Here is a 144179-nt window from a genome sequence, read left to right on the forward strand (position 1 = left end):
ATGCAACTTTATATTTTGATGCTACCGGGAAGATTATTTCCAACATTCCACCACAGCCAAAGAAAGTACTTTACTACCCACTGCTCCTAAAAGGGAGCATTCCAGGAGATCCCCCTGTCCCAGTAGCAGAGCTTTTCACAAACAGTCACAGTGCAATTGATATCACTAACTTCTTTTTGAAGTTTTGTCGGGATGTAAAACTGAGCTGCCCATCTTCAATGCTACCAAAAGAATGGAAATTGACTTTAGCTGAGCTTTCATTCACGCAATATTGCTAGCATTTAATAGGGAAAATATCTGTTCCTATCTCCAGCGTTCATGGGACAGCCTTCACGGAATTGCAGAGTGGGGCAACAAAACTAAGATTCATATTTGCTCAGCACATGTCCTGCACAAAATCAGTGGTCGATTGCAGGGGTGGGTGAAGAATAAGCATGCTAGACAGTACATTATGTTCCTTATTGCAAGGATGGTCGAGTCTTGTACACTTGATGACAAGGTTCAAATTGGAGAGACGACGATAATTATGTCAAATACATGTCCAGTAGATAATTTGTTAATGTTGACGTTTGATCTGCTAAAAGAACCAGATATTCAATGTTGGTTTCATCAACACTCACAAGATATCCAGGTTTGCCAAGGGCTACTGGACATTTACAGCCTTTTCACACCTGGAAAGTGGTCTGAAGGTAGGGCCTTATGGCTCAGTCAATACTGTTTCCCACCACCAGAAGATACTTGGAATATGTACGGAAGTGAAAGTGAACACTTCGTTCAGCACTTTGGCATTGTACAGGAAACAGTTGTCTCATCAGAATGTTCAAAAAGGAGATGTCCAAGGAAAGAGCGTATCTTGAAGAGCAGCGAGATACTTTTGGGGTGAGAAATTGTATGATATTACATAAACAAAAACATGAAAACATGAAGATAAACATAAGCAAAGGACGCACACAGGCATACGCACTCACTATCACATAAAAGTACACACACTTACATAAACAGAAAAGATTCACTTAATTAAATAACCCAAATGACTTAACTACTCTTTGTATTAACACACCAGCAGCAAAATAATCTGATATTTCTTACAGAACTGTTGTTTTCATTTGTAGGGATAGATGGCCAGCCAGGAGCTATTTATCCCTACAAGACAGCTTCAACCAGTGGAAAGAAGAGATCATTTCAAACTGTCGGCTAGGTAATTCCTACAAATGCATTGCATACTAATAAATGGTCTGCTTCAAGATCTAATTTGATTAAGGTACTCAACCATATTACAGTAGCACTGTACGATCTATTTCTTAAGGTATTATCTCTCCTTGGTAACTGCATGTTGGTTACTATTCTCAAACCAAGGAACATTCAACTGTAATCATGAAACATGTTATCACCCAGGTATCAGTTCCTAAAGGTGAACTTCAAACTAACTGAGCAAGACATTATTATATGTTACCGTAAATTTGCACACCTTATTCCTAATAACTTGTGCTTTCTCCACTGCTTAACTGTAACAAGGTAGATGTTGATTCTTATTCTATAAAATGCAACCTAACCATCTACTTTCAGGTCCAACAGGAAAACAGTGCAATGGAGTGCGCACCTGTTCTAAGCGACGTTTCACTCATGACAGCCCACCAATACTGATTGCAAGTGTTTGCAACTTTTTGCACCGATCAGTGACCATCTTGGGAAAACGGTATGGACGTACCTGTCATACAAATAGATGTTGTTCGCCCGATCATGTGACCGTGCCACAGATGACGAAATAATAGCTTTGATCACTGCATTAAGTATATCCGTCGTGGTAATATATCTTTTACCTGTGAAATATAGACAATAGCATTCAAGTTTGCTGAATATTCAGGATTAAAGGGTAAATGAACAATTTCAGATTTGAACAATTGTGAATGTGATTGGAGACCTAGATGTCCAAACGTGTACCTTCTAAACCCAGTAAACATCGGTTGCAAGATGCCCCTATGTTTGATCTTCATAACATGAATAATAAAATGAAGATGTTCAGTGCTGGCAAAGTGATTTCAAAACTGACTTACAATCCCGAATCCGAACAAAATATTCAGATTCGGGATTCAAATACCGAAACCCGAATATGAAGAAAAGTCAATGTTGAGGCTGAAATATGGAAAAATGTAGGTTTGGGTGTTCATGTTTTACGATACCCAGGTTTACTAGCGGTCCCTATTACCTTAGAAGGGGTGAGATAATGTAATATTGACACTGATGTTCATAACTCCGAATCTGAACAAAATATTCAGATTCGGAATTTGAATCCCGAAACCGAACAAAATATTCAGATTCGGGATTCAAATACCGAAACCCGAATATGAAGAAAAGTCAATGTTGAGGCTGAAATATGGAAATATGTAGGTTTGGGTGTTCATGTGTTTACGATACCCAGGTTTACTAGAGGCCCCTAGTAACTTAGAAGGGGTGAGATAATGTATATTGACACTGATGTTCATAACTCAGAATCCGAACAAAATATTCAGATTCGGAATTCAAATGCCAAAACCCGAATGTGAAGAAAAGTCAATGTTGAGGCTGAAATATGGAAAAATGTAGGTTTGGGTGTTCATGTTTTTAAGATTTTAATCCCGAATCTAAAAATAAAACATTCATGGATATACATATACATATATAGATACATAGATACATGGATACACAGATAGATGCATAGATACATACATGGATGCATACATAGATACATAGACAGATACATAGACAGATACATACATACATACGTACACACACATACACACGCACGCACGCACGCATGCACACACACATATATACATACATACATACATAGATGCATTGATACATAGATATATAGATAAATAGATACATAGATACATAGATACATAAATAGATACATAGATACATGCATAGATACACAGATAGATACAGAGATGCATACATAGATACATACAGAGAAACATAGATGCATGCATAGATGCACTCATAGAATACATACATGATACATGATACATACATACATGATACACAGATACATAGAGACATAGAGACATAGATACATACACAGATACAGATATGGATACATAGATGCATGCATAGATACATAGGTGCATACATAGATACATACATACATAGATGCATTGATCCATAGACAGATATATAGATAAATAGATACATACAGAGATGCAAACATAGATACATACATATATACATACATAGATGCATAGATACATAGATACATAAATAGATGAACACATAGATACATAGACACATACATGATACATGATATATACATACATGATACACAGATACATAGATACATAAGTACATAGGTACATAGGTACATAGATACATACGTAGATACAGAGTTACAGAGATACATACATACATACATACATACATACATACATACATACATACATACATACATACATACATACATACATACATACACACTACACACATACATACATACATACATATTCCTCAGATAGCCCTGGAAACCAGCTTTGCGTCGATGTGCAACATAGGAATGGGCCGTGCATGGTCAGCGCCCAGGCGGCCGTTAAGTAACGGCACCCTACGTCTCTTGCCCCCTGATATAGGCCAAATACTGAATATTACCAAATGCTTAATGCTGCATAATAGAAGAATATGGCCTATTAATTATTTTTATTCATTTGGTGTGTATCATTTCAAGATAACATTGGGCTGATCATAGTGACGGAATAGGCATTGATCTTAAAAAGTTTAACAATAGTCATGACATGGCAACATCTGGACGATGCTGCTGGGAAGCTGATTACACATTGCAGCATAGGATATAACATTGAATATAAACCATTACCCAAACCATATACAGCTACAGTTTTGTATATAAACGGAAAACGGACACATCATGAAATGTGCGTTTTAGCTTGTTTTGAAAGAGAAAGGGGGAAAAAAGAAAGTGTACCTTGTATAAAACACATTGATACATCATACTCACAGATGAGGGCTCATGTTTGTTAAAGACATGTTTAACGAAAAACAGGTATTATTTTTTCCATAACGTGTCCATCTCTAAAACATAAAAGCACTGTAGCAATATCTGGGGTGGGACAGGGTTGGAGGAGTACATTCAATTTTTAAACCGCTTGCAATTAAAATCACAATAAACAGACAGTTTCATATAGACAATGACACACGCATGCCAGTGAAGCAATCTATTACAATTCCCTTGGCTGTTTAAAATATGAAATGTAAATATAGACATAAGTTATATATGGCTTTAAAATTGTCTTGTTGGTCTGTCAAAGTTTTCAGGTAAAAGATGTTGGTTGGTTTGCTGCTTAAGGTTCCACTCTGTCTACTCCAGCTATGTGGGGGTGGTCTGTAAATAATCGAATCTGGACTACCCAGTCCAGAGATCACCAGCCTAAGCATTGATCCGATAAACATGCCAGAATTAGGAACCGTACATATACTTGTATAAGATACATACAAAATTCATATGGTTGAGTAATGGTCGCATGCAAGCAATACATGCATATGAAACTCATATTCCACAAAAGATGTTCCCTCGATATACAATATTTACAGTCATTCAGTGTATGAGACATTTGTGTATCTTCCAAAATCGACTGGGAGTTTAAACTTACTACATCTGAAAAGAACCATTGATAGTCTTTAGTGTATAGGGATGGGGAGTGTAAAATTCTTCCCCACAGTGATTTAAAATGCTGTTAATACAAGGAATCCGACAAACTACTGATAGGACTGCATCATGATTGTTGTAGGTTGTAAACTGATCTTTGTTTCAAAAGGTAAATAAATCTTCAGATCTTGTGCTAATCATACATGTTCAAATTCAAAATCTAAACAGAAAATTTTTCCACGCAGCCCATGCTGTAGGGCACGGGAGCGACAGTTTGCGTTGATCCAAATACAGCAGCCTGCCCCCATTCATTTGCTCTAAAGAAGATATGGGTAAACCTCTTTATCCCCTCTGAACAAAACGTATGGACTCTATCAGACTCAGACCACCTAACACAGAACAGGCATTCAAACATGACGTGCCGGCACCATTTACAATAATGTCGATAGCAAAGGGGTAAACATAAGGAGAAGTTGGAGGACAGTGTGTCTGAATGGGGTAATCCCGTAGGTTAGACCTCTGGGGCGAGGTAAAACTCAGCTGATATTGTGACAATGGTGTTGTTGTAAGGGATTAAGACACTGGTTTTCTACAAAATGTAAAATGTGTACACTGAGAAAGCGAAATAAGACGTGTGCGAGTATGTGAGTGAATCCATGTTAGTGACATTGAGTCCACTTAATTCATTCATAGTTATTCAATTTCTTGCATAAACGTGTATGTTATAAGCATGTTGGAAACGACAGTTCGTCATCATTACAACAACTTCAGTTATGGCAAATGCACAATTGAACTACAAATGAAGGAAAACCAAGTTCTATGGACAAACATCTTTATTGCAATGAACGCTTATGCGTTACACATTCGGGCTTTCAAATAACGACCTGGCATACAAAGTTGCTCATTTTATTACTTTAAACGTTACATGTATGGATCATATTTTCAGTATGTGTGTTATTTATCATGAAGATAACAGAAATCACTATCCAAATGAATGCATTTAAGGCTGATCCCTGTTCAGTTATTTTCCTGTGAACATTTTAGCACTAGCTATACCCTTGTGAAAACATTGTCCTTCTCATTATCCAGAACTAGTCGACCATAACGAAGTACCTTGCAAACCAAACACCATGAATATCCCAGTCAGACTTGTACTGAGATGAAAGGTCTGTCCATAGCAACCGACCCTCCGAGCAACGCTTTTCTTCAGCAAGTCCATTCACATCCATTATATTGATTCTCTCGCTTCTCAGTGACGGGCGTGTCACTGAACGGTACATCCGCCCAAGTCACGGTCTAGTGACTGCTACACCATTGTCACACCTGCTATTGTTCATCTGACGTTTTATTCATGTTATGATAAAACTAAAAAGATTAGTGCATAAGCATTAAATTGTAAAAGCAATGATGGCATATTTAGTTATTTTTTCACTGTAAAATACTACTAATAAGCTTTAAACCAACGTAACCCTATGAAATGGAGTGTTCGCTGAGCACTAGTCTGTCTCATAGTCCCTGAACCACTTAATTTTCCCTACAGCCTACCCTCCTTTCTTTGCTAAGGCTCTGGTTAACGTGATTTCTCTCCACAATGGAGGATAATAAAAGTGTATATCAGAGATATAAAAGGGTTAACTTCTTTTAGAGGCATTAGAAGTTGAGACAGGAAGGATATTGTCATACATAGTGTCATCCTTCCTCCAGAGGTCAGAGTTCATTTTGTCTAAGAGATTTTGTCTCTCCTCTTCCCGCCTAGCCCCAAGCCGAAAAGTGTGGTGTTGTTACAAAGGATTAACTCTCTCAGTTACAGCATGTTTTCCTGATGCCTTCAGTGGGCCCCCCAAAATCAACAGCTTCATCAGACTTGCACCAGTTTTACCATAAGTGCCAATAGACAGAGCAATGGGCAGAGGGTTCAGAAAGAATGTCTCCAGAAAGGGAACCACTTTGACACCCATGGCCCCCGTACAACAAAACAACATTGAGTGGTGGCAACATAAACTCGACAACTCCACCAAGACAGACCTGATCTGTACAAGTTCTTTAATTAGTTGCATCAAGACCATGCGGGCCAAGAATGAAATTTGATTCATCTAACTCCAGACGGCTCATGCTCGCCGAGTCCAATCATCCAACTCCAGACCATAGGCAGACTAGAGTACAAGAGGATGAAGTATCGAGATTTGCAGACTCAGCTCCAGATATCGTGAGTGATTGAGTGAGTGAGTTTAGTTTTACGTCGCACTTAGCAATATTCCAGCTATATGGCGACGGTCTGTAAATAATCGAGTCTGGACCAGACAATCCAGTGATCAACAACATGAGCATCGATCTGCGCAATGGGGAACCGATGACATGTGTCAACCAAGTCAGCTAGTCTGACCACCCGATCCCGTTAGTCGCCTCTTACGACAAGCATAGTCACCTTTTATGGCAAGCATGGGTTGCTGAAGGCCTATTCTTCCCCGGGACCTTCACGGGTCTCCAGATATCGACGTGACGAAATTGACGTTTTCGTGTTTGAAGATACTGCTTTTCATTTTATAAATATTGACTTATGAGCTATAGTATATGGACTAGTGCAGGGGTCTAAAGTGTAGGTTCAGACAATAAAGCTGGAACATACTATATCAGCTTCAAAAGAAGTTTGTGTCTGTTAAGTATTCCTTGAGCCCCAAACTTCTAGCCATTCCCGAATTGCACAACGTGTTTGTTTATACAACAGAGTAGTCACAGCCGGGCGGAAAAAGTCCTTCAAAGACTAGGCATATAAGGTTTATTTAAGGGATAAGCCCTCGGTGTTTATTTCTCGCTTCTTAATCCAGCTGAAGTTATTCAGTCTTAGAGTTTGACCCTCTGACTCAGCTGGCTGGCTGTGCATTTTGTGTGTTTGTTCACTTTGTATTACGTTTATACAACTGTATAGTTAAACAGATTGTATATTTACTCTGATCGAATTAATCGGTTGTTCTTATCGTGGTTAATAGATAGATATGGTCTTTTATATTTTTTTCTTTTGACAATTTGCTGACGGTGCTAAATTTGTTATCTTTTTGCCGCGTTTATGACTAAACATATGACGTACAACGTTTACTTCGTCAATGACACACTCACTGACCTCTGGAGCTCAGCTTAATAACAGTATTATGTACTGAAGTAGCCGACCGAGAGTCTATATGTGATCACAGTAGGGTGGTTTCATATGTGAAGAATGCTAACCAGCATATACCGTAGTGGTTCGCCACGTATGCTCAGCTGAGATGATCGAACAGAACAGGTCTGAATATTCGGTATATATGCAAATATACAGTTGAAAATATATTGGATGCCGGAATGGTTTACATTGAAGGTATAGTCCGTTGAGGTGCGGGTTAGAATTTGTCTCCATGCTTGTCGTAAGAGAAACCAACGGGATTGGGTGGTCAGGATCGCTGACTTGGTTGACGCTCATTTGGTTGTTCCCGGGATTGTCTGGTCCAGACACATTATTTACAAACAGCCGCCGCTTAGCTGGAATATTTCTGATAGCTGCATTAAACAACAAACCAACCAATCACCATGGAAGGATATTTTCACTTGTATTTCTTTACGATGAAACAATTCTTTAAATATTAATACAGCGGGCTTTTATCATAATGGGTTTTGATATATGTGTTTTCTGATAGAAAGGGACGAGAGAAATGTATTGAAATTCAGAAATATATCATCAACACCGCGTATGTTCCTTCTCTTAGTGGAATTTGGTGACATCTACCTAGATAAACGAGAGGAAGTTCTGAACAAAAGCTCTAATTTCAGAGCCTAGAAGAAAGGAAAATGTTTCAAACAGTTTTCAAGGACAGGTTCATGAATACGCAAGGTAGATGGGGTAGCCTAGTGGTTAGGACATTCGCTCATGACGCTGAAGACCCGGGTTTGACTCCCCACATGGACTCATTGTCTGACTCATTTCAGGTGTCCCCGTCCATGATACTGCTTGAATATTGCTAAAAGCGGCGTAAAACCCATTCACCCATGAATATGCGATGTGTGGTTCCTTTTCCAGAATACGAAATCTCTATCCGCCATGTTTGTATTGCCATATCATGTAACTTGAAGGAGAGAGTAGATTTAAGTATATTGACGGCTTGTGACAGCCAGTAAAGGCTATACACTGTTTCCACAAATTGTATCCATTTTGTATTGTTATCTTTCACACGGGCGTCATCCTATGAACTGCACTCCACTACACAACGAATAAGGCTCGCGTGCGCAACTCCCTGTACAAAGCTGGTTCCGTCACTCGTTGCCCCCTAACCTGCGATATCCGAGACGGGACCCAGCTCATTTCCGGATTTCCGATGACAGGTGTATATTCATACCGGTTCTGATTCACAATTACGCGACCGCCTAATAGGACTTCACTAGACCGGACCAAATAAGGCGGTTTGTCACTGGGATTACTAAAGAGGTCTCGCGAAGTGCCGTGACCTACTTGGGGGTCTTTCCTTTCCTTGTATACAGGACATTTCACTGGCTTTCGAAGCAGGAAACAGACTCATTACCTAGTGAAATGTTACGTCACCATTGGGTCCTTGGTTTCTATAAATCAAATGATTTCTTTTACAGACTCCCTTTACAAAAGCCAGTTATTCTTGGTTACCTCATTTTACTTTGATTTTCTTGGCCTGTGTGTTTCCGGTACGTTGTAAGAGCAAAATATTTAGTTTACCCGAACAGTTTATTTTTATAAATTCCAACGTTGTTTTTTTGGCCATCCCTAAGAGCAACTACATAGCATGGTTCACCCACTGAACACTCAACATATACTTTAGAGCGACATGAAAACGAAACCCGGAACTTTTGACTTGCTTTGATGATTTGTGTCTCAGTTTTTTCAAGTGATACTTCACAGACGTGAAGAGAAAAATCAAAACAAAAGCTCCTAAATTATCTGCATTGCTTCCTTATTTTCCGAACCTCGAAAGTTATAAATCTACAAAGCGTTGACGTTTTCCTCACTTACGTGATTAGTCGTGGTTTTGATTTCCTATACAATGACATGTGTGTTAAGGAAAAAGAAATTGTATTACCCTGTAACACAAGAGAGGATGTACGGTTATATGATAGGAGTGTTGTTGGTTGTGTCTTTGTTAGTAATGTTTCCTTTATGCATGCATGATTTATGCTGCATAAAGGTTTGATATTCGCTAAGGCCATTAGACGTTCATTGTATGTACTCATATGTTTTCTGTTGTTCAGTGCTTGACAATATATCACTTCTTCTTCTTCTTGTGTTCTTCAGTGTACAGATCCCCACCCGATACGTATATTGTTGGACCGTGCATAAACAACGGTTCCTAGTTTCCAATTGATTATCGATAGGTGAACTGATGTGCGTTACCAATGACAACCTAAAGAAACATTGCTCTGAATTGTCTTCCTTGCATTGTCTGATCCAACGTGTATCGGTTCTTCGCGGATGTCGATATGGCGATATTGGATTACAGTGAGTTGTATTTTACGTCGGTTTCAGTGCTGTACCAGTGAGGAGAGTACACATGTACTCCATACATTGACGCCATGTTGGGAATCGAACACCGGCTTTCAGAATGAAACTGAATGTCACTGTAATCAGTTGGCTACTCCACTTTCCTTTGCGAGGTGTCTTGGACGTGTTCTCGTAAAGGGTTTTTACTAAAAACTAAAAAATTATAATTTTACCTGATGTCGTTGGTTAATCGCATTACAGTTTTATATATGCCGCATGTGATGCCAGAGAATACAACGGTAGTCCCAGAAATCAGAACAGAAAAGATATACACAAAAATCACACAAACTGATAGTGCGTGAACATTCAGCTGTTCACGTTTTCTAAGTACAATGTACACACACATATGTTGGAACAGCTAAGAGAGGGGAAGCCATAAACAAATTAACAACTTTTTCTCTGGCTATATAAACCTAATAAAATGCAGTTTTCAAAATCTCTAGAATTGATAAAATAGAGCTGTAAAACCAGGAAAAGCACTTTACTCAAATTAGAAAATGATAGCCCTTCTTGCTACACCGTCAGACAAAATGCAGTCAATGGATGTCTTACCAGTCATGAAACGTACAACGTGGAGAATTAAGTAGCGAGGTCATGCAGGGTATGCCAAGTAATGACTTAGGTCATTGATGTACCGTCCGCAATCAACAGGAAAATAAGCCATGATGTAAAAAATGTCAGTGTTAATAAAACATTAATCAAACAAGTCATAACAATATTGTCACCAATAGCACTACCTACATCGCTCGCAACCACTTCTGAACCACATCTGCACCTAACTTATAAAACTAATGCATATATTCCAGTACAATATATGACATCATGGAATGAACAGATCACAACACTAAATTAAATGTCATGCGCTTAATCTCATAATTCTTCAACAACTAAATCACTTAAAAATGTTCATTTCTCCTGTTTTGATAAGATGCAGTTACTTATGGAATAATTGTCCTACAAGTGAAATATAATATATGTTATTTTTGGGATTACACGTTCTTAATAAAGTACAGGTTCTAGAACTTTTGTTGGTTTGAGTCCATCAGGTATTCGAGCCTACATCCTTAGAGTGTGAGACATTTCGATACAGAATCGTGTACCGTTGATTTATTTTGACAATGTTAGAAAAATATGTATTGAACTGTTCAGGCAATTCACAAATTGCCTAAGATATTATTCATTTTATTTGAAAGACTGACTGAAACATGTTTTCAGTGTGTATTATCATTAGTAGAGTACACAAACGCAACTTTATGAAAAAAACAGGCAATTGTGAGATATTTGCTTACATTTCGTTTGCACAACTGAGGCTTTCGTGGTACCTGTTGTTGCATTTGTCTTTAAAGCTTTAAAGCACCTGAATTGTTGACCGTGCACTGCTTGCCTGTCTTTAAGAAGTTGCATTTGGTGCAAGCCACCGCATTTTGATTATTCTTGAACAGCCAATTTCCTACTGACGACAGATATCTGTATATTTGTGTACACAGACCGAACTAACTGCGGCTATGGCGCCCCTTAAGCACACCAGCACGGACACCAGTAGGGGTCAGCATCACCTCTGTCCACACCCATGACGTTGCGAGGATTCCTCATACATCACTTATTTCAACTGATTGATACGGTGACATTGCCTGGCGCAGCTCTGGATACGACCACGGGGCTTCACAACGATGTACAATAGTCTTTTGGTGTTCTAATACTGATAAAGCAACCCTGTTTTACAAATACGAGGGAAGGGCATAGCCATGTCTGTGCTAAATGGAATATTGTCAAGTGCGGCGTAAAACTAAACTCACCCACTAAGTGAACGTATGCATTTTAGATAGTTGTGTCAGAGGAAAAGAAACATTATAACACCTGCCTTTCTGCTTGTGGCTGACGTAGTGTGAAAACCACGTTGCAACTGTGTGACACTTCCTCCACGGTCAAAGCACAGAATCTGACAACAACTGGCTGATATATCAAACGCACGCGGTATTTAGTATGACGTTCACAGACCTGATACACTGCTGTTCGAAACGACCGTTTTACACATGCAGAACTGTCCCTTCATCCTGAAACCTCCTCAGTCAGACAAAAGGAACAAATTGTTCGATTTACGAGAATCACGTCGTTCTCCTAATTATATGTTGCCAGAAGCTTTCATGATTTCCCTGACAACCGCGTTGCCATAGTAACGCCTGTGACTTTTCCTCATTTTCCCATTACTATTACATGTGCAACGCGACTAGGAAAGGGCATTTTCATAGACATGTAACATGTACCTGTCGGAATCCTGGTCTATGTTTGAATATGAATGCGCTCTCTCCGCCATGGTAGGCCCGGTAGATCTACCTGTGAAACTCAGGTAGTCATCCACAGGTAAATCGTTATTTACAGGCTCCGTCCTCAGCCAAGGAACACCACGCCAGTATGGTTTAATGGTTCAATCGATATTGTCATGCAGCTGTATCGGCAAGCATGAAACAGAATCCCGACAGTTGACAACCACAATTGCCACTATTGGTTAAATATAACATCCGAACCACCCCGGTGTTGTTTGACACTAGACAAGAAGACAGAACCCGGCGAAGCGTTACGGAGGGTAGTGCCGATATCGTGATATTCAGTTGGAAAATTGGTGTAAGACACGGAATATACGGAAAAGGTAAGTTTCATACTTTGTTATGCTTATTCGAAAAGGTTTTTTTATGTTTCATGAAATACACGCTTGCTTAGTGTGAAGATTTGCTAGCGTGCGATCAAAAGGATTTTAAAACGGAGACGCTCAGTACCTCAACATGAAATACACCCGAGCATGGGTGTGTCAGTGCATGAATGTGAGGCCTTTGTGTAGGATAGGTTCCGTATTCAAAGTACGGAGACCGCTCGCTACCCGTTATAAAGCCCGCACGGACAAATGTATGGGTTGATTTTCAGCAGTGAGAATGCGGTCGTTGTCGATAAATGGCCAACCCGACCGACCTAGATCCGGGTTCAATGTGGAACGGGTTCAATGTTTAAAGTGGCCATACTGCACCCGCGGTGATAATTGTACTTGTACTTGGACAGTGTACACTTCTGAACACATTACTCGGTAAGGTCTCCTCTACATTGCACATGAACATAAATAATTTTGTTCCAATGAGTTAATGTAATGTGTGTCGCAACTGTTACCGTAATTAACAGATGTTTCGGTTTCATTCGGGAGAAAAGGGGGGAGCATTAGAGATGTACATTAAAATCGTGTTATTCAGGCAGGCAATCGTCAACACAATACATAACAGTAGAGGAGTGACCAAACGAGGAAAATGAATTATGTGATTACCGGTTAACAGCCTCACCTCAATATTACATTACATATGGGTACATGAACTCAGGTAGTACTTTCTAGTGTAGCATGATGCGTTATCCGCTACAAGGAGTTATGAGAGACTACACACAACAGTTAAATTAAGGCCATCGGATTATTTTAAAAAACGGGAATACAATTTACATTATGACTTATGACTTATGCATGAATATATCCATTTTATCTAAAGCATAAATATTCAAAAGCACAAAAGATGCAAATAATTCTGAAAAGATATTATCACAAGTAAAACATGATATAAGTGTGTTAAGCATGATTTAAAGTGCTTAATATTTAATATTTCACACTTAAAAGAAACACCGATGATCTGACCATTCCTATAATGCACTGGCATAGTTGTTTCGTGTTACATGTGTACCCGGATGGTACAAGGATTGATTTCAGTATTAAAGAGGTTGATGTTCTCTTCAACATCTAGTCCCTGAAATGAAATTACGTTAAAGAAGACCAACAGTTGTGAAATCATATACATAGGAAAACAGCGGAGAGCCGAGATTCCTTCGGTTTAGAGAGACTGGACAAGCCTGCTTAGCTTTAAATGCTTGCAATGCTTTAAAATATGTGTAAAGGTTTGTGAGTGACAGGTATATTTATTGCCCCGAGCCTCTTTCCCCAGCCACACACCCTTCCGTGAAGGTCTGTGGGCAATTTACAGGACATTAAATAATCAGAAATCTGCATGTGAATGACGAGTCACTTGTTTTGGTCAACTATGCCACAGAATTTATGTAAACAGCACAAATTTACACATAGTGGCACGGACCTGCACGAGATGTGTTAGATATATGTGTGTCAGTGTGACCACGCCCAATAAGGTATGGGTTATGTACTGCTATGATATCCTACTATGACCATTATACTCGACATGAGCTATAATTACACGTAGATGTTTGTCAATAATGGAGACTGATTCGTCTTCATTGTAGAGAAGAACGATCCGATTATGGATTTTCAGATGATGTTGTTCACCATTGCCATGGTAACCATGACAGCATCATCACCGTTTAGTGTACAGAGCAGGTTGAGGACATGGAGGACTACCCACGCGTCATTTGTTTACTTAAGAAACTGGCATATTTATCATAAACGATAACTCTGCAAATCCGTTGAGTGGGTTGGGGTGAGACTTACCTGGATTGCATAAAATGGAGTCAGTTTGTAAGTAGTTTGAAACGTGTGGAAGGTATGTAACTACGCCGCTTTAATATTTGCGAAAGGACAATTGTTGCAACACCTATGTAAGAAAAACATCAGTCTTAATGTATATAAACGTACCAAGCTCTTTCATATTTGTCAAGTTAATTTTAACTTTTCAAGGTTCCGACCACTAACAGAGCTTCTGCTTTTACTGTTATTGTAACTAACGTTTTTATTTTGTCTTCTCTTTGGGATCTAACTTTGGACCACACAAACTAGTGACTGGTATTATGAGCAAGGGTTCATACTGTCAGCGTCACGATGTCACGAGGTTTCTTCCGCATAGTCGGATACTGCCAAGTGTGAACATCGAACCGGTGAGTGTTTGGATCATTTTGACTATTTTCTGGTTGAAATTGATGGGCGTATTCTCAAAGAGCGAAATGGTGAAATGTATTATCTGGTGGTACTGATTATGTCATTAATTTATTAGGGCATAATTCGAGCGAATTCGCATTATACTGACACAGTGAAATTGAGTTAAAAGCGTTAAGCCAAGCGCATCGTGCAACTGAATTAGTCTCCCATGTACCAGCTCAATGCCTCGGACATCACGGTGTTCCTCATCCAAACCAGATAGAAATTATCCTCGGTTTGAATCGCAGATCATTTTGAATGAGGGGATGTTGGGTAGCTTCTCTTGTACCAACCCAATGCCTCGGACATCACGGTGTTCCTCATCCAAACCAGATAGAAATTATCCTTAGTTTGAATCGCAAATTCGTTTGAATGAAGGGCTGTTGGGTAGCTTCTCATGTACCAGTCCAATACCTCGGGCGTCATGACGTTCCTCATCCAAACCAGACAGAAATTATCCTTGGTTTGAATCGCAGATCCGTTTGAATGAGAGGCTGTTGGGTAGCTTCTCATGTACCAACCCAATACCTCGGACATCACGGTGTTCCTCATCCAAACCAGATAGAAATTATCCTCGGTTTGAATCGCAAATTCGTTTGAATGAGAGACTGTACCTCGGACGTTTTGACGTTCCTCATCCAAACCAGATAGAAATTATCCTCGGTTTGAATCGCAGATCCGTTCGTATTAGGGCTGTTGGGTACCTTAATGGTTAAAGCGTCCGCTTGCCTCACAGAACCGTGAGTGAGTGAATATGGTTTTACGCCCTGCTTTTAGAATATTCCATCAATATCACGGTCGGGGGCACCAGAAATGGGTTCACACATTGTAGGCATGTAGGGAATCGAATCCGGACCTTTGGCGAGTGGATACTTTAACCATTAGGTTTCCCCACCGCCCCGCCATACAGGAGACCCGCTTCGATTCCCCGCATGGGTATAATGTGTTCTGGATTACAGCTTAAATCGGCTAAAAAAAAACAGTCACTCACTCACCGATAAAGTATAATTGTCTGTATATCACCACCCAACGCTAATGGTAACTTTGTTTGTAACATGCATTACATATCGCTTTCCAACCCCATGAAAGATCATACAGAGCTTATGGATGACAATGAGCTTTTAATGAACGTTTTAGTGCAACGACTCGAGTTATATAGACTGATTAGGGTGTAAAGATGTAAAATGCTATTTAGTTAAAATATATATTCAGTAAGGTCAGGAATAATTGAGAATCTAAGATCCAAAACCATGAGTTTCATACGCCATCTTGCGAGTGCCAGTAAAATATACATGTATCGGTTTTCGTTGTATATATGTATGTATTGTATAGTTACAATTTAATGGAGAATATAAGACTCAAAACCATCAATTTTATAGGTCATCATAAAGGTAAGTTAAATACAGTAGTCGGTGAAAAAATATCGCTCGGTATGAATTAACCACAGTTTTTTTTAAGAATAAGTTTGGTGTTCCGTTTAAGACTGACCACATGTCTTTCATATGCGGTTAGAAGAAGGCAGAAATGTGAGTTTATTCGTTCTTTAAAGTACATGCATCAAATGTTAATGCACCCAACGTGTACAATGGATTGATAGACGTATATTGGATTGTTTGACTGTAAGGGCATAACGATTGATGTAAGTACAGTGGATTGTGTGTCTGTAAAGACGAGGCGATTGATACAGGTATAGTGGATTATTTACCTGTAAGGACGTAACGATTGATAGGGGTGTAATAGAGTGTTTGCCTGTATGGAAGTAACCATTTATGGCGGTATAGTGTATTGATTTTTCCGCAAAGACGTAGCGATTGATACAGGTATAGTGGATTGTTTACCTGTTGGGAGGTAACGATTGATAGACGTATAGTGGATTGTTTTCCTGTTAGGCCGTAACGGCCGATAGAAGTAAAGCGGATTGTTTACCTGTTGGGAGGTAACGATAGATAGAGGTATGGTGGATTGCTTCCCTGTGGAGAGATAATAATTAACAGAGATATAGTGGATTGTTCGCCTTTTGGGAAGTAACGATTGATGGCGGCTTGTTTGCCTGTGATGACGAAGCGAGTGATAGAAGTATATTGGATTGTTCGCCTGTAAGGACGTAGCGATTGATAGAGGTATAGTGGTTCTTTGCCTGTAATTACGTAATGATGGGTAGACGTATGGTGGATTGTTTGCTTTTAAGGGCGCTTACCGATTGTTAGAATTATAGTGGATTGTTTGCCTTTTGGGGCGTAGTGATTGATGGAGGCTTGTTTGACTGTGATGACGAAGCGAGTGATAGAAGTATAGTGGATTGTTTGCCTGTACGGACGTAGCAATAGTGGTATAGAGGTATTGTGGATTGTTAGATTGGAAAGCTGTAACGACTGGTGGGGGTATAGTGGACCGTTTGCCTGTAAGGGGATAACGTTTGATGATGGATTAGGTTGGGAATCTGCAACGACTGACAGAGGTATAGTGGATTGTTTGCGTGTAAGGCTGTAACGACTGACAGAGGGAAAGTGGATTCTTAGTCTCTACAGCTGTAACGACTGACAAAGGTATAGTGGATTGTTTACCTGAAAGGATGTAACGACTGATAGAGTGATAACGGGTTGAAATGTCCATACGTTCGTAAAGCCTAATAGAGCTGAATGTAATGAAACATCCATATGACTGTAACGTTTGCTGAATGTATAGGAGATTACAATAGTGGGTCACGGTACATATGAATTCTTCAAGGCATCTTTAGCTACAGACCCGTAAAGTTCCGGGGTAGAGAAGATCTTCAGCAACACATGCTTGTCACAAAAGGCAACTTTGCTTGTCGTATGAGACGACTAAAGGGGTCGGGTGGTAAGGCTCGCTGCCTTGGTTAACACATGTCATCGGTTCCTGATTACGCAGATAGATGCCCATGCTGTTGATCAATGGATTGTCTGTTCCAAGCTGCCGTGACACTCTGCAAGCAATGGTCTCTATAGGCTATAACGCTTCAGTTGTGCCTTTGCAGCTCGGATTTCTGCTATCAATCCTCCAGTGCGAAACCATCGAACCATGACGTATCCTATTGGCTTTTGTCCTGAATACACCATCTTTGTCAAGTGATGTTCAAGGAGAACTCAAACACATAGAATTCATGTTTTTATCAGGGTGGCAATACCCCCATCTGTTTTAACTTATACCATACACAAACGTACAAATTAACATACGCGACTGGATGTGCACGGTCCTGATGCCCATACACATCAAACCTGTTCCTAGGCGGGTCGATTTTTGAGGGCATAACGACCTTTCACTTCAACGTCGACAACAGGTAAGCCTAATTATACAGTCATCAACATGCAGTTCCGCACTGAAGACACAGCTGCCTCGCTTAACCAGCAACTGCTAAATAGTTCTTTAACCCCTTTGCGGGTAGGGTGTGGTTAATAATTGTGATTCTGTTTGAAAATGGCTAGAAGCACATATCTCAAACACAACACGTCTAATCTCAGTGAACATTTTCACCTGCAATTCCGTTTTGTGACACGGAACCTGTGCACAAAGTTACTCTTATCAAATTAGGGTATAAAAGCTATTCAGGTTTATTATCTTACATCATTTTACTCGACTGACAACCTGGAACATGCCTCGTTTAACGCCAGAGCAGAGGGAGAGAGCAATCAATATACTACAGATGGAACAGAAGCAAGAACATGTGGCTAGGACCATAGGATGCTGCAAATCCGCCATCGGAACACATGTCACACGTCTATGACAGTCTGTCAGTACTGGAGACAGACCAAACAGTGATAGACCGTTATCAATTAACAATGGCGATGCTGGGTAACAAAACGGGGGTCGCATGACAACAACGGCTGGACGGTTGATCACTAGGGATGACGGAAGTTCGGTGTAGACAGAGACCCGGCGCTCATTAGACTTGATCTGCTTCTTTATTCTCTGAGAATAAGACTCTCATTGCAAAAAACCTTTCTCGATAACGGTGGGATTCCCAGGACCATGACAGGAAATTCGTTTTTGGAGCTTTCTGAGACGAAGTAAACAGCTTCCTCGCCAAGAGTATTTGCGTGTTGGACATTAGTTACTGAATTAAAGACGTCATATATTGCTGTATGTGTTATATTCATCAGGATTGGTCGAAGTCAAACACGTGATCCAATACAAACTATCTAATGGAAGGGATTATGACCTTGCACTTCATTTCGTGTAAAGACTCTCAGATCTAATAAGGAAGGATTTTGTTAAACCGTTCAATTCAAGAAGTTTTAAGCAGTAAATCACGATTTGTGCAATTGTACTGTGGTCAGGTAGTCTCCTCGACGATTCCGACTGTAGCGTAAGCATAATGTGCATAGGTGACATAACGATGAATGTGTCCTGTCCAACCATTTGTACTCGAGACAAGCGTATGTAAAGTGAATGAGTGAGTTTAGTCTGTAAATAATGGAGTAATCGAGTAAAATACGACATGTGTGTCACGTGTCGCCTCGTACGACAAGCCAACCCGGAAGTAGCATATGTAAAGACACTTGAACCTTCAGGGCTATTACCAATGGCTTTATTATTATGCCCCAATTTAGCAGATATTGTATAAAGCTCTTAGAAAGCTTTAAAAAGAAATGTAGATAGCCAACCACGAACACACACATAGGAACAGGAATGCCCAGATTTAACCCATGTGAGGATATAACGTATCATCCGAGACCCATATCACCAACGTCTGAAACATACGCATCATTTGTTTCGCAGGTCGTGAAATATAACAGCATTTGGAACACATCTCACAAAAGCATGTAAATATATGTTTCACATATTTCTAACGTGTGAAATAATAGTAAATCCTGTTCAATGATAACACATGTGAATTACCGTGTTCACATGTCCTAAATGCTACGTCTCGGTTTATAAACAAATTGTCTGCCATGTGCAGCTTTCACATCCACGAAATAGCGTGATGATAAACATACGGAGTGGACATAATGTTTTCTATAGTTTTATGTGTAAACTGGGTAATTCATCGACGCCCTGCTTTCAGCTGGTTTTAACCACGCAAAGGCATACAGGGAGTATATTGTTACATATTCACGGAAACGAAAAAGGGAATATATAATACACACACACACACACACACACACACACACACACACACACACACACACACACACACACACACACACACACACACACACACACACACACACACACACACACACACACACACACACACACACACACACACACACACACACACACACACACACACACACACACACACACACACACACACACACACACACACACACACACACACACATACATACATACATACATACATACATACATACATACATTACCCTTTTCATTACCCTCGGTACAGCCGAGTGGTTTTAATAACATCATGCGAAGGTTATGTCGCCTTTTAACAGCTAAACATAAGAGGTAGTTGTTTTTTTATTTTTAACATGAAAACTCGTGACAAAACCATTGTACCTTGACGTGCGGTAGAAACACACCCTGGGAGTGCTTTTCAATGAATGAAAACGAAATGGGACACAAACACCGCCCTGTGTGCTATGGAAAGCTCACGTCTCATGCGTTTACAAAAGACAAATACTCGCATCTTCGATGTGATACAAAAGGGATGAGAAGTTATCCCTGATGTCACTTCACATAAGGTTGCTAGAAAAGAGTTGATTAGATTCAAAACTTCAGACACCTGGTCCAGGTCTCTTCCAGGGATATGAATGTATACAGTGGATAGTTTCTGCACGCGTGCATATCAGGATGAAGGTAAATGACGTAATAATAGTACAGGAGTTCAACATATATACCCCAGTTTGACGTCGACTATAAATATCGTCCTTATGATAAGATGCTATCACTTATCAAGTTTTCATAATTTCATTGGTAAATAATCCACTGATAAAGGATGGGGAACAGCTAAATTGATGTGCATTGGATGTGATATAGCGTCTTCGTTCATGTGTACTATTTATCATCTGCTAACCTAAAACAGCGACCACTTGTCTTGATAGTCAGAGTCTCTGAAATGAGCATATTTTACTCAAAAATCTGTTCCTAACTTATGATCATAAGTTATAACGAAGAGGAGCCAAGAGACTTTCTTTACTTTCGTTCGATGTCCAGTTCTAGGTTAATGCGATATGCAACCCGATCCAGTAACGCCAGGTTCAGACATAAACCAGTCACCATATCTTTACTGTTTATTGTTGAAGGACATGCACACATGTCGTGTCAACAAGAGATAATCTCGAGGAACACGGTGGCAGTAAACAGCGCAAGTAACTGCTAATAACTAAATAAGGCACTTTTTTCCCTATAGGGTGAGAACTTAGGTATGTCCAAGGATTGAAACGTGATTGAACTTGAATATACGCTGTGTTTATAAGAGTCGTGTAACTTGATGAGTGACTTAAACACCAAATCAATATGCAGCATTTAGAAGTCAATGAAATAGCCCCTGAACTTTTATTTAAACATATTTATTCCAGAGAATGGATTGGGTACAAGTAATCTCCAATTTACAGTGCTTACATGCAAATGTGAAACAAAGTATATGTACAGGGATAGAAAGATACGTACAATAGGAGAAAAATACATTTAAATTACAGTAATACATTGAATGCAAGAATTAGTTTGATCATTAACATCATATTCAGTTACTGAACCTTTTGGAGTTTGGGACATATATTTTTTAACTTCTTCAATATTTCGATATTGTCACTGTCCGTACGATTTGCAGTGCCATATAATAGCACCTTAACTTTGTGGGTGCGTGTCGTATACGTCTTGAATGATGGTGTGTGCAGACACTTGCTATTGGTTCCACATGCACGACTGGGTTTTCTGTGCCGTGGAGAAACGACTTATAAGAGTTCTGTATGTTAAACCGCGCGCGTTACAGTCAGCATCACGACGAAGTACAGCAGGTTGAGAGTACCTTGGGTATGAAAGGTATCTGTGATTCGTTACGTGTATCAGATGAATCGGATGGTAAACTGTCGTCAAAGGGTTTATCAGTGTCATCAAGGCACGTGTTTCATCGGGAGGTATTATCAGGAACTGTGGCAGTCGGACAGTCTGATCCGCTAAGAAGTCACACGTAACTGATTGCTGATAAATTTGCGCATATGGCAGGATGGGCCGTCGACGTGTAGTACGAGATATGTGCAACGGCCCCTTGATTAAGTCCACCAGAATAAAGGTACCCAATATCCTCTGGATGTGAGAGTATCTCACGTGGAATATGTCACCAGTGCACTTGGACTGTACTATTAGAATGGTTCTAGCAGTACTATTTTGACAAAACAATATAAAATAAAGGCTATACGTCATGGAAGTTGGAGAATTTGTCATCGAGTCCACAATTCTCAAGAAGACAGGACACATTTTGGTAACTTTGAGCACAGTCACGAGACAGCTATTGTGAGAGTTAGCGAGCTGATAAAGATGGTCTTGATGGGGTTTTTCTCATTCCAGTTATTTAAGAACAACCTGAAGCCGCTATTTCCCTTAGCAGAATATTCTCTTTTAGTTCTTTTAAAACTGAAATATAAAGACTGTTCAAATACTAGTACATACGATTGGCGATGAAATGTAGTAAACCTAACTATGTTCTCGATGGCCAATGTTTGCAAAGCTTCAATGTTATTTTGAAGCAATCATTAGCAAAGCCCTACCTAAAATTTCACATCTGTAGACAATGTGGTCAACGCGATATTATTCATCAAGACTCATTGGAGCATACTATTTCTATTTGTGCAAAAAATACAGAAATGGACGAACGATCTGTCAATTGGTACCTTTTGGATAATGGTATGGCCTCAGATGATGTCACATGGAATGTGTTCTTAGGCTGTTGGATTACTTCCTGTCATAATGAACACTGGATTGCTTGATGTATATTTAAGACAGGATTGTTTTTAATCTTTGTCATCGTACACGAATCTTTGAAGACATTAAAATAAGTTATGTCCTTATGATTAAAGTCATCTGAAAGGGGTGGTTAGTGTCTCCAAAACAAGGTCTGTCAGCAAACATGAAGGGGAGTCACTTTAACAAGTGATTGTACTTTATTGTTCTTTTAAATTGCCTTTTTATACACGAATCTAGGTTTGATTCTGGCGAAGCTCTATTACCTATCTCAAACACACAAAAAGTTTGAAGTTTGCAATGCAGATTTGTAGACAATGTTTGTGATAAAGATTTTGCGTTCGTGGAGTCACCAAGACAAAAGTCAAAGAAATGAAGATCGTGACAGATAATTGGAAGAAAATAAAAAAAACACACAAATACAGCTGCATTTGCATTATTTTCTTGGCGATGTTCACCACTGTTTGTTGTACCCTTGATATCCGGAATGATACATTAATAAAAGTATCGGAAAATTATTTTTTTACAAATGTTTGTACACGTAAGGGAATGTTCATATTTCCAACCCTAGAAAACTTAGAACATATTCGTAAATTTCATCACCGAATACTATTGGAATAAATATATTGGAAATACATCATGTGAAATAAGTGCCCAAAGTTAAGAAAGGTCACAAAATATACGCAGTCCGGTCACAACGTCCATGTCGTACTGCATGCACGTATATTTCAGTTGGGTACTATCCGACCATTGGTCCTGTGGCAAGTGTTCAGATATTGCTCGACATTGGGGGATAGTTAATTATTTGACACTGAAGAATCTGGAAGTCCCACTGAGTGTAGATTATGAAAGTTAGTTTGGACATTTTTCAGTACCATTAGCAGCGTGATCTTGATATGAAAGGAATTGTATGTCGTATTTTTTGTATAGAATCATTATCAATGTCGAGAAAATCGTGGTGTCTGTGGTCTTTGGTTTGAATCTGGGTTTGGTTCTTCTGGTGTATTTGCGCTAGCTTCTGAAAGACACATGGATCACCAAATGTCATGGCGACATTGTCATTAATGACAGAATTGATTTTTTCACACATTATGTATAATGTCCTTAATCAAGTATGATGACGTCACCGATGATGAAGAATCACAAATCCAGTATGTTCATAAGGCGACTGCGTGGCGATACTGTGATAAAACGGAATATAAACAATTAGGTTTTTCGTCTCCTAAATATTTTTGTAAACGGATGCACGATGTGCAGTTGCCATGAAAATTGACAAAGAGGACAAACAATCACTTCAAATAGCTCATGAATAATTCATGTCCTTCATCACTATTCATGTCATGCATTCAGCTGAAGTCTCACAATTTTAAATGAGACAGGCAGGTGACCGATTTAATTCAAGGAGCGTGCGGCCAAGGTTACTTCTTAAATATTTAATCTTAATATATTTGAAGAAATACTTTCGACGCAAACCAACCAACATCACCCACATACTCTTAAAAACTCATACATTATTAACATCCAGAATACCCGAGACCAAGGCATTCACAGAACACGATCATTTGTGTCAATCAATTAATCACCATGGCGACAATACACATGTGCATCAAACCGGAACATTGTCTACTGTAATTGACTGAAGTTAATAAGTTTAACGGGGTCAGCTCCACATGAGTAAACATAATGATAAGACATTTCGTTACTAATAAAAACTCTTTGATCGACATATGACAAGAAAAAACCTGTTGCGGTATCGTACTGATTCTTGGCTGTGTATTAGACTACAGTGTACAAAAGAAATACAGTACTCCTCTATTTACCTCAGGCATATTTGCGTTATTGTCGAAGGGCAAGGTCCACGACCTAAGTAATATTCAGTACTGTATACAAATTAATGAAGTCGTCACCACAAGATGGTGCCATTCATTAATCACAACAGCATGAAAAATAAACAATAAAAGCAATAATTTTCAATTAATATACGGTAAGCAGCTGATGTGTTTAATTATTGTTTAGTAAATAAAACAGGGAAATAACTATTTGCTTCTAATATTACTATAATGATGACTGATTAGCATAACATGGCGCTCTTCTTCCAGGACATTTCATTTACAATATGTTTTAGCTTTTTTATAGAATTTTCCCTTGTAACACATTAAATCATTGTAAAAGGAACGAAACTGTCTTTAAACAGAAAATAGGTAAAGGTATAGGGATTAATTCTGAGTTTTACAGGCCGCTTTTGTATAAAAGAATCTTTGCTTCCTACAAGTAAATTCAAGCACATATTTTTAGAAACATTTTTTAACGCAGGTTATTTTGGGGAACTTCTGTGGCACTGGGGTGTGGTGGATTATCTTTCAAGTAACGGTCCACGAACCTTCCTCAGAATTATCAGTCGTGAAAAATGTCATATACCATAGTTTCTCAATATACGTTAATAGTACACTGCTCACTAATCAGTCTATCACTGTGGGAGTGAGTGAGTGACTTTAGTTTTACTTTTACTTAGCGATTTTCCAGTAACATCACGAGGACACCCACCAGAAGTGGGCTTCACACAGTGTACCTATGGGACCCGAACCCGGATATTCCGCGTAACTAGCGGACTGTTAACCACTGGGCCACCCCACCACACCTATTGCTGCAGGATCTGTGTTTCACGCGACATAACCCACAGCTTTATAACTCAATAGTAGATGTATGTATAAATGAACTGTAAGGATGTAAATGTTTGGACCTTATATGCATCACATAAACAACCTTTCATCAAACGTTTTTCTGCATCAGAAACATGTTTATTGTACTGTTACGTTTTCAAATCGGTCCTCGACATGTATGGCAGAAACTAACTGTTTGTTGTGAACTTTACAGGGATAGAGGAATCAGTTACTGTATATAAAAACACTAAATACTCGCGAAAAAAGGAAACCTTGCATACAGAATACGATGACATGGACTTACAGTAATGTTGTAGTTTTTTATCATATTTGCGGCAGTCGCTTTTTAAGGTAAAATTAAATAACTGTATACTGTTATCGCAGTGACTAGAGCAGCCACACCTCACGAACCCCTGTCCACCATATATAGATGAAATGAAATGTCATGAAATGGCTGAAGTATGTTGATTGTTGTTACACAAAATGACGCAAAACGGCTAACGCTCTCAGTCATTTCAGGACACAATTTGACTTTAACATATATGCAAACGATTGGCTACGTGTGAGAGATATGCTTGTTGTATGTTCAATGTTAATGACAAGGAATAAGGCTCCATTTCTTAGAGTTGGTGTTTACTCTATGCATGTACGCTTCTAGTGGTTAAAGCGTTCGATTTCCCACGTAGGTATATTGTGTGAAGCTCATATGTAGTTTTCCATAGCGAGACATTGCTGGAATATTGATGAAACTAAACTCACTTACTCACAATAACTATTAACAATAAGGTCCAATAACTCGGGGTGATGGACAAGAATCACAATGTGTTCTATCGGTAGCATCCTACATGCAGTGAAATAACTGTCAGAAGAGTTAAATCGAATCCAACCATTTAGAAGTTAACACGGCTATGAATGCAGCTATGTATGGTGATGATGCTGTCGCCAATGAAATTGGAAATGTTTACTGCTGACGGCAAGTGAAAGGACAGCTGACATGTACTCTATGACATACTTCATTATAAATATAATCCTAGATAGTTGAGCGAACGAACCACCTGTTGCATTTGGTGTTCGCTTCACAAGGGCTGTCCACTGTCACACATAAATTTATGACGGGGTTTGGCAGCATATGTTTGTCTAGCGAATTCATTATTATTGCTTCCGAGTGCTGTATATTGTCGGTACAGAGCACACCAGGGTGAAAAACTAGCAACTCAAATTGAACGTTTTAAACAGTGTTTTGAAACCGTATGTCGTGTATATTTAGTTTGTGAGCCGCCAAAGTGGTGTAGTGGTTGGAGTGTCCGCCCGGTCATCAAGAGGCCGCGGGTTCGATCGCCTACCACGTCATTTCAAAATTTGCTACTTTGGTCCCTGTCTGGCGCTCGGCATTGGTGCTGGTCAAGGCCCGATCAGCTCTGAGTCAGTTTAATGTGTCTGAATAGGGTGTTCAGGCGTGGTATGTATCTCAGTAACCTAGCAATATAAGTCAGCTTAAGTGTGGGCTAGTACTATCAGCCAGCCACGCAAACACACGTATGAAAGAACTGTTCTCAAGTGCGACGTTAAACCCCATATCACCCCACCTCACTTACACTTTTCTGAGGAATATGAAGAAAGATGAAAGAAACATCAAGAAATATGTGTGCGGATAATGAAATACGGACGTGGCGCTCACAGGCCTGATAAATTATGAATCCCATTGGCAATGTTCTTAACAGCTTTAACGTGTGTATATGCATAGTATGTATATGCATAACGTGTATATGCATAGTCACATTATACTGCGCAGTCTACATGCCATGAACCGCTTGCCCAACTTTCAACTGCCTGATTTGTATCATTCGCCTGTCAGTGCTGTCAATCAAGGCAAGGGAATATACTTACCTGTCGCAAAGCACAGTAAAGCAACTGAACTATCTCATACATGAAATTTCAACTAGAAATTAAATCCAATTATTTTAGCTATAAACGACAATACAATATAAAACAGCCTGTAGATTGCCCAGCGGGAGGAATGAGTACGTGGGTTAAGACTGAAAATCACATCGGCAATATTTCTGTCATATCGTGACTAAAACTAGTCCTAAGTTCATAATACATACGTAGAATATATAAAACAGTGTCAAAGAATGACAGTAGAATTATTAGATTATCACACAATGAGTTAAAACTAGTTAGCATATATCTTTAAAAGGTCCAAACTATAACTGGACAATACAATGTAAAAATGGGCGAGTGATCGCCAACAACTGAAGGTAAATGACCATACTAGCGGACATGGATCCTAGCTGGACATACGCGACCGGCTGATCCATCATGTTTGTAAGATCAGAGCCCAATTGCCTATCTAAAGCGGTTGCAATGCTATCTCCATGCAAGTTTGCAATAGTCATTCATCTCTGCACAGTCGTTACCCTAGGTATCGTGTGCTGTGTACACCTCCTAGCGTCGATGCTGAACTGTTTTTTTGGGTTTTTTTTTTTAAAACAAACCTTTATAAAGAACATCACGCACCTGCTAAAATTATGGTTTTGCATGCTCTCATCTCATCTTTATCGCTAAACATCAACTCGTACTTATATCAGGTTTCATTTTTTCGACACTTACGTTTCTTTTGCTCTTCAGCATATTAATTCTTTCTTGAGTTATCGCGTTAGCGATCTCTAAATTGACCAATACCTCAATTTTTTGCTGCGACCTAGCAATTTATCTCAAGGTCACTAGATTCAAATGATGTTTTGAATCTCTCCATGACACCTTGGTACCACATTTGAACAAAATCCATTAATTTCTTTCTTGAGTTAACACACTAACCATCTATATACTGGCAATTCCTCCGCCGAGTTTGGCTGTGACCTTGCATATTATCTCAATCTCACTACAGACATACGCGTATTTATGAATGATCATGATTAAAACTGGTGTTACAATGTACGTCCATACGTATTACGTTTTACTGCAATAAAAATTATTACAATATACGTGAATTTATATGACAATCTGTGTATTACAATTTACGGTGCGTTTATTAAATTTACGTCAAGGGTTATTACAATTTGCTGCATGTATTACCATTTACGTTTTTATTACAATTGCAACAGACCGCACTGATACAAGTTGTAGCAAATGGCAATGAAATCCGTTTCAAGGTTCATGAGTAAGTATTAGTTAAACTAAGGCAATGCACTGCACTGAATAGATATTGAAACTCGCTGTCTAAATCGGACTCGACTGGGACCGACTTTTGTGTCCGTATTACGAGGGGTCCGAATTAAACTGGTGAGAGCCAAGAGTTAGCTCCTTTGACCAGGAGATATGCATGCACGGTACTTATATCATGGTGTAATGTGGTTTCCTTGTAATAGCGCTAAAGATGACCAGGAATATTATAAGTAGATTATCAAAACTGTAATTCCTTCAATAAATATCACCTCATCTTTTATACATAATTTATTGTTAGAATGTTCTGTCGACCGGTGGTTTCCAATGCAACATATTTTCCCGTTAGCATTATGATAGAGGAGTGTACAATACTCTGATGAAGTAACGTTGCATAAGTGATATAAGTAATATTTCTATCCTCTTTGGACTGCACTTATCGATACCAGCCGCTGATGAAACTGGGACATCTACTGTGTGCGAGTTCATATGGGCTATTTTGTTTCTTTGGTTCACATAGTCAGATGCTGGAGCTTTAACCGCTGTATCGATCGTGACAAGCTGTGGAAGTTTATTTGATACCTACACGTGGGTTTACAATTCAAGGGCTTCCTTGCAATACTTGCATAACGTTATAACTTTTTATTGACAGACCTATGTGTTAATTAATACTGCCATCCTACTGCCTCATATCACTCGTCTCGAGGCAATAAATGCAATGCTATCTGTATTACAGTTACGTCGTTTGCTGATGAAGTAAAGCCTGGAGAGATATATTCAACATTGACACCTTCAGTGAAACAAATGAGAAATGCAGTTGCTGCCTGAAAAAGATCGCAAATAGGTAAGTCGTGATTAAGCCTAAACGTAGCATATTACATGTAGTATATTATCATGAATGCCCACTATTTCATATCAGCTAAGGGCGTGTCTATGTTGCTGCCTACATTGACAAAACAAGACATTGTCCAATCACGCCAATCATACATTTCCCGAATGTGTCATGTGTAACTGTAGGAATGTTATTGACTGCAGAGATGCACGTGAAAAGACCATGTTGGAAAGCTGGTGAGGTTAGCAAATCGATTATTATCTGATGTCATCATGCATGTCATCGAATCCCACATCGAATCTGACGATGTGAGATTCCGCTTAGTTCAGCGTTAAATGAAAATGAACCAACCCACTATATCTTTGGCCAAACATAAATTATAACATACATTTTCAAGGACGTATTACCTGACCGATGACTCATTAGCTGGAACATTGTTCACTTGAAAGACATCGTTGGGAACTGTCTGAAACTTGTAGTTTACTATATTCATGTACATGAACAAAGGGTTACTGGTACGATGCTTGCATGTAAACTCGTGTCTCGTTCGTGATTAGTAACTATGACTCGAGGTCTGGTTTCCACAGTTCAAGAAATCACACATTAACAGGTTGGTGATAAGTAATCTTGGTGAAACGAAATGCAGTTGAATCATGGCTCGTACCTGATTACAAAATACGCTGCCTCGTTCATCTATACATCATCTAAAAAATAATATTAATTATATGAGGCAGTTCAACATACCCACGAGAGGGACGGGGGTACCATTTTGGAATTTTGTACTTTTTGTAATATAAAAAAAATCACTGAAAAGCGGAAATCCCTCAAACATTAGTCGATTAACTTACAGCCTGTTTCGGACTATCAAATTACACGCTACAACTTCATCTCGATTTTTTTTCTATTTGAGCGATTCAGCTTTCGGTATGCATGTTTTTATATAAGAAAGGTGTCAATGTGAAGCTGTACTTGAATTTGATGATGGTTGTAATTGTGTATGTTCCTGGCACTGATAAGAACATCACTGACGGTGTTGGCGGTTGCGGGACAACCTGTCTTACACCATTTCCAGCTGAACTCGATCCCTTTTTGCATTTAATCCTAAACTTGTGACCTTGATTAAGTGTCTACTCGAACTTGGAACTCAGTCTGCCAAACGCACATGCCCCCTTTATGAGAATGTTGGTGACAAATACTCGTTGAAAACAGATTATAGCCGGCTAAGTACAGGGGCGTTACTCTTAATACGTTGTCATCAAATCAGCTGTCCGGCAAAATGGACTTTGACCGTCTAAGGCATTTGAGTATACAATAGACTGCATGTAACACTGTAACCTAAATCCACATAACAAAATTAATAACAAATGCTTACTGCGGAGATGTTTTATTTCATTTAAGAAAATGCAATGTATGAATTCGCTGTACAGTAATTAATAATTTATCGACATGGTAATTTCGATCTGGCAGTTATTAGCATCGGAATTATTACAAACACGAACCTGTTCCAGTGTGTATATCTATTTCCACATTATTTCAGTTCGTCTAGGTCTACGTCAAAGAGTAATCCATAATAAACAGCTCTATATTCACTGAGTTGCCATGTGTGTTGTTTTTTGTTTGTTATTTTTTTATTGATATTTATTTATATTTGTTATTTTTTATACGTAAACAAAATTGGAGTGGGTGGGGGTTTATACAGTTCATTGCTGTCTGATATACACACTTGTTTACACTCAAACGTGTGTAAATACACATACGTCATATCTATCTTTAAGGAAACCAAATGACCTCGCGAGGGACAACTACGGGCCATAGGTGATTAGACAACCAGTCAATGTTCCTGGTAACTTGATCAGTGCCCAACACCTTGGCCCAAACAACCACAGTTTGAATTTGAGGAAGCCTTGCCAATTAACATTTTGCGTCAGCACAAACCTGTCCCCGCGCTTGCAAATTATCGTCGCACTACAAACATTGGTTGCCTTTTGCTGAGCTGTACTGGGTCGAACCATGTAGCCGCCATATGATGTTAGGTAGCCCAATGGTTAAACCGTCGCTCGTCACACCGAAGACCTGGGTTCTGTTACCCACGTGGGTACTCTCTATTAGCCTATTTCTGGTGCTCGACGCCTTGATATTATTGGGATATTGCTAAAGGCGGCGTAAAACTATACTCACTCACTCATCATGCATATATGTTGTTGTCAGGAAACCATGTTCACGGATTCGAATCCATGATTCTGTGTGTTGGGGTGTCAGAAAAAGTTCCGTGCTTGCTAGTTTCATCAGTAATCTGTCCGAATATCTTCTCTGTCATATTCAGCTAAGGTCACCGACTGTGAAAACGCCTCTTCTTAACACGCCTATGCAAGAAAACAGAAATTCCCCAATGAATCCGGCACTCGCACTGTATGCTCCCTTTGTACGTGGAAAGTTCACTTGCCTTTGCATGTGCTATGATGCATTGCGCATGTTATCAGTAGATCACTATCTGAGGGAATCAAAAACACCTCTTCATAATATTGTCAGAATCGTGCAATCAATTCAGTTGTTAAATGAGATTACTAAAGAAAATTGGTCTGATTTTGTTGCATTCTCGAAAACACATCAAAACGACCCCGTACCGTTTGAATATTTTTCTGCATCATGTAATTGAAATGTGGCTGTTCATTCTGAGTCTTCTTGTGTGTGTGAGTGCTTTAGGTTTAAGCCGTTTATTGCAGCGCTCTGTAAATACTTCATAACAGAACTAACCTTTATATTCACGTTTAGGCTGCATAAAAAAGTTAAATGTTTTTCGGGCACATTTTATTTTCAAACGTGACGGGGCTGTACGACTTTTTGTAAAATGTTTGATCGAAAAAAAAGTGACGCGGGAGGAACACATTTATATATCTCTCAGAAATACAGCCTGGGAAGTTAAGGACGTGTTAATGAGTTGTAGATCCAGTCAAACTCGTTCTTACAGACACTCAGTCTTATAGCAGACAAAGATGATGATGATGATGATGATGATGATGATGATGATGATGATGATGATGATGATGATGATGATGATGATCGGGACCCGCCAAGTCAAAATTACTTTTTAAATAGCAATAAAAGGTTCTTACGCGCACTAATAAAAGTGACGGGCCGATTCTCGGGAAACATTTCACTTTTATATTTAGCCTTAGATAAAGCACAAGGACGGTTCTGTAAGATGTGAAATAGGATACAGTCACGTAAAAAACGCCATTGACTAGTTTAACCCGAGCAAACAACACGACCCTCAACATTCAAAGGAGAAGTAGCACACTGTAGATGCATTTGCGAAATCCGGCTAAGGTTTCAAGGCTTGAATATTGCAGATGATATTGACTTGATTGGGCTATGTACACATAACGCGAAGTGAAGCAGGCTGGGTATATATGGGGGAAAGCTGTGTGTAATGTATGGTGGCCGGGTCGAGGCATCGCTTGTTCGCCTTTCGGCTGTGAAAAAAAGCGACTCGTCATCTTCTCATCTCGGGCTATCGCTTCCTCGTAGCGCTATCTATCGCGACCTTAACTGAAGGCGAGAAGGGGATGTCCCCTCTCGACCACCATAGTAAAAAGACTTATACGCGTGATCGTTTTTCAAACTGGAGTAGAACAGTATCGGGGATCCCGGGTCCCGTTTCCTGCCCCCTGTTGGCTGTTACAGAAGTGGGTAAGTGAGAATGGGCTTACGTTGCTATAACCGCTAGGGTGTCCCATCGCCCCTATTAGAGAAGGATGTCAAACAGATCAAAAGGTCAGACGTCGATGACAATGTGCCATTGTTCCCTACGGCCTGCTGCGTCGTCCATAACCTCAATCACGGGTTCGTCTGGTCTATATACGACTATTTTAATTCCGACCTCTTATGACGGGGACAAGAAACAAAACCGTACACGTCGGAGAAGACATTTGGCCAGCGTACACCGCATCATGTACTTCATTGTGCACGCTACTTGTCGTCAGTGATAACTAACGGGATCGGGTGGCCAGGCCCGCTGACTTTGTTGACACACGTTCCCATTTGCGCAGATCGATGATCATGGTGACTCGACTATTTACAGGCCAACGCCATATAGCTGGAATATTGGTGAGTGCGGCGTAAACCTTAACTCGCTCACTGATACCCTTACTCATTGCATGTGCACGCAACACTACGCCTAGAATAGTGTTTAGGTCACATCAACCCGTGGTACACTTATCTTAGATAACATATGTAGTTTGCGGTCAGTATCAATGAACGCTTGTCGACATAGACTGAACAGTAAAAGAAACACAACTCTCTTTTTTGTCAAGTTTTTTAATTGAAGACAATACTATAAACGGTTACTATTATCACAGGCCATAATAAATCTGTTATATGGTCTCTGCTAATATGAGATTTCATTTGTCCGAAACTTGCGTTTCTATTGCTGTTCAGTACATATACACCGGCACAAATGTTTTACGATTTAGAAACAACAAGTAAACAAACTTAGTTCAAGCTCTTAAATACCCACAATGGTTGAGTGCTGTAAAAAACAGGTGTCAGATAGTTTGAGTATGTGGGGGAGGGGGGAGGAGGTGAATGTGGGGTAGCTGCTGAATGGGAGCTACTAAAAGGGTCCTCTGCTCCTAGGTAGGCATATGGAATAGACGTGCCAGTGCCAACCTTCCCCTGGGCGATGTAAGGAGATGTAATAATGGACTTATACCATATGGTATCCCTGTCGTATCCCTTACATTGTATATTTGCGGGTGTACTCTCACATTTCCCACTGTCACCAGGCCATCGGTGTGTGGTTCGTTCTCACAGAGGCTAAAGGTGGATTATCCCACTGACTACGCTGACACTTAAAGATGTCCCTTGTTTGACCCTCAGTGGGTCAACAATTTGGGTCGTATTTCACTTACTGGCCCTGAACATGATTATGTAACTAGGACGTGTGTGGAAAATAGGCTCAACTCTCCCCTCACCCCTCACCCCCACCATTCCCCAAACCGGACCCCCTACTCATCACATACGCACATGGCGACCGACAACCGCCGTCAACAACAGCAGGCCGTCAGTCGTCGCGACAATCATGTCTGTCATGCGTGTGATGACCACAGACAAGAGAATGTGTCCCCGATGACATTCTTCTATTACACAATCAGTCATAACATCACGTCACAGCTTTTCGGTCAGCTACCGAGTCTGCAGCAACGCGTCACTGTTTTCTCTGATGTTTTCTCTGATGTTTTCTCTGACGCCGTTACTTCAGATACCATGTTGTGTTAAATAATAGAAGGGTCAGGCTCAAAATGTTCTCAGCGTTTTACCTCGTTAGTGCATTTCATAATTCGACAGGACGTCTATTCTTAGCATCCCGTCATTAGCACCAATCTGAAAGGAGCATGAGGTGTCCACTGCATATAACAGAATGAATGTGAAATACATTGGATAATCGACGAGAGCTATAAAAAATCTCCTCGCCCAGCAGAACCTGTTGCTACTAAGGGACGCAACTCTGTTAAGTGAAATATTACAGCACATTACCCCAATTGGAAGCCTTTAATATCTACCGAATCTGTTGCATACATAAGATAAGTAATATTATTGACACACGTTTGTGAAAACATGTCAATCATGAAACGAGTTAACATTTTGTCGCGAGATGAAATGTTGCCATTCACTCACCCCCACCTGCACGCAACCACCCTTGTGTTTTTTTAGTGCACGACAAGGTCATTTGTCGCCACCTGAGCTATATTATTCAACATAAATACGGTCGCAATTTTATACACCTATCATGCACATGGTTGTACTAATCAAAACGTGTGTGGCGACCAACCGCGATACCGTACCAAGTTTGGTGCCAGATGACAGCTTCAACGTCGATACTCTACTCACACATATTAAACTGACTCCGTGCCGACGAGTCCTTGCGCTGCCCCTTTAATGCCGAGCACCAGGCAGGGCAACATCAAGAACCGTCCTTAGCGTAAATAGGTAATACACTGACGGATTCAGAACAGGCACTCGGCTCAGCGTACGCTCAGCCTTCGACACCACCCTGAAAGTGTCTGTACACAGTGTCTATATAGCAGTGGACGTTTGTCAACATGTACTGTACAGCAAAAGAAACGCTTCTCTGTTTTGTCATTTTTTATGATAGACGACATGAAAATGAACGCTTAATTTGATGATATTTCATTTTTAAAGTTGCGTTTCTTTTACCGTTTAGTATAAATGGGCATATACAATGGTACAAAACAAACAACTTAATTCAGTATTAACAAACTCCTAAATTTTAGGACGTTTAAATAGTTGTGCTGTAAGAGTAGGTGTCTCAAATTGTGTGTGTGGTGGTGGGGGAGGGGAGGAGGGGAGGGACGGGGATGAGAAAGCATGAGTCATTGCTGCCTTGCGCAACCAGTCCCCAGGTGACTCGACTTTCACTCTGCCGACTTTCCTATCTGCGTAATTTCAGCTCTCAACACCACGCAGGTGGTCGATGTAACGGTGACGTCAAAATGCATTCACCCAGTGCATCTGATGTACATAATGCTGCATCAGTACCACAAAGAGCTGATGTACAATGTGCCTGGCAATGATGGCCCTAATTACTGGAGTGTCTGCAGTAGATCAATTCTAGCTCTGACATGTTATTATAAATACTTTATGTACGTTTTTATGCATATATCCTCAGTTCTTTTCTTATTGATAATCTTGTCACAAGTAAATCTGATAAATATTTCTTCCTGAGATTATTCCACGCATGTCCTAAACGTTCGATAGTTTTATCGCACCTGAATCATGCCACATTAAGGAACGGGGTTTTATGATTCTAATAGTAACGTTATAGTTTGACGTCGGGTAGATACACAGACCTAGCAATTCGTGACAGAAAAATCTTTAAAGATAACAGATCTCTAGGAGACGGCTGATAAGGATCCCATAAAGCTCCACATATTTAACTGCCTCAGTGACTGACCTCTTCCGTGGCGACATAAGACCGCCTCTGATCTGTGGAATGTAACCTGGACTTCCAATTGTCCACGTCCCAATTGTCCACGTCGTTCTCTGTTGATGTACAACACCGTTTAGCCGTTCACCCTGGATATTCAGCAGTATTTAGCGATCACATGCGGATGTAGAACAGACTAAAACAGTGACGCGTGAACAACAATACCCGTCCACCCTGGATGTCCAGTGGCACAGTACCTGTCCAGGTGTCAACTGTACAAGTGGGTGAACAACGGTGTCAACTGTCCATGGGGATATATATCTGTTTTACCTGTCCATGTGAATACCCAGCCCCTCCCTAGTGGATATACCTGACAGCATTAACCACCGATCGATAACATTTGTTTACTAAGGTAAGCGTATTTCTATAGAAATGTTGGGACACGTATTCAAGCAATTTGCAGGGTGTTTCCTTTAACCTTGAATAAAGCGACCGAGTGTTTGCTCGGGGGAATGTGTGTGTGTGTGTGGAGGGGGTGGGGGAGAGGGAGTAAGTGTGTGTGTTTATATTTTATTTTTTAGCTATTTGGCAGAGGTCTGAAGGTAATACTGCCTGCGCCAGAAAATTAGTAAGTCGTTACACACTGTCCAACTGTACTGACCTACGTCAGCGAGACTGTACAGTACACGTTAGTCGTCATTTACGATTTGGTGCTGAGGGCTAGCATAATCCAACGTTCGGTCCTGCTGAATACCTTCAGTCGTATTGCGATACTGCAACGTTTCGACTCGGGTTTATATAGCTTGTCACACGAAAATTCCGAAAACCGTAAATAGCTGAGTTCTGTTGCCAGGACGAGGTGTGACAATGTGCTTCGTGCCACAAAGCCCTACACGTATTTCAAACCACAGTGAACGCAAAAGTACAGGCACGACTTTAGCCCATAAACTCTTCACTAATTCGCCTTTGAGCCAACAAAGCGTCACCCTGAAATATCGCATACAAGCTCACTTCATTTCTCAAACCGGTTGTTCATGAATACTGGGGTGGGTTGTGTCCTACTTACAGTTGTCCTTATTTGCTCATGTTTATTTGGCTGTTTACTGCGTCTTTAAAGACACCTGATATATGACGGATGTCATTGAAGGTGCGAGGCACGGCAAGGCACAGTTCTTTGTGTTTGATGATTTACACATCACTCCACGGTATCGGCTCACCTGACACGCCTTCACGTGACTGAGCTGAGCACCCTGGTTCACTAACACGCAGACAGGCAGTTCGCAGGACGGGTAATCAGGATACTCGGGACGGGTGGGTAATGACTTGGATCCGGGTACCCATCTCAATATCCTCACCCGTTATGATCATGTGACTAATAGATAAAACAATACGTTATAATTAAAAGGTTGCATTCTTTGAAAATTTAACCATCATTTACTGTCAACTGTTTCGAACATAATACATGATTAGGATATTGAAAAACTCGAAATATTAACCCCCGAGCTGAAGAATATTGCCAGTTCCTTCAATTTGATGTCAGGAATTCGCACATCTGGTATCCGAGTAGGGTAGGGTAATGGGGGTGTGGGGTAAATTTAGATATTTTTTACTGTCACTTGTTTTGAATATAATGCATGACTAAGATATTGAAAAACTAAATTTTATCCTCCGAGCTGAAGAATATATTGCCACTTCTAACAAGTTGATGTCAGGAATTGACATATCGGGTGTCGGGGTAGGGTAGGGTAGAAAGAAGTGGGGTACCCGGTTAAAATATTGGACCCGCCCCAGTCCTGTCGCATTGGCCTTAAAACAACATTTACACTTCAGTGAACAGACTATGTTTCCATTGTGTTATACACACACACACACACACACACACACACACACACACACACACACACACACATATATATATATATATATTACATGAAAATGCAAGCCTCTCAGTTACTGAAAATCAGCCTATGTCTGTTAATTATGTACATTGTTGTAAGATGGCTTGTGGAAATACTTGGAGAGGTCCTATCTAACTTGGATAACGTGTGCCTAATCGTTTTATTGAGTCAATCAATAAACACACTCAAACCTTTCAATGACAAACCTGTATCTATAGTATCAAACCTGTTCGATAGTAGCTGATAGTAAAACAGTTCTGAGAAGAGAAGACAGATTATCATTTAATCACAACAATGTTCTATTTACACACAATCAGTAACTTCTCAGTGACGAACCTGTTTCAGACTTAATCAATTCTCCTCACAAGAGAGTGGACTGTTCCTTTACTCCCGTAGGTGGTACCCTGAATAACCTTCCAGTTCGGTGTCTGACAATCTCATGATCCCTGGTATAGTGGTTTTCCTTCAGCTATTGCCCTGTTTTACATTGTATTCTATAAAAATAGTTGTTGTTTTGTACTTTTGTACGTGTATGCTATCTATATTGAACTCGATTTGTGCCAGTCTAGGGATATATATATTCTATGTATATGTTATGAATGTGGGATTAGTTTTAGTCACGATATGTCTGAAATATTGTCACTTTAAAATCAATCACTCACTCATTCACTGCTACCTCTTGGCAATAGTAACAGTAAGAACATTTATCATGCCATTGTGATGAGAGGTGTATGTGGTCACCAGAATGATACTGAGCATAATGAGATCGTCTAAAATGATTGATCAAAATAATTTTCCTCCTGTAGACAGTATGGAAGGAACACCTAGCATAGAAGCATAGAAGCATAAAGCATATATTTTACAAACAAGGTGTCTGTTTGCCTTATTGCACAACAACAGCTGGTGTTGTCGCGAAATCAATAAGACCGACTGTATGTGAGTGTTTCTGTGTGCTAGTGCAGTTTATGCATAAATGTTTGCATGTTAGTGACACGATAATACGTGGTCACAGATTAAGACCACCATTTCATGTGTCTGACGATTTGTATATATCTGATAACATGTCAATGGATGTTCACATAACTATTTTCATAGGCATATTTTATTCATGACATGAAATATAAACATAACATGAAAAATATGGACTGGAATACCAAGTCAACGGTTTATGCAAGTGACTCAAATATAACACAAAAGAATCAATGATTAATTTCAAACTTCAGAAGCAGTTATTACAGCAGCAATTATTTCCACAAAGGCGTAAAATCCATAAACATAGAAAAACGTCTGTACAATTACATTAAATGGTCAATAATAATTGCATACATAAGAATTAAGAATAATTTGAATCTGTTTGAAAGCATGGTGTATTTATGAACAGAGTCAAGAACATGCTGATTAATTCTACTATTGAAAGTTTGATTACCTTGAAAAATCGAATTTAAGTCATAGCCATTAGTGTAGAAATATTTATCTGATCTTAATGTAATGCAGGGGCAATGATTGAGGCAGGGGAGAGAATTTTCCCATGGACACCCACATGCACAATTCCGATTGCATTTACTACTCTGTGTGGCAAGAAATTGGGCGAATACAATCCGTTTATATGACAGTAACAAAATTATTGTTTTATTTCTGAGGTTTTATTATTTGCTTATTCTCAGCGCTAGCGACCGGGCAAGCAACTCTGGGAAATTGTTAAATGCCAGGTCATTGCTCTTTGTATCCAAAGCGCACGGCGTTGACAAAGAGTGATCACAGACGTCCACAGCTACACCTTTCTGCCATGAAGTAGGTCGCCTTTCTAGGATGAATACCCAGGGCAAAATGGACTTGCACCTGATGCTCATACTTTCCGGATCAACTATGAGAAATCCGTGGTTTTACTTGTGGCTTTGCTTTGGTTAAGATGAAGCAGGTTTAGTCAAAGACCCAAGTTATGATAGGGGTCTATGTGTCCTGTGCCGTCACTTCCTGAAGCTGACACTTCCTAAGACACACACACATCCCTTCACCCTGTCAACCTTGTTCTTCTGAAGTACTTCTTAGATGACTGTAGTCTGTAATCTGTGGCCTTATGACTTCATCCTCTTTAGTATTGCTGGCGATACCACTACTAGGAAAGTTGTTACCATTCGAAAGTTCACTATCTGTGCTCATTGCATTGTAAATGCTTTGGCGAATGATTACATAACCTCGTAAGCATATTTCATCATTTTAATGTGCTGGGACACCTTTGCTTGACGGTCAGATCACTTTACCACGATCTTGGTCTGCCACTGCTTTGTCCACTTCAGTTCTCACCATAACTTTGTTCACTTGGATGTCTTTTCAAGATCGTCCACTTTCCTCCTAATCTACCAACGCAATCCTCGGACTCACAACGGTCACTCTTCTTGAACTCACCACCGGTCCAGAGTGTGTCACTGTTCCAGATCTATCTTTCAGCCTCTGTACTACATGCTGTCAACAATAACTGTTCTTACCAGTTTTACCAGCTCTCAAATGGTCCGAATTTATGGTGACAAATTAAACCAGTTGACCAAAACGTCTTCCTCTGATCTGAATTCCTCTTTTCCTAACTTCCATAAACTACATAAAATTCAAATTCCATTGGTTCCTACATCCTGATGTTTCATGCTGGTAGATACCACGTTATAAATCATTTCTCCATGTTGTATACAGTTGCAGTTTCGTCCCGTCTCTGCCTTTACAGCAAAAACAGCTTTTGAGGTCAAAAGTCCCTAGACGCCTATGACTAGAATTACTACAATGTCCCTAAGGTTTTATCAGTTTCAGAATATATTCTGTTACCTTATGCATTTACATCATCAATCAAGCAGAACGTTGTTATCACCTGATACTACTTCCCAGCACTAGAACAGTCGCTACCCGGCAGGCCAGACCGGATGTTATCACTGTTTTTTTTGTGTGTGTGTGCCCTTAACAAATAGCGATTATCAATGCAAGAATGTTTGATGTATCTTGGTGCGGAGTGTGGTGATGTCGTTTATCCTGCAATACGCAATATCCGATAGCTATAACTCTGTATCGCTTTGGTACTGATATTTGAATGCCCTCATAAGTCCTTTATGACAGAGTGTTGTATGTAGGTTTTCCATCGTTTTCAGTTGTTTGTATAAATGTGACTTTGTTTAATGCTGCATTTGTACTTTCCATTACACCAAGGAGTATTAGATGGTTGAAGGAGGAAAGCCAGACTTTTGAGCACTGGTACTGGCATGCCTACAACATGAAGTAGAAGGACCAATCTAATCTACAGTCACTTGTACGCGTTTTCTCGAGGATTCGTTATCTTTACTGTTGCTATTGTCATGTGTTTTAACAAAATCGGTCCACGGCGACATGAAAAACGTCAGTCGTCAATCGATAGTTGCCTACGTCATAAGCATTTGAGCGAAAGGTCTCTTTTAAGATATAGTTATTTTGAAATTGAAATCTTTTACTGAACTAATAGCAGTTAGGAGCTCTCCCAATCGTTTATCGGGAATTGCATTGAAAACGTAATATTTACACGTGGGGAGTGGAGTGAGTGAAGTGTGGAGAGGATGGTGGAGTGGGGTCTGAGCGTACCCTTGAGGAACTTTGCCAGCTGCAGACTGATATCCCACTGAGAGATACTTTACATATACTCAGACTGATGACTGTGAGGTGATCAATCATCGGTGCTGGTCGTCAGACGGAGCCCTTGAGAAGTAGAATTGCTTCTGTCAATATACTTACATTGTCATACGTTCACGTTCATCAGATTTATCAAACCCAGCAAACCAGACCAATGAATGGAACTGTCATTGAATATATTTAGTGTGTCTTATGGCACAAATGTGATTGACAAGATTCAGGGAAAACATGGCAAGTATGCAGTCCTCACTTACGAAATGTCACATTGCATACAAAGTTGCCCGACTCCATATTGTTCTTGGTGTCTGTGGTTTGGTACCTTCCAGTCGCTTGACGGACATGGAAACGCTGCCAGGATCACAACGTGAAATAAATGTTGTTAAACTATATTAACTGCAAAACCGTTCCTTTGTATAATTCCTTTACATAATCTGTGGTAATGGTTGTTCAAATGTCGTGATTTCACCCCAGCCCTTGTTTCCGTACATTCAGCCACTACGTGGTTGAGCATTTAGGGTATATTTGCATGATTTGGTATTTTTTGCAGGTGTTGGAGCTACCCTTCAGGACAATGACGCAATACAGGCGATATTTTCTCGGAATTGCCGTGGCCTGTGTGTTTGTGTGTCTCTTCTTGCTATACCCGTTCACATATGTAAGTTGTATTACCTAACAAAAACATTTCCAAATGTTTAGTTAATCCTATTTCCTTTATATCTCTGCGTTTTCATTGACATGACCTGAAGGTGATTATATTTGAAGAGGTCAGTTGGATAGTAGTGATCAAAGCGTTTGTCCGTCAAGTCGCAGACACGAGTTTCCCACATGATAAAATGTATAATATGTGAAGACTAAGCCATTTCTAACATATGTCATATTTGCGATTATACTTTGTAAAGTACAGATTCTAGTACATTTGTTGGGTTGAGTCTGATGCGGGTTTCGAATCCACACCCTTAGAATCGCCAGCACACAGAGCCAGCAGCCTGCCTCTCTCTCTCTCTCTCTCTCTCTCTCTCTCTCTCTCTCTCTCTCTCTCTCTCTCTCTCTCTCTCTCTCTCTCTCTCTCTCTCTCTCTCTCTCTCTCTCTCTCTCTCTCTCTCCCTCTCTCTCTCTCAATATATATATTCGCTTCACCACGCCAAATCCATTTGTGGAAGGACCCGGTATTCCCGTATACACTCACTAGCGTATTCACTAGTTCATCCATTCGAACTTATGGTTTCAGTCCAGAATTAATTGCATCTCGTCTTCCATAAAATATTCTGTGACGATTTCAGATTGACATGATGTCTAACATGCTTTAGATAAATGCTCCTGTGTTTGTTTTCAGAATGCCATCACATCTGTATCTCCTTCGGCGAGTACATCCACACATCAGATTACCAAAAAAGGAGTACCAAAGGCCAACGTTGACATCCCTACTCAACATCCGTCCACAACTCGTCAACCTACTAAGCCATCTTCAGCAAAGCCCGATGCAACTCTCACGACTCCAAAGCCTACCGTACCAAAGCCAGTGCCTAAACCTCCAAAGGTCAGACACCACACATGTTCTAAACGCATACTAAATAATTGGTTGTAAAGTGATAGTTAGGGGTATTTTGTACTTACTTGAAGGATCAGTGGTCGAAATAAGAGCATAACAATAACAACTGAACGTTCATGGGAAATCAAAGTGTCTCCTGGCTTGCAAATCTGAGATTGTTTTAACCCCTATTCACTAAAAAATGCTGGTCAGAAACTAACATCTTACGCCGCTAATACATATCATAATCCCGGATGAAACCTTACGCTGTTTATTCCTTCCACGTTCGTGTGAAAGCAATTAAATGCATAGGCCATAAATGAATCTAACCATCTCTTTCGTTGACGCTGTAGAAGATGATGAATAATAAGGAAGGTTAGATACGTTATGGATGCCTTCAAAATTATATGATGGAAGCATGGGTTCATATACTGTTCACTCTGGCTTGTCAACAGGATAAGGACGTATACCGAAACGTCATAATATAAGCTGGCAGCCATAAATTATCTTACCTTTTAAAGAATCTGATCAATGTCCCTGACTAAACATGGGAATAAGGTTTGTGTATCTTCTAATTCTCCACTAGTTTTGTTTTGTCATTCGGTGAGTACAAAGTGGGAATGCGATTTCCCATGGTGGCAGCTTTACAAGTGATGTCCATCTTTTCATTAAACATCCTTTCAAAGGGTGATTAATCTATACCTTTCAATCTTGATTCGCAAACATATTTGTTTTCCGATTCATCTGTTGAGCGTTTCATTCAAGACTGTTAACAACACAGCCCATACATACAGAGGACCAGACTAATGATGTATTCTGTGCCAGGAATGCCCTCGTGTATTCCTACCGAAGACTAGCACATTTGGTTAATATCTGTTATTCCGATTCCTCTCTTCACATAGAAGTATATCATAGTGGGGAAATAAAAGATTTGATATCAGTAAGATACCCAGACACGTTATAGTTATGTCAGTGTAATACACCAAGCTCTATGTTTGTAGGGGTTTTTTTTGTCCTGACAATGTAATACGTCAAGGTATATGCTACCTTATTATGTCAACACAATATATAAAAAAACAGGTTATCGTAATCATTCAGCGTAATAGGTAAAGCTGCATGCTATGTAACGAATACAACTGTATGTTTCCCTACTCAGTCAACGCCATACACGAAGCTGTGTGTTTCCTGATCAGTCAATATGATAAGTGAAGGTGTATGTCACCTTATTCAGGCAACATGATACATAAAGCTGTAAGTTTCCTTGTTCAGTCACTATAAAATAAATGAAGCTGTATGTCTCCTTACACAATCGACGTAACACATAAAGCTGTATGGTTTCTTGTTTAGTCAACGTGGCACATAAAGCTATATGTTTCTTTGTTCAAATGATGTAATAAATGAAGCTGTATGTCACCTTGCACAGTCGATGTAATACGTGAGACTGTATGTTACTTTGTCCGGCCAGCGTAATACATTAAGTTGTCGTGTCTCTGTTTGGTTGGTTACTATTTTTAACATTCTTTAGAAAATGTTTCATCAAAATATTAATAGTTTATCCATCTTTTCTCTCATTTCAGCGACCACCATGCTATGGAGGTAAAATTCCCAAAGATAAATTTGAACTCTACAACAAATCTCAGCCGCTTGAAGTTACAGTTGTCACAGCCTATTTCAACCTTGGTCGATTCCTAAAAGGATCTGGAAACTTTTTTGACACAAATCTTTACATGAAGTGGGCGAACGTTTACCAATATATTAGAAGCCCTTTTGTGTTTTATACAGATTCACCGGACACTGCTGAAACATTCAGAAAGATGAGAGCGGGATATGAAAACATTACAAAGATTTTATTGGTGGATAGAAAATCAGTGTGGGCCTTTAATTATGTAGAACGGATTAAAGCAATATATTCAATCCCGGGTTATCCGAAGCACCACCCTAACACGGTTGTACCGGAGTATTCATGTGCTCAGCATGCTAAATATGCAACTGTTGAAGAAACCGTAGAGAAAAATTACTTCAACACAACGTATTTTGCCTGGATAGATTTGGGATATTTTAGATACATCGTTGGACGGAAGAAGGAGTTTGTGATAGTAAAACCAAAGGATTTCAACGAATCTCGAATAGCAATGAACAAAGTGTACGATGTGAGTATGGACGTAAAGCCGGAGAACATCTTCAAAGGAAATCGGGTGTGGCTGGGAGGAGGGATGTTTTTCGGGTCTAAATACACTCTCCCGACATTCATAGCCGACTATCGACACGCAGTTGAACATTACCTGAATATGTCTCTTAGTAGCACAGATCAACAAGTGATTTACTCGATGAACACCGTCAACGAAAAGCCTTATGTAAGAAGACGGGTACCTATACAGCAATACTCAGCTAATGCGGCCGGTGACTGCTGGTTCTATTTGGGATTTTCATGTTACAGAGAGTTGTCCTGACCCCCGTAGTGCTATTTTAAGCTATATTTAATTAAATGTGCGTGGGTTTTCAATAACAGGTGTTTACCTCTATGTAGATTAGACCATGCTCCATTGCTATGTGTGAGTGAGTGTGACTTTGAGTAGCAGTTCATATACCAAAGCCATGTCAGCGTGTCTGTTGGAGGAAACTTCGAAGTGATGCCAGAAATGTATAACTGTGATGAGTGCGTTTGTTTTTACCTCAATGTTAGCAGTATTCCAGCAATATCACGGAGGGGAATGTGTTTTACTTTTTTGTGTCCATGTGGGAGTCGAAACCGGGTTTTCTGCGTGACGAACAAAGACGCCGATCCTAAACTGCGTTGAAACCCAACACCTAGTAGCAAATGCATGACGCTGACAAACCGAGGTTCGCAATCAGACATCTTTATGGATTCGAACCAGGGTTACGACATACTGAATCCATCTGGTAATTCCGTTGGATCGTAACATATCAAGGTCGAAGGGAAAATGTATCAGATATCTCCCAGATAACCAGGCAGCTATTCTATTACTTTTTACCTCAGATTTCAACTCACGATTTCTTGTTTTACACGGCTATAATAGTGCTTTAAGAATGTCACGGTTACTGTGGGTCGTTGTTACGTCATTGCTATTACGTCAACTTTAGGCTGAGAGTGGAGCCGTCCAAGCTTTCGTTATATGGCATCGCAATATAACTGAAGTATCAGTTTGTTAATATGCATGTAAATACTAGTATGGTACGAACACCGATACTAACTGTCCAATGTTTTAGACGTATCTTTTCCTGCTTGTCCTTGCATAAACAGACAAACAGCACCTAAGAAATTATAACTTCAATTGTTATTTGATTTTGTTTTTACATGTGAAGTTTTGTTAGAAGCGGGAAACACTGTGATGAACAACATAATATATATAATATATATTTTTTTGTACTGGCAGTCTAGAAATAAACTTTATTTTCCTACTCTGGGCGTATAGATGACCTTTAAAAATATCCCTACTATTTACTGTAGGCTGTTAAATGGATCCGAAACACTTGCGGTTTGACACACCGTTCACATTTGTCCATGGACTTTTATGGGGCTGTTGATGTGCATATATCCTAATATATACTCAGTGCTATACTAATATACACTCGTTGGTTGTGTACACTGCTGGAGTGTATGAGAATATGTGCTTAAGTCATACTATAATTAATGTCAGGATGACACGTAAATTCTTATAAACATGTTTTGTTTATGCAACTTTAGTGTTCAAACTCAACATTACAACACTGAAAAGATATTTCCTTTCATCATTCCATCACACCGAAATAATTCATAGCATCTTTCAGACACACTAGGTGCGCAAAGGAGTAAAAGATATACAACGTATTTTATACACGATTTGCTGGTCAGATTCATGTGCAGCAGGAACACACACACACACACACACACACACACACACACACACACACACACACACACACACACACACACACACACACACACACACACACCTAAAAAAATAGTATCGATAAAGAAAAATAGTATCGTTTATAAAGCCGATTTGGCGGCTACGATGTGGGATATTTGCCCAGCTGCATTAAGACTCGCATTGTTTTGTACTTGCTTAAATTTACACCTCTGCTTTTATTTTATGATTGCACGTGTAAATCATATGGTTGCACGTGTAAAACACGTCAGTGTTTTGCCGATCAAAGCTATCGCACAACAAAGTGCATCCTTGTTTGATTGGTTCTTAATTTTGTGATGCTATATCGAGACTCCGTTTGTCATGGTTAAATTAACATCAGCTGCGTTTCATTGCTGTTACTTTGTCATGTAACGCTGCATCTTCCTCGGCATGCGGATTACATTCCAGAAGTTTAGTTGACAAAATAACATTACTGACGATTACGAAGTGGGTTGTTTGTTTTGTTGCACTTGCTCACATTATGTATGTTCTTAAACTTTGTTTAACATCAGACAGCTGAATCTTTGTCTGCACAGACTCCTTTGTTTTGAATCTGTTTACGTTACGACCAGCTACGGTTTCCGTGCAAATCATGCAACCCACCGGTGTTACTGTTTTGTTGCATCTCTTATTAATGTTCAGAATATTGCGCACTTGAACATTAATCATGGTAGGTACCCTGTGAGGTTTTTGCATTGCCAAGTGACTGCTTTCACATATATCCATAAATATTTGAACTCACGGCCGGCGGCGTAGATCTCATGACCTCAGCGCACCAGTTATGTAACGCCCTTGTTGTCATGCAGCTGTTGTCAGAGTTCATGTTGACTCACTTGCTTTGATATCTCAACATTATCAAATATGTTTATGTATGTTTCCCATTTGCCTTAGAATTATTATTACATTTAAATCTGTGTATGCGTGCATGTGTGTTAATGTATAATCTCTTACAGATGTCAATTAATTCAAATCTGCTTTAAGTCCCAGAGATAAAGATATTCATTTCCATCAAAATATAGGTACAAGAATTTGCCAAATCCTCCACTGTCGCTTAAGGTTAGGGTGTAGTGATCTCAATGCCGACAAATACAACAGACATATATCAGAGAGAGTAGACTGTCAGTGTGGCCACTCTACTGAAGATGCACGTTATTATTTCTTTGGCTGCCCCAGATTTGATACTATAAGAGTAAATAAATTTTATTATATCAATGGCTTTCATTAGAAACAATATACCCTGAAAGTCCAGTTCATGGCAATTCTGTCATTGCGTTGTCATTGAAATATAGATGTTTAAACCACACACACACACACACACACACACACACACACACACACACACACACACACACACACACACACACACACACACACTCACACACACACACACACACACACACACACACACACACACACACACACACACACACACACACACTACTAGAACAACCATTCATGACAACAGTTAGTGATTTTATACCCTAAATATGTTTGATTTGTTCAGCGGTGTAGTGTGCATTAAAATATCCTCGAAATAATGACACGAATGCCTCTCCTAAACATTTCAGCTTTATCTTCAGGGACAGATAACGGTTAAGATTGTATTGTCACGTGACTTTGATGCTCTCTTGTGACTGATGTGAAATCGATGGGTGTTTCCCTTTGACGCCATTACATATTAGTGTTTTGATTGCGCCACCTGTGCAAACAAGAACTTCATAGTGTCAGAAAATGTCCCCGGTGACCCGTCGTTACCTTTGGATAAGAAATATACATTAGTTTAATGCTGAGAGATTGTGAATACACTTTGCACTTTATACTGGGATACCAACTTAAGTCCGCTGGTTTCGTAACAAACGATCCCTCGCAACACCAAACTCACAATATGGGTTGAAAATGGAATGATGTGTTTGTGAGTGCAACATGGCATGGTGTAGTGACCGGTAGTACTTTATGGAGATGGTGATGGTGATGGTGATATGACGGTGATGGTGATGGTGATGATGATATCATCCGTGTCGAGTACTAAGCTCTGGAAACACATAGCCGTTTTATTTGTTTTTCAGTGGGCGTGTAACTTGTTCTCTAATGACCGTGTTACTTGTTCTTCAAACATGTTTCAAATGCCCTTCAAACAAAAAGAATTATAGCTACTAAGGTTTCTAATGTTGATTTATGATAGGTATTGATCATTCGTGACTGACCCCATGGCTTGTGCCAAAAAGCTCTGTTGATGGCAGTGCTCTGTTGATCAGATCAACCGAAATTTAACGGCACACAACATCGTGTAGCCTCCGTTAAATATATTTAAAAATATCGAAAGATATACTTTAAAGATCATTTAATAAGGATGCCGCCATTGCGAGCTTTCTCGTATATTTTAATGACTAAGAACGAATCTTTCACTATATATTAAACATGTATTAGTTTTAAAACATGGCGTGTCTAAAGAATGTGTTATTGCCTGTGTGTAACAGTACGTTATATACATACTCCCGTATATGCTCTTTAAAAAGTAGGGGAACCTGAACGTTCAATTTGGATAGGAAGTTAACAAACGTTTCAAGGACAGACATCTTATGAACGCATCACCATTTCCCTCTACGACCACCCATAAAAACAACGTATGATACGCACGTACACAACGCAGAAGCCCCATACACGTGCATTCTTGATTTTGACGTTTTTTCAAGAAGGTTGAGAAATCACTTGGAACAATAATTTTGACACTCATCTTGCATCACACATTTGTTAGTGTTTGTTCGTCGTCGTTTGTTTAAAATTAAAAATCGTATACATGCAAATTACATGTCATACACCAGTCATCGTTCAAAAGCGACTACATTCAAAATATCTATGGTTGTAAGGAAGTGCTTATGCACTCTCAAAACATTCACGAATATCATATCAACATTGATTGACTCCGATAACTATCCTAAATATTTTTAATTGTAAATGAAAAAGTGAAGTTCCCCTACTTTTTAAAAGAGTATATATGACGATGTAAAGTATGTGACCTTACAACATCTGTTCCTTTTCTTCCAAAGAATGGTTCATGTCTCTGGTGTAAGTTATATTTTTATTGGTCGTGATTGCGTGTACAGAACGGTATTAATCTCTTCAAAAAAGAAACGCATAGTCCAGTTTTAGAAGAATTTATTGCATTAGTTTCAGAGCAATGTGTTCATGTAGTTTCGATGGGAAAAAGGTGAAAATTCACATGTCTATGAACGTTTGCCCCCAAACAACATCCTTTATTGGTTTGCCTCTGTTCACTTGACTCCACATGATGTCAGTACTTTGTATGCCTCACCATTTGCAGCCATTACTACTCTGCGCCGTCTCAGTAGAGACTGGATAAGTCAAGTCTTGAGGACTTCTTCCCAGTTCTTCCTGAATGGGATGGCCAGTTGGCCAGTTGTGGAAGTGTCTGAGGTGTGCTTTAACGTTGACGTGCATGTCCATCGAGTTCACCCCATAGGTGTTCTATCGGGTTTTAATCTGGCGATCGGGAAGGTCATTGCAAGACACTGACGTTAGAATTAGCGACGTGGTGAACCATGAAGCGTCCTGTATGAAAAGCAGCGTTGTGCTGGAACAACCGCCTCTGATCGGTCCGTAACCGGATGAATGTTGATGGTATTCGTTGATGGTATTGTCAACGGTATTGTCAGGTATTGGCATTGCCAACGGGTAGATGAAATGGAACAGGGCTTAAATCTGGTGCTTAAAACGATCTAATGTTGTAGCTATCTTGAGCTGCCATTTTCAAACAAACGGTGTGTACATAAAGCACAAAACTAGTGAATTATTTGGGTTAGGAATGTTGCTCTGTTGTAGTAGTAATATGGCATATACCTATACATTTATTACAACATAAGAAATACATCATAAGAAATGCGTTACATATTTACAGAAACCGTTCTCCGTCCCAGACTATTGATACCTTAAGAGTAAAAACAAGAAGACAATACGAAAGAGCACTGAAAATGTAAAATCTGTCATGCACTAGGCGGGTAGTGAAACTTACTTCCACTTTGTGTTGATACGTCCAAGCTCAAAGGTACTGAGACAACTTCATACGAAACTATTGCGTTAAGTACCATTGTGGTCCAGAATACAAAGCTCTGGTGACATAAGAGCAACAATGTGGTATCAGAAACTGGAATGGAAATAAATTTGCAAATGAAAGTATACTGACTTTGCTATTTTATATGATATTAATTGCGATTACACCTTTTACAAACCCTAATAAGTGAACGTTGTAGCATATTCAGGCTGAATGCGGTTACTTCCCCTGGCAGGCTTCATGGAATTAGCGCAGTAAACATGTCTAATTTCATTGTAATGAATTTCTTCTTTGTCTCCTATGCACTGTTCGCTACTGGGCAGCAAAACTATTCGACCATTAACGTGAAACAGAAAGTTAAGGCAATGCCACCTACCTTACCATTAAATAGCTTAATCTTGTGGCGACATAAGAATGACAGCGTCAACCAACAAAGTTGTGTCCACAGAATAACGCGGTGACAACGTTCTGATAATGCGAATTTTTTGGCTGGGTAAGACAGCTGACTTTGCGTGCCAGCGATTAGGTGCCTGACTCTGAGAGTGTGGATTCGAATCACGATGGGACTCAACCCAATAAAAGTACTAGAATCTGTACGTCATTGAGAAAGTGTAATCCCAAATGTAACATGTGTTAGATTTGAAAACTTTTCAAATTGCTCTTGTTGTTGTTCGAAGGCCAACTAAACCATATGATACCCAAACACGTATGACATTACATATCTGTGCATGGATGCGTGTGCCAAATCATTGAAATAAACGCAAACATGTCGGAACACATGCTGTGATTCGATTTATGCAAGAAGCAGATATTTATTAACTTCGGGCATATAGTCCACACAATGCAAACCTTTGAAACATATGATCATGGCATATTGTGCAATGCACAGGAACCTCTTGACGTAAGCTATGACTGGATTTGCCAGGTGTTTCCAAGCATGCATTAGAAAACGATTACTTGAGGAAACACGTGGTCATGGAGTATTTTCAATACATTTCTTTCAATTACAGTAACTGTTAGTGGAGAAATTTCCGATTCGTTCTAAGATTACGTGGGTTGGAAAGAAAGAAATTTCCTTAGGTGGGAAACGTATGAAAATGTCAAGTATTTACATAACTTAGAAATTTATGCATTATATAAAAATGGCATTTTACCGGTGCTCAATCACATGTTTTGTTTCCATCCCGTGAAATGCTAGGTTCATGTTATTTCAATTTCACACATTTCAATTGGTTTCAAACACCCGTGTAAATTTATAAACATTATTACCGGGAGAGTTTGGCAAATAAATCAGTATTATACAAGCTAACGTGTTTTTTAAGTTGCCTGAGCTCCTGCCTCCAGTATCAATTACTACTTGCGTGCACTGTTGGCAAATATTGTGAGATGCTTGTTTCGATAAATGGAACGGTTGCCAAGCCCTTTGTCGTTCCACAGCAAAATTATCCCTACAGAATAACCCCGCGTAATTGTACCCATAGAATAGTCCCCCATCTCTCTTGGAGCACAGCCAAATACTCAAACAAATGATTCAAGACAAATTGACAGACAACGCTGCTGTATAAAATATATATAATTAATCAGCGTTTTCACAACAACACAAAATGTGGTACTGTCTCGCATTGGAAATTATGATTTATGCATTAGAAAGTGTAACAGCTTCGCATCGATAAGAACAGCCTCGGAAACAACCAATACGTCAATAAATCGTGGACATTTGCTGACGGCGAAACTTATATTCAGGTGTGTGTAAACATATAAGCACCAATCTTGCATGTATGCATGTTATTCCACTAAATACATGCAGGTGTAATATATTAATCGTGGTGGTAAGCATGTATGAATGTCTACCCTTAATAATAAAGTTGACACTATATGCGGGAAAGAGGACAGGGGACGGCGCCATGCATGTGTTATTTGTACCAAACTACCTTTCCAAACAGTGAGTATCTTGTCATGGGTAAACAAGGGGCGTCTAGGGTTGTCTCAGGATGTGGTAGGATTTCACACACGCACGCACGCACGCACGCACGCACGCACGCACGCACGCACGCACGCACGCACACACACACAAGCACCCACCTGAAACTCCAGGGTGCATTTATGCAAGGTGAACGCCGGGATTGTTCACTCTCCCTTAGCCAGAACCTAACCGTAACGGTTTATACCCGGACTGTCGACAACAGAGAACAATCCGTCCAAATTACTTGTCTACAGTCCGGGAAAAGGGAAAGGAAATAATGTTCTGCATGAGTGACTTCACGCCCAATGCGCTCACAATTAACAAAACAATTAAAAACACACCACATGTTTATTCTGCTCCCTCTAAGTAACGGGGATATATAACGTTCATTTTTGACCGAATATATTCGCACAATATATTTTGATATAGATATATATAAGTGAAAAAGGTATTAACATTTGAGAATTGTGTTGATAAAGTCCATTTCAGTAATCTGAATGTTCAGCCAAGATGAAGCAACTCTGACACGTGGTGTGTGTAGTTCAAGTCATTAAGTCTGTCGGCAAGAATGTCCTAGCGTAAAGTCACCATAGCTTTATGGCTAGGCGGAAGATGCGATCCAGCCTAGCTATTCTCGAACGTTCGTAGCCCTGCGAACTTATTCGTAGCACATTGGGTACGATCAAAGTTACGAATTCTTAGGGCTACGAACGTTTCGAGAATAAGGGCCCAGGTACATATATAGCCACTGAAGCGTGAGTCCTTGTTCAAGGGGTATATACATGAGACATGATTTAAGATGTATGCAAGTGTGTGTTTATTTGTAATATGAAAGTAAAAGAAACATGATAATGTTATAAATAACATTTATTATATTATAATATTAGTATATTTTACAGATTAGGATAGAATGCAGCAGACAGGGTTCGGGTGATCCTGGCACAGTCAGGCTGGTAAAGCTCTTCATCAGCTCAGGGCCCACCCCTACTCTACACGCAGCCCAGACACCGAATGGGACTTCTCCCAAGAAACACTGCCTAGTCGAACCCACCAAGAACTTTCCGGAGAATATGGAGGCTCCCCAACACTGCAGCCTCCATGCAACACTGGACATGTTCAAGGTCGTACCATGGGTGGACCTCAGGATCAAAGCCACAGACATGGCGGAGACGATAGTAAAAGCAGCGAGCCATGCCATCATGTCTTTTAAGATATGCTGTTTGTGCCAAGGAAGGGTATCCACTGACAAGGTGTAGGACAGTCTCTGTGAATTCACTGCACAGTCGAAATTTCATGATCACATTTTGGTGAAGAATCACATTCTGGCGATTGCGAGTGGGAAGTGACTGGTCCTGAGCAGCGAAAAGGAAGCCCTCAGTTTCACATCTGAGACCAGCTGGTTTCATCCAGGCGAAAGAGTCAGTTGGATTGCTGTTCTGCATGTATATATGATGCAATGGCTTCTCAGGCAGCTTCTTCACAAAGGATCGACTCTGGGCAGACTTGGTAAAGAATTTCACCTGGTTTACTCCCATCACTGTACCGTTCAGCAGTACATCGCCACATGTATAATATTTATTAGTATGTGATCTATTTGTCGCAAAACCATTTTTCTTGATTTTCTTAGTACATCTAGCATGTATTTATTTACATTCTGTGAATAGTTAAACATTGCATGAGGTTCAGTACATTCACCGGTGCTGACAGTGAGAAGCACCTGCTCTTCAGAGGGTGATCGGAACACCTATAATATAGACTTACCACTGTCGTAGCGGTAAGGTTGTTTTGTACAACTAGCCTGGGACTAACTCCCAACCAGGCCATCCCTCCACTTCTCAAAGCAATCACCCGCCAGTCATCTAATAACTCCCACCCCCTATTTGGATGACACATGGCAGTGTATTCTGTGTGCATAGATCGATGCTCATGACGTTGATCATTGGATTGTTTACTACGGTATTCCAGCAACATCTCGGCGGGAGACGTCAGAAACACATTGTACTCATGTGGGGATCCGAACCCAGGTCTTCGTCGTGACCAGCCTACACTCTCACAGGTCTACTCCCATTTGTGGGATCTCCCAGTTGTGAGACTCCCAGCTGCAGGTGTGAGACAGTAACAAGGAAAACACGCCATACCCTCTATCTGACAGAATGGATTAACCTTAGCAAATTAGGGTTTAGCTATGTAACTGAACCTTGTGAACACATCAGAACACACATATTATTCTTTAAAAAAAATCACATATAGTGACACAGAAAACATAGAGCATATTGGTACATAATAAAATACTGTGGAAAACAGTTTTGGATGATAAATGTGTTTATTAACCTTTTCGATCACTATTATATGGCAGATATTCAGCAAGAACCGGTATCAGCCTGACCTCTCCAGACCTTTGATAATCTATTTCATAATTTCTGTATCCATGGGTGTTCTTTATTGAAAAGAATGTAAAAGCTCTTTTACTGTCAATGTCATTTGCGTTAATTAAGTCATTAATGAATTATGCGTCCTGTGGTCATTCTACAGCAACTGGACTGTACCCACTTTCATTGTAGGGATGTGGAAGCACCATGTGCACTCAGTCATTAATTAATGTGTCTCACAACTGGGAGTTCTTATAAATGGGAGGATACCAGAGTAAGTTCCAAACGTGTCTGCAAGACTAGATTTCTTCAGTATGAAATAAATTCAGTATGAAATATATTTTAACGTGTATTTATAAAAAAAATGCCATCTCAGAAACTACAACGCCTTTTCATCTACACACTAGAAACGCGTAAAAAATCGGCAAAATAATAGTCCCCGAGCGAGGGTAGGTGAGTCTTATTTCATTCAAAGTATTTTCCATTCTCCGTGATATTTATCATAAAAAATGTAATCATTTAAAACATGGGTAATTTGTAGAAAAACACCAACGCTTGGAGAAATTATGTAAATTCAAACAAGGCCCTTGCAAGTGCCCGTGGTCCTAAGTATGGGGATGTATCTTCAGTTGCTGGTAATCTACAGTCCGTCTTTAAATTGTATTGCTCTGTAAAGTGAAATCTTTAGGTTATAACATATCAATTTTAAGGCAAAATGTTCTAGAAGTTTTACTGCTCATTGATCACAGGCTCTGTTGTTCCTAGTTTGTTCACTTTTAATGTATAAATTGTCTTCGTCTGATATACTGTCGATGTGACGTTAATAGTCAACTCACTCATTAGCAGGTTAGGTGCCATTAAGGTTAGCGTTCCAAAGTTAAGCGATGGAAGTATTATGTACCATCTAAGTAACCTTAGGCTCTGTACTATACGTTAAAACTGCTTAGTCTAACAAACCCTAATAGAAGGTCGCGTCAGCTAATCTTTTCAGTTGATCATTCATAACACTGTTTACCAAATCAAACACCTTTTGAATTTTCACCTCGAAAACGTTTGTACCAGAACGATTTCCAAACGCTGTTTTGCGTACGATCGATTCCGTGTGATGCACATTGAGCGCGCTACGACGATGAGTAAACAGTCACTGAAAACAGCGTCTTTCATCAATATTCAAGGGTGTCAGCTTTTGGAAATATTAGCTAGTGGAAATATTAGCTATGCGTACATATTGCAGGTCAGAAATCTGACGGCGTGACTGGAAAACCTTGTAAGTCCTGCCGGACCCAAAACAGTAGCCGTTGTTTGATTGGTTTGATCCATTCGGCCGTTTCGCATTTGATTGGACGGTCATAGGTCGCTCAAGGGTTAGCTGACGCGACCTTCTACTAAGGTTTTTTCAGACTGAGTGTAGTAGTGTAACGAATAATACTGAGACTAAGACTGGCCATAGCATTAATTCAAACAGTGTTTGTGTATATTTCAATGGTGTACAATCCAGCTTTAGGACACTCTCATGCACTCACTCACTCAACACGATACCCTTGCTTTATATACATGTAAATATATGCATTGGGCAGTGTATATAGCGTCGGATCGATTAGGCACAGCATCGTAAGCAACGAACTCGAAATTAATTCGTGGACATTTGCTGATGGCGAACCTTTGAAATAGGTGCTAGTAGACATATGTGCACCGGTATTACATTTATGCATGTGATGTCATGTACATATACCAGGGCCGTAGGTAGCCCAGGAAGCAAGGGGCAGACCCCGAAAACTTATTTACAGGTTATTTATGCACATCAAAGTAATGATTTAACACGTAGGTAGTATGCCCCTTATTAAGAAAAGTTACCTACGTCACTGTATACGGTCTATCTTCTAATGGTTAGTGGCATTGGAGTAGCCTAGTTTGTTAAGCGTTCATTCGTCACGTGGAGAACTCGGGTTCGATTCCACAAATGGGTAGGCTACAATGTGTGAAACCCATTTCTGGTGTTCCCCGACGTGGTATTGCTGGAATATTGCAAAAATTAAAATCACCTACTCATTCTAATGGTTGGGAATATTTGCAGCATTCAAAGGAAATCGACCCACTTCTAATATTGGGCAATAACATACGGTTACCACTATGCATGGTTAAGTATTTAACCATAACGTCTGCACATCTTGCATATATTCTTGCAAACTGTTACACCTGGAAAGCTGTCCAAATAAGCACTAGTCGACAGACAACTCCATAACGCTGGTCACCGACCAGTCCATGTTTTCAAAGTCGCCAACAAGCGTACATAAAATACCTTCACATTGGGCGGGTAACTCTGAAATACGAAGGTTTCGAGTTATCACGTAAATATTCGACAACAACTGCGACAGTAAACTTTATGGCAGTACACGTTTATATTTCAAACCGGCTGTATCGTTTGCTATTCATAAAGCTTCGATGACAGCACGTGGAGTCGTACAGACCATGTAAACAAAGAATCGCTGCGCAAATCGAAATAGTGTTACACGTTTTAGGATATTTTTCAGTGAAACTAAACCATTTTGACAACGACGTTTAATTAGATGTGTATATTCAAAAAAAATACGGAAGTTATGACATTGTGTACATAATATTTAATGGACTCTGTAAGACGTGAGGTATCCTCAGTTCCTCTGGGTAGGAGTGTGGCAACAAACCGGAAGGTGGGGCTGTTTTTAGTGTTGCAATGGCGGGTAATTCAAAATGTATCGATTCGAAACCTGAATTACGATCCTTTCTAATGGCAAGGGGCATGGCTGTTTCAAATTACAGTTTGACACAGCTGCGTGAGTTGGCGAATAAGGCAGTTGAACTTAGTTCACAAGTGCTAACGACTCCCGATGATACGTCTTCGTTCCTTTTGGAGAGATGTACGGTTGTTGCTGACGACGAAAAAGTGACATTTCCCGGAGTTGTGTCGCCCGGACTGAAATCGTTGACTGATAACCTGTCTTTGCTACCGATGTTCTGTCAAGCTGACATCCTAGTTTACTTGCTAGACCGTGTGAGGTGGAACAAAGAGAGACTGATGGGGTTCAGGAAGGAGAAAGGCTACTGACTATTGAGACAAAATAATCCATTTTTTCAGAAGCTTTAACGGTTTATTCAGCCAATATGAAGATTTTTAACATCACATCATCAGTAGCTGAAAGTAAGGCTAACGAACATAATCAATTAATACCAACATATTTGACCTCTTTATGGGTGTGTATCTTCGTATGTTTACAAATGAAACAAACTAGCTAGTGTCTACTCCAGCCTCTTTGATTCCGCCTTTGGCCTACTAACAGGGCATTTTTTACTGTAATAAAAACCCACTCTCTGTTGCCGTGGTTAATAACATAATGACTTGGTGTGAGCACGCCTCATCCTTTCTCTGCCGGTGACCAGGCCAAGGGGGAAAACTTGGAACAGCTTCTCCAGCTGGCTCAGCAAACACACTGCCACCTACATCAAGAAGTTGCCTGAATGACCCTGCAAGACTGCTTTGTAGTGAGTCGTACCTTACAGAAATGCATCAAGTTATTAACAAAAAGAATAATATGACTTGGAAAAAAATAATTTCAACCACAAAGCATTGTCAGGTTGGTTTACTGTTATTATGTAAGCACATTTTTCAGGCTACCTGATTGGTCCAGAGGCGGTCACGTGACCGTCGACAGAAAAGCATATTGACTCCAACCCAGGTCCGACCAAAAGTCATATTGACTTGAGTTACTAAAAATAGATTTTAAGAGACCCGGATGAGGACTTCCCTATGATTCAACCAATGAGATACCTTTGCTTGACGGAATTCCCGTTACGTTTCATTCGCAACGCTGAGATGACAGAAAGTAAACAAACTCGTTTCGTGGAACTTTCGGAAACTGAAAAAAAACATTATTTTGTAAAATGTTGATGCCAAAAACACAAAGAAGGCGACTTGAACGGTGATACGTGTTTTAAGGGAATACCTGAGCCAAAAGGGCAAAACTATCGAATTTGAAAATTTCGCCCATGAAGATCTTGACGTTATTTTATCAGCGTTTTTTCTCGAAGCAAGGACCGAAAAAGGAGAAAAATACAAAAAAATCAACGCTAATGACCTACAGACATGGAATACAGCCGAACATCGAAAAAACAAGACCTGAGCTTGACATAATACGAGGCGTAGATTTCAAGACATCAAGCAAGATTTGCAAGGCGATGGGAAAAGAATTGAAGCGCACTGGATTCGGCGAAGTAAATCATCATACCCCCATAGCCGACGCAGATTTGATTAAACTGTACGGCTACGTTTGCAGTGAAGACAGTCCCGTATTTCCACAATACAAAGTCAGTAGATAAATCATTACTTTTATGTTATCAAAATGTTTTTGATGCACAACCCTTCAATGTATTTACAATTTGAGTATTGACCATTGAACATGTTTACGCTACTGTGTAGATTTATTACTACTCATGATTTATAAATCTTTTAATTAGGCCTACTATTTGACGAACAGGTGTTCCTGGATATAATGCTTCACTTTGGGAGGAGAGGAAGGGAGAGCCTGGCAGCAATGAGGGTGACAGACCTAGCGGTTACCACGGACGCTGAGGGAGACATGTTTGTTTAATTGTACACGGATGAACAGACTAAGAACCATCAAGATGACGGAGACTGTGCTAGAGGGAGGATGTATGAGAAAAAAGGTATGCAATTTTATTGAACACATTATTTTGAATGTAAGCCAATATGATTACACTGAAAGGATACATACCAAAGTTACAACATATGACGCTGTCAAGGCAACTGTGACGACAAATATCAGGGGACGTCACTCTCATTCAATTTCCTTCGGCTGTTTTAAGTCTTAGACAGAAGCTTGCTCAAGGGTTCAAATCCACAAAATGTTACATTATTATGCATTTTTATTCAAACAATTTATTAATTCTTTTACAGATATTACAAGATGCCCAGCTCGTTCTTACGTGAAGTATATAAGACTTCTGAATAAAAACTTCTCTAAGTTGTTCCAGCAACCGAACTCGAAGATGGAAAATAACCAGCATTATTATCTCATTACCCTTGGCCAGAACCGTATGGGTTCAATGATGACAAATCTGAGCATCAAGGCAGGGTTCTCCATGAAGTATACTAATCACTCACTGAGAGCGACAACAGTTCACGTCTTGGACGCAGCTCGGGTCCCTTCCCGTCATATTATAACCGTGACTGGACATACCTCTAGCCTAACAACATACACTGACTACACTGATGAGAAAGCCAAGAAGAAAATGTCAGCAACCATAGCTGAGAAACCCTGTGATGTTGCACCGCCTGCTGATGATATCAGTAACCTCCTGAATGATGTTGACTTTGACAGACTTTTGGAAACAATTGATGTTCATGAAACTACTGACTCTGCACTTAAGCCTAATGTGCAGCAGCAGAGCAGCATGGTAAATAACTCCTTGACCCGAATGCCCGGACATGTAATGCATGGCTGCACTGTTACTATTGACTACAATTTCTACCAACACCAGTAAAATGAGCTTTGTTTTGTCACAGCATTGTTGACGTAAGGCTATTGGTTTGTAGTGGAAATAAAATTACTTTTCTTGAGTAAATGATATTGTTTTGGTTTTCAGAAGTCTTAATTATAATTACATAATAAAACAATTATAGACTGGTGAATTCGGTCAATACCTGTTTTTATGGACCCACGAAAAGCAATACTGACCATGGTCCTCGATCAATATTGCTTTTCGCGGGCCCGTAAAAACAGGTACTGACCGAAATCACCGGTCCATAATTGTACAAAATGCATAACCTTTTACCTGGCAGACTGTTCTGTACTTCAAATTACGTTTTGGTGAAATGAAGACCTAAACGTTTTATGTATCTACTTTTTGCAAAGAAAATCTAAGACAGACCCTAGAGTGAGTAATATATATTTTAAATAAAGGGAACCAAAGTAACACCGTACAACTAATTACTTTACTTCAAGAGTAATTAACATTTTTCGGTGGTTGCCAGTTTTGAGATGATCCCTATTTTCTGGAGACCCGGAACTGACTTAACCACGTGGTTCCATAAATTGCTTATTTCTAAAAAAATATGGCAGATGTGTAGAAGATTTTTATGCTTCTTACGGAAAAATATATGCATGAAATGGATTGTTAACATTAAGCAACATGATTCTATTCTTATTTGAGACGGGGCGTTCCGAATGAGTTACCTTTTCCTGACGTGCCAACGACAACGTAGCGATATTAGGTATCCTCGTTAGAGGGTGCGCAAGTACATTTCTGGTTCAGATTAAGTAAGACAAATGTATCACCTGAAAGAGCACTCCCTCTGCTTTAAAACGAGAGCCTGAGTGAAGAAATCCATCGAGATTTAGTTTCTAGGGGTTAATGTACGTGGCAGTGATCCAGAATAGCCGTGATCCGGAATACCCTTACCCACTGTATATATTCTCGAGCCCAGTGCTCCCGTGAGACATCACTGCCTGAGAAACCCTATTGAACCTGGTGGGTTACATTAGTACTGGCAAGTTTGTATGACATCGTGATCTTAAAAAATGAATAAACACTGCAACTGACAATACCATAACATAATACTAACCCTAACATAATGTTGAGGAATGAAGGTCTAGAGTAGATTCTAGATTAGTATCCAAGGGTAATTTAATAGGTCAAACGAGACCATAAAACAGCGATAGTTATTCGCCGGAGTAAACAAAAAATGGCGTTAGCGTTAGATGTAAATATGGCTTCTGCGCATGTGTCACGTACACTTCCGGGGACCCGAAATGTGCAGTTTACCCAATCTGGTGTCTGCTGGAGAGGGGAAATGCTTGTATTGTCAGCAGGATGTGAATGTACAGTGTAAGTATTATTCTGATCTGTATTTTCCTACTAAGTAATGCATTTCCTGTGTCTAGTCTAGCCAGAATCAGTTTATTTATGTTTAGTAAGGTGTTAAAAGGATCAAAGCTACAATATGTTTATGAGCCTTTTCAAAAATTCAGAATATTTATTAAATAAGTTCTTTTCCATATTTTTTCAGTGATGGTGGTGCTTGTAAGCATGTTGCTGCCCTACTCTTCTGCTTAGTGGACCGGTGTGACAGACATGTGGACAGGAATACAGAGACCTGCACCCATGTCGAGTGTGTTTGGGACAATGCTAGAAAAGAATCTTTACCACTTAAACTAGCTGATATTAATACTTCACTACTCCGCACAGATACAATCAACAATTATCGTCCAAGTAATGAATGTTGTTTTGATGTCCAGAATGCATCGCATGAATTAATTAAGGACACAGATTGTCAAATGAATGAAGTCTTGGATAATGACCATAGTCAAGATGCCACTTCACTTCCAAAAACTCTGCTTGAAATTGACCTTGAATATAACACTTTGACAATTTCACCCCAGAAATTGATTATGGAAAGTTTAAAATGATAAGCAGTGATTGTGAAGAAATTAATTCACTTTCTGAGGGTCAGTCAATCAGGCCCAAATCTCTTTGATGCTAATACAACAATACAGTATCAACAATAAACCACGATGTATTTAAAAAAAAACCTGTATCACATTGTTTTGATTTCATAGAGGATTGAATACAAAACACTGTTCTGTCAAGTCAAAATAAATACTTTATTTGCTTTACAACAGGTATTAAAACTGAATTAATTCCTGACTAGTTTTGGCATAAGATTACAATAAAATGCACACTTTCAATATTTTGTAAACAAGTGGTTTCAATTCACAAGGAATGATGTTGCTTAAAAGTCGAAAACATTTTAATCTCTGTATAGCTCTCTCGACATGAATTCTAAGTTTTGCAATATTTCCTGTCCTTTTAACTTCACTCACATTAAGTCTCTTTTTCTTATCCCAAGTACATTTTCGAGTAAATGGTGGCATATTTAGGGCAGCTCGCTTTCTAGTCAATATATCACGAATACTGAAACCTCTGTCGTCCATGATATCATCTCCAGTTTCAAATAACTTTAAAAAACCCGAATTCTCTGTAATATACCTACCTGAAGCATTACCAACATAAAAGGCATAGAAAAACGTGAAAGTACCAGATGGTGATATGGCAAGTAAACATTTCCCAGTAGTTTTAGATTTGTATGAAGTGTAAGTATGCGTGGACTGAAGGTGATCTAGGTTTTTGGAAAAAGAAATCTGTACGGTCAATTATGGCTCGTGTTCTGGGATATAACTGTTTGAAAGACAATGGCATATATTTCTTAACCTGCAGTTTTAATGGCCATTTCAAAACATTATCAAAGGTTTGAGACATAAACGTAATCCATGTTGCAAATATCTGACTAACACATGACTTTAATATTCCAAACACATCTGCTAAGAAATACTGAAGAAATCCTTGTCTCAGACGAACAAGAGTGAGAATAAACTCTTGATACATTGTCAACTTTCTACTTGGATTTGGGCGATATCTTGAAGTGTTTGCTATTTCACACGCAGCAGCATTTGCATTCCAGTATTTCAAAACTGAACATTAAGGAACAAGTATGTTGAAGGTCCTCACAAAGATGACAAAAAGATCTGTATACATTTATAACTCTTCATTCCTCTTGTTGACAGTGTTATAATAAATCAATATGAATAGCGGTGAAAGAACTATGCATACTTACAGCCTTACAAACCCGGAGTATGGGCAACGTTGAACATAGGCTTTCACGTGGAGCAGACGACTAGAAGGGAGGTCACTCCAACATGACGTGTAATTAGTGAACTGAATATAAAGTGAACGAAGCGCTCGTAAAGGATATAGCAATAAGACCACGAGGGGCAGCTACAGCCACGTCAGAATGGAACACAAAGGCATGTAATTAATGCATACAAAATAACTAAGTGACCCTAACAGCTCCCAATAAAACAGTACAAGATGGTGATCCTGTATAAAACCTTACATCTTCATTATCTTTAACAACAGTTTCCAGAAACAAGTCTCAAAATAGAGTTTCTTTGTCGCCCAGTTTTCAGTTTTACTTCTAAGGTTCTCATTTATGATATGCATGACTGACATTGTCAGATCTGTCTGATTTCCAGCTTCACACATCCAGCTCTTCTCTGCATCCTTCATGACAAAGTCATGATCGTCACTGACTATGGGTATGTTTTATTCTATTGCACCTGGAGGAAAATGAAAAGAATACCTTGAGTCACAATTAAGGTCAATTTGATATTTTAAGAAATAATTACTTAATCTACATAACATTTTCATTCTATATTCAAACTATTCAAAATAAAGTTTCAATAAAATATATCATTTAAAGTTAAGAAATATTTATGAGTAGACCTTTTGAAAAACTTATTTTCATTGTTGGGTGAAGGGCTGTGATCTCTCCAACTGTGTAGGGTATGGCGACAAAGTCTGTGCTTCCTGATAAATCAGGCGGAACTTGTATAGTTGCTACCCCTTTGGTGGGTTTCTTCTCATCCAAGGCCAGGTTAAGTAATGAGTTTAGAGTGGCTCTATGAAAAAATATAATTGATAATATTCAGGGGCGCGGTGTTTTAGAAGAGAATAGTTTTTTTTATTTGCAAAAATAGAACAAACTTCTAAAATAATCCGACTTTTTCACTCACAATTTGTAGCTTTATATTGAGCAAAAGAATGGACAACTTTGACAATAATTTTGAATTAAACGAATAATTAAAACAATCGTTAACAATATTGAGTAACGTCCTCCCTGACAAACCACGGATCTATTTATAGATCCGCGGCCAAACTCACTAAATTATTTTTTTTAAAGTTTACATGTGTAAGTAGTCTTTACCTTAGAGCGGAGGACATTTTAAAGCGGTTATAGGGGGGAAAATTCGGACAGTCACCACAGGGCAAAAAATGTCTTGAACATATCCGACTGTATCCTCGATACTTGTTCGGTGCCCATTATAGGCTCTCGTCGGACAAGCTTAATCCATCTTCTCCGAAGAGTTGATGCCCTAACCTTGTTCGGGAAGGAGAAAAAGTCACCCCCTGTAGCCATCTTCTCATGTTTTTGCTGCTTTCGCATCCATGTGGTACAACCCGGAACACAACAGTGATGAGACGGCATATTTACATTAACATGGCCTTGTAACCGCCCCACCTTCCGGTGACGAGGTATGATAGCAACTCATCTTCGGCTAAGCGCCCGCTACAAGCGCCACATATCTCGCAGTGTCACCCCATATCTCGCGAGATCAGTGCGTTGAGGGAGATCTCATTTCTCTGCGGCAGATTAAACACTTTTCAATATAAGTAAACTATTTAAACAAAATATCTCTAACTTGTAAGTATTTCGTGTAATCCATCGTCTGACACAAAACTTATGTAACGAAAAATATGTATATTGAGTCTCACATATTTTTATTTTATTTTTGAAAATTAATATCATAACCGCACCAACACGTAAACGTAAACAAGAATTCAAAAATCTATTTATAATTAATATAAAACGGCTAGAACTACAAACCAGTGTCTCATCAGTATCAGCATGAAAAAGACTTCATGTATTAAGAAGGGGGTTGTAAAGGTATACTTATTATTCAGTCATGCACACACTTCAGAATATTGTTACAGATCATGTGTGTAGAATATTTACGTTTTTTCCCACCTTTTTTCGAAGACGTATATTCGAGTGCATATGTGTATTTGGTTTATTGCAAATCTGGTCAAAACGTTCCAACGTGACCCACGTGTCCCACGGGTGTATCAGAATCAATCTAACTTCGTGTACTTTCCCTGAACATAGTCACTATTAACTCCTTGCCTTATACTTTTACAGCACTTGGGCTTCTGACAGAAAATATTTAACTGGGGTCTCGCTAAACCTACTGTCGAGTGTACTACTAACGTCACCACTATGTCAGGGTCATTTGGTACGGCGCGGCTCCTACCGCTAGACCACGGGGACGGACCTTCTTTCCAAACCAGGAAGAAATGTACACGAGTGAACAACGTCGCAAAGGAATTCTTTATGCATTTCATTTTATTTGTCTACAGAGCCACCGGTGTCTTCAGTAATCATATACACAGGAATAGAAGTTATAAATAAACAAAACCTTTAACTAAACAAACAATGCCACAATTTACACGTGTAACATGCAGAAAACAGCTGTTCTTGTTACTTTGTTAATTTTTACAACATTGTAACATATCAAAGACGGGAAGGGGGGGGGGGGTCGTCGTCCTGCATGCCCTACTTTCTTTGACCTCACTATTTTTCAAGAAGAAGCATTGGCGTGTCCTTTGGTAAACTTTACTTGCATTAAAACTCAATTGTGTACATTATTCTGTGATCACTAAAAATCCCTAACATTACTGGGGAATGTGTGATCCATTACAGTAAGCTCTGCAGCATTACAGGAAGGAGGGAATGTAGCATTACAATAATACTGTACCATTATAATTAGGTCTGTAGCATTTCAGGAAGGACTGTAGCATTATAATGAGGACTGTAGCATTATAATTATGACTGTACCATTACAGCAAGGAAGGAATGTAGCATTACGATAAGGACTGTAGCATGAGGGACTGTAGCATTACAGCAAGGAAGGACTGTAGCATTGCAGTAAGGACTGAAGCATAACAGTAATGACTATAGCATTACAGTAAGGAAGGAATGTAGCGTAACAGTAAGGACTGTAGCATTACAGTAAGGAAGGAATGTAGCATAACAGCAAGGACTGTAGCACTACAGTAAGGGCTGTAGCATTACAGTAAGGAAGGAATGTAGCATTACCATAAGGACTGTAGCATTACATCAATGAGGGACTGTAGAGTTACAGCAAGGAAGGACTGTAGCATCACAGTAAGGAAGGAATGTAGCATCACAGCAAGGACTGTAGCGTTACAGTAATCACTGTAGCATTACGGCAAGGAAGGACTGTAGCTTTACGATAAGGACTGTAGCATTGCACCAATGAGGGACTGTAGAGTTACAGCAAGGAAGGACTGTAGCATTACAGTAAGGACTGTAGCATCACAGTAAGGACTGTAGCGTTACAGTAAGGAAGGAATGTAGCATTACGATAAGGACTGTAGCATGAGGGACTGTGTTATTGCAGTAAGGACTGTGGCATTACAGCAAGTACTGTAGCATTACAGTAAGGACTGTAGCATCACAGTACAGGACTGTGGCATTACAGGAAGGACTGAAGCATTACAGTAAGGACTGTAGCATTACAGTAAGGACTGACATTACAGCAAGAAATGTAGCATCACAGTAAGGACTGTAGCATTACAGTAAAGACTGTAGCATTACAGTAAGGACTGTAGCATTACAGTAAGGACTGGCATTACAGTACGGAATGTAGCATCACAGTAAGGAGTGTAGCATTACAGTAAAGACTGTAGCATTACAGTAAGGACTGTGGCATTACAGTAAGGACTGTAGCATTACAGTAAGGACTGTGACATTACAGTACGGAATGTAGCATCACAGTAAGGACTGTAGCATTACAGTAAAGACTGTAGCATTACAGTAAGGACTGTGGCATTACAGTAAAGACTGTAGCATTACAGTAAGGACTGTGGCATTACAGTAAGGACTGTAGCATTACAGTAAGGACTGTGACATTACAGTACGGAATGTAGCATCACAGAAGGACAGTAGCATTACAGTAAAGACTGTAGCATTACAGTACGGACTGTAGCATTACAATACGGACTGTAGCATTACAGTAGGGACTGTAGCATTACAGTAAGGATTGTAGCATTTCAGTAAGGACTGTGGCATCACAGTACTGAATGTAGCATCACAGTAAAGACTGTAGCATTACAGTAAGGACTCTGGCATTACAGTACGGACTGTAGCATTACAGTAAGGACTGTGGCATTACAGTACGGAATGTAGCGTTACAGTAAGGACTGTGGCATTACAGGAAGGACTGAAGCATTACAGTAAGAACTGAAGCATTACAGTAAGTATTGTAGCATTGCAGTAAGGAGGCACTGTGCCATTACAGTAATAAATGTAGCATTAAATTAAGGGCTGTAGCATTTAAGAAAGCCATTAAAGTATGGAAGGCCTGTACCATTACATTAAGGAAGGGCTGTACCATCAAAGTAAGGACTGTAGCTTTACTGTAAGGGCTAGGCGGGAGGTAAAATAATGTGGTCCAGAGGTTGTCTGACATATTAGTCAAAGCCGTGTATATATTTTAATTATATTTGGTAAGTATCGGAAGACATTTCCAAGTATCATTATGGTTCGCTTATGTGTTTATATAGAACAATCCAGTCCCAGCATATAAAAGGGAACGGGCAAATGCCAGGAAATGACTGGCCAGAATAAGGCAAAGGGTACGTTTTTTATGTCCCAATTCATACAACATATTTTGTCAACCATATTATTTAAACGTTTTCATTGTAATATTATAAGACACTGTCTACGTATATTTATGTTGTGCTAATATTTTAGTTTGTACTCGTTATGCCCTATGAAGTTTACATTGTAAAAGGTTTCCTAGAGAATACACGTTTTTCTATATTACACTAGGTACAATGTAATCATATTCTTTACTTACTTTCCATTAAGGTGAGGAATATATGCAAAATGCAGGGAAAGCCACAAATGGCCCTTGTCCACCTCACGACGGAAGGGGCCGTTAAGGTTGTTGGTACGCTCATTTCACATTTCATCTGAAATTATATGTATATTGTTAATGTCGCATAGCCTCAAATGCAATTTGATCGTTGGCAATACTAAAAACTAAACATTTTTTTATGAAACCATGATATTGTACTATACCTGAAAGTAATAAAAGAAAGAATTCATACAAAATATGTTGTTCACTATGCCAGAAACCTGCGTGAGTTGTGATATGGCTAACATACGAGTGAAAACGGAATATCTTTCGAAACAAAAAACACATGCCTCATTGCTTTAATATAAAAGACAATCAGTTAAAGCGTTTCAGTGTCTGTGACCTTAATTTTTATCAAAACAGGAGACCATGATATGGTGCAAGCAGTAGGTCGAAGTAACCTCCTGTCCATGCTGTATACAATGCCGGTAGCGGCCGATATCAATAAGGAAGGTACGTGGTCTCACAGCTCATACATTTCTTACAGGAAGAGCATAAAATATATCATGTTCAATACCACCTTACATAATTTCAAAATTCCACTTTTCAGATGAAAAAGTCGACCTTCGGCGTGTGTCAGTGGCGGTAGACTACGCCGACGTGCGTGATGTTCACCTCTTAAGGCGTGCAGTGACTCAGGTCACAACTGATAAAGGTAAAATCGGTGTGTTTCGCGTGCGTAGGTGCGTGTACCTCCACACAGTCAAGAAAGAATAATTCAGTATTAGTCCATATTATGAAAATTGCGTCCAATTAAGCATATATTATATAAACTTTGTTGTTCTCGGGTGCCAAGGGATCAAGAGGCCTTTGGGGTAATGAAGGCCTTCGACCTGTTTGGTGGCCCAATGGTGTGCCGTTTGTGGCGCCATCAGCAACGCATACGGACCATGGTATGCTTGTCAAAGAAATCTCCTAATATGAAACTTCTACTGGGGAATGGAACTCTTAGAAAGTCCATTTTTTTCCCCAGATAGAAAATCTGTATAATTTAAATTAAGGTCATGTGCTAAGAATCTCAAGTACATGACTCATTAATGGATAACAACATCTTGATAACAGCCACCCAAACACCGACCAGGAAGTTGCACAGTTACGTCCGTACTAGCAATTTAGAGCTGTCTCCATTCCCCTCCATGGCATACCACATGCCTCTCAAAGAATCAATAAGTAATCTCTTCCAGCTGTATCGTTAAACTTCATATGGAAATAAATGCAGCAATAAGGAGAGCACACCGAGACATGAGTCTCATTAACCCATTCAGACAAAGACCTGCTTTTCAGCCCATCCGAATGTTCTCGTGTGAAAGTGAAAATACACATCACAAACAACCCTGGTTACAATGAATTCCAATTCCTTGTTTCATAGGAAAATGGTATTTTCAAATGAATTCTAATTTTAAACTTTAATAACATCGTATTTCAATGTTATATGCCAAGGTTTAGGCAGCATATATTACTATGAAATCACAGACTGCCCCTTTTTGATGAGTTTGTAAAAAGATTCACAAGGCATCTGGCTCACTGGTTAGACCTGTTAAGTGTTTTTTCAGTGTAGTTCTGGGATGCACAATGTGATTGATATAATATCAGTCCCGTAGTAGACCGACAAATTTTTCTAACGGCAGAACCTCGTTTTGAGATTTCCACTATTTCCAGGTTTCCGTTTGTCAGAACTCGCTGTATGACAGAACAAGCTGTACGACGAGTTTGCAAGTATTGGAAGGAGCTTAGACGTTTCAAATCATACTGATTAATATTCATGTATCCAATTAAATGAAATAGTCTAACAATAATATCTGGACTGGTTATCGCACTAAGTTCCACAATAGGAAGCAACCCAGTAAACAGGAAAGGAGGTTGTTCTGCAATCGATGTTTAGACTTGCATGAAAAACGTTACTGTTTTCATGTTCATGATTCGTGTGGAAGCCGCTAATAGTGAGTAATTGATTCTACTTTTACGCCTCGTTTAGCAGTATTCCAGCAATATCACGTCAGGGGACACTGGAAATGGGATTCATACATTGCACCCATGTGGGGAATCGAACCCGAGCCTTCGGCGTGATAAGCTAACGATTTGATCACTAGGCTACCACACCGCGCGCCCCACGTCAGGGAGTGAGCTGTATATAATATTCATGCTCACACAAGTTGTTCACAAATGTAGAAAAAAGTAAGGTGTTGATAATATCAGTAATCTTCTATTTCAGCTGGCAGAAAACATCAGGGTGGGGGCCGAAGATCCGATCCCATATCCGTATGGTCCGGGATTACATAATGATTGTAAGTTAATCAATGACATGTGGCGCTTACACCTGTAGAGTGCCCGAGTTCTGACATACGCGCCACACAGGCAGACTTTTTGCACAACGTGAAAACGTGACATAGTTATCATAACACTTCTCATACAGCTGATGATGCGGCGCTTCTAGAGTGCCTACAGAATGATCCCAGTGGTGCGATTACGGCAATTTTAGATGACATCTACTGTTCCAAACATTTAGAACAAATCGAAGCTGGAAATATTTTTCAGTTTCGATTTTGTCCATACTGTGTGCCTAACACGAGAAGGTATGATCATAATATAGCGGGTTTGGATTCATATAGAATCTAGCATTTTCACAGCTTACTGTAATGGCTATTTTTTATACATAATAAGGTATGTGCACTGCATACGGCACAGGATGACATCCAATAATACAAGAGGGCTGCAACTGTCAACTGATCTGTATCCACGCTCTAAAACTATCGCTGTCCCGTTAAAGTGTACACTATAACTTTACTGTTTAGACATTGCATAGTATTAGTACTAAAATTATCAAGCCCCTACTATACATGTATTTTCCTACAGGAACTTTGCAGAGGTACCGCCGTCAAAGGTCGCTTGTGGGGAGGGGTGTTCACTTTGGGAGGCTTTTGGGGGATTCCCCGATAATCTAGTACTGGCCACCTTCGCCCATGGGATTCTACACAAGGAACATTACGCACAGCATGTGAGTACTTAACAAAAGCCGTAAATCAGACATTCACAATATCCAGATACCATTCGCTGCACTGTAAGTCGTGATTAGTTAGTCGCTATTTAAACTTATTCACTAAGGTGGATAACCAAAAGATGTACAAGTTGCCGCTGTACATGGTTTTGCCCAAAATATGTGTACACACTGACATGCATCTCCATAATTTATCAGCTGATCAATTTGGGCGAAAGTGGAGAATCCCTTGGAGAGCGTTTCGGCACCCGTCCCTCCACTGATCAGTCCGTGGAGGATGCGTTAGGTGAAATAACGCATAGCATCCTAGCTGGTTCCAGCATGCCAAGTAAGTATTTAAACAATTATGTTTATTTTCCATTTACATATCAATAATATCTGCCATCTCACATTTACTAGTTCTGACAGGTTATGGACCTATCTAAAAGCCTTACAAGTTGTATGAAGTCTTGGTGTTATTTGAATGCCTTTAAGGAGGGCGTTAAAACCACTGACTGAACTAATTTCTGCAATCCAGATATGGGAACCATAATGCTCCTTGCTGGGGCTTTGAAGAGGGAGGTGGTGGTCCACATGGACAACGCAAAAATATCTTCACCACCGTGCACATGTCTGAAAAAGTATGAAGGCGAGGAGGTGCACGTCTACGTGGACAGAGGCGGAAGGGCCTACCATCTAATTACCCAACCGGATGATGGTATAGCAACAACATTCTAGTCCCGAAAATTTACACACTTGCAATGTTTGTTTGTTTGCTATTTAATGCCGCACTGAGCAATATTTCACGTATAAGATGGTGGTATGTACATACACGAGTTTGAACCAGACAGTTATCACGGTTTATGCTACTCACCTATTTAAAATATGTGTTCATAACTTTGTAAGATGCTTCCAGCATATAGTTTTGCTGCAGCTGTTTGGCTACTTCTCAGTAAACGGATGTACATCGACATATCAAACAGGATATTACGACTGTTGTCACCTACATACTTAACTCAACGTACGATGGCGTCTCCTGTTGCAGAAAATGCCCACGTGTTTAAGGAGGCGAAAAGGTAGGTACCACCTAGTTGGTGACATAGTCAAAATGAATAGATGTAACTAAACATAAAATGTATACACGGGTTTTCCTGATTATTTTATTCCATGACCAGTTTATAACCAGCATAACCTGACCTGTATTTTATTCCTGCTGCAGATTTGGAACGGATGATCCAGACAGAAGGTGGGCACATTTTGAGACACATAAACTGATTCATAAAATGCTTAACAGTCAAAGATACCATTTTACAAGAATAAAAGAACGTACACCCAAAAAGACTTGCTCCAAAGTTGCCTTTTGTCTGGCTTGTGTTGAGACGATTCCCGTGACAAACAAAATCAGTAAATATAGCAGTATATGAGAACACTTGAAGCAAGCAGGAATTTCTCAGGGGTAGTACATATGTGCAACTATTTTTTCAGAGTCATACTTTACAAGAAGCTCTTTGTAACAGCTACAGAGATGGAAGCTGTTTTGGGTAAGGCATGGCTTGATGACCATGTCATCGACACCAGTCTTTGGTAAGTATATGCAATGTTAACAGAGAAATGATTTTGGAAAATATACCAACATACAGATTAACTTACTCAGCAAGTTAGCGAACACTTACAAAACAGAAGAGGTCCGTTTTCACAATTCTATTCCCAAGGCTCACCTTCTTATTGTTCTGGTCCTAGATTTTTGAAGCTTTCAGAGAGTTAAGATAGCCGTTGGTTAACGTTACTGTATGGCACTTACGACTATCTTTGCGCTACGTTTGAGGCGTTATCTTTTATGAAAATCAAATTTAAACTAATGGTTGTTCGACCTCACCAACTCTTCGAATTATACATCTTTGATGACAACATGACATTACAATCTCTCCATAATCATTAACAATTTATCAATATTTTATTCCACAACTAGCATCCTCAAAGACGAAAATGAGTCCCAGACTGTGGTCCTATTGGCAACCACGGGGATTCTCCTCCTAGTCAAAACGCAACAGTACCAGTCAGTATCTGTTTCGTGAACACCTTGTGTCATCATTCATTTCCAGTTATTACGAGGGTTTAGTGAAACGGGCCCCTGAAGTCCCCACAGTTCACTCATAAACTATAAACTAAATGTTTGGGGGAGACATTAAGGCCCCCCACCCATGCATTGGCAAATATCCACAACGTATTGTTTCACTGGGCTAGTGTGTACATGGATTACCTGATCCGTCTTGTGAAGATCTAGCCAATACGTCTTTGTTTACAGGCCATAATGTTTTTTATCATATTCAAACTGTGTAAATATTGTCAGATGCTAACGGCAGGTCCTCAATTCCAGTGACTGATGTCCATAATTGAGACTACATGTTATCTGACTTTCACATTTATGATAAAATTGAAAACTGGTTTATCTGAACTTGTAGCTCATGTTTTCTATAGCAGGTATGAACATGACCACTTTCTTTCTTTTCATAGAAAACTGAAAAAAATTATGTGCTTCCAGGGGAACATGATTGTTCCCATTTGCACAGGGTAATTACATTTAACGTATTACTTGCTTTTTGCATCCATTTACTAGGAGTGGCATTTACGTAAACACCAATATGTTGTTTGTGTACAGGAATAACTACAATTAGTACCAATGACATCTGTGTATCTATTTTCTAGGACACACTGGTACCTGCTGGCAGTGGGACCAGAGAACGCATGGGTTCTCTGTTCCATGGGAGAGGAACATAAAACGGTAAGACTCTGCAATATGTAATCGGTTTAATCTTTAGCTCAACTTGATATGTGACAATACATTTATATATACACCTGGAAATTAATCAAGCAACACCCCAATTTTTTCTATTGGAGCAACTTTGAAGTGTTCTGACAATCAAAATATGCCGGGTTGATATAGTTTGACACTTTTTTATTCAACAGACGATCTCTGACAAACAACTTAAAGGGAAAAAGTATCAAGACTTTGCTTTATTGCAACGAAATCCAAATTCTTAAAACTGTCTTAAATTCATGAAAAAATGGACACAATTTACTATTCATCCACAGACGTTGTTGTCAGGTGTATTAACACAAAGGTCACATGGAAAGAAAGAACAGTCATCTGAGAGTCTGCACACCGACTTTCATCAATATCTAGTGTGTCCTCCCTGCGCACGCACCACCGATTCCAGACGCCTCCTCATTCCTTGGATGAGTCTCCGGATCTGATTCTGGGGGATCCTGTTCCACTCCTCATGCAGGGCAGCCGTCAATTCGTTGAGATTATGGACTGGTGGGTCTCTCTGCCTCACACGACGGCCAATAAAGTCCCACAAATGTTCAATGGGGTTGAGGTCAGGGCTCATGGCAGGCCATGGAATTCTGTCAATTGCATTTTGCCGCAAAAAATCATTTACAGCATGCGCCCTGTGAGGTCTAGCATTGTCGTCCATAAATATGGGTCTCGTTGCCAGAGGATGGTTCTCAAAATGAGGTACCACAGCCCTGTCAAGAACCTCCTGTTGGTAACGAACACCGTTAAGGTTGCCACGGATGGTAATGATATCCAACTTGCAGTTCATGGAAATGCACCCCCATACCATAACGGAACCTCCCCCAAAGGCCACAGTCTCCTGGATGTTCCGTGGAGCCATTGCTGTGTTCCTCTGCCTCCAGACCCGAGTACGACCGTCCACCATGTGCAGCAAGAACCGGCTCTCATCTGAGAAATGGACCTTCCTCCAAGAGGCAATGTTCCAGTGCAAACGGTCATTACACCAGGCCAGTCGGGCTGCCTTATGGGCTGGAGACAGTCTGGGTCGCTTGATTGGCCTCCTTGCCCGGTATCCTGCAGCTTTCAGACGATTCCGAACAGTCCTGTTCGAGATGGGTCTCCCTGGAAGCCACTCCTGTCTCAACCGAGAGCTCGAGTCGAAGGACCTGCGCCGTACAAGTCTCAGTAAAGCTCTGTCCTCCCGGACTGTGGTCTTCCTGGGTCTTCCTGGTCTAGGCAGGTCTTTAACTTCATTAGTGGCCCGGTATTTTTTCAAAAGTTTTGAAATTATGGAATGATGTCGTCCGATTTGAGTCCCGATTTGTCTTAGAGACATACCAGCATTCCTCATGCCGATTATTTGCCAACGAGTGGCCTCTGATAATTTCCTACGTGCCATGACATTGAAATGAATGAAAAACCGAATGCAATCGACAACCTGCGCTTGTAAACACCCCAGGGAAAAAGTGCATTTTTCGAAAGTTGAGGTTAAAGCAATGCACGTGCGCTGTGCAAGCTTCACGCGCGTCATATCAACCCATGAAAAGCTCATGCTGTATGTCAATACATCAAAATTGAATAATCAATCATCAAAATTACTTCGTTAAACTTTGTTAAGTTTTTATGTGTCTTTGAATTTGGTGTTGCTTAATTAATTTCCATATGTATAGATTTTATTAAGATTACAAAGCTTAAACATATACTAAATGTGTTATTAATGAATGTAAGCACTATTTCAGCTATGCAGCTGTCATCAAGTGTTGGTCAGCATGTAAAACTCTGTGCCATCTTTCAAGTATAGATGCAATTGGCCAAGTAACAGATACTCTCTATAATGGTTGGATTCTTACCCCAAAAGATGATGGAAGAAAATTTTAAGACATAACTGTTCTCATTTCAAAATGAATTTCATAGAAATAAATATATCAACAACATCAGGTAAATATTCTTTACGAACCAGTCAAAAGAATAAACATCTTATAATTTCATTACAGACTACTAGGAAAGATCTGTATATACCCAAAGGTAAAGTCAAAGCTTCAATGTAACATATTCATCTATTTTACACAAGTATGTTAATATCAATAATGCAACAACAATTCAATAGCAATGACATTTAAAATGTTTGATAAAAGGTAGTAATATTTCATCTTTTTAAAAAAGGCTTCAAACAACATGCTGATGTTCAAAGGTCAATTATCATATTAATAACGATGATAATTTCTAGGTTCCTAAACAGACAAATGGGCGGGACTGTGGCGTGTTCACAGTGATGTATGGAGTGGCTCTACTGAAGGTACACCATTATATCTGATACTATCAAATAGCAATAAAATAAATCAGTGTGTTGATTTGGGTAGCATATCAGTAGTCAAAATAATTTATTTATTCTTTTTGCAGCTAAATCAGTAATGGACATTTCATGGTACTCTTTTTAAAAAACAAACAAACAAACAAACGAAAATTACGACACTTGGTTAAATATCAAATAATAAATGCTAACACCCTCATCCAACACAAAACATTTTCTTGTACAAATTACTAATGAAACTGTTTTGTCCCTTTTAAGCAAAACAACTGGAGCACGGTCCAGTGGTCAACACTAGTGCCCTCTGACATTGACGAGACAGGAAGGAAAATGATTCACATGACACTGATGAAATGGTGTTGCTGAATACCGTGAGTATGCCGGAAAAGGAAAAAGAAACATATTTATTCTTAGCAAAGCAGTCTTAAAATCCTAAATGTATTATTATTGATGTAAATGATAACATGATGATGTATCATATCTGTGAATTTTTCCAGGCAAACAGAAAGAATTTGTCAAGATAAAGACAATGCATAAAACATAATAACCACTAGAATATGCATATGTCTAATGTATTGGAGAAACTCTATGCATGTGTAGCTCAATTCAAATTGCACATTGTGTTACGGTTAAGAATTTGCCGTGACAAAAGGTGTAAGAAATCCCCTGTGATTCCAGCAATACAGAACAAAGACAAGTCTGAAACATTCAAATATTATCATTAGCAAAAGAGAGCAAGTTATAAGGCCACAAGTCAATTTCACAATAAATATTTCAAATACAATACAAATGAGACAAAATCTAAGGCAACGTGTCATAAAATGTATAGCTAACTCACGAAAGTCTTAGTGCGAGAGGGAAACAAGTTTGCAGAATGTTACACAGCCAGAGATCTGACAGCGGCTATGAAGATTCATCCGTTGGCAGTGATTGATGATGATACCCCTGTAATTGTTTGCGTCCCTCTCCAACATGGCAACTAGCCTTTATATACATTCAATCATTTCCTGAAAGTTCGAGCACTTACGACAATCGTCACTAACATGGAATTCTCTAGACAGTAGTGGACTCTTGTTTACATGTTTTTTCATAGGGAGTTAACTCTAAAGTACTGCCTTAGAGGAGTGCTGCTTAAATAACTCTCTGTAGGAAATTTATAATAACTAACACTAAAGCCTTAAATATTGTGACCCAAATATAATTATTACTTAATTAACAACAAAATATACAGAAAATACACACTCGTAACAATTGACAATACCAGAAACAAAATGCATGGCACCAATGAAAGATGGGAGATCAGGTTTTACACATTATTACTCAACAGCCTCTAGAAACAATGAAAGTATAGTAGAATCTTTCTATCATAGTATGTAGTCACTGCAGAAAACATAAGGTGATATAATGCATAGTAGGCTCTATTGAAGTAAGTGGACTTGAAATTATGAGAAACCAAGTGTATTTCGTGCTGATAATGATTAGACTAAAATACATTTTCATATCATGTTACAACCTTGAGCAATAAAAGCTAACCTTACCTTTTCAAATTTTATTTTCTCCTCAGATGACCTCATATTTTCTATAATGTGTCATGACAGAGACATTGCAATGCACTAAGTAAAATACCATGGATGAAGGGTCATATCAATTTCAAACTCATTTTTCACAAATATTTCTTAGATAAGCTTGCAAAATTCTGAGAAAAACTGTCCACATTGCACATTCCATACAAGAAGATGATAATAATAGAGCAAAGACCATAACACTTGTTTAGATGTGCAGAAGCAATCATGTTTCAATAATTCTAGAAAATCAAAGTTCTTATTTACAGTGTTGAATACACTTTTGACAGAATTTGGAAGAGGGCAGTATACTGTTTCGGTTTATTTTCTTGTTTTGCAGTCATTGATATCATACTTCGAAACCAAACATAAACTTTACAGGGTGACATAAAATGGTCAACATGCATGTAAGATAGCATGCTTCTTAATTTATTCAATGTAGCATTCCGTTGTTTAGCAACTTGACTATTAAGGTTTTGAATTTACGGTATTTTGACAGATTGTATCCATCATGAGTGAGTGAGTGAGTGAGTGAGTGAGTTGAGTTTTACGCCGCACTCAGCAATATTACAGCTATATGGCGGCGGTCTGTAAATAATCGAGTCTGGACCAGACAATCCAGTGATCAACAACATGAGCATCGATCTGCGCAATTGGGAACCGATGACATGTGTCAACCAAGTCAGCGAGCCTGACCACCCGATCCCGTTAGTCGCCTCTTACGACAAGCTGAGTCGCCTTTTATGGCAAGCATGGTATCCATCATGACAACCTGCAAGCAAAAAGTAGGTGAATGAATGACTTCAGAATTTTATTATCATAAAATATATGTAGCCAGAGACTTATGGTTACCAAACGAAAATATGTGAAGTGTTGACAATCACGCTACTGTCACAAAGCAATGTTGTGCATTCTGACAACTATAGTTACAGGTTACCTTACCAAACACACTCGTGATGAAATGAATAAATGATTGACAATACCATGTATGTAATAAAACAATGAAATACAGTCACAACATGACAAACAGTGTGGTTTAAGGGTACTGATTCACATTTAAGGATTCATAAACCTGACAAAAAAATTAACCCTTCATTTGATCATGAACGTCTTGTACACTGAAAAAATTTTTTTACACAGACATCAATATTATAATCATATCAATACTGATGCATTACTTCCATTATTTACCAAAAATTCATAATGAAGATTGACTTGAAAAACAAATGGTTACCATTGTGATTTGGCCAGTGGAATCTGTCCACCAGAGACCAGGTGTTTTTGAAAAACCCCGGATCTCGGTTCATGCAGTATGCATGCAGGTTACATGCATTGTCATAGACCATCATTTTGAGAGCTGTGAATATAGATATGCTCTTAGAATGATTTGGACATTTTAGGCACTAAGGAGTTGCATATTGAAATAACATGTCGTCATATCGCAGTTACTAAAGTAAAGAAGGGACATGGTTTGTGTGTATTTCATGAAAATGACAATGCACATGTAGCCCTGAGTACATGTATGTGCTAAAAAACAAGTGAGTGAACTTTATTTACCCAAGGCTGTAATTATCAGTACATGTACAATACATGCATGCAATGAAAGGAGCTCAATATAAACGGAAGGAAGGATGTCACCCACCTTTCTTGAACCGTGTACAGAGAAGTGTAAAGGGAACATTTGGGGACTCCGCATCCTGCATCAGGCTGAACCCATAGCAAACACTTGCAAAAATAAGTTTTTTTGAAATAATTAACTGCATTCACCCAAGATTATCACCCTACATGTTCATACCATGATTTGTGGTATGGCTTACATACTTAGGGACTATAAAATATGTAAATGTTTGTCAATATGATTACCTCAGGTATTATTATGATCACCTTGACCTCAGCTTTAAGTTTGTATCTAGTTCTATGGCATAAAACTGTATCAATAACTAGTTGATGAGACAACACTCACCATGTTGACAGGACAGAGTGAACAATCCTGGGGTGAGGGAAGGATGACTCCCTGGACTTTTCCTGCATGGTCCCTTCTGTGTCTTGTCATCCAAGACATATGATCCTCTCCTGTTACAGACATTCAGTAATGGAAAATACTCAGTCCTCATGTCTGGCTGTGATTCTGATTCAGAAATCTATGAAAAAATACATATTACTTCGTTAGGTAAAAGTAAAAATACATTCAGTAAAACTTCATGAGAAAATCTACTAAAAAATACAAGTCATTACTCATCAGTGGATTACACAAATTCAAGGTTTAATACTGAATCAATCCTCAATATGAAAATGTTGTAAGTCTTGTACAATGGATATAGAAAAAGGATTTCAGGGGCAAATTACTTTTGCCATACTCCATGAAGATATTAAAATAACATCAATCAATAAGTAACAACCACTGAACAATTCAAAATGAGGACGACTGAAATTGGTGTACATGCCTCTAATCGATGTTCATCAACCTTCATAAACTGACCCACATTTTCTACAAAAGCAAGCAACAAGGGACAACATAAGCAGGAGTTTCTGGAAAATTAGACAGAAGGGAAAATAGTGTGGGGACTTTATCTTCCAAAATGGCCATGTGAGAGATGTTATGTCTAAAATTTGCCCCTTTAGACTCCTCCATGAGAATATCTAAAACAGTTTCATCTTCAATATGAATTAAAGCCAACAAAGGATAATCCGAGCTCATGGTAGAAATGATAGAACTGAAGATTTCAGGGCACGTTCCATAATGAAAATTTGAAGCAATTTCCGAAAATAAAGGCTCCAAAAAGGGTGCATATGTGGTCAGTAGTGTCTTGAGCTCTGCCGTTTCCTCTTGAGTGAGGCTGCTGATTGTAAACTGCCTCAACAGTTTTCGACATTTCCTATTCTTAATAAAAACCCTCGAGCTGAAAGAAGTATAAACACATTTTGGACATTAAGCATATATCAAGAAAATAAGTGTTCAAAGTTGGGATCAGTAGTGTCACATAAAAGCAATATATAGCAATACATCATACTGTCTTGTGGGTCTTAAAAGGGCACTGATGCAGAACAGTTTCCATGTACTGGTTGTTGTGTTTGTTATTGTTATTGTCCTGTAAGTACCAGGATGATAACCTTAAATTCATGAGTGGTTCATGACCTCTGCATCAACACCCACATGCACAAATGATAGTATAGACTGATAATTATAGCAAAGATGAAGTCACTTTCACTTCATTATAATGAAAACAAATAAAACACTTTGAATATTAATGATATGCAACAAGCAAAAAGAGTTTGGACTGAAAAAAACCAACATTTCCAATGTTCCTCTTTATATTTTGTCTTATAATCCTAATTAGTTCACAATAATGAAACTGTTGTGTTACTTATCTTCCATCCAGTTTCTGCTGTTCTTCCTGTGGCATCTTCCAGTCCATATGGGTGTTTTTTATCCCAAGCTTGACACCGTCCATGATGACCACCTCTGGTGACTCCCCACAACAGCAGCACTGGAAGCCCTCCTCTTATGATATGTCCAACAGCTCCATGTATGCATACCATGAATCTTAAAGACAAAGTTAATGATCTGCATATATCAGTTGATAAGTCATGTTGAAAATATACTCTTCTAAAACAGTAGGGGGAACTGTACTTTCAATGTACGATTGTCATAATTGGGAGATATATGGGATTGAATCAATGTTGATACAATAACAATGTATGTATGGACGTTTTCCACTGTTTACTAACGCCCATTGTCGGGTTATTTCATATTGGCTAAGATTGGTGAGACAACCAATTTTCCAATATTCAAGATGTATTTATGAAATGCTTAAAACACTAGATGATACCGGAGATACTAACTGGGTTTCCTTTGTTAGAGCTATTTTTTTCAGTCATGGCTATATGCAATATTTCATCAAAGTATTCCAGCAGAGGTGCAAAGACATTCATCAACAAGACTGGCATAATGAAATAATGTCATCAGCCTGTGTCAAATTCTATTCAGAACTTACATATTGTATTAATACAGAAATTTACTTTAAGGAAGCTTACTAAATTTAAATGTAACGCTCATAACTTAAAAGTCCATGTGGCATGAAAATTGCAAATGTAATAGATAACCAATGCCCATACTGTAAACTATCACAAGAGGATGAGTACCACAGCTTACTTATATGTCTGAAATATCTAGAAATAAGAGAAATATATTTGCGTTATTTTAATTACAATTGTGGAGACATAAATTCTGTATACTACTTTGCACTGAAAATAGTGACTTATTGTTGAAGGTAGCCCTAGTGTTGTACCACATACTTGAGAGGAAAAATGTATATTGTACATGGGTGTTTCTGGATTTGCTGATTTTCCTAGAATTTGTGTATTTACAGATTGCGCATAAATGCACTGTTGCAATTGTATACATGTACCATTGGCCTCAGGGCCACCTATACAAGTAAACAATCTGTCTATCTGTCTGTTATTATGTATGTCGTGTGAATTTCTGCAGATGTGTACCTCTTACCATGATCAACTTTGACAACCACTATTTACAAATATGTTCATGGCATATCATGGTTTCACACCACCTTGGCTTTAGGCGTGTATTAATACAATGTTTTTGACAGACATGTATATGTTTGGGGAACAGGGAACTTAACATATGTTAGTCCAGATATTATTTCAACATCAGGAGCATGTACTCAATAAAGAAGTACTAGAAAACATTACAGGTATATTCATAGAACTGAATGGAATCTAAAGTTGTATCACTAATCATGTGTTTCGTTTGATATGATATGCACCACAACATTGCTACTCTTGTGTAAAGAGGTCAATAAACAATAATAGAATTCTTTGTCAGATGAATGCACTACCCAGATTGTCAGAAGGGCGGTGCTCCCAGTAAAATAGCTGTGGAATTCCTTGCTTTCATTGTGAGTCTTCACGTGTATCACCAGAGGATCATTCGACAAATAAATATGTGCAAAAGTTAACCCCAAACATATTGAATGTTGCATGATTTGACTTGCTGTACAAGCCATGACACACAAAAAAATAGAGAAAACATCAACCTGTAGTATGACAGTTGGTTACTGAATTCCAGATCACCATTTTCTGCATGCTGCCAGACCAATGTTTTATAAAAAGAAGACAGTGTTGTTCTGTAAAATAGAGGAGTTTAGATAAGTGCTTATATACTACACAACCATTATACTATCCACAGATTAATATGGTATACAGTGGAAGCTAACACAACCGGCATCTGTCTCATCCAGCAAGTTGTCATCAACCGCATAAAATTCCATGGCTAGTACATTTAGCATCAGCTCTCCAATCCAGCACATTGTCTAAAGCAGATTATTTCCTCAGTCCCAGTGAATGCCGGATTAAACAGCTTCCACTGTATTTATAGCACGTGCTGTAGATAATAGCAAGGCAATTATTGCTCCTATTGAGAGATGATTTATAGAACATATTTCGTGTGAGCTTAACATGTTAACACTCCAGTTAAATGTTTTGATTACAGAACTTTCAGTTCTCTTTAACAGTATTTATGCCCAATGAAATATAACAATTAACATATTACCCGAAAACTTGGTGTGAAACCATATAGGTTCCCATGTTGAGAAGGTGGTGATCCCCACCATCAAATTCTTTTCATCTTGGGCCGTTGGTACACTGTCTATCGAAAACTGAATGAATGGGAAAAGAATCATGTTGTCTTGTAACATGAAAAACATGAATAGCACTTACACCTTTTAAAGCAAGTAAAACTGTAAGAAGTAACAAAAGCAATATTGTTGCTCTATCCGTTTAACAAGTGACAAGATAAACAGATATTTTGAAATTGTGCATGAATTTGTTAACATACAAAACTAAACATTGATCAGTCAAATAACCAGGTATAATGCTCTTCTTTTCCATAACATAAAATTTACACAACTTACATGAAGCTCAGTTGTAGTTATTTTTTTTCAATTTATACATATTGGTGTTTTTTGAAAACAGGAACTTAAATGAAATATGTTCATACCTTTAACATTTGATGAAGTGGTTGTGGTGAACAGCATGGTTTCCACTCCCTCCGTGAGCTCACCCCACACAGATCCACACACACACATGCCGGAAGTGTCCGGGGCAAAAATGTTGTCGTATGTCACTTCATAGGTATACTTGCTAAAATCTATTGGTTTTTTTAAAGTTGGATGAGGGACATATCGTGCCCTGAACGATGGCTTTGGTGACAGCAGCTCCTTCAGTACCTGAGCTGATGAGTGCCTTGAACACTTGATAGCATCTGTGTGTGTGCATGGGGTCTTTTTGCAGACAGAACATGATAACGAGTGCCCACCTTGAAAGTTTATGCTGACGATGGCATATGAATTACTGCATGAGTCATATATGTGGACACACATAGCATGTTCTGTCTACAAAATGGGATACAACTCCACCTATAGGATAAAAATACAGGCCTCAGACATGCGAAACATTTATAGGCATTAAGACATAAAGGCACGAAAAAACATAGTACGCTTAAGTCTGAACAGATTGAGATTAGAATTGATGAAGTCATTTAAAAAACAATGACAATACAGCATTATGAAATAAATTAACTGCTTGCTTACATATGGTTACAAAAGGAATGATTTTCTAAACAAAATATTCATTTACTTCAAGTAAACACTTAAACACGATTGAAAACCTGAGCCAAAAATATTGCGAACTCACATGATCATTCGGCTTACAGTACTGGTGGTCTGACACATCTAGAATAAAATAATTAATATTGTATGAAGCGAAACAGTAGTTTTGCATGATTCACAATATGTATGTCCACTTACACAAGAACTATTAGGTACTTATAGCTAATATGGATTGAATTGTCATTAAAATGCCCTCACATTATCAGAAATGACCAGGCCACTGTGACTTGATAATGCCTGCAAAATGCTTAATGACAACCCATTATCAAGCCTGTTGTTTAGTAACGAACTAAGTAGCTCAGCTGTTGAAGTTCACTCACCTACAGCTTGTTTGAAAAAAATCTATTCATTTTAGCTATAATTACAGTAACACTATTTTGCAGGGCTTATCATTTGCAGGAGCCCTCAGTCTTTTCAAAAAAAGGACAAATTCACAACTTAAAGTATTCTGTGGGAAACTGTAAAACACTCTTTGAAATGTAACCAACAAATGATACTTCAAGTACGCACATTGCTTTATCTGTGGCAAGATAGAGTATTATACATAACATTGTGGCAAAGTGTGATGAATGCCTTAATTCAACTGAAATTTTTAGCAGTAAAAATATTATTGGTTAGTTTAAATACCATTGAAAGAATGTGCATTGTACTCATCAGATGTGATGGTGCTTATCAAAAGTTCTCAGCATGCCTTGATATGAATGCATTCACCATGATTGGCATGCTGGTCTAAATCTGCAATAACAATCAGAGGAAAACTGAAAATATCAAAGCAAAGCATTTGCACGAAATTGTACAATGAATGCTAAAGGTAACAAGAAATAGTACACCTGTAATTGTAGAACATTTTTTTTTTCACTACATGATTAATTGGTACGTAAGAAGTGACTAACGGGATCGGGTGGTCAGGCTCGCTGACTTGCTTGACATATGTCATCGGTTCTCAATTGTGCTGATCGATGCTCATGTTGTTGATCACTGGATTATATGGTCCAGACTCGATTATTTACTGACCGCTGCCATATAACTGGAATGAGTGCGGTGTAAAACTTAACTCACTCACTCAATCGCTGATAAATTGGTAAGTGATTAGACATAATAACAGGTGGAAGTTATATAGTAATGTACAATAAATTTGGAAAAGATCTTATATGTGAGCTTTTGCATGGTTGGATGGATATGACAATGGTGAAATGTGTAATATTATAAAACTGAACAACCTTCAATTTATTAAATGTCTGGTCAAAGTCTTGCAGGGCAAATGCTGTGTGATGAGGGCTGCACAGAGAAAGGCCTTTACCCTGGATGAGCAGGTACTCATACTGTCTTAGTGGTGTCAGTGTATACTGAAAGGCAGTTAAAATAGATAAATATAATCAGAAGATGACATAGGCCCCAGTCTGATACAATTCAGAAATGGATAAATAAATAAATAGCAAAAGACACCTCTTGTATCAAATTTAGTGGAAAAATATTGAATGGTTTTCAAGTTATGCTCTGGAAACAAAATGATTACATACAGATGGGGTAGATGAAAAGATCAGGGTTAGACTATATACCTCAGCATAAAAGCATAAAATGGGTAGATGAATTCGGTTTTGTATAATATTGCTGACAGAACCTGAGGGGTGAGGAAAATGACTTTGAACATGTTATACTGGTGAATATGACATTGTGTTGGCCAAGGCATGACCCAAGTTAACATTAGTTAGCTGATGAAAACTCATTTACATAATACTGTGATTAACCTTGGTTGCCCATGTAACGGCTGGACACTTGGGGTGTGGTACCCGGGTTAGCGGCATCCATGTGACATCATCAGTAAAGAAAATTTGCTTACATTTTAATTTCAGTGATGCATCAAATTACAGTCTCAGGAAAACTGGTTGCAGAACAGAGCACAACAAGGACTGGTCGGCTTGGAGTATAATGTGTATTCATGATTAACTGCAGCATGGCAAGTATGGACAAGTACAAGCTGCCATGCAGCACACACATGTATGTTGTCATAAGAGCAAAATATTCTTTAGTGTGATCTTAAACCCCATTTCAGCTCGCATATGGACCTCATGGAATCATCTTCCCCATAACTTTTAGAGACATTCTTTCAGTTAGTTGATCTCTGCAAAAATTCAGTAAGTGGAATTGGGAGTATGTTTTTTTCCATGGGTTAGTAGACATTTAGAAAATGATACTTGCTAGAGACATAAAGTTTCGGAGGGAATGACAGTTAAAGGGAACAATGAAGTAATTGTTATGATATGCTAATATATTGCAGGCACATAAAATGTAATACATGTAGTACAAATTCTTTTGTACACAAATATTCTTTAAAATACTTAGTAAAGAGGTGTGACCAAAATGACACATTCATGGAAAAAAACCATGATACTTACTCATTTTCACTTATCTCATGAGAATACTAAAAACGCTTGCACAATAAAATTAAGCTACTACCTTAATATGTAGGTAAAATAGATGGAACAATATAGTTCACATAAATACATGTGGTATAAAAATTGGCAAATGAGAACATTACTGTTTTTAGAAAATGAAATTCAGACATAACAGATGCTGTCTACACAGTAATGTTCAACTTGAAGAGAAGATGACTTCTAATTTATTTATGCTAATAAACTAAGAAATTGTTGGCAATAAATATACTGATGGAACCATAAGAGTATCCCTTTATATAGTCTGACATTTTCACCCATAAAGCATGCAAAGAACCTTGAAAAGAATATGAGGGCATTTGTGCTTTAATATGTTCCTTTACTTGTTTCCATCAGTATATATGTTATGCAGCACAGATACTTGACCAGAAATGATTTTGGTCACCAAACACTATTCTAATGAAACAAATCATAACTTGACAATCACGTCATTGACTAGTTATATGTACGATTCATTATTGAAAATATAATATTACCACACATGAGGACATCACCTGCAAAAAAGTACAAAGAAACCATAAAGGGAGTGTGGAGTGAGTTTAGTTTTACGTCGCACTTAGCAATATTCCAGCTATATGGCGACGGTCTGTAAATAATCGAGTCTGGACCAGACAATCCAGTGATCAACAACATGAGCATCGATCTGCGCAATTGGGAACCGATGACATGTGTCAACCAAGTCAGCTAGTCTGACCACCCGATCCCGTTAGTCGCCTCTTAAAACAAGCATAGTCACCTTTTATGGCAAGCATGGGTTGCTGAAGGCCTATTCTACCCCGGAACCTTCACGGGTCGAAACCACAAAGCATCGCATTCTTTGGTATATAACTAGACCTAACAACATACAGCCACAGGCCTCTTTAATTCAGTAATGTTCAGAGTCAAAAGGAATGCATACTAAGTTGCATACTGATGATGTCAAAATATATGAGTTACTGAAGGAGGGGAGTTTGGTTTAATGCTGCATGGAAATGTTATTCTGTAATACAAAACAATTATACAAAGTGAATTATCATTAGCTGAGGAATTAGGTTCCTAAAGTACAACATACTTACCTCAGATTCAATGACTGATGTAGGAGCAGGCACATGTTGATAAGACTGACCCTGTTGTTGCTGGTCAAGAATTTGCTGATGCTCTTGTTGATGTTTTTCGCATGCTGACTTAGAAGCCTTCTGTGCACTACAGGAACTGAACAAGAAAGGAGACACCAATGCTTACACAGAAAGATGGACATTGTGAAGTGACATACTTCCAAAATAATGTTTTGATGGCCAATGGGAACAGATTATTTTCTTGTGAGGAATGGCGATATGACACATTAGAATGAAGAAAAGGGATGACGCTCAACATAAACTTGGTGTAATGAACGAATGATTTAACCACTTGACTACCACACATGTATAACTGTAATAGCTGCTGAATGTGTACTAATAATTAATAATAATAATATAAGAAATAACTATTATTATATCTACCCAGTATGACCCTTACTTAAATTTCGTCTCTTTCTTGTAGTTTGACTTGGAACAATGACATTGTCAACGTCTTCATTCAGCTGTAACCGATTTGGGATTATGGCTACAACAACAAAAAGAATATGTCATGACAAGGCCCTGACACACTGAAGTATGGGACATCTGTAAATATCTGATATGTAATTCTACAAAATGTACAGTGTAGCTGACATAATTGTACCTTTTACATGATATTTTGTCACTATCATCTGCAGAATATTGAAGAGATATTTTGACAATAAAACATTGATATCAAGGTTTTACTTGTCTTCAGAACAATACACGTGTTTCAGTGTTAATCAAACGCTACGACTTTGACATCTGCTCACTATATTTTGCAAACCATAGCTTGTTACGCAAATTCATTGCCGAAATGTAGTAACTTCGCAGTTACGAAGTAAAATATACTTGTTAGACATTAGTCGCCAACTGACTCGAATACTGGAATAGTTAATGAAGCACGAAAATAAGTCCCAAATAAGTCCCAACCTAAACACGTATTAATGGCAAAGTTTTGACATAGTTTGGTGACTTGTTACATGTAATATCAATGTCAGTTTACCTGCATGATTCATTTTGAATTGTGCAATGGTCGTGCCATACAACCTGAAGTTCAATTAGTGATATGGATTACTCCCTTGATGTACTGAATGACCCCTTGAAAAGGACGCAATTATTGCATATAGTTCACAATATTAAAGTAAAAGAAATATTAAATAGGGTTTTTACATTTTTTCCAAAGTGTTTCTTAGATGATTAGTTAATGCCAATGTATGTCCAAATTGTGAGACATTAAATACTCTATTTCAAGTGGTGCTTACTGTGGCGCTTAGCCATATTCCAGGTTGCTTTGGTATATGCGGTGACGTAACGACCATTTTTCGATTTTCTAAAGAGAGCACTTACAAAGGGACGTAATCCGAAACATCCGTATCTACCAACACGAGTTATCTGTGCTGAATCTGACCTTCACGTCACGGATTTATAAACAACACGCATGAAATGCAGCCTTTGGCAAGTATCCATGTATTACTAGTTTACCTGCCTCTGTGGGCATTGAGGTATTTTCTAGCCTCACAGACTACTGTTAAATATCAACAGATAACTTTTTCTCAAAATGAAACCGTAATGCGAGTTTTTGCGATGTCTGTGTGTTGTCACATTCCTCGTTATATAGCTTGAGGTTCAGGTTTCGTCTTTTAAATATGTCACCTGATTTGCAATTACTGCTTTCAACATACAACTGAATACATGTACACTGGTGAATCTGTGAAGATCAGTCTTCGGCAGCCCATACTTGTAGACACAACTAAAGGTATCGGGTGATCAGCTCTCTGACATGAACTTGTTGTCCGCGACTCGTTGTACCGCGGTACTTGATCAATCCGTAATTGGAAATAAAATTGTGAAATTACAAGGACCATTCTATTATGAAATCTGATTAACTTGACATTTAATCAACATATTAAGGAAAAATTACTCTAACTTTGATAGTTTTTCAACATGAAACATGACGAACGAAGCCGGGTATTCTTTTCCAAGGTAGAGCATCCCCGTGTCCACCCATGTTCAGTACGCCTGACTTAACGATATATACTAAACGAATTCAGGCGGAAATAGAAATCTGTCATGGTAGAGAGGTATAAAACTGTATTTACAGGATTGTCTTAATATTGACAGATGTTGATGCTGCCCATCCGGAGAATCAGGCAGTACATTCGATATCTGGTGTGTATCATCATGGCCACCTGTATGTCTCTCATCTCCATTCATTTGCTGTCTCCTCAGGTAAGGAATACCAATAATCTAGTGAAGAATGAGGTTCCCCTCCAGTACCTTTATGGATGTCAACTTCTATATTTTGATGGACACCATGTTTTGGAGGATAAACTTACTCCTTCATCAGGTAAATGAAGGGATAAGCATAAACTTCAAAACAGAATAAAGTAGGTGACATCGATAAGCTCTTGCCTATATTGGGATATGTAGTAATATGAATATTAATTTTGAATTCATCATTAGTAGTCAAGGTAACTTAAATGTCACTAACTGGAAGCTGTCAAAGATAATCAGAGATGCAAACCAAACCTAAATCTTTGCTGTTGAATGCAGGAACTGGTTGAGGACTTTCCAGGTTGAAGGATTCATTCCCCAACACCAAAAAGTACTAGAATCTGTACTTTACGAAGAAAGTGTAATCCCAAGTATAACACACATTACCCATAGAGAATGAAATGAACATAATGAACATATCTCAAGCTCAGTATTGTCAATGAACAGCAGTGGTGTACCTGTCATTAGGAACTTTAGGCACGTGCCTAGCTTAATTTGGGGCAATTCACTTTGCCATGACATCAACATCAAGCGAGAGATACTTCAGTGCAACGAGAAGACGTATCTTCAGTCCACCATGGGTGATGGGTATGTTATGCATGCACTTATCAATGTCCACAGAGACATACTTGTTATTTCTGTCCTGGGTTCGGCCCTGGACAGATTATTATAATAAACCAACCAGTTTTGGCAATAACACTGCCTGACAGTAGGTTAACTTTAGCGGTCTTGTGGAATCAGCAAAGTAGAATTCTATTGCTGGTTATGTTTGGTGCATAGCATCTTGATAATTTAGCTATTTGACCTACAGATATACCTTTTACATGTCAAAGTTCAGAGAAGCCGATCTTCAACTGCAACTGCGCCTGAAAAAATCTCGCGTCATTATTTTAAATGCAAGTTCTTACCAGCTGAGATAGCTTTTCCAAGGGCAATAACTCTACTACAAATTACTTACAGTCCGAGTCATTTATGGGACGTTTCGCTCAGTAATTCATTCATGTTTGTCTGGTCACTTACATTTGAGTTTTCGGGACAGACACGGACCAGCGTTTTAATTTGCTGCATAACGTAAGACGTCATCCCGAAAACTGAAAGAGAGTATTGTTCTTTTAAAATGAAATTGACATCTTGACCTCGGTTCTGACAACCATGCATGTAAATCAACCATGTCAGTAAGACACCCATGGGGTTAAAGTATTGTTAACTTCTTTTACTCCTGCAAGAGAAGGTAAGTCAGAAAACATATCGGGTCCACCTAAGCTTACGAAATAATTTAACGGTGCATTTTTGTGAATTCAAATGATTGCTAAATCTGACTACAGTTGCCAGCGACTGAAAGGATGGTGTAAATCTAGCTAGGGTCCATGCAGGAAGCGGTGTAAGTTCCCATGGTCCCTAGTGTGACGATCTACCGTCTACGCTCCATGCTGTTCAATTGTTGTGTTCCAGTTGCGCTGATGAACGTTCAGTCACAGAGGTTCAACTTTAGCTAGTCTCTTCGGCGTATTTTCTTCCGGACCAGTAACCGTATTGAATGATAAGACACGTGCATTGAAGAAATTTACAAATGCAGGGGCGTAGCATTATTTTAAAAAGACCGGGTTTACATGTTGCTGTTGCTAGAAAGCTTGGACGAGTCCTCAGTATGCTAACTAAATGTAAAGCTTTGCAACCTATCGGAATTACACACAAAAATAGGCCTGCTACGCGCTTGACAATAAAACCATGAACAGCTTCTATATTTCAGTGTGAGCCACGTTTCGACTAATGTTCTAATTCTGTCAAAGAATAGTGATGAAGCGTTCGTCCATATTGTGCCAACCTTCTTTAGTCTTCAAACGTCTAGATGCATCTGAAAGAATGCATATGATCAATTTTTAACATGTTTTACTACAAATGAAAAAAAAATCTTGGATATTTTGTTCTCATTTCAGCAGCTCCCATGCTTTGGACATGTAATTCCCAAATATAGATTTGAACTCTACAACAAATCTCAGCCGCTGGATGTTACAGTTGTCACAGCCTATTTCAACCTTGAACGATTCCGAAAAGGATCAGGAGGGTATGTTGACGCAAATCTTTACATGAAGTGGGCGAACGTGTACCAATATATTAGAAGCCCTTTTGTGTTTTATACAGATTCACCGGACACTGCTGAAGCATTCAGAAAGATGAGAGCGGGATATGAACACATCACAAAGATTTTATTGGTGGACAGAAAATCATTGTGGGCCTTTAATTATGTAGAACGGATAAAAGCAATATATTCAATCCCGGGTTATCCGAAGCACCACCCTAACACAGTTTTACCGGAGTATTCATGTGCCCAGCATGCTAAATATGCAACTGTTGAAGAAACCGTAGAGAAAAATTACTTCAACACAACTTATTTTGCCTGGATAGATTTGGGGTATTTTAGATACATCGTTGGACGGAAGAAGGAGTTTGTGATAGTAAAACCAAAGGATTTCAACGAATCTCGAATCGCAATGACCCAAGTGTTCGATGTGAGTATGGGCGTGAAAGTGGAAGCTATATTCAAGGAAAATCAGGTGTGGCTGGGAGGAGGGATGTTTTTCGGGTCTAAATACACTCTCCCGACATTCATAGCCGACTATCGACACGCAGTTGAACGTTACCTGAATATGTCTCTTAGTAACACTGATCAACAAGTTATTTACTCGATGAACACCATCAACGAAAAGCCTCATGTGAGACGACGGGTACCCGTACAGACATATTCAGCCCAATTTTGCTGGTTCTATTTGGGATTTTCATGCTATAGAGAATTGTCCTGACCAACAGTTATGTATTAATTATGGATGTTATGTTAATAAATGCAGCTAGTGTGCAAATTGATGTATGAATGTGGATTGCATTAAGTGTGAAAAATGTTTGACTGGTCCTTACTTGAATGCTTCAGAGACACCAAGATGCACGGATAACGTTTTGATAAAGCAAGATTCGTGATCATTTCTTTGGATCTGAGGGGAGGTGGGGTAGCCTAGTGGTTAAGCATTCACTCGTCACACAGGATACCCTGGTTTGATTCCCACATTGGTGCAGTGAGTGAGGCCCTCTTCTGCAGTGGTGATCCTTTATTATTGCTAAAGGCAATGCTCACTTACTTTGATTCGAACTAGGATCCTAACTGAGCAGCAGGATCCAATTCAACACTGAGTATGAAGTATCTTAAAGCCGTAAAGATAATACTTTCCAAGGACCACATGCCTGGAGATAAGAGCCTGTCATTGCTCCCAGTCCGTTATAATGAGTGAATTAGCCCAATATTTATGATTTGTAAGACAAATTTGGAAACATTCCACCTATATAACTAGGGAGAATACTATAAACTGGATTCGTTGCTTGACATCCAAAACTGTGGTGAGAGACCAACTTTTAAGGCGAGTGGTGATTTTACAATTTGTATTTGTATTCTGATGTTCCAACAAATGTAATTCTCTCTGAATGTTTTTAGAAACATTTTGTAGACATTTTATGGAAATGTATATAATGTCGTATTTGGAAATAAAATTGTTTTTCTATAAATGATACAGTAGTAATCATATTCTGAAAATTGGATCGCTCACTTTATGCCCACTCTCTCTACATTAAGTGGGTTTATCAATTGGGTCAAACAGGCGGAGCGTTGTACCATAAGCGCTTCCTCGTTTTGAACAGGGTGTAGGGGGAGCTTAACTCAAAGGATCTACAGGCAGTAACTCTCCGTCGGTTGTAATATATGAACGCAGAGAAACCTCTAAAGGAAGATACATATATGCCTAAAAACGAACAGGTGAGCGGTTTATCGGTTTTCTAGCAGAGATGATACTGTTTTACTCCTCCAAAGATGATTGGGGTCGGTGGTAGGTGGTATTTGTTGAGTTATTTTCGTTATTCACGCGTCTATTGTGAGCTTAATATTGCATTTTTCTGGAACATAACTCAAAAACTGTTCAAATAGGTTTCAACAAAATTGGTAAATATGGCAAACAGAACCTAAGGTGGTGACTTTTGAGATTTACAGGCTTTATTTACGGGCTTCGTTTCCAGAGCGATAGTCGAAAACCTTTCAATATCAATATATCGACGCATCCCAAAGTGGTGCCTTGTGCTATTTGCAGATTTTAGCCATGTATATTTTTCATGATTTCCATGGATTTTGATTTGGTCTGAAAAACTAAGTTGAACTTAAAGTAACTGATTTGTTCTTTCAAAAATATGGGGCCGGTGGGCTTTCTTCTGAAGACTCTGAAGACTCTTGTAAACAACTAAATGAAAATGATACCTGCGTATCTTAGCGTTGAACGCAATCGTGAAAATTAATGTTGATGAGAGAAATAAGAGAGGTGAGGTTACGCCTGCAAGATAGCACGTAGCGACCTGCATAAACAGTAGGCATCAGATTGTTGGAGTTTTCTGAACACAGTGAATCTGTTGGTGTAACCTGTATGCCAGACATCAGCTGCAGTATATGTTAATTGGATGCCATGGTTTACTTGGTGTAACTAAGATGCCAGGCATCCATTAGTGTCGCCTATATACCAGGCAACATTTGGCGTTACCTGTATACCAGGCATCAGTTGCTGTTATCTGGGTACAACCAACAGTAGGTGTTACCTGAGTACAGGCATGAATTTGTGTTACCTGTATAAAAGGCAGGTATTGTTACATGGGTGTTCGCATCTATTTGTGTTTAAAGTATACCAGGCATTAGGTGGTGTAAGCTGGATACAAGTATCAGTTGATGTGTCTCTAACAAAAGTTATGATTTTGTGTCATCAGCGTGTAGTCATCATGTTACAATGTTTAATGATATAATTACCTGCTTGCCGGGTATAGGTTCAAAATAGCTTACAGGTGAGAATATATGCTTGCTGGATAGTGCTCGTCATAATTAGGACTTCATAGCATAATATTTAAAACAAAAGTCAATCAGTCTCCACTTAGACGTTTTCGTTGCCAATGTTCAATTACCAGCCTTTCTGTTTATGTGTTACTTTTTTATTTCGCATTTCCGTTGGCGAAAGTTCCTGCTGGGATTAATAATCGTCAGTGTCGCGTTCTCCTCGCTTTTCGTTACTTTTCACGTCCAGGGACAAATATTGGCTCATTTGCCAATCAGGACAGACAATGCTAACCAAACCATCTTGTGGTATTATGCGCCAAGGTATATACTAGTATCTGATCCCATGACAGACATAGTCCTTCTCAGCAAATGACCTAGTCTGGGATCTTTTGTGACGAGAAATAAGTCCTTCTTTTCAGACAGCGCTGCTGTCTTATTTTCAGCAGACCAGATCAGCTCGCGCACTCCACCCCCTAAGCATCCAGGATACGAGTGGATCTTTCACAATAACGAACCACCACATCTGTTGCCTGCAACAGGCCCTTCCATACACCTCCCTGGGGTAACTACAGCCGTGACGGTCCTCCCGGAACTTACATCAACACCGCTGACTTCAGTTCGCCCAAAGAGTTAGCAGATTATATTTTATATATTCACAACAATGTAACTGAATACATAGAAATACTCAGGATGAAAGACCAGTATTTCTATGAGTCAGAAGAGTATTTGTACACCGATCCTAACGGGAAGTCGCTTCTAGAGCATCATTACGAAGCTCATCCATTGTGCGACTTGTGTAGAAGGCTCCACAATTTGTCGAACAATTCGAAATCCATTGAAAATATTTCTCGGTGGTTTGAAAAAGGCATTTGCGTTTCTGCAACGTATATATGGCATCAGTTACTTTGTCTTTCTCTACGACAGAACATCTTGTTAGATTTATACTAGTATTCACTGATTTTCAAATAGATGACAATAACACTGTGGTATATTAACTGATTATCTGTACAGATATAGACTATTGTTTATGACCAAAGACTTTCATACGTTGCTCTCCCGCGAAAGTCGGTACTAGAACTCGTCTTCAGCAACCCATGCTCGCCGTAAGAGGTGATCGCTGACTTAGTTGACTCGTGGAATCGTATCACAATGGCATAGAATCTCATTGTGTCAGTCACTGAAATGTTTGGTCAAGACCGGTTTACTATCAGACCGCCGTCATATTCCTGGAGCATTGCTGGAAAAGCAAAAGAGACAAATGATTCTCATTACGATAAAATAATGCTAATTCACCAACTTTAGATTCAAAGTTCTTACGGGGTTTTTTTCATGCATGTGTGCACGTAGATGAAAGTCCCTTCTCTAAATCACAATATCAAACGTCAGTCAGTCTCGGTTGCTTGCCAAAAGATATCCACTGGTGTGTGGTATTAATCATATGATTGAACATTTGAAAACCGTGTTCACAATCGTGTTATAGTGAACAAGAAAAGATGCTTTCAGACAGACGGAGTATGACTTTTTCTAAAGTAATTTACCACTTCTGGCATGTTTCATTTCCTGCATGGACAATGACTGTAATTGATGTCCAGTTTCGTGGTGGTCATATTTTCTGAGTGGCATAATTTGGGAACATGTAGACGTAAGAGCGTAAAAGGAACACGTCTTTTGAATATCACTCTTTATGTCATGCTTAAAGAATAGCAACTATTGTGGATCATTCTCGTTCCTCGGTTGTCTTTGTTCTAAAGCACCAGATCAGTGGAGCTGGGTATTGCCCTAGAACAAAAGGAGCGCTTTTTTATTTTGTTCTCTTGTTTCCGCGCAAATTGGTCACTGTGTTATTTGGGTTACTGTCAGTATTGTTTGGTCTTGTAATGTATCGGATATATTTATTTATAGGCGATATTTACAAAACCATCCTGCAAAGTACACTTCCAATGGACAGAAGCTGTTCTTCTTGTCGTGATACCAAATCTACTCCTCAAATACCAAGTAAATCTGTGTCGGCCAAGGTGGACGTCAAGTACATATCATAGACCATGTGCCTATTTAGTATAGTTCACTGAAGATGTCGTAACTGATCAAAATGCTTAAATGGATATTGTTGTCATATCTTGAATCAGTAGGTGAGAACCTGCCAACCAGCTGTGGTCACTAATCCTCCAACTGGCCGGACCATATCTCACAGGGATGAGCAGTAGTTGCACAATCAGTCAAGCATAACAGTTAATCCCCTTAGCTGCTGAGTGAATGAAAAGACCCCTTGTTTATCAACACCTGAAACATTACACAATTACCTCGTACAAAATACACCTGTGAATATGTACTTCATATAGCAAACTGTCTACAGAAAGATTCCTAACGAACGAAGGAAGCTGATGAATACACGATGTCAAAACCAAGATACGTTATACTTGAGATTACGCTCTTTTTTTCGTGGAAACCGCAGTGACTGAATGGGATTAGACTTTGAAGTCGCTGTGCTAATGTTTGGGATAAGACTTTCATATTTGTGTATGGTGCGGTGGCTAAGTGGGTTAGTTTGCTGATTTTGTGTGTTAGTGGTCCGCTGTTCAAGCGAAAACAAAAGTACTAAAGTCTTCACTTACGAGAGAAAGAGCAATCCAAAGTATAGCGTATGTAGAAAGAAACGAATGATTAATGCACTAAGCATGCACGATATGACCTTTATTCTGTTTGGTATTTTGAAGTACTGCCTACGCCTTAGAAATCCGGATATATTCCTATATATATTCCTACAATAATGCGTCATTACATAAAATCTTAGACATGGATTAATTAAACTTGTTTTTATACGTACACAAGAATGTGCAAATCTATTAAGTGATTTGACTAAAACTATGGTACATCGCATAATTTAGGTTATGGTGCAAAGGTATAGGGATATCTAACAGTAGATAACATAAGTTGATGAGGTTTGATTGACTTCGTCTTTTGATAGCATGTTTTGATATACAAATTATACCTTTGGAAAGGTCTCTGAAACACAGTATTAAAAACCACACGGAGTAGATTATAATTACACGCATTCCTGTATTGTTTACGTTCTTGCGTTGAAACAGCATAAAGAAGGCATACATTATTTTTTGCGACACCTATGCAATTAATTAGCACCACACAAGTATAAACACATATATTAGCTTTGATGTTTCAAAACATACACCTACCATTCACCTATGCTAATCTGAATCAAAATGATAATTGGTAAATAACAAGTGTTGTTTTAAGCTAATGAATGCATAAGAGGTGATCAACCACAAACACCTCTTCCACGATGAAAATGAGAGCAATTAGGAACGGTATAAAATCTAATTAGGTTCACACTGTTGTTGATTATACCGGTACAAAACCTGTTACTAAAGTATACAAACACAATTATGTGATTTCAGTAAAAAGGCCTTGTGTGAGAGCGAAGCAATTGGATGCCTATATAAGTTAAACCGAATGTGCAAAAGGACAGACTGCTCAGATTATAGAAGCTCTGAAGATCAAGATTCGCTAAGAAGACGACGAATACAATGAATAATACACTTGCGAATGAGATTTCTGTCCAAATTGCTGACTTCCCTTTCAAATGCCTACCCAAGCTGGTGGACTATTCCTTCCATGATGATAGCGATAGTGAAGAGATGGCTGCTGATCCGATGGAGCAACTCCAGACTGAGCTGACCGAGCTTCGTTCCATGCGTGCTCCGCTCTCAAGAGCATTTTCAGAAAGGTTCGCGTCTCGATCAGCCTTCAGTTGCAGGAACCTCATAGAGCGTGCCAGTATGAAATTAAAACTGGAAGAAACTAAAGAAACTTTGAGAAAGGAACGTCTCATGATTCAACTTAATGGTGCGCTGTCGACAACAGGTCTAGTATCTGGTTCAGAGAGACCATCCAAGAAGAAAAAAGAGGACATGAGGTCTGGGTTGGAGAGGTGGCTGTCCAAGAAAGGATGTCGCCTACTCCGAAGACAAGGATCTTTCGTAAAGACAGAAGATCAGAAGATGAAGTCCACGAGTTTTCTGAGATTCTTACAGAAGCGTTCCTGATCATAGACACTGTTATCAACTAATTGTTATATTTTGTATGGTTGTGCTGCAAGGTTGTTTGTTATATTTTCAAATAAACACACACATTAATGTTCAGATTTGTTGCTCTTTATTCACATCTATGCATGTTCATATATATATATTATTTTTACAAATGAGAACGTTTTGCCAGTGGAAAGTAAACAGCGAATGTACGGTAACATACGTATTTTAAAATGTATGCTATATCAAATTATTTGTTTTTTCAAAACTATTTAACCCTAGCTTGGCAATGACGTTAGAACTTGTGTCCATAAAAGTTGTCCTCGTTCTTCATGACCACTTGCTTGACAACGACATTAGAATCATACACTTGTGTCCTTGGAATTATAAGACTCTTTGCCTATGTCAACTGAATGATATTTTGCTGATAAACCTGGACCTTGTGCAGCGCATTACATTTTTCGACCTTCCGTGTCCAATATTGAAATAGTTGACTTTGATACAGCAGAGCTTAGAAAAACATTCAGATCAAGTCTTGAATTGTCCAAAGTATTCACCAAGCAGAAATCCAAGTCCATACTTTGTATGGCACGGTACCCTCCGTAAATGATATTGTGAAAATGAAAATTTAAGGAATCAGTTAAATGTCAGTGTGCATGAAAACATAACAATCTTAATGCACAAAATATAATATTACAATTATTTCGTAACAGCGCCATCGGTCACGAACGTTTCTTTAAGAATCTCAGAAGACTCGTGAACTTCATCTTCTGCTCTTCTGTCTTTACGGAGGATTCTCGCAATCGCCATCCTTACTTGGACAGCCACCAAGAGTTTTACGCTAATCAACATTTTATCATGAATTAGTGCTAAATAAGAAAAGGGAAATGTTTCTCGGGCATCGGCACGTCTTTCTTTTTTGTGCACCTAAGCTTTTTTTATTGCCATTAAAAAAAATAATTTTGACTTTGCCGCGTCCCGATCACTCGTTTCTCCACTACAAGAGGGAGTGTCTGTAAGAACGAGTGTGACTGAATCTACAACTTATTAAACGTCCCAAGCTGTATTTCTGAGAGAAACAAAAGTATGAAGATGTGTTCCTCACTTTTTTCTGTCAAACATATTTTTAAGATGTCCTACCACCCACGTCCCTACTACCCGAGAAACATTTAAAAATGTACCCGAGAAACATTTAATTGTTTATGCAGCCTAACATATTTTAACACTCTTCAATCCAGTGAGTAAACCTCATTAGGTGATCTACTGATCCTCTTTCCGGTTCCCTCCTTCGTTGTGTTTCTTTCAGAGTTTTGTTTGCGGATTAAATAGTATTAGTTAAACATTAAATAGTATTAGTTAAACATCGACTGATTTGATAAAGTAGATATTCGTTGAATTTTATAAAAAAAAAAAAAATCACATGTTCACAGTTTCATTTATCATAGAGATAAAAAAACGTGTTAAGTAACTAAATAGCGTAGTAGTAAACAGTAGTAAAAGTATTTTGTGGACCGAAAAAATGTAATATCATATGCTGATCTTTGCATGGTAGGATAATTGTGTAAACATTTGAAGTATACTCTTAGTATTGCTAAAATCACATAAGCAGTTTGATTAATCAACGTTCTTTGTCAGTTCAGTAACTCTTGCACTTCATGAAACACAGATCAAGGGTAGAGTTGGAGAATAGATCAACTGTAAGATAACTTTTTTCCACTGCTTTTGTTGTGAAAGGAGACTTGTCATGACACAGCTACAGATCGTGACTGGAATACACTTTATGTCATAATTTGTAATCCAGTTGGTCTTCCGAGCTTTGGCGCGTTTGCGGCCATATTCTATATGCCTTGCTATATAATCGCATCTATCAATGTTTCTGTTTTCTTGTGTAATTATCACTCTGTAGTCATCAAAATTGTGAGCTTTACTCAATCTCACATAATTGCCCTGCCGTCTAGAGGCGGGATAATGTTTGTTTAAGACCTACCTCTCGAAGTAATTAGATTAAACGCATTAGATTGACACATATTAGAGAAAACTTCGTAAAAACGGTTAGTGGTTTCAATTCCGCTTGATCAAAGGTAGTGCGTGTTTTGATCTCTTTTAATGAAGTTCGCATCGTTTGTGGTCCCGTTGTTCCAGCAAATTATTAGTTTGGGCATTTACTGTTCTAAAGCAATGTTTGAGAACCCAGAGCTGCAGGTCTATATGGGACATGATCAGACCAATTCCTTAAAACACTGCGCGTATGGGTATTTGCACATGTTCTATATTAAATTCTTAATAAAATTTAAATTTAAATTAAGTCAAAGTAAAAGTCCTCTAACGTAAAAAAATAAAGTTATTTTCGGGAGAGGACCGTGTATATACATAATCATAACATTCCCCACAGTCTGTAATAGTTAAATCTTAGAAGACATACACTTTCATAACGGTATATCGATTATGAACTATGCCTCTAAAATTGAAACCATATTCTTAAAAATGGTGTCTGTAATCGACATGAACGAACATTTACACCACTGACTTTTTAATACCATTACGAAATACATATTACACACGTGATGATAAAAAACTGACAATTGTACAATTGTCTCTCGACAATTCGATAAATTATCCCCTAAAGAGGATTTTGTGTTGAAGGTCATCTGCATTACCTGGCAGGAAGAAGAACCCGGTGAAAATATGTCATATTGCATTAAAATGTGACTGTACTTGATTAGAAATCAAGTTATGTGAAGTTATGTGTTAAGCGTTGTTGTATTTCAAGTACATTTCTCATTCACATTGCTGGTTGCACCCTGGTTACAGAAATATCAATATTACTAAGAAGGGTAGCAAAGGCACAATGTGTACCTGATTCGCTACTGCTAATTCGTCTTCTTTGTTTGTATTGTAAGTGTTTTGGTTTATATTTAAACTGATTAAGCTGTGAAGTGTTTTTTAAAACGTGCGTAACTCAAGGTAAATCCTTGTACTAATATCACTGACAGGGGTGTCTCATTAAGTCACATAACTATAGACACGAAGTTCTATTATTATTGGTCTTTCCAATCGCATCCAGTGTTTACCATCGTTGATCGAAGTTGAGAAAAATAACCCTTCGGTTCAGACATATTGGCCTTTCTAATGTCAGAAAAGTTTTCGATGTTGTTTATTTAAGCTGAACTGGTGGAACATTAGCTCCTTGAATTCATCTTATGTTATTTGAAAGCATTCTTTGACAGGGCATCAAATGTTTGTAAGCTACTGATCCGGATCCACAAAGCATGCGACAATCGTAAGCCTATGGTAAAGTTTTGATTACTAGAGTTGTGATTTTCACCCTCAATACACTGTTCATCAAAACACTTGTATATATAATATTAAAAAAACAGTTCTAAGACATGTGAATGTAAACCATGGCAAAGTGTGGAATTTCACCTATGTTTTCTGATATATGCAATGACAATGTCTCTAGGGAAAGGACATCGAAGGTTTTGTTGAACAACCTAGAGAAACTGAGATACATGATCATATTGTTAATGTCAATCAACAGCATATCTTTAACTAACATATTGTAACACCGGTCCTTCAATCACAAAGAGTAAGCCTCATTACTTAATCTATATATTGATCTCCATTCCGGAGATCCCAAAATAGAACAAACACTCTGAAAACACAAAGAAGATAACATACCAATCATTTCATAACAGTGTCTATGATCAGGAACGTTTCTTTAAGAATCGCAGAACACTCGTCGATTTCATCTTCTGTTCTTCTGATTTCACTAAGGATCATTGTCTTCGGAGAAGGCGACATCCTTTCTTGGATAGCCACCTCTCCAACGCAGAGCTAATGTCCTCGTTTTTCTTCTTGGATGATCTCTCTGAGCTACACCCTTGACCTGTTGTAGACAGTGCTCCTTTAAGCTGAATCAAAAGGCGCTCCTTTCTCAAAGTTTCTTCGGTTTCTTCCAGTTTTAGTTTCAAACTGGCACGATGTGCCATGTTCCTACGACTAAATGCTGATCGAGAAACGAACCTCTCTGAAAATGCTCTTGAAAATGGTGTACGCATGGAACGAAGGTGAGACTGAAGTTCTTCCATTGGATCAGCAGCTATGCAATCTGCCCTGTCTTCGTCTTCACTGTCCTCATGAATGGAATAGTCTACAAGTTTAGGTGAAGCAATGCATTTTAAGGCTGTTGATTGGTTAAAATCTCTTTGTAGTGAATAATCCATAATATGTATAATTTATAATTGTATAAACATCAAGAGTTCACACTTTCATTTCTGATACAGATCAAAGGGCATGTGTTCATTAATTAACTAAATAGTGTAAAACGTTGAATGTTATACAGATACATGACTTTGGGGAAAAACACACTTTGTGTTACGACACCTGCAACATATCTATTTTTATCAGCTGGAACAAAATGAATATTTAACAATACGATTCCTGGAACACCAACGTAGGCCTTGGTATACTGTTGTATATTTCAAGGCCATAACTGAATTTATGAGAGAGAACCAGTCTATGCAAACTCACCTTTACATATCTGCACATTATATTCTATTTCATTTTGCAAGGGTATTATGGCTGTTTTGCCATCACACTAAGGGCTAGGTTAGAAATCCAAAATGATGGCAATATTCATTTCCTTTTCTCATACCACGTAGTGTCTTAACTATTGCCACAATCATCGCAAATTCACATACATCGTAATTACGCCTGTGTTTTATTTCCAACATACCATATCAATAATTTATATCATTGCACTCATGACCAGCACGTAAATTACTTGTCATAAAAATCCAAGTAAATTAATGAGATAAAGCCAAATTTGTGTTTATATTCTACCCAGCCTGTTCATGTTAGCCTTGTGAGCACTACCAACGCATGTACCATATGTTCTTAGACCAAAGTAGCATCTCCTTGCTGCGACATATGAGGCACCAAAAAGATTAAAATAGATGCTCAAAATGTCAATGGCTCAATCCTGACTCGAGAAGTCCCTGACCGCCGACATACAGTTGGAATAATATAGAGTGGGGACTCACTCAAACAGATATACATACGAGTTGGATGAGGACACAAAGTGGTTGATAGAATTAAACAAAGAGTTCATATTTAAGAAATACACATTTTTGGTTTTGCTGAAGAAACAGCTGATGAACAATGGACCCGAATATATTCGACTTTAGATGGTGAGTGAAAGATTTTATGAATGTCGCCTTCTGTGATATGTGTTCCCTTGTATGTAACAAATATACAAGCTTGATAGATAAAGGTTATTCTTCAATATCGACAATGTCGCAGATGCAATGCTCTCTTTCATACAATTTGCAACATGGCCAAATACCTGAATATGGCTATGAATGGCAAGTCTGTAGGGATGGTCAACGACGCTTGTCATTCCTGTCACTTGCAACTCGCAGAATGCCTTTCAAACAGCCGAATATTACAGGTAGTTCACTGACATGACATTCATAAGGTTGTGTCCAAGGTGGTTAATAACAGCTAAGTGTATTGTGTATGTGTTGAGTTTGTCACGTAGATCCAGTTATCAGGTATGTTTGCAACAGCAATAATTTCCCGAGTTCATAATCTTAAAACTACATGTATACTATTGCTCTTGAAGATTTGCGAATTCATGAAAACATTTAATTTTGTTCGCATTAATTAGAATATAAACAGAGTGGCAACCTGATGTGAGACAGTTCTAAGACTTTTACTTCTTTAATGAAGCCTATGTCCATAGGTATAGCGCGAACTAACTTACAACCATATTGGGGATTCCAACACTGGTATATAACTTTCTGGCATGTCTAAGGGATGCATTGTCTGCTCTACGAATTGGGGTGTCTAAAACAACTGAATTTCCTTCCCCCATATATAATGTCCACTCTGAATCCAGATTCTGTCAGATTATTCATTCGCGCCTGAGGCTCGGTTGCAGTGATTTAAACGCACACAAATATGAACGATATTTATCTTCAAATCCGTCTTGTTCTTGTGACTACTCTTACGAAGATCCAATTCACTATTTCTTTTCGTGCATAAAGTACTCTGACATAAGACATAAAATGCACTTCTATACCGAAGGGTATGATATCAAATCAATACTATACGGACACTCTAATTGATCTGCTAACGATAATCATGAATTATTAGAATCTATCCACTCTTTCATTGTACTCTTAGGCAGATTTGTGTTGTAATAGTAAAATGAAATTGCACCTCCGACACTAATGATCTTAATGTTATAAGTGGCTATGTTATCAAGTTTTGATTTTACATTCTCAGAAAGCTATTGTTTGTTGTTTGATATTTGCATGCTTTTCTCCTCACGACTGCTTTATATAAGTTACTTGTACCCCACTAGCGGTATTAACAAAAGCAATATATTGCTTGTTTACCAATGCAATTCCCCTTCTGGAAATAAATATGTTTAAACCATTATATCCACATAGCTAACTCTGATACACAAACTTTATCATTGATTGTGACGCATAGTGGTGTAAGAATATACAAAATTGTTATATTGGAAAAGCATCGCCCATAATAGTGAGGGGTCTTCTTATGATAATGTAATCCAAATTACAGAATGATCATGTGGAGCACTGAATGCATTGTATCCACGACACAGGTCAATCACTCCAGAAACTGCCATCACATGTGAACAAAATAGGTAGAAATGACTCTCTGTTTGTAACTTTGATGTTTATTTCTAAATGCAACAAATAACGATATTTCATAACATCATATCAGATAACATTATAACAACCATGAACGGTAACAAATAACATCATCTGTGATCACGACCGTTTCTTCAGGAACGTCAAGATGCAACTGGGCCTAGTTTTCTGTTCGTCTGTCTTCACTGTCCGTCGCTGTCTTCGGAGAACGCGGTATCTGTTCCTGGTCAACAATCTTTCTACTAAAGAGGTCATGTCAAGTTTTCTCTTCTTTGCTGGTCTCTCGGAGTTATAAACCCGACGTGATGCCGACAGTGCGTCATTAAGCTGCGTCATGAGAAGCTCGTTTCTGAAGGTTTCTTCTGTTTCTTCTAACTTCAGATTCAGATTGGCACGTTGTCTCAGATTGAACTGTTTTCGACACGTGAACCTTTCTAATGATGGAGCAGCCAGTGAAGTCAGTTGAGATCGTAGTTCTTCAATAGGACCACCATGTATGACACCCTCACTTTCTTCATCATTATCATCACTATCATCGTGAAACGAATAGTCCACAAGCTTAGGAAGAAAGTTGAAGTCAGGACTTGTACTGAAACTAGTTTTACCAAACGAAACATCACTGCTCACATATATAATGTCTGATTCTCTCTTCATTCTGACTGTTTGAGTCCTCTCAGTACAAGTTCCAATCTTCTCTATGTTACACACCTACATGCAGTTGGTTGTGACGGCCACTGCTGTAGTGAGGCTTATTAAGTATTCTATATGCCTTGCTCTAAAATCACATCTATCAATGTTTGTATTTTCATGAGAATTGAAACACACGGATATAGCACTCTGTAGTCATCAGTAGTGTGAGCTGTACTCCGTGTGCAATCGCACATAATTGCCCTCTTGTCTAGAGGCGCGATAATGTTTGTTTAAGACCTACCTCCCGTAATAATTAGCTTAAAACAACACTTTGACTTACCTACCAGGTACACATCTTAGAGAAGTCTTTGTAAATACGTAAGGTGGTTAGTATTCAATTCCGCTTGATCAAAGGTAGTATGTGTTTTTATCTCTTTTAATTAAGTAAATACTGTTTGTATCCCCTCGTTGATCAGGCAACCTATTAGTTTGTGCATTTGTAAGCAATGTTTGTGAACCCGGAGCTGCAGGGCATCAGCATGGGGTTTGATAACAACAATCCATGAAACACTGCGTGTATGTGTATTTGTAGAAGTATAATATTAATTTATTTCAACGTAAATCGAAGTAAACTAACATTTATACAATTAATTTTACTACAATCGTCATTATCAAAAATATGAAAAACGACATTTGTACAATTGTCTCATGAAATATTGGATACATTGTCCTCTAAAGAAGATTTTGTGTTGAAGGTCATGCCCCAGGATTACTTGCATTATACCTAGCAGGAAGAACAGGTTTCAAGCATCTGTAAACAAAAACCTGCATGTATAATCAGGAGGACATGTGTACATAAGGCTTGTTAAAAACGTTAGCCTATGTTGTCTAATGTGTGCAATACCAATGTGTTTGGGGAAGAGGACATCGAAAGTTGAACATGTTGAGATACATCATGAGCATTTGTTTAAAACCGACCACAGTCTCAAGCAGACTGTTCCTAAACCAAGTTGACGGAAACAAAGGTTACTCTATTATCGAACAGCTGGTGAGTATTAACTGACGTACAAAGGGATTTAACGTCGCCTTCTTCTGTATATCAAACACACAGTGTCATAAGATAAAACAGGATCCCTAAAAACAAATGAAATTATGTATACATTCATGATTTTGCTTCAGAACATCGCTGTCATTTAATAATCATCAGAGAGAGAACAATTTTCAAGTCGTCATTTGGATGTTTATTTGAAAACACAACAAACAATCTGAAAACACAAAGAAAATAACAAAAAAGTGTCTGTGATCACAAAAGTTTCTTTAAGAATCCCAGAAGACTAGCCGACTTCATCTCTCTGATCTTCTCTCTTTACGGAAGATCTTTGCTTTCGACATCCTTTCTTGGACAGCCACCAAGAGCTTTAAGCCAATCAACAGTTTCTCTTTCACTAACATATTGTAATACCCTTCAATCACAAAGAGTAAACCTCATTAGTTTATCTATTGGTCTCCATTCCGGAGACCCCAAAATAGAACAAACACTCTGAAAACACAAAGAAACTAACATACCAATCATTTCATAACAGTGTCTATGATCAGGAACGTTTCTTTAAGAATCTCAGAACACTCGTCGATTTCATCGTCTGTTCTTCTGATTTCACAAAAGATCCTTGTCTTCGGAGAAGGCGACATCCTTTCTTGGACAGCCACCTTTCCAACGCAGAGCCAATGTCCTCGCTTTTCTTCTTGGATGATCTCTCTGAGCTACACCCTTGACCTGTTGTAGACAGTGCTCCTTTAAGCTGAATCAAAAGGCGCTCCTTTCTCAAAGTTTCTTCGGTTTCTTCCAGTTTTAGTTTCAAACTGGCACGATGTGCCATGTTTCTACGACTAAATGCTGATCGAGAAACGAACCTCTCAGAAAATGCTCTTGAAAGTGGTGTACGCATGGAACGAAGGTGAGACTGAAGTTCTTCCATTGGATCAGCAGCTATGCAATCTGCCCTCTCTTCGTCTTCACTGTCTTCATGGATGGAATAGTCTACAAGTTTAGGTGAAACGTTGCATTTTAAGGCTACTGGTTGGTTAAAATATCTATGTAGTGAATAATCCATAACTCCAAACATATCCCAATGCTCCACTGTTATGATGGTTCCTAGACTATCGCACGTTCCCCGATTTCCGAAATCTAGATCTCAGTGACTGACGAGGGATGTGGGTTCTGGTTATATAACGGCAAGAGAGTCAGTGTTTCGAAATTCACGCCAATCAATCGTTTCTATCTTTAACTAACACCCTTCAATCACAAAGTGCAAAGCTCATTAAGTTGTCTATTGATTATCATTTCTATTCTCTCCATGGGAGGTGTGTTGGTTTATGGCGAGGTGCTTTAATTTAATTAATATAAGTTCAAAACATCATTTAACTTCATTAAGTAGATAATCAGTCGTCTCTGTATAAACATCAAGAGTTCACACTTTCATTTCTGATACAGATCAAAGGGCATATGTTCATTAATTAACTAACTAGTGTAGAACGTTGAATGTTATACAGATACATGACTTTGGGAAAAAACACACTTTGTGTTACGAACCTGCAACATATCTATTTTTATCAGCTGGAACAAAATGAATATTTAACAATACGATTCCTGCAACACCAACGTAGGCCTTGGTATACTGTTGTATATTTCAAGGCCATAACCGAATTTATGAGAGAGAACCAGTCTATGCAAACTCACCTTTACATATTTGCACATTATATTCTATTTCATTTTGCAAGGGTATTGTGGCTGTTTTGCCATCACACTAAGGACTAGGTTAGAAATCCTAAATGATGGCAATATTCATCTCCTTTTATCATACTACGAAGTGTATTAACTATTGCCACAATCATCGTAAAATCACACTCACCGTAATTACTCCTGTGTTTTATTTCCAACATACCATATCAATAATTTATAGCATTGCACTCATCACCAGCACGTAAATTACTTGTAATAAAAATGCAAGTAAATTAATGAAATAGCGCAAATTTTGTGTTTATATTCTACCCAGCTTGTTCCATGTTAGCCTTGAGAGCACTACCAACGCATGTACCATATGTTCCTAGGCCAAAGTAGAATCTCCTTGCTGCGACATATGAGGCACCAAACAAATTAAACTAGATGCTCAAAATGTCAATGACAGTTGGAATAATATAGAGTGGGGAGTCACTCAAACAGATATACATGCGATTTGGATGAGGACACAAAGGGGTTGATAGAATTACACAAAGGGTTCATATTTAAGAAATACACATTTTTGGTTTTGCTGAAGAAACAGCTGATGAACAATGGACCCGAATATATCCGACTGTAGATGGTGAGTGAAAGATTTTATGAATGTCGCCTTCTGTGATATGTGTTCCCTTGTATGTAACAAATATACAAGCTTGATAGATAAAGATTATTCTTCAATATCGGGAATGTCGCAGATGCAATGCTCTCTTTCATACAATTTGCAACATGGCCAAATACCTGAATATGACTATAAATGGCAAGTCTACAGGGGGATTTTCAACGACGCTTGTCATTCCCATCACTTGCAACTCGCAGAATGCCTTTCAAACAGCCGAATATTGCAGGTCGTTCACTGACATGACATTCATAAGGTTGTTTTCAAATGGTTAATAACAGCTAAGTGTATTGTGTATGTGTTGAGTTTGTCAGTACCCGTTGATCCAATTATCAGGTATGTTTGCAACAGCAATAATTTCCCGAGTTCATAATCTTAAAACTACATGTATACTATTGCTCTTGAAGATTTGCGAAGATCCATTCACTGTTTCTTTTCGTGCATAAATTACTCTGACATAAGACATAACATGCACTTCTATACCAAAGGATATGATATCAAATCAATACTATACGGACACTCTAAGGGATCTGCTAACGATAATCATGAATTATTAGAATCTATCCATTCTTTCATTGTACTCTCAGACAGATTTGTGTTGTAATAGTAAAATGAAATTGCACCTCCGACACTAATGATCTTAATGTTATAAGTGGCTATGTTATCAAGTTTTGATTTTACATTCTCAGAAAGCTATTGTTTGTTGTTTGATATTTGCATGCTTTTCTCCTCACGACTGCTGTATATAAGTTACTTGTACCCCACTAGCGGTATTAACATAAGCAATATATTGCTTATTTACCAATCCAATTCCCCTTCTGGAAATAAATATGTTTAAACCATAATGTCCACATAGCTAACTCTGATACACAAACTTTATCATTGATTGTGACGCATAGTGGTGTAAGAATATATAAAATTGTTATATTGGCAAAGCAACACCCATAATAGTGAGGGGTCTTCTTATGATAATGTAATCCAAATTACAGAATGATCATGTGGAGCACTGAATGCATTGTATCCACGACACAGGTCAATCACTCCAGAAACTGCCATCACATGTGAACAAAAAAGGTAGAAATGACTCTCTGTTTGTAACTTTGATGTTTATTTCTAAATGCAACAAATAACGATATTTCATAACATCATATCAGATAACATTATAACAACCATGAACGGTAACAAATAACATCATCTGTGATCACGACCGTTTCTTCAGGAACGTCAAGATGCAACTGGGCCTAGTTTTCTGTTCGTCTGTCTTCACTGTCCGTCGCTGTCTTCGGAGAACGCGGTATCTGTTCCTGGTCAACAATCTTTCTACTAAAGAGGTCATGTCAAGTTTTCTCTTCTTTGCTGGTCTCTCGGAGTTATAAACCCGACGTGATGCCGACAGTGCGTCATTAAGCTGCGTCATGAGAAGCTCGTTTCTGAAGGTTTCTTCTGTTTCTTCTAACTTCAGATTCAGATTGGCACGTTGTCTCAGATTGAACTGTTTTCGACACGTGAACCTTTCTAATGATGGAGCAGCCAGTGAAGTCAGTTGAGATCGTAGTTCTTCTATAGGACCACCATGTATGACACCCTCACATTCTTCATCATTATCATCACTATCATCGTGAAACGAATAGTCCACAAGCTTAGGAAGAAAGTTGAAGTCAGGACTTGTACTGAAACTAGTTTTACCAACCGAAACATCACTGCTCACATATATAATGTCTGATTCTCTCTTCATTCTGACTGTTTGAGTCCTCTCAGCACAAGTTCCAATCTTCTCTATGTTACACACCTACATGCAGTTGGTTGTGACGGCCACTGCTGTAGTGAGGCTTATTAAGTATTCTATATGCCTTGCTCTAAAATCACATCTATCAATGTTTGTGTTTTCGTGGGAATTAAAACTCACGGATATAGCACTCTGTAGTCATCAATAGTGTGAGCTGTACACCGTGTTCAATCGCACATAATTGCCCTGTTGTTTAGAGGCGTGATGATGTTTGTTTAAGACCTACCTCCCGTAATAATTAGCTTAAAACAACACTTTGACTCACCTACCAGGTACACATCTTAGAGAAGTCTTTGTAAATACGTAAGGTGGTTAGTATTCAATTCCGCTTGATCAAAGGTAGTATTTTTTCATCTCTTTTAATTAAGTAAATACTGTTTGTATCCCCTCGTTGATCAGGCAACCTATTAGTTTGTGTATTTGTAAGCAATGTTTGTGAATCCAGAGCTGCAGGGCATCAACATGGGATTTGATAAGAACAATCCATTAAACACTGTGTGTATGTGTATTTGCAGAAGTATAATATTAATTTATTTCAACGTAAAGAACAACGAATTGATTTTCAGGAAACATAGTGTGTCTTGACATAACTTTTTGCATTACAAATCTGCACATTTCTTGCCTAATAACTATGTGTCTAAATTGGAAGTTATTTTTTAAACTGCTCATGACTTGTGCTGTAATAGCAAGTAATGCATACATTGTACCACTTTGTTTTAAATGCAATCATTATTATAATTTATACATTACACACGTGGTGATAATGAATCACATATTTCCCCAAAGTACTTCAGTTCTGAATAAACAAGTCTGTTTGATAATGACTAAGTCTTAAATGTTGGATTTATGTGGTTGCTATTGATGGGTTACACATAACATGTGTATGTGTTTGTTACCATTTCATAACATTTTTTCAGTATAGGCTATTAAAAAAAGTCGGAGATGTTCTATTTTGCGAGAATACCACTAGCCAATGCATATATGAAATATATACATACAGATGAAACATTTCCATAGGAATGGAATAAATTTTTACCTTTACCCTTAATTTCTTTTCATCTTTTATATCCTCCTTGGCGTCATTTTCATTTCATCAATGTTATAAATCAAATATCCCCTACTTTTGGCATGGTACAGTTACGGTGTCTTCGCTATACCCGTGATATTAACCTGTTAGACCAAGGTGACGATTGTACAATTTCCCCTTGAAATATTACTTCATATATCCCTTGAAGAAGAACACCCACCCACACATTTGCGTTGAAGGTCATGTGCAAGGCTTGCTCGCATTATCTAGCAGGGTGAACAGGTTTCAACTTAAACAAGAACCGAGAGAGGGTATATAACTTGCTGTCATGTTCTGTTAGGCTGTATCTGGACTTGATTAGAAAGCAAGTTACGTAAAGTGTGTACAGTGGTCTGTATTCAATAAATTTCGCATTCAAATTTCTTGTTGCACCCTTATATAAACAGGGTTTTTTCAGTTCATGCAACAAATGATCACACCGAAAATAGAAACTTCAATCCTTCCATTAAAATGAAGTATGTGAAATATTTCTAAATAACAAGCTTCAGGGTAGCAAATATACACCAGCTATTGTCACATTTTCTTCTTTCTTGCTTGTATTTAAAGTGTTTTTGTTTTTATTTAAGGTAATGTAGTCATGAAGTGCTTTTCAAAATATGCCGTAACTCAATGTAAGTCCTTGTGCTAATATCAGTAAGTAGCAGGGGTCACTCAATTAGTTGGACTCACATCACGTGACTATAGACACGCCGGTCTAATCTCATTGGTCTTTGCTGTCCAAGGACGTGGTTCAGGGCCTATATAAATGTGTGCGGTAGGTAATGGGCCATTAGCGATTTGAATTCATCTGATGTTATTTGAAATCATTCTTTGACATAAAATCCATCATGAAACGGTGTTCCGATATTGTCTACGTGGCCAGTGACAACCCTGATCTCAAAACCAAGTTCACCCTCAAACCGAACTTCAACTTTTATCACCAGTCTATCCCGAAGCTTGTGGACTACTCATTCCACGATGACAGTGAAGATGAAGATGACGGTCGTGGTCGCAGTTCCGACGCAGTAGAGGATCTTCACTCTGAGCTCACAGCATTGGTATGTCGGCTGTCAAACACTACCCGCGCAATTCCGGTTGAACGAGACGTCGCACGCCAGGCATTCAGTTCCAGGAACCTTCGAGAAAGGGCTAGTCTAAAACTGAAACTGGAGGAAGATGAAGAGAAAGTGAGGAAAGAGCGGGTTATGACGCAACTAAATGACGCATTGTCGGAGACCCGTCAAATATGTGACTCTCAAAGACCAACAAAGAAGAGAAAGGTGGACATGAGTTCTGTGTGGGAAAGACTCATTTCCAGAAAGAGTTATCGTCTGCTCCGAGGTCAAGGATCACCTCGTCTGAAGAGGAAAACTGAAGACAGTGGGATCAAACCAAGAAGTTTGCTGGGACTGTTGAAAAAACACAAGTAATCTATTCCATGGGATCATGAGTTTTCAAATTTGTTAAGTTTTATCGTGTTTATGTTGTTAAAATGTTGCTTTTCGTTACGGTTGGTCAATAAACCGAGTACATGCAAAGAAGACTGGTTTTTTTTCTGTCTCTACCCTTATCTAAGAGAAATCATAATTTACTCCCTTCGTGAACTTGCATCACCTGGATGAAACTGTATTATTTATAAATCCTATACCGGTCATCTAGATCCAAATGTATGGAAGCGCTGTACTCCTTCCGTACATTTATAATGTATAGATAACCGCCCCTGTTGACATACACCGACAAATATAGCATTTTGTATACCTGCATTCCCGTGCATAATCTCTACAGGCAGCCATAACAGACGGGATAGGATCTGCCATATTTTGGAGCATGACAGCTGCTATATGGTTACAGCTGGAAATGTTTACCTACCTCTTAATAACCATAACTGTCCTATTTATATTCACACCAAAGCCCATACTCAGATCTACAGCTTCTTTTATTCCCGATGTCTTAAGTCCCATTTTTTTAGAGATGTAGTATCTCTGGGTACAGAATTAAGGATTGTCTTTCTTCTTTTCAGTGCCACATTTCGGGGCAGATGGCTCTGAAGTAGAAAGTACTTGTGTACGTACTGAAACATAGTACTCACGTGTACCCTGTATTAATTTCTATCATGGCGTGTTATCCAACTTGAAAGAAAGTTGTGACTTCGATGAAACATATCTACCGATCACAGACACTGCACGGGTGTCATATAGTCGTCATGATATTTGTAATTAATATAACATGAGTATTTAGGATGATGCACATGTTCGTTTATATAAGCAAATATGCAAAAGGTATACTACATCGCAAACGTCTATTAGGTTCTCGCGACAACAGAAGCGAAAACATGTGTTCTGTATGTCCTTTGGTAAATAAACTCATACCATCACTCAAGTCGGAATATTAAAATTAACTCTGCTGTAGGACCAGGAGTAGGACTTTGTCGCTTTTGGTTCCTTCAATTTCTGTCACTGTTTACGAAAGCATTGACATTACGTAAATACCAAGGTCAAACAGTGATGTCATGTATGTAAAGAAACGTTGATATGATCATGGTTCGAGTCCTAAGGGCAGATCAGCTTTACTAGTTACGGACTACGAACATCGCGAATAAACATCGACAGTCCTATGGTATTCGTCACAGCGCTATATATCGAACATGGAGGTTGACAACATTTACTCTTACTGTTTGGGGTTTTTTTGTATTGTTTTTTTTTTTTTTTTTTTTAATTTCAAAAATCTTGCGTCCGTAGAAATAACGGCATGGAAAGGACACTAACATTGAACAGTTCGCACTATCAAACTATTTCTTATCAGACTTGAATGTCTGTTTGATGGTCGTAATCTGCGAGGACGTCAAATTCATTATAATGAATTATGTAATAACTATGTATTATAATCTTATATCACACTCAGCAGTGCCGTTGTTACAGTAGAGCTTCTACAAAGTGTCAATACTTGCTAGAGAAGATAGTGGCAATACTGGCTAGGGGAACTGATCTGCAGTTATAATCCCTCTTCAGCCCCAGGCTTGATCAAGCTAAGCCTGACCATGTAATGTCGACTCTTAAAAGAACATGAGCTGTATTTATTTTTCTGATTATTGCTCAACGGTGGTACATCAGTAGGGTAAGTCCCATGGTAAATATTTTGATAGTGATGCCTTATACCTAGGAAAGTAACGTTAATAGACTCCCACGATCACCAAGTGGCTTTTAATCGCTGTAGAAATGGAAAGGACTACTGGTAACCAGTTTATCTCGTTTCGGCAGGATTTTCTCTGATTCGGTTCAACGCCCTTGGACTGAATGAGTTGAACTCATTGTTTCTTTTCATGTGTCGTTTCTAATGCCAGCAGCACGAATAGAATTATTTTCAGGGACAGACCATTGTAGCTCCCCAAAACTACACACCGAGCTTTGATAATAAATATTTGCTCATTGCCGCATGATTAATGTTGATCTATAATCAACGGCCAAAATAGTATCGGATACACCCTCCTTAAACACATGGTCATGTTTTAATGACGAAAGCTCAAGTCCGTAATATACACGAAAGTGGAAAACAGATTTAGAGTTTGTCGACACAATCTACCGACTTCCAGTGTCCTTCTGTGTAAAGTCTTCCAGGCTTGATCCGTCACATACCCCAGCGTTTTTAATCGTCAGAAACCGTATCAAAAGATGTCCTCATGTTTTGTGCCGTGACGGAACAATACCAGCATCTCCTGGTCGTTATAGATGCCCTTGTGTATGATTTTCTATTTTGACGTGTTCTGTCGACATGACTGTTAAGGGGTAGGGGGTAGCCTAGCGGATAAAGCGTTCGTTCGTCACGCTGAAATACTTGGCCGGTATTGTGACTGAGCTGAAGTCAGGCGGGCAGTGTCTCAAACATGTCGTGACAAATGTGCGAAATAGCCACTGGTAAAAATCCAGCCGGGCCAGTAAATGTCCCTACAATCATTTTTGGTTAAGTGGCGTATATGTGGGCTAGTAACTTTCAGGCATGGCTAGCATGACTCGATAGCAAAATGTGGAAACTATTTGACCAAGCAGATAGAAGTTGACCATAGTCTCAAATAGACCAAGCAGACAGAGAGTGAGTTCAGTTTTGCACCGCGTTCAGCAATGTCGCGGCGGGAGACACCAGAAGTCCGCTCCACATTTTGTACCCATGTTCTGAATCGAGCCAAGTATTTCAGCGTGACGAACGAACGCTTTAACCACTAGGCTACCCTCTGCTAATTAACAGCCATGTCGACAAAGCACGTCAAAATAGGAAATCATACACAAGGGCATCTATAACGACAAGCAGATGCTTGTGTTGTTCCGTCACGGCACAAAACACGAGGTCTTCTTTTGATGCGGTATCTGACGACTAAAAACGCCGGGGTATCTGACGGGTCAAGCCTGGAAGACTTTACAAAGATGGCTAGTGGAAGTCAGTAGATTGTGTCGAGATCCGTTAGTTCTCGTTCCCCACCCCGGGCGAGTCTGTACTGTCTTTTCATAGTCACTTTCTACTGAAGAGAGGAATTCAGGCACAGGGAAGTCATGCGAGTATAGAGGGAGTGAGTTTAGCTTTATGCCGCAGTTAGCAATGTTCCCGCAATATAACGGCGGTGTGTAAATAATCGAGTCTGGACCAGTCAATCCAGTGATTGACAGCATGAGCATCGATCTACTTGACTAGAACACAATGACATGCGTTTACCAAATCAGCGTGTCTGACCATCCAGTCCCGCTGCCTTTTTTGACAAGCATGGATACATGAAGATCAGTTTTAATCCGGACCTCCACCGGACTATGCGAGTAGATATGCTGTGTTGAGTTGATCCATGTATGAATGTGCGCCGGAACATGAATGATGTGTCGATGGTTTGGAGAACGGAACCTCGACCCATACTCTCAGCGCAATCTCATGCCCCTGAACATCCAACTACAGGCAAACTGTAGCGCAAGTGGGGTAACTGTAGCGCTAGTGTAGAGGATATGACCAGAATATGACCAGTATTCATATATGCGAGCGAAGCGAGAAAAGGTTGGCAACGCACTTCCCCCGCTTCGGTTAAAAAAATATTGTTCATGTCAAAACAAAATATCGCCACCATCAAAGGTACACTCCAGTTTCCTCACTAGGTTGTGCTCTCAGATTTCCAACGCCATATTTAATAATTACTCACGTGAAATATGTTTTATTCAACATTTTAAGCGCAGCTCGTGGTACATCAGACCGTTCTTCGTCTCCATTACCCCTGTCAGCTTTCGGTTCAAAGTAGTGAAGGGACAAGTTATTATTCCTTATGGAATACATAAAGAGTTACCTCCCATGCTTGGTACGCTCACTGCGCCAGAATAAACAATAACGCCGACACTTAAGACAAATACAATCCAACAGAATCATAATAAAAATTGGCAGTATGGTATATCTTATCTTATTTCTGCTTATTCTTGTTCCTTCACTCCGTTCAACCTGAAGCTGGCAGGGGTAATGGAGGCGAAGAACGATCTGAATACCACGAGCGGCGTTCAAAATGTTGAATAAAACATATTTCACGTGAGTAATTATTAAACATGGGATAGGAAATGTGAGAGCACAGCCGAGTGAGGCAACGGGAGTGTACCTTTGATGGTGGCGATATTTTATTTTGACATGAAAAATACTTTTTGAACCGAAGCGAGGGAAGTACGTTGCAAACCTTTGCTCGCTTCGCTCGCATATATGAAGGCTGGTCATTTTCTCTACGCTGCGCAAACACATTTGCACTACAGTTTGCCTGTGATCCAAACCGCCTCCCACGTCCAGGCTTAGTAACAGCATGTCCCATACGCTGGTATGACCCGGCCAGATGACCCCTAGTCTTTCCACTTCCACTCACTACCACGTACACTTTGCTGGTCCAGGTTGACAAGTGTAAGCCCCTAAATCTTTGAAAGATCGGACAAATTTAAGACTTCCTGCAGTAATAAAAGTATAGGTCGTCGGCAAGTGACAATGGCAGTTTATTTCGGTATAGCGAAAACGTGGCGTCAAGTACATCTAGGGTACAGAAATACTGTGCACAGTGGTAAAACATTAGTCGACGTTTTCGTTGTGAAGCAAGTCAGCGACATTAGGGTCTGTGTCGAAACGTCGCCTATGCAGAATAAAGACGTTGAATAACCATAAACATCGTTCCCATTCTTCACCCCTCAACTTCTAGAATGCCAGTCAAAGAAAGTACAGAGATCAAGCCATCGACAAGAGCGAGTCAACGAACGACACCCTTGTGATAAATTGTATCTCCATCCTGATGCCAACCGAACAACCTACAGGACAGAGCAGTTCAGACCGATGTCACAAAAATGTACTGTGTAACAAGGCTATGAAATATTTACCTCGATGGAATAATTTAACAAATTATTGTAAACTCATAAAGTTAATAACTTCTAGTGACAAGTTACTTTTATTGAATGGTGCTAAATTTATCAAATCAGCACTTAAATGTCGATCTTCCAAATAATGACAACATAAATGACTGCCTATTGTCATTATGCCAAGTATCATTTATATTGCTTTTTGTACATGGACCGGTGGACTACAAAATGAAATAAACTACTCTCTAAGTAAATGGAATTTATTTATTCTTATAAGAATAATACAATACTTATGTGACAGGTATAAAACATTTCTTCAATATTTTGGTCACAATACTTCTGAGGGTGTCGGTACTCTCCTCTCTACCTCGCTTCCTGATGCAACTGATGAACGTCACTGTGTCTTGATCCTGAGGTCCGTGGTTGCATGCAGGGTGTTGCTGCCGTAGCTCCTTGTGGTTGTCACCATGCCTTTGCCCCCCTTCACGATGCATAGTTAAATACAGTGTTGCTTTGCTGAGATTATGTTGTGAACATGACCTTGAAACAAAACTTGTGGTATCCGTCGTCTTGATACCACTCTACTTCTATTGAAGCTGCCATAATGGCGACTAAATGACCATTCTTCCATCTTAGGTTAATAGGAATGTATTTGTTCTTAAGCAGTCAACAACATGAGTAGACTCAAAGTTTACAAACAAGCAGAGTATTTCCTTAAATCTGAATAGTAGTTTAATTCGAATCGGAAATGGAATTACATTCATACTGCGTTTTTCTAAAAAGATATTCCAAATAATCGGTATGCCGAGTAGACTTATTAAATTATCTGCATAATAGTTTAATTGGGACAGGAAATGGAAGTGTCTCCTTCCTCTCTTTTCTCAAGACATTCAAAACAATCGGTGTATTTGACTATCACCTTGTATCTCGCGTAAGAAAAGCGGACGAGTCTCCTGCATCGAAGTGAGCGTGGCTTTTGTTGTTTAAGCTAATCCTGTCCGTTCCGTATGACTAGTGGTCGTATGAGAAATGGGCGTGCCACCAATCTGTGTGTGGGGGTGGGAGGAGGGGGGTGTCCACATGCATTTCCATGAAAGTCATTTACTATGATCCCTGTATTCCGGACCAAGGGAGAAACACTGTCATGCAAATTGTACATTGTTGGTCTCGTGGGTGTACATGCTCATAGCGTTCGTCTATCGACGGGCAGACGGCTAGACAGATGTTTTTATCAGAGAGGCCACTCAACTCTCAACAGGACATCTTGTCAGTTAGTTTATGACGTTAAGTTAACACACCCAGGGTTATCGCCCTTGCATTGTAATAGGCTGTACCAGGTTAAGTTCGCAAAACTGCGGGTAATTGCATGGAGGTAGATTTATCACTAATCATTGTTGAGAAGTTAGACGGTATCTGAAACACGAATGCTCCTAGAATGTCAGTTAGATGGGGATCTGTGACATCTGACTTGGCAACATCCTGAACCTACCAATTTCATATTTGTTTTGGCTAACTAATTTATGTGATGTTAAACTTCCTGCTTTTTTAAAGAATATGGTTTAAACATATTTTTATTCATGAAAGTGAACAGGGATTGGTGAAGATGCATTACTGCTTATGCTAACACCGCCCTCATGCAACATATAGTACAACATTCAGGATTTCACGTTATCGATATTGACTATTGCAATAATGGAACATTTTTAAATATTTATAGATATATACAGATTACATCCATTATGACTATTCTGTAAGTAGTAATAAGTTAGAGAGTTACAGATGTGTGTGTCTAACAAGCCATTGTAGAAATATTCATCAATCCTGAGAAGGTTTGATGAGTGAATTCATTTGAAGCGTTGTGTCTTGATCATATTATCGTGGACAGATTCAACTATATTCTGGTTTACACAAGAAGTAACGTCTTTGTTTCCCGTATCCAAGTGATAACCGGTTGTGTAAATATATATATTGGGTCTTATCTGAGCATAGTTACCGCAAGTGAGGAAACAGTGTAGGGCGTTTCCACTTTGCGCCTAGATTTTCGGAGCTCTCTTAGAACTAAGGGACCATTCATAATTTATGGCTGGGGAAGAGGGGGGTGGGGCGGTGATGATGATTTTTATGGATTGGCATGCACGATGTACACGATTGCTCAGATGTACAGTTATTTGAAACATGCGAACTGTAGTCAAATATCGACAGGATATAGAGCTTACAGATAATATCCAACGTTTTATGTGATAATTGGTATTTAATATTATAAAGAATACATGTTTTAAAAGCGTCGGTGAGCACCGTTCGCTCGTCACACCGAAGATACTGGTTCGGTTCCCTACATGGGTACAGTGTGTGAAGTCCTATTCTTGTGCCAAGAAAATAAATATTCCCTTCATACATGGAAATGTATGTATATCCCAATATTTACCCTGAATCATATTTCTTCAGTCGAAACGTAACTTGATTTTAGTGTTATATTTTTTCTTCTGATGTGCATAAGCTACAAATGTAGGTGCCCTTGTGTCCCACTGGATGTTAAATACACACTACGTTAAACATATGCGATTTTTCAATAATGGTCTCTATAAAACTTACGCCGAATCTGGCAGAGGGTCATGGGAAAGTGATTTTAACGCAAAGTACAAAACGTGTTTATGTTTGTAATTTATAACACTTTGTGAGTGTTTGATAGATTACATCATAGTTTTGAGTGACATTGTGTATATTTATCGAGTACAGTAAGGTACAGGTGTGGGCAGGGATTGGTTGTGCCTGAAGGACAAGTTCATGTGTAGTTGTGCCTTATGCCGTAACACCCGGAGGATATTTTACATAAAGCATAGCCCGTTTACACTTACATGAATCAAATGTTATGATCCATTAAAGCAAACAGATTGGTTTAAAATTATTTTTGTTGAAGATTACTGCCACTTCCTTTAAATGTAAAATCTATGATTCGCGTCGTCCTGTACAAAATGTATCGATTATTTACTTGTATATTACACGATTTATGTAGCATGACAAACATACATGTATATTCTATATAGTGTGTGGTTATGAGAATGTGTGTGCGTGCGTGCGAACTTAGGTACGTATGCGTTTGCTAGCATGTGTAGATACATGGTGTAGTATAGCTCATGTAATATGGAAGTCAATTCGATAACTTGATGATATCATGGTTTTCAGTGTGTCCAAAAGACTATGTGTATGTGTTGAATAGTCTATATACATCTGCCGCATAATCTGCATGTATGTGTCGAATAGCCTCTGTGTTTTTTAAGAATAGATTTTATGCACATGTCGAACTTGCCCTGTTCATTTGATGAATAGCCTCGATACATGTATCTGTATATATATGCGTTTACATTCATGTGTCTGTATATATGTGTCGAATTGTCCATATGCATGTGTCTATATGTATGTGTCGAATTGTCCATATGCATGTGTCTATATGCATATGTCGATGTACCGCATGGTCCACTGCATCATATTGATGATATGTTGACACGCTTCCGAGAGTGGGAGCTGTGCATAGTTGAGTGAGTGAGTTAAGTTTTACGCCACACTCAGCAATATTCCAGCTATATGGCGTCGATCTGTAAACACTCGAGTCTAGACCAGACAATCCAGTGACCAACACCATGAGCATCGATCTGTGCAATTGGGAACCGATGACATGTGTCAACCAGGTCAGCGAGCCTGCCCACCCGATCCCGTTAGTCGCCTCTTACGAAACGCACATTCGTAGTTTTATGGCAAGCATGGGTTGCTGAAGGTTTATTCTACCTAGGGACCTTACGGGTACTGTGCATAGTTACCTCCCTTTGTTTCTAGGATGTGCGGATCAGAGATAGGATTTGTACTATTTTCACCTTGTTTGAAATATCTTACTTGAATTGAATGCAGCTACTTGCAGCTACATTTAAACTACTTGTAAATGATATACGTTAGCTCACGTTTACTTATACATTGTTTCAAAACGTCAGACGAATAAAGACGTTGTTTATCCATAAAATTGTCTTTATCTGACTCGCCAACTGGTCACTCAAAAGGTCATAAACCCTCCAGTTTCCAACGTTATACTTTGCTGTACTTGGCACAGGTCTAATTAATGGAGTATAAAGTTTCAACTGAAAACTTAATGCTGTTACAAAAGAATCACGATAGATAATACACAACTTACTAAAGCCTTTTTTTTCGTTCCACGAAAAGAACCTACTGATAAATATAGCACATCCTCGTGGATAGTGTTAAAAGAAAGACGACTTGTTACTTCTATTATTATGAATGCGAACCAAAAGCAACACACACGGGTGAATGTTTCCACGTACACTTCAACTAATAGCCTTGTGCATGTTGAATTTTAGTTAAAATTCTATTGACGGTAAAGATCAATACTCCCTCCTCATTAATGATAATCTTCTCTTAACACAAACACTGACTGCTTTAATGTTTACTCAAGGACTTACTCCACCTAATTAACCATTTAAGCGTACGATACTGTTTTAACCTAATTAACCCCCACATGAAAGCAAACATTCCCAGGTCACAACAGTGGGGTAATGAAGCGTTCAAATATAGTCCCCAGTTAAGCCAAGCCATTGTTCAAACAAACAGTCGTTAAGATTGTTGAAGGCCAAGCACACACACAAATACAAGAACAAGGCCCGAGCTGCGGAGCGCCGAGGGCAAGCGCTTGTGACGTGATAGGTGGTTGGATAACGGATTATTCGAACTCGATATATACACCAACTCTTCATACCAGTGCTTCACAGTTTAGCTTTGGATCTGAACCACGTAGACATACAAGAAACACCTGTGAAAGATGAGGCCCCAGTCTTCTTCATCCGACCTTTGCTACAGTGCTCCTCACAGGCTCGTTGAATACTCCTTTGACAACGACAGTACCTGTGATGATTATCCAAGTCGTAGTTCCAGCCCTGTCGAGGAGCTCCACCTAGAACTCAGCGCCCTGATGGGGCTGGTAGCGCCAAGGTATCAGTGTTCATCTGTCTCTGGTGATATACAGAAACGCGTTAGCTTGAAACTTCAAGCTGAAGAAGAGGAGGAAGATCGCAGAAAGGAACGCCTGATGACTCAACTGAAGAACACATTGTGTGGTCCAGCTGGTGCTGCTGAATGTAAAGTGCAGGGGAAGACGAAGAAAGCGGATATCGGATCTCTGCTTGGGAAAATGAAGAGGAAATTTATTTCCAAGAAGGGTTGATTGTACATGTTTATAAATGCATCGTACAAGTCACCCTGGTACCGTGTACCCAGGAAGAAGAGGACCTCTGATGGAGGCGTCGAAAGGAAACGGACACTCACAGCGAGGAAGAGGAAAAGCGCGGGATGTACCATGGTTGAAGAGAATGACGGGTACTTCGAGAAGGAGGAGAAAACGTGAGTGCCATACCGATTTGAACATTATTTCACTTTTCTAATGACAACTGGGAGGCGATAGCTGAGGAGGAAATAGTGAATCCCGCGTCATAGGTACGGTAGAGACGATTCCCGGTGTTTGAGCCTGTGTTCATCGGGGTTCGGAACACCGGACAATGATAAGGACCACCACTTTAGAAAACGAACTGCGGCACCTCACTAGACGAATGAGGTGTACAGGTGGTGCCTTTGTCCATGCTTCCTGTAAGAGCATTTTGTGATGTGCAGTAAAGATGATCGTGACTAAGATGTGATAGACCTTAGATGTGATACATGTCTGCATGAACGCCACGCCTGTTTTATCCATCAACGGAAAACAGTAGCGATAACTTCGCTTTGTAACCGGGCGACAGATGTGCGATATCCTAGCAACATTACATCAACAAGACAGTCTCATCAGAGCAGAGACATAGAGTAAACTAAACTGTTCTACATCGGACTACAAGGACTTCAGTCGAGACTGGTTATATTTCTAGTGGTATTGTGAATTAAAAATAGCATGACTGAACTGAGTCTCTGTTGTATTGTAAAGCTATATAGGAGATACAATGAAATACACTTTTATTCCGATACTTACTTACTGGTATACACTGTCAGAGTACAGGCTATTTTTGGGGTATTTTTTAACCAGTGAGATCCCATTTATGAGACTTGAGTCATACATGCATGGCGAGTGAACGAGTAATTATTGTTAAACAAAGTTTTCAACAATCCCCGAGTTACGATATGTACATGCCACTTGGCGAGGGCATTCTAGTGACGGTCAACGCTTCGGCGAAACCCACGAATCTGGTCACAGTCCAGGAAACTAATTCAGTATATAGAGCTTGTTGACCAATTTTCATGAAATATATATGTTTTATTATAGACAGATTAAATTAATATATACACCTACATGATATCCACCAATGGCGTGAGTGTGTGTGTGTGTGTGTGAGAGAGAGAGAGAGAGAGAGAGACAGACAGAGAGGGAGAGAGAGAGAGAGATGGGTGGGGTGGAGGGAGTTTCATTTGCTCAAATGGACCTTACCATACGTTATTGTTCGAAGCGTAAAAACATATGAGTTAGTGAGTGGGTGGGAGTTTAGCCCGGTTTTATAAATTTTCTAGCGACGCCTCTACTGAGGCTGCCAGTAACAAGTATTCTTTCAATAATGCTAAATTTTTATTTTTGTAGACACCAAGAAGCTTCGAAAACACACACGCGGATACAAACACATATTGGTTGTCCACAGAAACCTCTTGATATATACACACAAGCACACACACTATGATACATAAGCGCGCGCTCGTGTCTGTGTGTGTGTGGATATCACGTGGTGTGTGTGAACATCATGAGAGTGCGTGTACACACTGCCAAAACGATAGGGCGATCATCGCATCCATCCAAAACAACATCAAGATAACAATATATTTTATTTTTATTCTTACATAATTTGGGCATCATAAATGTACATATATTTTCAAGTGAAGTTATTTATTGAGCACCTAAAGGCAGTTGTATTACATTTTGTCTGGCATGCATCTATTTAGAGAATGAGGTGACGACATGAATTCTAAAACAGTCTCGGCAATAATTCGTTCAGGCAATAATTGGCAATGGGTATTGTAAACATGACGGATACACTTTCTAGATTTGTTCTTCAATCAACATATTGTAAAGGCACAAGGTCATCATAGTTAATGTTTCGGCATATGGTTAGCAATAATAACATAACTATTAAATTAGACCTGAAAGCATTACACATAAGGTCATCGCAAAGTCAGTGTTGAATACAATGGGTGGCCATTAGTATATTCCGTTTGGCAATGTGTTAAAAATACATTTCAAGTTGAGAAAAGCATGAGCTACTAAAAAATCAGATGAATTTTAGTTGATTATTGCAAAGTTGACCAATTTTATGGACACCAAATTCTTATGTTTCGTGAATGTGTCGTTTCAATGCAGAGTCTTGCACCGTTTTCAAGCACTCACGAAATCAGAGAAGTTGTTGATCACAAGGTTTGTCAATATTGTACTACCCAACACTTAAAATGCCACTCAAAGAAGTTGACCATTGCAACAGTGACAACGTTACGCAGCAATATTACATTTATAGCGATCTCACACCATTCCCTTTCATTCACAAAAACAGCGAACCAAAACCTTTGGCAATATTGCACTACACATGAATTCTGTGACACTTGAGCACATGCATGTGATGTAGATGGTTCACGTCATAGGCAACATAATAATGTGAAATAGTCTCAATGCTGAACATGTGACACACCGAGCCATTCCTTCTCCATACCAGCAAGGACAACTCATGACTTCTTCAATTTGTTTCACACCAATGCTCATAATTCATTTGATTTTCAAATGACATCCTCAACCCCATCCCATGAGTTGTTTTGGACGTCACTTCCGCATCCGGCCATCAATGCATACGTTCAAAGGTTCACAAGAATCTTTATTTAGGGGAGTGGGGAGGTTGTACATGTTGTGGAGGTTGTTGCATATGTTGTGGAGGTTGTTGTGGAGGTTGTTGATATCCCTGGGGAGGTTGTTGGTACCCTTGTGGTGGCGGTTGCTGGTACCCTTGTGGTGGAGGTTGTTGGTACCCTTGTGGTGGGGGTTGCTGGTACCCTTGAGGAGGATGTTGGTATCCCTGCGGAGGAGGATGTTGGTACCCTTGCGGAGGAGGTTGTTGGTATCCTTGGGGAGGATGTCCTCCTGGGTATCCTTGCATTTGCGCACCTTGCTTCATCATCTCTTCGTGTTGTTGACGCATGCGCTGCTCATCCCTTCTCCTAGCGAGGACATATTCTGGGTAACTAAGGTAACCATTCCCATCTCTGTCATCATCGCGGAGGACCTTATCAATGATTTCTGAAACAACATAAAACCGATTAACTAAAACTGTCTATAAAACTTCTACATTTTGCTCTACCAAACCATGCAAGTCTGTGACACGAGCCACGGATTTGAAAAGGTTTCGAACCCTGAACAAAACTGAACAGGGACTGACTATACCAGTACCAAATTGTGACGGAACAAATAAACACCGGTCGTATATTACCGAGGGCAAGAGAATTTTAGATAATGTTCTGGTTCATAACGAAATGAAAATACGTTTGGAAGGATACTCAATTTCTGAGAAGAAAAACATGCTCAAGATAATCAGTGAAAAATATTATCTTTTCTAAAATTCCTTTCTCGGTGATTTCCAAAGAGATTATTATGCGAAACAGAAATTATAAGTCTTGTCTAGTTGGGATTACGAGAGGACGATACAGAAGTATTTTGAGCGCAGTGGTTTACATAAAATTACATGGGCAATTTATCATGTACTGGCCGCATTTTGTACGCTAAAATGCAGTGTCGTTTGCTTGCTTGTGTACAAGGTATTTGGTAGAAACAAGGTCAGAAGGACCTACCGACATAGTTCTTGAACATGAGCTTGTGTCGGTCTTGTTTCATGGTCTCTATCTGTTCTTCGGTCTTGCCCTGGACTTCATGAGGCTGGAGGTTGTTGGGTGGAAGCATGTGTGACAGAGCCTGCAGGATTTCCAGGCCGTCGAGCATCGTGTCGTTGTTGGTGTCGTGGAGGCTGAGGGATCAAGTTGTGGGTCATGTAGATGAGCAATATTATGCTGGTAGTTAGTGAGGGAGTTTGGTTTTGAAGCGATTTTAGCATTATTCCAGCACAATCACGTCGGGGGACACAAAACAAGGGCTTAATACATTGTAACGATGTGGGGAATTGAACCCGAGTCTTCGGCGTGACGAGCAAACGCTTTAACCACTTGTACTGCCCCTCTGATGCGTGGAGGGGAGTGGGAAAGGCCATGATACAGGTAGGTCGAGGCATGTGGAGGATAAAGTACAAAAGGCTAAATACAAAAAGTGAAATGTTTCTCTGGCATCGGCGCGACACTTTTATTTGTACGGGTAACAATTTTATATTCCCATTTTTAAAAAATGCTTTTGACTTGGCCGCGTCCCGATCACCCATTTGTCCACTATAAGAATGAGTGTCTGTTAGAACGAGTGTGAACGAGTGTCGTCTACAAGTCATTAACACGTGGTAAACTTCCCAAGCTCTATTTCTGAGGGAGAAAAAATAAACTGTGTTCCGTTCTCGTCACTTTCTGTCAAATTTTTTTTTTTTAAAAATGTGTTAAGGTAAAGGAGAATATGATAGATTGTGATAGATAGTTGAATGAGGCGGATTGTTAAAAGCGTAAGGTTGAATGTGATACGATTATGCTTGATTTCAAACAATACCTCCAGCTCATATGCAGCTATAGGTCAGGATTGCGTCTTCAACCATTCGGTAACGATTATCGGAGGGGTACCACGTGGAATACGTCATATGCACATGTGATGTCATCGCCCTTGACGTCGATATCGACTTACCGGAAGTAGTGGAACTCTAGTTCCTGTGGGGACATCTGTCTTTGAGTGTTCATCTCGTTCTGCATGTGTTCCTTGATGTGTCTGTGAAGGAGATAAAGACACGTGACCAGTCAAACTTACACTAAGTATATGAATATACCCCCACAATACATAGACACGTGTTGTGTCTATTCGGACGTCTACATACTACGCCGCTTTTAGCAATATTCCAGCAATATCAAGGCGGATGACTTAGAAATGTTTTTTACTCGTTGTGCCCATGAGAGGAATCGAACCCGGGTCTTCGGCGTGACGACTGAACGTTTTAGTCACTGGGCTAGCTAACCACCCCACAGTTCGATATGTTCAGATTTCCCCTTCAGATGGTAATGGGAATATTGCTGAGTGTGGCATAAACGACACTCACTCACTCACTCACTCACTCACTCACTCAGATGGCAATGCAGACAGACAAAACGTATCAGACAAAATGTTGGAACCTGATGACGGTGGCGAGACCAAGACCTCACTTTATCCAACTGCACTAAACCATGTTTCCCAATTATGTTTGGGAAGTCGTAGATTTGTTTAAAACACCTATTGTTTGTGCTCTCGAAACAAGCAATATTTTCATTTGTTTGTCAGTTTACACAGGCATATAGCCAAATCCTTAAAATATTAATATCTCAATGAGTGTTGATTTTAAGATAGACTTCAACTTACTGTTCGTTTTTGCCAGCTTCGTGGAACCCCTCGACTGCCTGTGTCTGGGCATGCTGGTGACCTTGGTGAGCACGACTGAAGGCCACGAGAGCGGAGGAAAAGGTCAGTATTGCGTCACGGAGGTTCATCGTGACCTGAGGAAAAACATCAACATGTACATCTTTTCAAAAATACATCTTCGTATTAAAATGATCAAGGATATATGAACACAAGCGTGTTTTATTACTCGCTGAAATCGGTATCCGCTGTGAGTGGTTCTATAAGGAGGTCTTAACTTCAGGACAGTTAGATCAGCTACGTCTGATTTAACACCGAGGCTTAACGCCAGACAGATTACACAAGTGTGGCTATAAATTATCGCCATCAAATGATAACCCGTAAAGATCCGGGTTAGAATTGGTCTTCATCAACCAATGATTATCGTAAGAGGCGACCAATAGAATACAATGTTCGGGGTCTCTGACATGGATGACACATGTCATCGTATCTCAACTGCGAAGGTCGCTGCTCTTGTTGTTCATTGCTGGATTGTGTGGTCCAGAGTCGATTATGACTCCGTCATATAGTTGGGATATTGCCAGATCGCCTGAAAGTGCTAATGTGTGGCGACTAGGATAAGTGCCTGTATAAATTTAAGGAAAATCCATCACAACAGTAATTGTTGGAACTGCTGAAGAAATATTTCTTCCTGTTGTCATCATTGTTAAAATAGCATATACATTTAGCCTGGAAGAATGCCTTCCTTATGATTTATGTGTATACAAAGCTTCATTCCTCCATATTTGAACAGAGCATCTGTCAGAGTCCCTTGTTCGATTCCCCACTTGAGTGCCTAGTGTGAAGCACAGGCCCCGTTTTTCAAAAATATATAAACTTTTAGATGACCCGAAATACTTCACAGTAGGTTACAATACACTGTGCCACAATGCATTGTGCTCTGAAACATTTCGAATGGAGGGTCATCTAAAGAAAACATTATAGTTTAAACCTTTAGTCTTAGCAAAGACACGAGGCCTGTGGTGTGAAGCCCATTTCTGGCGTCCCCCGTTGTGATATTGCCACAGTATTGCTAACAAAGGCGAAAAACTACACTCGCTCAGTGTCAATCATTTACTGTTAATCGACAACAATTTCAGTGAGCAATACAGCAGCCTAAAAATCTGACTATGAACTGTGCCACTGTCTATGATCTGAATGTGACAACCAGGAACATAAGCCATAAAAGAACGGCAAAACAGGACTCCACACGTTTAACTGGAATAGTGAGCTGCTGGTCTCACAAACACCTGTCCAACAGGAAAGGCAAGATATTTCATTGATGACAACTTCTTCATTATATTATGACACGAAGTTTCGGCATAGATTCTGATACCGTTGTCAAGAGATACTATCTGATTCTGTACCGATCATAATCTATACAGAAGTTGTCATCCATAAGGTATCTTACCTTTCTTGTTAATTACCAGTTTCCAAAATGCCAGCAACTGATAACAGACCAGTTGAACATTCGAAGAAGAAAACTAATTCACACTGAGAATAAAACCAGAGGACTCGGTTACAGTCGTTTCGTTCAGAAAACATTTTGTCAACGTGTTAATTATAATTGGCAATAAGAACACAGATTATCAATTTACTTATTATCTACTTACTCTTACTAGCAGTAAATTCTTACAAGTCCTGCAAGTACGGCTATGACAAAAAAATGTCCCTGTCTCACCGTACACAACACTTTGTCATCTGACGTAGACAACCGTAGTTCACTCTCTTAAACTGTCACCGGGATCCGTGTGTGGTCACTTCCTTCGCCAGTGTCCACTTGGAGAAGGAAGTGATACCCCCGGGGGTAAGATGCGACAGACTCATTAAACAAAGGCAGCCTTGACCCGAGAGGGACGTGTTGCCATAAAGTTAATTTCACGGGGTTACGTCATGTCCCCTAGGGTGACGGTCATGTGACATATCATTGTTCATAGTGCATTGTTTGTGTATCATCAATCAAACTGTTTTGATTTGTTTATGGTGATATATCACTGTTTGTTTACTAAAACGCAGACATATGTAGACAGGTATGTGTTGACAACCAGTAATGACTAAAATGCATTATCATAGTGTTATACATAGTGGCTGCACATGCATACTGTCTTTTACAGACCAAGATATTGCACTGTTGTGAATTAATTACTCAATATATATTTACATTATTTGCGACTAAAGAACAACTATATCTCATAATATGTCGCTTATCTTATGCAAAGGTGAGTATCAATTACCTTTTCCAGCTTCAAATCTAAACGTTCCGTATTTGACAGTGGTACTTATTTCAGTTGTAGATTGCAGGCACCTGCTTATCAGTCACATGTCTACCATCTTAAATTCGATGTACATTTCAGTCGCAGGTGTCAAATCAAACCGACATGATCCCCTAGAGTGTAGCTGCAGAGCCTGGATGATGGACTTTCTCGCCCTGGGTTCTACCTTGCTATCAATAATATAGCCATGCCGATTACTATAATCTGAAGCAGCACAAAAATCGATAACATTGTAAACATCACAGAGGTTTTACTGGGTTCGTTCACTTGACTCTAACCGTTAAACCAACGAGTCGGTTTGTTGGGGCGCCAATTGCAAACAACGCTGTGGAGACTTTAAATATAATTTAATTTCATCCAATATTTCATTTCCCAGGGAGGTTTTCTTCTGAAGTGGTGGAATGTGAACAGCCTTGTAACGCATGTATGTTGTGACATTGCAGACCAGACTGAATATCCACACCGAACAATGCATACTAAACATATGTCCAAACATATGTTTTGACAGAAGAGGTACCTCTTTCAAGGCAAAATTAGCTATGTTCATTTTGCACAAACACGGATACGGCACACTGAAATACGTTGACCGTATGGCACCTCATACTGTATGAACTGTAATCAATACGTTAATTATGAATATCCCACCATATGTAGACAAAGTGTTCAGTGTATTGTTTTAGGACAGACGACATCGGACATGAAAGCATGGAATATATTGGCATATGTGTGTGATAGATAAGTCTTTGAAGACACAGCGGTATGGCTGCTTTTGTGGCATTTATGGTAACAAATGTAAATATTTTCAAATAATTTTAAATAATTATGGAACCATATATACAGTGCATGCCGTAAGACATACGTGTCACTAGTCACGCATCGATGACTTCACACGTCTTATCACCTACCTCTAACCAAAAGCAGACGACACGACGTAAAGGCACAAGAAATTAGCTACTGTTACCACCAGTGCCTAGCTATCACGCAAAGTTCTGACAAACATATTCACTGAAAATGACTGAAAATATTGTCTAGAAAAGAACAGAGTATCGAAAATGGCCCTGTGACTCCACCAACCTGTTATTTCGCCAAGACATGCAATGGAAGTAGATGGCCCTCGTTCTGTCAAGATGCGACGGGAGTGAAATATTGCTTGCCCGAGGCTATAGCCTCGTTTTGACTTGCCCCTCGCTGATTTCCGCTCTCACTCAAATAAACCGGCTCTCGCCTGCAAAAATCAATATGCCCTTAGAATAACGGTACGCTTAATTAGAACTGTCTATGATAGAGAGAAGAGAAGACGAATGTTAAACACGGTATTGTGAGGTGTGATTCATATACACATAAGATCGCGGAAATGCATTACGTTTTACTCATGGAACTGTCAGAAAAAAAACAATCGATTACGTTGATGCCTAGTAATACTAGCCGTGCATCAACTGAGATTTTATGTTTGATTTCGGGCTCTGACTGCAGAACGTGGTTGGGATAGGGGGATCACTATGATGCCGTGGTATCGCATGAAAGACATTGAAGCATCAGATCGACGAAACATGGCATTATAGATAGATACAGCATAGCCGATTCCAAGGTGCGCTACCAGGAACAAATCCTTCTGTTGCTGTGGGTATAACAGAGGACTGCAAAACTGAAAACATTAAAATCATCTGAAAATGCCCAGGTGGGTTCGACCAGGCAGCGCATTACCAGCAAGTCTCATCTATTGTTTGGGAAACGGGAGCTGATGATAACATTACAAGCCTGACTGTGGGCGGATCACCCGACCTCTCTTCAAATAATATTCATTCATTCATCTTATCCATGCGCTAGAATAGCAGAGTCGTTTATGCAATCTGATGTGCGCATGACTCTGTATGCTGCGCTACACAGACATGTTGAGAGGAACATCTATGTTGAGCCCTATATTGTTAATTCCATTCCCAGACACAACAGAAGTTCCCTAGCTAAGGGCAGATGCGGAGTAGCTCCTATACACATAGAGACTGGACGGTACAGTCATACACCGGTGAAGGAAAGAACATGTTTTTATTGTAAGCATGAAGTTGAGGATGAAATCTAGGTTTTACTACACTGTCCCCTTTATAATGATATACGTTCTACCCTCTTAAATAAATATTTGAATGACTCTGATACTAATGATTACTAGTTTTACGGATTTACAGAAGTTTCATCTTAGCCAATACGAATATTGTTTTTTATTCTGCCAACATCTGGTAGCTTTTACTTCAGATGTAGAAACATATGGTAATAGGTAACGAATTTATACTGTGTGTTCATATGTATATTGTATGATGTCTTACTGGTGTGTATTTAACTGTGCTTAGTTATTTAATAATAACCTCTACGTGTATGTGGTTCTCATATCACGTGTAAGTGGTTCTCATATTACGTGTGTGTGGTTCTCATATTACGTATAAATGGTTGTCATATTACGCGTGTATGTGGCTCTCATAACACGTGTATGTGGTTCTCATATTACGTGTATGTGGTTCTCATATTACGTGTATATGGTTGTCATATTACGCGTGTATGTGGTTCTCATAACACGTGTATGTGGTTCTCATATTACGTGTATATAATTTTAGCTAATAGTCTGTCGTAACCCAGAAACGGTGCCTTGTCTTTGTGTAGTGTATTGTTATTATGTGCCTGTGATGTGAGACTTTAATAATCTTTAATAAACTACCTGTCTGTGTTGTAGTTACAACGTCGTTGACAGGACCAGGAAGCAGAGTGGCACGACCTTAACAACCTAATAAATAGAGTCATGTCGAGTGTCTATTTTCGTTGATACAGGCATGGCGGCGGCGAGTGAAAACAGTGGGGTTTTTTTTGTTTTTTTTTTGTTTGTTTTTTTTTTTATTTCGATGTCGCCATACTGAGCTAGAGTTACCGACTGGTTCGGGTCTCCTTCTTTGTCTCAGTCGTTGGCGCCTCTCCGTCTCATTTCCGTTATGGTTTTGAGGCACAGCCCATCATTGCAGAACGGCAACATTACGCTGCCTTAAAAACGTCAGTGTCTGCATTTTGCAGAACAGGTAGAATATGTTTGTTTTGTTTGTTTGTTGTTTAACTCCTCTCTCAGCAATACTCCAGCTACATGGCGATGGTCTGTAAATAATCGAGTCTGCGCCAGACATTGCAGTGATTAACATCATGAGCATCGGCCTTCATTCAGCGACAGTGTGCTGAGCAAGTCAGCATGGGTTCCTGGAGACCAGCTCTGCGTTCTCAGACTGTTAGAGTTAACTGTTAGATGTCTTAGTTGCACCAACGGAACATTGTTGTCCTGGTTACGTGATGACAAGTCCATGGCAGTGTTGTCCTGCTCTTGATAACGACATCAAATAGATTTAGCGTTAAATGGAAAACCGATCTGAGTCATATCTGCTTGAAGGATACCCAAGGTGCGCTGACATTGATTTTCAGTGAACCGTGTCAGAGCGTAAATGTTTTCTTACGGTTGAACAAATATGTTTTATGACCACTCGACAGCAAAGTGTTGTGTGTTTATTTGCACGTGTGAGTATTATGCAACACGTAAATATTAAATCTGTAGTCAGTGCATAGCCATAATCATTCAACTGGTGAATCACGACTTGAAGGTCGAGGAGATATCTTCATAAAGATATGCTTGCATTTATATGTTTCAGAAAAATCATATTTTCATATATTTCATATATATTACCCATACGTCTAGAATAGTCGCGTGTGATCACTTTCAGTTATTTGCACAATCGTGTTTATTTTAACTTTTATCAATGCTGACTGGTCAGTTGAAATCACATCACTGTGCCTCATTGTTGAAACAAATACGACATGTCGTAATTAATTCTTCCTTATATCTTTCCTGGTTACCTTGCGTCATCTGAACAATCAGCTGCCTTCAGTGAAGTTTCTTTGAAGGTCATTCATTCCATATGCTTCCTCTGCCCCTATCTCTTGACGTGTCAATAAGAAAGAGGATATTTCAAGTAGGGGATATTCCATTTTGCGAGTATACCACCATTCAATGCCAATGCATGTGAGAATATATATCCATACAGATGAAAGATTTTCAAAGGAATGGAATATATTTTCCTTAATTTCTTTTCATCATCTGTTCCCTCCTTGCATTTTATCAATCTTGTAAATCTAATATCCCTATTTTTTTAAATGGTAGATATAGAATATCTGACGTAGATGGTTAATGCGTTGGCGTTTGTCACGTCGATGACCCTGGTTCGATTATCTAGGAAATTCTGCAGTCAACCGCCGTGACAGTGCTAGAATGTTATCAAAGGTGGTGTAAAACCAAACGTACTCAGATGTTGTTGAAGATTAACAAACCTAGAAACGGGGTGTGCTTTAAACGATGATCCTATACGTAGCTGGGTGCTGAAATTGATCTCACATTACATCTTCACGGGTAGAGTTAATATTCAGATCGTCTATCCAAGGATGCACTATAACACTATCCACTCGTCAACAGGTCATCCAGAACGGCACAGTATGCTGCAAACGCTGTCAACAGAATGCAACAATATTTATGAGTGCGCGAGTTCACTTTTACGCCGCACTCAGCAATGTTCCATCTATATGTCGGCGGTCTGTAAATAATCGAGTCTGGGCCAGACAATTCAGTGATCAACAGCATGAGCATCGATCTGCGCTACTGGGAACCGATGACACGTGTCAACCAAATCAGTGAGCCTGACCATCCAATCCGCGTTAGCCGCCCCTTGCGACAAGTATAGTCGCCTTTTGTGGCAAGCATGGGTTGCTGAAGACCTATTCTACCCCGGATCTTCACGGGTCCATTATTTATCTAACATTATTAATCAAATATGAACTATACACTAATGATCAAAAGAACTTAACTCTGCCTTTTTGTCAAATTTTCAAAGACATAGAAGACATAAACAAGAACGCTTATATTTGTGAGACATTCTATCGAAACTTGCGTTTCAGTATACATCAAACATTAGGAAATTATAACGTGTGCGAAACTCAGGGCACGATGTGTCATTTTGGGGGTACCTTTTCGGTGAGAATAGATTTATATCTGGCTTGTCCATTTGAGTACATTATCTCCACGTGACAGAGGTCTGCACGTGACAATCCCCCAACTGATGTTTCACAATAATTGACAGAAGAGTCGTAAAATATGTTACAATCAGGTATTTAACACAGCTGCACGTTGGAAATATGTTTTCGTATGGTTCATCTAAAGGCTAAGCCATGTACATAACACGCTCTCATTCAACTCAGACATTCAACGTGTACAAGATGCACAGTCATTGTCATCAGCGAGTAGTCATCGGGATATCTGTCAGCGTTGTAACCCATTGACTGTAACCGCCCCTTTATCTAAACATCATGTCCAGTGGTCATTGCTGTGCTTCAGAATGATCTCTGTTTATTAATAAACACAACAGACGAGTTTCACAATGATCACAAGGTCACACAGGAACTCGGTTTGAAATTAAAGCTCAAGATTTGTGCCGTGCAATAAACAGGAACATATTCTTTGAAGCAGTTATAAAATGTCCATATTTACCGCTGCAGGTTACAGTCCTGGATTTGTAATGTGTCTATACTTATATATTACAAGGAATATGAGAGTAGCACATATACTCAACACAGGGATGGGAACAATAACAGAACAACTAGCCCATCGATCACCCACGTATGATGTTTCAGTTAACAGTTTCGTATGAATCCTGACAACCATAAATGTGAATCTGTTATCTATAACACTGGCACAGTGTATTATCGTCATTGCCTTTTCTTCAAATTTTGTTGAACCTTCCGTCAAACATCCTGTATTGATTCAAATGTGGAGAAAGAATCAGTCATACAATTGGTAGACATTTGCTGGCCAGGAGCGTGATGCTGAGGATTTTGTTGTCACCTGCCTTTGAAAGACAAACATAAATATATATATTTTAGCTAGTACCTCAGATTTTCGTTGTCACTGGGAAATACAAACATATTTATTGTCGCGCCCGAAGGTGATTAGTTTGTGTAGATAATTATTTACGACAGATTAACACGATACGCTTATAAAGACGTGATGTCATGGAAGCACGATATGGCGGTAATTTACATAATAAACCATTAAAAGTATTTTATATTTTTACATGCAGAAATAGTATCGAATATTTATTCACAATACGATCTTAAGTTGAAAAGAAAGTATACATTCTTAAATAAGATTTGACCATAACATTGCAAAAAAGCTAAAATGTAGGTGCGTTAAATATTCCAAATATGCGGTCACAATCACATCGCTGACACCCACTGTACATCAATCACCATATCTATCTTGATATATCTATCATAGTATATCTATCTTGTTTGTTTCATTTTAGCTACAAACAAATATGGACATACATTGTTTACTTAGGTCAACAATCCGAATGTTATCCATTCACTGTTAAACGGAAATCCCCAGACTTTAAGAAATGTGAATAATTTTAGATAATATACGCCAGAAAGTGTATTTTCGGAGACATTACAGCAAGTGGGTGAGTTGTTTTGGGGTTGTTTTGTTGCTTGTTTTGTTTTGTTGTTGTTGGGGTTTGTTTTGTTTTTTTGTTTGTTGTTGTTGTTTTTTGTTTTTAGTTTTTGCTGCTTTGTTTTGTTTGTTTTTGTCTTTTTTGTTTTGGTCACATTGAGATGTTTCAGTTCACCGTTACAAGAAATATTTCTCAGTATTAAACGCAAGTTGTTTCGTCTACGGCGAGTCGATAATGGCACTGCCAATGGCTCTAACTCTGTATTTATCACACACCTTTCGTAACATTTTCACATTTTACCGAGAAGTAACTAAAAATATGTACGCTATTCGCATCCTTAGTGTTCTTCTCTCATTAAACAAACGGCTTTATTCTATTTAGTATGAAGCCCGTTCCCACATGTCCTTTGAAAAACTAGATTAGTTTTGAAACTTTGGGTTTTTAACAATTATATCTATTCAAAAACCGTTTACATCAATATCATCTGTTAAAGAACAAATAATTCCATTGTCATGACTTTGAATGACGTTTTCTTCTTTTTTCACGTAGATTAAAGGTGGAATTGAATTAAAAAAAGGTTCAGAAACAAATGAAATTCAGAGCTCAGACATGAGGCAATTTTGTGTAGAAAAACATAACCGTTCATGGTAGACACAATCATAGGACATATACTGCACTATGCAACAGTTGTGCTGACAATTTTGTTATTACGTATCTCACACTGGGGTCTTTAATCTAATCTACAAGAATACTGATGCACTTTTCATCCTCTGTATCATTTCTTCACTGAAAAAATGGAACAGGTAGAACTCACAAATGAAATCAAATTTTAGAACTTTCACATTGCGATTGCCCCTGGGAATTAGATTCAGACTACACTTGCTTATACATACATGGTATATACAACAGTCAAACACCATCACAGATAAGACGAGGGTGCCTGGAGAACAAAGAAGGACCACTGTTTCTTGCTGTTGTCGTGAGTACTTTTTCATGTATCTCGGTCCTCGCATACCTATGTTACTTTTGAACGTGTATACGTATGACGGGCAGGTGGCAATGGGAGAGACACAGTGCAGCCAACAATTGCAGGGAATAGATGAGAGTTATTCCGTAAATGGTTGCTGTTCCATATGTCGTGTTATTAACACATTGAACCATAGTCAACACATTAAAAAATCGCGTGTTCTGGAATATTGAGGCAGTCGGGTAGCTTAGTACTTAATGCGTTCGCTCGAGATTTCCGGAAATGCATATTGTCTAAATTTTGGTTCTTGTAACATCTTGCTTAGAATTACTACTTAAACGCAAAGAGAATAAACCTTTGTAACTAAAACGATTTTAGTGTGAAATCTAGTGTCCATTTCCACATTTATTCTTTCCACAAGTTTCTAATTCTCTTAGAAGCATTATCCTTTATGCATTGTACCAGAGCGATGACTAAAAGTATATGTTTCATCTGAAAAAGTCGAATGAAACTGTGACTTTGTTTTCGCCATGCCCCTGCTAGTTGTTATAATTTTCATGCAACACACTGCATAACCACTTCTGAGGCAAACTGCTCCAAGAAACCGTGACACAAGGACTGTCCTTACAAAGCGGTCATAGTCGCGTTCCTCTTTTAGCGCATATCAACAATTAATGCCGAAAATGAAACTTATGTCATGACTCCGATCCTAAAACTTCCAAGATAGTAAGACGCCGCGACTGCAGAACATCTACAAGGTTATGAAAACAGGAAATATGCGGCAAGGAAAGTTTTGAATTGTTACGAACAGAGTTCTGTCGTATTTTATCTTATTATATGTAGGATAGACATTATCGGTATGTCGAAGTTTGCAGACATAAGAACCCTTACATACACTTAAACTTTAAAAAGTCAAATTGGTTTCCATGACACTGAACAGGTACCATACATAACAGTAGTTTCCTCTTCATAGATGACTTGTAATGACTGTCAATGCTGGTACTTTACATACCTGCCTTGACCAGGGGCCCGTTTCGCAAAACTCTCGTAAGCCTAAGACCTCGTAACTTGTTTTCGTAGCATTTGTACCTGGCATACTGTAACATAGGAGGTGCAAATGGTACGAGGAAAGTTGCGAGATCAAAGGCTTGCGGGAGTTTTGTAAAACGGGGCCCGGGTGTGTTGGAACCATCGCGATGTTGGCATATGCACAAGGTATTATGTGAAAATTGAATATTGTTCATTGGTAACACGACCAGGTTATACCTGTACTTTCTGTACAAGACATGCAAAGAATAGAATCGACAAATCCCTTTCAACCTCTAGAAGAAGAGGTTTCATGCTGACAATTGTGACAATATCATGGGTATATGTTTGTTTCAGTAGTATGACAGCTGTACGATGTTTGTAAACACGTCGAGTCTTCGACATGCGATACTTAACCAATACAATATAAGGGAACAGAACGCAAACACTGAATTTATGCCATGCATGAGTTGTGAATGAAGCTTTCCCTCACATCCTAAATGTAAACTACCGGGCAGTCTTTGATAGTCACTACAATGATACAAACAAGAAATGGTATTTGAGTTAGGTGTAATAGTTCAACTTGTGGTCTAGGCCTTAACTCTGTAGTGTTTTCACACCAGTAATAATTATGCGAAAACTAGTTTTCTTTCTATGGCCAGCAGCTCAGACAATACGATGATGAATATATTTTGATACCTTTTTTAATATAAGCGATAAAATGAATAATCACATATGACCTTTGAGGGTTTTTATAGACCTGTACAGCTTCTAGTTTCAGGAATACACACAGCACATGCCTTTATGAGCAGATAACACAGCTTGGAAGTCTTGAACTCTTGATTGTAGAACAGTAAAATATTTCACCACATTTCACCCAGGAGAGGGACATGTAAACAAGAATGTCTAGTTTGCGTTAATCCTTATGCATAACTGAGATAGATTAACTTTTTAACAACAAATACGTCTTAACATTGCATTAAACGTTGATATATTCTCAGAAACACACTGGTGATATTTATGCGGAAGGATGTATTTTACAGTTAGCCCTCTGGGCCTAAATTTTCGAAGCTCTCTTAGCGCTAAGATAGTCGTAAGTATCAGACGTTAACACTAACTTACGACTATCTTAGCGCTATGCGAGCTTCGAAGATCCAGGCCCAGAAGTTTCCTTATGTGTGTCGTCATTACAGTGAAAACGGAAAGTTTCCACTTGAAGGTGTTAAATAACTTACATCAAGCTCTTGTCCACAAATGATGTACGACCGTCCAGACATGAACATGTGCCATTAAGGTAACTGGTAGAGTGCTTGTACATGTATATGTTGTTGACTGCATGAACTGAACACCAGCATGTACACTTATCATGTAGCATATACAAACACTTTAACTGCTTCCACAATCGAAGGAAATAGATGCTCAGAGTCTATTGTACGATTGTGGGTATGTATGTGTTTTCTTGGGGTTTTTCCTGGTGATCATCCAGGACAACCGACGAACGAACACATGCAAAGGTAGATCAAGATTTACAAGATAATCCGAAAATATAGGCAATGGCATAACACATAATTTATGTTACTTTTCAGTATTGTCCTCCACATGTCTGTCCTACCAAAACAAATTTTATCCCTCGCAACACGTTTTTGTGGAAAGTATTAAAATGGAGTCAGTCCATCAGTACAAATTCGTCATTTCCGAGGCAGAAGATTAAAAATAGTTCAACATATTTCACCAAACTCGGCACATAGATAGGTCTGTTGGTGAACTGGTATCATTTGGTAGTTTTATTTCTGAACAATTTCATTTTGCAACAAGTTTGGTTTTGAATAATATTGGCGATAGTTGTCTTTCCCGATGCAGAACCGTTCAGTTTTTCTTCACCAAATTTCGCACGTGGCTAGGTTTAGTGGTTACCTTGGCCTTTTTGTAGTTTTGGATTTCTGAATAGATCATTTTTTTCATGTCCATGGCAACAAGTTTTACTTTTAAACTGATGGTAGTGCCCCTTTCCGGAGCACGAACTTTAAAACATTTCAAGTCTCTCTTTACACTTTGTGAGTGTTCGAGCACACATATATGATGTTGATATAAGCACTCTAGTATATGAAGAGTTTACATCTGTATGTTTTCGTTACATCACTGTAACGAAACTATGGGTGAATGCAGTTTCAGGTGCGCAGCAGCATCTGTGTGGAATACTCTTCCAGGCCACATCCCGTTATTAGAAACACTTCAACATTTCGGACAAACTTAAAAACTCATCAAATTTTTAATTGCCTTCAAAACGGCCTCTCAACGCAAGAAGCACCATGTATATACTGTGTGACACACTGTGAATATGCCAAAGCGC

At 39.1% G+C, this 144179-nt stretch overlaps 4 protein-coding genes and 1 long non-coding RNA gene across 10 annotated transcripts; 2 read left to right on the plus strand and 3 right to left on the minus strand.

Moving 5' to 3' along the window:
* The first annotated feature begins 12126 nt into the window (after positions 1-12126).
* Positions 12127-47041, plus strand: LOC137294444 (uncharacterized). Of its 4 annotated transcripts, XM_067825462.1 has the most exons (6): positions 12127-12810; positions 14932-15029; positions 29512-29619; positions 42641-42748; positions 43427-43630; positions 45199-47041. In XM_067825462.1, exons 4-6 carry the CDS (start codon positions 42665-42667, stop codon positions 46069-46071), a joined length of 1161 nt encoding a protein of 386 aa, XP_067681563.1. In that variant the 5' UTR covers positions 12127-12810; positions 14932-15029; positions 29512-29619; positions 42641-42664; the 3' UTR covers positions 46072-47041. The 4 variants fall into 4 exon arrangements, with proteins under 4 accessions (XP_067681563.1, XP_067681561.1, XP_067681565.1 ...); XM_067825460.1 differs by lacking the exon at positions 14932-15029 and having other exon boundaries at positions 12370-12810; XM_067825464.1 differs by lacking the exons at positions 12127-12810; positions 14932-15029; positions 29512-29619 and adding an exon at positions 33214-33297.
* Positions 47042-59036: 11995 nt separating this feature from the next.
* LOC137294794 (uncharacterized) lies at positions 59037-81414 on the minus strand. Of its 3 annotated transcripts, XM_067825905.1 has the most exons (10): positions 81151-81414; positions 80830-80912; positions 80422-80544; positions 78464-79959; positions 69484-69598; positions 65748-66184; positions 65267-65442; positions 64599-65100; positions 59736-59823; positions 59037-59404 (listed from the first exon to the last, which is right to left on the minus strand). In XM_067825905.1, exons 1-4 carry the CDS (start codon positions 81216-81218, stop codon positions 79907-79909), a joined length of 327 nt encoding a protein of 108 aa, XP_067682006.1. In that variant the 5' UTR covers positions 81219-81414; the 3' UTR covers positions 59037-59404; positions 59736-59823; positions 64599-65100; positions 65267-65442; positions 65748-66184; positions 69484-69598; positions 78464-79906. The 3 variants fall into 3 exon arrangements, 1 of the variants encoding a protein (XP_067682006.1); XR_010957538.1 differs by lacking the exons at positions 59037-59404; positions 59736-59823; positions 78464-79959; positions 80422-80544 and having other exon boundaries at positions 64515-65100; XR_010957539.1 differs by lacking the exons at positions 59037-59404; positions 59736-59823; positions 78464-79959; positions 80422-80544; positions 80830-80912 and having other exon boundaries at positions 64515-65100.
* A 3348-nt stretch (positions 81415-84762) lies between these two features.
* Positions 84763-89504, minus strand: LOC137294981 (uncharacterized). The gene is made up of 6 exons (XR_010957551.1): positions 89382-89504; positions 87094-87219; positions 86501-86608; positions 85899-85936; positions 85204-85621; positions 84763-84862 (listed from the first exon to the last, which is right to left on the minus strand). It is a non-coding gene; the product is annotated as an uncharacterized lncRNA (long non-coding RNA).
* Positions 89505-93613: 4109 nt separating this feature from the next.
* Positions 93614-94477, plus strand: LOC137295437 (uncharacterized). Its single transcript, XM_067826804.1, has one exon. It carries the CDS (start codon positions 93764-93766, stop codon positions 94475-94477), a length of 714 nt encoding a protein of 237 aa, XP_067682905.1. The 5' UTR covers positions 93614-93763.
* Positions 94478-127309: 32832 nt separating this feature from the next.
* Positions 127310-134498, minus strand: LOC137294346 (putative uncharacterized protein DDB_G0294196). The gene is made up of 5 exons (XM_067825351.1): positions 134393-134498; positions 131010-131143; positions 130308-130388; positions 129326-129498; positions 127310-128777 (listed from the first exon to the last, which is right to left on the minus strand). Exons 2-5 carry the CDS (start codon positions 131135-131137, stop codon positions 128359-128361), a joined length of 801 nt encoding a protein of 266 aa, XP_067681452.1. The 5' UTR covers positions 131138-131143; positions 134393-134498; the 3' UTR covers positions 127310-128358.
* Between the last annotated feature and the right edge of the window lie 9681 nt (positions 134499-144179).

This window comes from Haliotis asinina, chromosome 8, assembly GCF_037392515.1.
Source record: "Haliotis asinina isolate JCU_RB_2024 chromosome 8, JCU_Hal_asi_v2, whole genome shotgun sequence".
Taxonomy (NCBI): domain Eukaryota; kingdom Metazoa; phylum Mollusca; class Gastropoda; order Lepetellida; family Haliotidae; genus Haliotis; species Haliotis asinina.

What these genes read in the sequence shown, in the direction of transcription:
- LOC137294444 (XM_067825462.1), top strand. Translation starts at nt 42,665, where the DNA reads ATGACGCAATACAGGCGATATTTTCTCGGAATTGCCGTGGCCTGTGTG. An exon ending in TGCTATACCCGTTCACATAT is followed by an intron (nt 42,749 to 43,426) that starts GTAAGTTGTATT and finishes GTTTGTTTTCAG; the next exon opens with AATGCCATCACATCTGTATC. An exon ending in CAGTGCCTAAACCTCCAAAG is followed by an intron (nt 43,631 to 45,198) that starts GTCAGACACCAC and finishes CTCTCATTTCAG; the next exon opens with CGACCACCATGCTATGGAGG.
- LOC137294794 (XM_067825905.1), bottom strand. Translation starts at nt 81,218, where the DNA reads ATGCAGGAAAAGTCCAGGGAGTCATCCTTCCCTCACCCCAGGATTGTT. An exon ending in CACTCTGTCCTGTCAACATG is followed by an intron (nt 80,913 to 81,150) that starts GTGAGTGTTGTC and finishes TATTTTTGCAAG; the next exon opens with TGTTTGCTATGGGTTCAGCC. An exon ending in CTGTACACGGTTCAAGAAAG is followed by an intron (nt 80,545 to 80,829) that starts GTGGGTGACATC and finishes CTATATTCACAG; the next exon opens with CTCTCAAAATGATGGTCTAT.
- LOC137295437 (XM_067826804.1), top strand. Translation starts at nt 93,764, where the DNA reads ATGAAGTGGGCGAACGTGTACCAATATATTAGAAGCCCTTTTGTGTTT.
- LOC137294346 (XM_067825351.1), bottom strand. Translation starts at nt 131,137, where the DNA reads ATGAACCTCCGTGACGCAATACTGACCTTTTCCTCCGCTCTCGTGGCC. An exon ending in GAAGCTGGCAAAAACGAACA is followed by an intron (nt 130,389 to 131,009) that starts GTAAGTTGAAGT and finishes TCTCCTTCACAG; the next exon opens with ACACATCAAGGAACACATGC. An exon ending in CATGTTCAAGAACTATGTCG is followed by an intron (nt 128,778 to 129,325) that starts GTAGGTCCTTCT and finishes ATGTTGTTTCAG; the next exon opens with AAATCATTGATAAGGTCCTC.